This window comes from Giraffa tippelskirchi, chromosome 5 (genome assembly GCF_054371585.1).
Source record: "Giraffa tippelskirchi isolate mGirTip1 chromosome 5, T2T-mGirTip1v1.2.pri, whole genome shotgun sequence".
NCBI lineage: Eukaryota > Metazoa > Chordata > Mammalia > Artiodactyla > Giraffidae > Giraffa > Giraffa tippelskirchi.
Window position 1 is genome coordinate 173,973,020 of NC_137279.1, and position 140,397 is coordinate 174,113,416.

The window sequence follows — 140,397 nt, forward strand, 5'->3', positions numbered from 1 at the left end:
CTGCCCCTCATCAGATCCAGCTCAGTGATCAGCAGTGCCCTGGTCCCATGCCAGCTGCTCCAGCTGCTGAGGTCTGAGGGGAACAGTGAGAAGCAATGTCCCCCCAGTGGCTGGCACTTGTTGCCATGGTAGCAGTTGCCTTGGAAGCCGCTTCCCCGACTTCAGCTTCGGAACGGTCCGGGAAAGCTGCCCATCCCCCAGGGGAGCAGTGAATTGATCACTTTCCAGGGTCCTCAGCCCTCAAGGAAAATAAACAGAACTAAACCAAGCTGAGGTCTTTTCACCCACCCTTCCTCCCCACCCCATGCCACTCTTGGACTTCGTGCTTCTGGGAAGGAAAGAGCACAGGCAGGCCCCCTCCAACCCTAGCCTCCCCATGAGAAAAAGAGATATTCTGATAGAATTAGTGGTGACCCAAGGCCCAGCCACACTCTGGATCCAGGGGCCTGGAAGACCCAGGCTTTGGGGGGGGGGGGCGGCGGGAGCACGGGGCTCTGAGCTTGGGAGTGGGGGAGTGTGGGGTGGTCAGGCTCTAGAGCCTTGGGCTTCCATCTCATTTACCTGTGATAGCATCACCCAAGGGCAAGCATACATTTGCTTCTTCAGGGCTGGTACGGCCAAAATTGCTACAGGAAAAAATTAGCAAGTCTCCCTCTCTCCATTTGTAATCAATTCTGGAGAAGGGAATGGCAAACCACTTCAGCATTCTTGCCTTGAGAACCCCAAGAACAGTGTGAATAAATAGAAGAGGAGATAGCACAAATTTGCAGTGGCCTTTAGTGACACTCCTGTCATGAGGGAACCATGCAGGACTTGGCCTGATTCTTCTGAACACAGTGTCTCCCTCTGATGGTGGGGTTGCCAGTTCCTCCCACCTCAGAGAAGACAGTTTAGAGATGTGCTGTCCCCCTTCCCAACTGGGCAGGGAAGCTGGACGCCAGAATCCATGTCAGCCTTGGGCTGCCCTTCCACCTCCCTGTGTCTCGGTGTCCCCATCTGTTCTGGAAAGGAGCTGGGAGGTTCTATGTGTCTCTCCTCCACAGTCTCTGCTCTGCCTCTCTGCCCGGAGGGATTTACAATGTCAAAGAAAATCTCTAATTTAAAACTTGTCTCCAGTTTTTAGAGATCAGAGTGTTCTGGCACCCCTGACTCCCCTGCCATCCTCATCCCCATTCACCAGATGAGCAAGTTGAGGCCCAGAGTGCGAGGTTTCCACCTCAGAGATGTGGAACCAGAGTGTTGTCTTGCTGATGGCGTGCACACATCGCCCTCAGCCTGACAACAGGAGAAGAGCTGGAGAGGCCTCGCCCAGCCAGAGTTATGAAAACCCTTAATGGAGGCCAAGGGCGTTGTAGGGGGTGCTCGGGTTCCCAAAGCTTGATGTCTCGGGAACACGCTTCCATGGACAATTATTTTGATGGCTCTTTCTAAAACTAGTCAGTGGGGGATCAATTACGTGTGACAGAGACACAGCTTCATTTGATGCCTAATTAGAAGAGTAATCGGACCTCATCCTGGTTAGAGGCACAGGGGATGCTGGAAGCTGCTGCTGAGGCTAGAGACACCCACCCCCAGGGGCTTCCCCGAATGAGGGTCAGCAACATGGCTCTGGGGCCCCTCGGTGTTCTGTGGTCAACCCTCCTTTCTCTACACCTTTGATTTCACACCTGCCCTGCCCAGGTCTCACTCCTGCTTCCTGGCGGGGCCTTCCCTCAGCTGAAGCTCAGTCAGATGACCTTGGTCTTCCCAGGCTTCCATCCCCACCAGGAAAGCCTCCAGTTAAAGACAGAGCTCCCATGGTGCCCGTGATCAGTCTGAGATGGTTGTGCAGGTCCAAGCCCTCCCTGAGCAATGTCCTTGTGTCCGGAAGCCCACACCAGGCGCCCTCTAGCCATTCAGTGGCACTCAGTCCTTGAACCTGCCCTCAAGGGGCTCACAGTCAACAGAGGAAACAGAGAATAGGGACAGGTGGCCAGCACTTCAGCGTGGTGACATGACCGCTCAGCTGCCATCAGGAATGGCTCCTCAGAGCTATGGCTGCCCAAGCAGAGTCCCGCAGGATGAGGGGTCTCCAGGCGGCGGGAGCCATATACACACTCAGCAGAAGGGCCCCAGAGGAGAAGGGGGGTGGGGGCTGTGGAGGCAGGAGGAGTCCTGAGACCTTGGGCCTGACTATGTCGGATGGCAGACATGGAGCGGAGACGCAGGCGATCCAAAGAGAGGCCACTGGGGCTGGTGATGGGACCCCGGGAACTGTGCTGATCCATAAAGGGCCAGAGAATGCAACTAGTGCTGAGGGCTGGCACAGGGTACGGGACAGGGCTGGGCCGGGCTGGGGTGGGTTACCACTGCCCGATCTTCACTTGGTGGACCCTGCAAGTGGGTCAGACAGGCTGGACAGAGCTCAGCCTGGAGGTCAGGAGGTGCCAGCCTCGTGCCAATCTCCAGATCCTGGCTGCTGATAACCCGGCCCCTGCCAATCCTTCCTCCCAATCCTGGCCCCTAGCCTGCATGTGTGTCCTCCCACCCTGCCACCACCACTGCTCCTCCCTGTTAGCCCCCCCACCAAGGACCCCAAGGGTAGCTGGAGGGGCTCCCCTTCTCAGCCCACTGCAACTCCAAGGGAACCTACTTGAGGAGAAGAGACCGTCCTCACCCTGCCTGGGGCCCAGAGAGGGCCGGGGTAGGGGTAGAGAGTGGACATGGAAGGACCCTCCCCTGCTCCTCCTCCTGGCCCTGTCGCTGATCCTGTCTGTCTCTTGAGCCTCATCCAGGTCTCCTTCCAGGCGCCCGTCTCCAAGTCCCCAAGCAGGCACCTTGGGTACACCTCCAACCAAAGGGGCAGCAGAGTGGGTCCTGAGCATGTGGCCAGGAGTCCTCACATCTCTGGCTGCCGAGCCCCATGTGAAGCCACCGGCTCATCCGGCCCCTTCCAGGACCCACAGTGGAACCTGGGCTGACTGCCCTCATGGGCCTGTGGGCAGCAACTCACATTGCAACCTCATGAATAACTCAGCACCTCCTGCTGCCTACCTCTCTGAGGAAGCCTGGTCCTCTGGAGCCCCTCCCCCTTGCAACCATTGCTTTAAACTTTAATAGGCTGAAGCTCAGTGGCAGCTAAGCAGGCTCCAGGGACCTGAGGCAGAATGTCCTGGGCAGGGGAACTCAGGCTGAGCTCTCCCCAGAGGAGGCTGGCAGGGGCAAACCCCCGGGGCGCAGGCCCAGCTCTCCAGAGCTCTGGCAGCCAAGGCCGGATGTGGTCAGGCAGGAATCCCGAGAGTGGCTTCCAGCTTCAGGGGCCTACAGAGGAGGAAGAGTAAGCTGGAGTGACCTGGGAGAGATCCTCACTCAAGGTTGGGCCCCTGAGACTGTGGTGGCATAGGGTTGCAGATAAACCCAAAGGTTAGAAGCCCAGAATCTTACTGGCCAGAGACTCTCTTCCTGAAGGTGGAGCTCCAGCAAGGAGACATCCAAGAGGACCGAGACCTCCAGAGCTGTTCCGGAGACAGGCTCCGCTGGTGGAGGCAGTGCCCTGGGTAGGCCTGCATGGACATCCCCATCAGCAGCAGAGACTTCCGCTGCCTGCAGCTGGCCTGTGTGGCCCTCGGTCTGGTGGCCGGCAGCATCATCATCGGCGTCTCCATCTCCAAAGCTGCAGCTGCCGTGGGCGGGATCTTTATTGGCGCTTCTGGTCTGGGTGAGAAGGTGCCTCAGAGAGGGAGCTGGGGCAGAAGGTGGGGTGAGGGGACCATGGCCAGGTGAACAAGAAATGGAGGGAAGAGTTGGGTCATCAGGAATCAGTTGGGGAGGATGGAAGTTGGAGGTGTGAGCAAGGCAGCCATCAGGGGTACAGGGAGGGAGAGGGAGGCTGGGGTGAGATTCCCACGGCACACTGCAGGGGTGAGGAGATTTGGAGCAGGAGCTGGTGACCACTGCTCTGGGGCCACTCTTGCTCTGGCTCCCCAGTCCCAAGCCCTGGACTCTTCAGTTAGTGTTAGGACTCATAAGCTTGTTCTGGATGAATTGGTGGGTAGAGAAGGACAGAGTTCTCTGTGGGACCCTCCTTGAGCCCTGACAGGATCCAGCTCAGACAAAGGGTTTCCTTTTCTTTCCTGGAATGTTGCTGCAGCTGATCTGTCTGTCCAGGCATCTCTCTGTCCGGACCAGGCCCACTGACATCCCCACAGTGGTGCTGGGTACCATCACTCGCCCCTCCCACCACCCTGGGCCATGGGCAGAACCAGAAGCACCAGGTCGGTGGGCTCTGGCATCTGCACCTGTGAACTCAGGCCAGGGGCCAAACCCTTGGGAGTGACAGAGCAGGACCCATTCTTCCGCTACTCTCTCCCCAGCTCACTGAGGAGCCCCAGTCCTGCCCTGGGAGCTCTAGGGGAGGGCAGGGAATCAGAGTTGGGGGTTGCAAATGGGCCCATTTCCAGCTGCAGGGGGAGGAAGAAACCAACCTGCCATCACCTGGGCAGGGTGGAGTCAGGAGCCTGGGCCTTCACAGCCTGTAACCCTTTCCCCCCCGAAGGCACTGCTCTCCACCCCCTCCTGGGGCTGGGTGTTGGGGAATGCCCCCCGACTGAGGCACACACTCACAGGCTACATTCACACACCCACAGTCCCAACCCGGCCCACTCATGCTCCTCCCATGCACACCCATAACCCAGCCCCAGGCTCACAGCCCACAGCTTCACACAGCTCACCCTAAACAGGCTCCCTCCTCACCACGGAACCCCTCCATGTCTCTCTTCTTAGGGCTCCTTATCTTGGCCTACCCCTTCCTGAAGCCTCGGTTCAACCTGGACCACATCCTGCCCACAATAGGTGAGTCCTCTCCTCCATCCCCACCTCCGCCAAGAACTGCGTGAGACCCTCTGTGTGTAAGTCTGCAGCCCACTGTGCAGAGCAGCCAAGCCCACATGTGTGACTATACTGGCTGCGTGTGTTAGAGATGCTGTGTGTGTGTGTGTGTGTGTGTGTGTGTGTGTGTGTTGTGTAGGCACTGCTGTGACTGCACACAGATTCCAGCCTTCCACTAAGTCCCTGAACTGGCTCAGAGGACCTAGAACCTCCATCTCCCCTGATAAGTTCTCCTTCTTCCCCAAAGCCTCCAAGATCTCCAGATAACCCTACTTCATCCCTGAGCTTCCATAAAGACCCTCTAGTTCCCCTGATACCTCAGGACCCTGGATAGCTCCCCACCTCATCTCAGCCCCCCACTTAGGTGCTCCCATCTCCATCAGCCCTGCACATTCATCCCCAGTTCTCCCCAGGACCCCCACCTCCTTAAATATCTGCTGTCTTCTCCTTCAAGGGCCCATTTCTTCCACCTTCATTCCCCTCCCCAAATCTGCGCAGATCATGTGGGAGACATAAAGGAAAGTAGTAGAGCAAAGACAGCAGCCAGGATGGGGAGTAGACAACAGGAAGGACTTCCCTTCCTAGAGCTGAACTTGATTTGAGAATGGCTCAGTAATCACAGGGCTTGGGGTGCTCTCATCCTACAGGGAGCCTGAGAATCCACCCCCAGCCAGGGGCAGATCATGGGGAGGGAAGATCCAGCACCAATGGAAACAAAGAGGGTAAGTTCCAGAAATTCCAGAGTCTATCTTCCATCTTCCCCTCTGGGTACACAGCCCAGAGAAGCTACCATGATGGAAGTGCAAAGGGGGCTTCTTCAATCACAGGGAGGCAGAAGTTTTGCATAGTTCTTTCACGAGCTTAGTCAAACGCTTCTTGCTCCCAGCAGAGCTCAACCCCTCTGGTCCCCAAAGTTTCTCTGTCAGGCCCAGTATAGCACCACACTGCCCTCCCTCCCCTAGCCCAATGCCCAGTTATTTTCTCACTCTCCTCTCCCATAGTGGAATCCAACTCTCAGAGCTAGTACCCGAAACTGGGCATCTCCCTCCTCCTTCATCCCGCCACACTGGAAAATTCCAGGGCAAGAGTTTCTCAAAGATGCCCCCACCTCCAATGTCTGCAGCCCATGGTAGGATGCTGAGCACTCAGCAAAAGGTTCCATCCCAGACACTGTTCCAAGCACTTTCCATACGTTGATTTGTTTCATTCTCAGAACCAGCCACATGAGGCAGGTACTATAATTAGCCCCACTTTATATATGGGGCAACTGAGGCCCAAATTGCCAATATCTGTTGGATCACTGACAAAGCAAGAAAGTTCCAGAAAAACATCTACTTCTGCTTTATTGACTATGCCAAAGCCTTTGACTGTGTGGATCACAACAAACTGTGGAAAATTCTTAAAGAGATGGGAATACCAGGCCACCTTACCTGCCTCCTGAGCAATCTGTATGCAGGTCAAGAATCAACAGTTAGAACCGGACACGTGACAACAGACTGGTTCCAAATTGTGAAAGGAGTACATCAAGGCTGTATATTGTCACCCTGCTTATTTAACTTATATGCAGAGTACCTCATACAAAATGCCTGGCTAGATGAAGCACAAGCTGGAATCAAGACTGCCAGGAGAAATATCAATAACCTCAGATATGCAGATGACACCATCCTTATGGCAGAAAGCAAAGAACTAAAGATCCTCTTGATCAAAGTGAAAGAGGAGAGTGAAAAAGTTGGCTTCAAACTCAACATTCAAAAAACTAAGATCATGGCATCCAGTCCCATCACTTCATGGCAAATAGATTGGTAAACAATGGAAATAGTGAGAAACTTTATTTTGGGGGACTCCAAAATCACTGCAGATGGTGATTGCAGCCATGAAATTAAAAGACACTTGCTCCTTGGAAGAAAAGTTATGACCAACCTAGACAGCATATTGAAAAGCCAAAGACATTACTTTGCTGACAAAGTTCCATCTAGTCAAAGCTATGGTTTTTCCAGTAGTCCATGTATGGATATGAGAGTTGGACTGTGAAGAAAGCTGAGTGTCAAAGGATTGACGCTTTTGAACTGTGGTGTTGGAAAAGACTCTTGAGAATCCCTTGGACTGCAAGAAGATCAAACCAGTCCATCCTAAAGGAAATCAGTCCTGAATATTCATTGGAAGGACTGATGCTGAAGCTGAAACTCCAATTCTTTGGCCACCTGATGCAAAGAACTGACTCATTGGAAAAGACCCTGATGCTGGGAAAGATTGAAGGCAAGAGGAAAAGGGGATGACAGAGGATGAGATGACTGGATGGCATCACCGACTCAATGGCCGTGAGTTTGAGCAAGCTCCGGGAGTTGGTGATGGACAGGGAAGCCTGGCATGCTGCAGTCCATGGGGTCACAAAGAGTCTGACATGACTGAGGGACTGAACTGAACTGACTGAGGCCCAGGGAGGTTATGAGACTCAGCTGGGAAGTGGTGGGGCCAGAAACCAGGTCGTCAGCCCCAAGTCCTGCCTCTAACTCCCACACCATGTTGCTGTCCTCTTGAAGGGCCACTCTGACCATCCATGTCTCTTTAAACCAGGCTGCCCCCCAAGACTCCCTCCCTCCCCATTCTATCCCCTCTGACCCAGGTCCCTCTGGGAGGCTCTGACCCAGGATCTGTCTACTCAGCCGCCCTGTCCTGGTCTCTCCCACAGGAGCCCGTAGCAGCCTGTCCACCGTGAGCAGAACCCTGGAGAAGCTGAAGCCTGGGGGCCGGGGGACTGGCGAGGGCTAAGGCAAGGGCTGAGGGGTTGCCCCCTGCCCTGAGCTCTCCTCCCCCTGCTCCCCCAGTCTCAGAGCCTGCCTGGATCCGAACCTGAGAAGAACCAGCTCCTGGAGATGTCAGACCTGCATCCGCCAAAGCCACTGGAAATGGATTCCTGTGATGGGCAGGGCTGGGACTAAGGTGTCTCTAGTTTCAGGCTCTTGACCTGGATCTTCTCTCTGGACGGCAGCTCAGCTTTCTTCCCTTTCTGATCTACTGACTGGCTTCTCTGGAATGTGGGGCCCAGTGATGCCCCAGTCCCTTGCTCCTGCCTGCCCAGGGAAGTGAACTACAGGCCCTCAGAAACCACAGCCGGGTTCTGAGGCCCTCAGTCCCAAAGGCTCTGAGCCTCAGGAATTCACTGGCTGGATTGAGGGGCTGGACCAGACTCTTCTGAATATCAGAAGCTCTGAACCACTCCTCAGGGACAGGCCCAGAGCAGCAGTGAACCAGACAAGGGGCAGAGCCTGGAAAAATGAAATGGTCACTGCCTTGACAGGAACCCAGGAGGCAAGGCCTGGAGGCTTTCAGGAGGAGGTGGCTCCTGAGCTGACCCCTGTGCTGAGACTCCTGGGGGTTGACGCCACTGTTCAAGGCTTTTCAGGATCTGACTGCAGACAAGACCTCCAGTCTTCCTCTCCTCCCCACCCTCTCACTGCTCCTGAGCAACCTAAACGCATCCGAGTTTCCAAGCCCTGGCCCGTGTTCTGGATGCCCCCCACTTGTTTGTGCCTCTCTGCCTATCAAACCTCCACCTTTGAAGGCCCCCTTCCAAGTGTCCCCCAACCACAATGCCCTCCACGTCCTCTTCCACCAGCCTCTGTCTCCCTCTCTCGACACTCTCCAGGAAGGTTGAAATCTTCTTTTTCACAAAACAATTACTAATTTTGTTTAAACCTACTGCCTATTGCCCTTTTTCCAGTTAGCATAAGGGTAGACAGTAAGTGCTCAATAAATGTTAAATAGCTTAAATTTGATGGAGAAACAATTCCCTAGGCTTTCCCTGGAGAGCCATTTCAGGCTCCACATATTCATAGGGTTTGGGGCCAGGCAGACCTGATCAGTGTGTGACTGTGCAGAAAACACTGTTCCTCCCTCCCCACTGCTCCTCACACGCCTGTGCCCTCAAGGTGACCTCTGTGCAGACTTCTGCTCCATGTGGCTCCTGTCCTGGTTGGTGAGCAGAAGACAAGCTATGAGGAGTCTCATTCTCCAAGGATCACTGCAGATGATGCCTCCTCTTGGAAGCTTCCCCTGATTCTCTGTGCTCCATCACAGCCTACAGCACTCTGAGTGGCCTCTATTTCCCCCTTCATTAAAGTAGGAGCTAATGGCCAGGCACATGGAAAGTTCCCGGTGGATGTTGGAAAACGACACCAAAAGTAGGAGAGACCATCCCATTGTACAGCTGGGAAAGTTGGGGCTCTGCAGGAAAAGGAATCGAGTTCCATGGTGAGAGACTGTGGAGCCAGATCTCGCATTCAGGCTCCTTCTCTCTACTTGCCCAAAGCTCTACCCTCTGCTGCCCTCTGCACAGGCCCCAGGGACTAATGCCCTGACCACTGTGGGATAGAGCTCCATGGATAGAACCAGTTTCCCAAATGCTGGTGGGCTGGAGAGTGTTTGGTTCCTCCAGCCCAAGGGAAGTCAACATTCCTCTCCTTGCATCTCCTTCCTTTTCACGTCCCTCCTGCCTGCCCCTTGCCCCTTCTCCTTTCCCTCAACATCATCATCATGAACAACAACTCAGGTCTGGTTTCCTTGATCAATAAGGAACCTGTTCCTCCGGTCCATCTTCAGTCTTCACCAGCAGTGCCCCAAAGAGATGCCTAGGGGGTGGATGGGGTAGAAGTGGGGAAGGGGGAGCCTGAGCCATGGGAATTGTGGTCCCCCGCCTCGCCCACCATCAACCCTTCCCAGCTGTGGTCTCCCCCAGGGTGGCCTGCGGTATCCCAGATGCCTGACAGGGCCAGATATAGAGCAGTGCTGGGGATCAGAGCGCAATAAATTAAGAAATGAACACATGAAAAGGTGAGAGCTACGTCCATTGAGGAAGAACTGTGTGGGGGCCCAAAGGACCCTTGAAGCTCTGGGAGTTCTCCAGGCCAGGGTCTGTTTCTTCTCTTTCCCTGCCATGGGCTTCCTGAGTCCTCCCTTCCCCCCAGTCCAGGTAAGTGTCTGCATACCTCCTCCCCAACTGCATCTCTACCCACCCCCCACCCCTGACCGCCCCCACCCCCTCAACCTGATCACAGGAGTGGCCATGTGGAGTCACTGCCTTCTTCCCATGCATGCTTTGGAAGGAGGTGAGGTTAGGCCTAGCAGGCAGGGATGGTATGGTGGGTGGTGTGAGGGGAAAGCACCCCCCCCCCCCCCCGAGCAGGTCCAGAACCCTCCATTCAGTATGGGAGTGAGGGGACAGAGACAGGTCTTTGGACCCAGCTCTTTCAGCAGTCTGTTCAATAAATGAAATTAGTTCTGCCAGTGGCCTCACTCTGACGTCAGCTGTGTCTGTGCTGGCTGTGCTGGACTGAATGCTGAGAATATACCAAAGGTGGGGGGTGCTAGGTCCAGGCAGCCCCCTGGAAGTCACATCCCCACTGGGTCAACCTGGAGGACTGGAGTCTGTGCCTGTGATAAGACTCACATCCTGGTTCTGCAGACCCCCTCAGGTGAAGGGCAGGAGGGGGTGGACCAGAGACTGAAGCCTGGAGCCTCAGTTTCTTCATCTGCATATGGAAGGGGAGTGGTCCCTCCCAGACCACTATCAGGATGAAGGTTGCCTGGCATGTGGTTCACAACAGGGCAGATTTATGAATGGATAGGTGAATGAATGAAGAGGGGGTTGGACATGCTCCTCCAGCTGAACTTCCCAGATCCTGGAATATCAGCACCTCAGACTCCCACAGTCCTTTCCAACACAGTCCAGCCTGGAGGCGCTGGTGCCCAGCACTCCCTCCTTCCACTCCCTCCTCCACCCTCTAAGAAGCCCTTACAAATCCCACCAGGAGCTGTATAAGGGGCTCACGACCACACCTCTGTCTAGGATGCAGGATTGGTGGAGGGTGATTGGAGAAAGGGTGCTGAAAATAAGACTCACGTCTGGAAAAATCTTCCTGCTCCCACAGTTCCACCCCCCTCCCCCGCCCAGGGTGGGGAATCCCCCGGAGACTGAAGACAGACCAGTGCGACCTACACCCCTCACTCCAGAGTGAATGGCAAGGTATCCATCCCGGACTCGGACTCCAGAAGTCCAGACTGGAGACCGTGTGGGCGGCTGGGAGTTCACCGCCAGGCGCTTGAAAAGCGTGAAACCTAGAAACGGGGAAGGGAGAAGGGCGGCGCGGAGCTGTAGCCAGAGAGGAGAGGAGACTTGGTGCGAACGACGATCCGTGGGGGGGTCAAACGGAGCCGAGGAGCCGCCACGACGCTGAGAGGGGCGCTCAGAACCTGCGCAGCCCGCAGCCTGCCACTCGCCCCTCCCAGTCCCTGGGGGCTGCTCCCTGGCGCCCTCCTTCCCCCCGCCCACTCGCTAAGCCCGGGATCTGCAAGCAGTCAGTCAGGTGAGTGAGGGGGACCAGCCGCCACTGCCCTACCCAGCCCCATCAAGTGGGCTCCGGGTGGCTGCCCTGCTTTCTAGGGATCCTTCCTCCCTTGAGGGCCCCCAGGCAGAACCAACCAAGAAGTATCCACTGAACTGGCTCAGGCAAGTGCAAGCTACAGGTGTTGGGGGAAGCTGGAGGGAAGGCAAGAGGAGGGCAGGAGAGGGGAGAAGATGAGGAGGGTAGCTTTAGAACTAGAGGGGATATTCCATCCAGCCCTAAACCCCAGAGGAACTGAGTAGCACCAGACAAGAGGGCAAAGACCTGTACCTGGAGCACAGTCCTCTGAAAAGAGATGAGAACCACAGGGACGGGAAAGCAGGAGGAGGAGGACACACAGTATGGAGAGGCTGCCTTGGGTCCCTCTGCTCTACCGTGATCCTTCCTTCTCTTTAACTCAGTAGGAATCTGCCCTAGGAACCACCTCCAGTCCCCACCCAGCTGCCCACCGCACCCTCCCAAGACCCAAAGTAAGGAGGGAATCAGAGAGAAGTGGGCACAGAGCAACCTCCAAATCAAGAGACAGATAAAGGCAGGTGACAGTGGTCCCTCTGACCTTAACCATTTGTTTAACCAACATTCCCTGGGCACCTGGGGAGACCGGGGGGATGTGGCAGTGAAGAAGGAGGATAAAACTCTGATCCTCAAGGTAGACCAGCAGGGGAATGTGGACCTGGACACAGGAGTTCCCCATCACCTAGGCAAAGGAAGGCTTCCTGGAGGAAGTGACGTCCCAGCTGCGCTCTAAACTGGAGTCAGCCAGGTGAAAGTAAAGCAGCAGGAGCAGCATGGTCACCCGACCACACCTGGTGAGTTCAGCTCCACTTCAGCAAAATCGAGAGGGTGGCTTAGAGGGAGCTAGGGCTGAGAAAGCCCAGGAGGGGTTCCCTGGGGAGAGGAGGGGAGGAGAGCTGCGTGGGGTAGCAGGGAGACTAGAGAGGAAGAGATGGGCTCTAGAGACCCCTGGAGGGAAGCACCTGCAGGGCTGGTGTCCGACAAGAGGGGAAATGTGTGGAGGACAATCCAGGGGAGGAGGAGCAAGGGTGAAGCCAGGTCTCTGGCTGTCAGTCTGGGCTTTGTGGGAGAGGATGAAGTTTAAGAGGGCTGTTTCTAAGAGGAGGAGAATGTTTCCAAGGAGGAGGGCTCAGCGGGTCCAGAGCTGTGGCGAGGTCATGAACAATCTTCACTGGATTCAGCAACGAGGAGGCGGCTGGTGGCCTTGGAGCCAGCAGTCAAGCATGGTGGTGCAGAAGCCAGATGGGAGTGGATTGACCTTTGAGAAGGAGGTAAAGTGGGGGTGTAGCCAGCACTCTCAAGAAGTGGGGGGCGAGGTTAAATGGAGGCAGATGTGGGGGAGATGAGGGCTTTGTTTGGTTTCAAGAGGGAGAGGCTCGAGTGCCTCCAGGAGGAGATGCAGGCATGGTGAGGGGGTGATGGACACTGACGAGGAAGGGGGATGTCCCCTGGGAGCCTTGAGGGCTGCCAGGGTCAAACCAAAGACGGGGTTGCACGAAGGCCCTGCTGCCTAGGAGCTGGTTTTCTTTTCACCCACAAAGCTTCGCAGTTTGGGCACAAATGTGGAGGAGGCAGAAAGCTGGACCCATGCAGAGTTGAGGCATCTCTGGCAGCTTTGACAGAGGACAAAGGAAAAAGTTGCAAGACACGGTAAACTGCAAGAGGGTAAGCGAAGTGAGGTAGTGTGGGTCCTCAGGTGGATGCAGAGAGAAGCAGAGACAAGAGGCTCAAGGAGAAGAAGCAGAGTTCCAGGATGGCCTTAGATCAGAGCACAGTTACAGCTGGAGGCTGTGCAGTCATGGTGAGGAGCACAGGTATAGAAAACACACAGCCTAGGGTTTTTTTAAAATATAATTTTATTTATTATTTTTGGCTGTGCTGAGTTGTCCTTGCTGCGCAGGCTTTCTCTAGGTGCAGTATGCAGGCTTCTCATTGCAGCAGCCTCTCCTGTCGCGGAGCACAGGGCTTCAGTAGTTTTGGTGCGGGCTCTGGAGCTCAATAGCTGTGGTACATGGGCTTGGTTGCTCTGTGGCATGTGGGATCTTCCTGGATCAGGGCTCAAACCTGTGTCTCCTGCAGTGGCAAGCAGATTCTTTACCACTGAGCCACCAGGGAAGCCCCACACAGCCTAGATTTGAGTCCCAGCACTGCCACTTATTATCACCATGTCTGTGACCTTGGGCAAGTGACTCAACCTCTCTGAGCCTCTTTGTCCCCATCCAAAGCTGAAGATGGCAATAGCATCTATCTATAGGGTTGTCACAGGGCTTAAATGAGTTAATGATATAAAAGGCCTGGCATGCTGCAGTCCACAGGGCTGCAAAGAGCTGGACATGACTGGGCAACTGAACAACAACAATATAAATGACTTAAACCAGTGTTTGGCACATAGCAGGCGCTGTACAGGTGTTTCTATAGTGGTAGTAACAGAGTTTAGTCAAGAGTGGGATGGCTGGGTTTCTCAGAGGTGAAAGAGTTCAGGGAGATGACAAGGGTGATGAGGGGGAGGGTAGCTGGGGTGGAAGGGAGGAACTGGGAATTGGAGAGGAGGAGCCAAGGCACTAGGAGGGTGCAGGGCGAGGCAGCTGTGAAAGGATGCCGAAGCCCCTCAGGAGATTTGCACTGGAGGAGCAAGCGTACATCCCAAAGCCTTGGAAGGAGGTGGGCAGGAAGGGTAGTCCTCTGCACATAGTCAGCCATCCACCTCCGTGCTTCCGGGCAGACAGGTCTCCAGAGGTACCTATGCTGGGCAGCAGCTTCCTCTCATCAGATAGGCAGGCAACAGAGAGTGTCTGGCTGGCTGGCTCTGTGTTGGCCTGTGTCTTCAGCTCTCAGTGTAATGCACCTGTGTGTGTATTTCTGGGTATATCCAGCCACTGAGTGTACACATGTGATGCATATGTGTATGGATGTGTGCAGGCACTCAGGGATGAGGATTATGGGCCGCAGGTGTCCAACACAGGAGCTGGGAAGCCACACCTCCAGACTTCATTCTCTCCATTCTCTTGTTTCCAGAGAATCAGTGTGAGCCTCTGTGTTTGTGTGTGTACGTATGTGTGTGTTTGTGTGTGTGTCCATGCACACATGAGTCTATTGCGTGGACAGGGTGTAGGGGAGCTCTAGGATTGGCTAGGGTGGGGGTGGTGACAGCTTTGGGGGCTCCCAGGAGGCAGAATTCAGTTGGCAGAAGCTGAGAGTTTCCAGGGTAGTGAATAAGCCGGCAATGAGTAATGGTGATGTGGGAGGTTCCCTGAGGATGGAGGTGGGATGGAGGGGGACAATGGGAAGGCCACGAGAGGGGGCTGGCCCAGACTTTCTGGGATTGAAGGGGAACAGAAGGGCCAAAGCTCAGGGAAACAGAAGGGTTCACAGTGAGGGGTTCAGACTGAGCAAATGAGGCACTTGGTTTCACATGGAGGACAGCGGGCATGGTCCAGTGCCTGATGCTTCGATCAAAGCCCCAGCCCCTCACCCTCGCCCAGAAGCTCTGGGGCCCTTGCAGCAGGCACCTGGAACCAGGAGACCTGGCAGCTGCCCCCAGTTAACCACCTGCTCTAGAACAACACAGACATCCCAGATTCAGGGACTCGGTGGGGCAGGCTGACCTGAAGGGGTTTCAGACAGAGCCCCCCACCCTAGGAGCTCTGCATCCACCTAACAGAGGACCACCCTCCTTGGGCCCCAAGCTTATTGGCTGGATAATAATAATCAATTACTAATTTTTAAAATAATCAAACACCTCTATACCTTCCAGTAAGCAGAAAGTCTGCTGTAGCAAAACAACATGACTTTCAATCTGATAGAGCTGGGTTCGAATCCGTTTTACCTATTACAACTGAGTAAACCATGTTCTTCACCTCTCCCAGCCTCAGTTTCTCACTGGGTGAACTGGGTTCAGGACTGCAATAGCTCATAGGGTCATGGTAGTGTTAGTCGCTTAGTCGCTCAGTCATGTCCAACTCTTAGTGACCCCATGGACTGTAGCCCACTAGGCTCCTCTGTCCATGGAATTCTCCAGGATAAAATACTGGAGTGGGCTGCCATTCTCTTCTCCAGGGGTTCTTCCCAACTCAGGGCTTGAACCCCGGTCTCCTGTATTCCAGGCTGGTTCTTTACCATCTGAGCCACCAGGGAAGCCCCACAGGGTCATAGTAACAATTAAACACATTAGTGCTGGGAAAGGGCTTAGCACAGAGTCGCTATTCAATGTGAGCGCCCCTCCCCCAAAATCAGAACACCCCCACCCCCACCCCCACATCAAGCAGTCAAGCAGCAGTTTACGTCTGCAGGGCAGGGTAGGGGGAATGACTTAATCACATCCCAAAGCAAAGAATAGCCATATTTCAGATAGATATACCATTTTTTTTGAGATCTTTTAACATATTGGCAGTAATTTCTGAATAGGTTTCATGCTCACCCTCACAAACCACTAGCAGCAGGAGGATGGATTCAGAGACAATCACCTGGTTCAACCTAGACAGCTGAGGCCCAGAGAGGGGCCCTGGCCCTCCCACATTGCCCCACCAGACCAAAGTCAAGAACCCTGGTCATCTGAGACCCAGTCCCTAGTGTCTGCCTCTGCCCCAAATAGAGTTTATGGCCTGGACTCCCAAATAGAGTCCACATGGTCTCCCAGGCCAAGGTAGGGCAGGGGGCAGTCTGGCTGCCTAACCAGGGTCAGGCACAGCGAACAGCAGGGGTCAGAGCCCTGACTTTGTGGGAAAAGGCCAGGGTCTGGTCTGGCTTGGCCACAGACTCCCTCCATGACCTTCCTCACTCCAAACTTCAGTGTAGATGATGGAATTGAACAAGATGATTTCCACAGGTTCAGCAGCTTGCTTGCTTGCTTGCTTGCTTGCTAAGTCGCTTCAGTCGTGTCCGACTCTGTGCGACCCCATGGACGGCAGCTCACCAGGCTCCGCCGTCCCTAGGATTCTCTAGGCAAGAATACTGGAGTGGGTTGCCATTTCCTTCTCCAGTGCATGAAAGGGAAAAGTGAAAGTGAAGTTGCTCAGTCGTGTCCGACTCTTAGCGACCCCATGGACTGTAGCCTACCAGGCTCCTCCATCCATGGGATTTTCCAGGCAAGAGTACTGGAGTGGGGTGCCATTGCCTTCTCCGCAGCTTGGGTGCTCACTAAAATTTGAGATTCAGAGCAATGACCTCCTGCTCAGGCAATGGGGTTGAGGACTGGACTCAGAATGAGACAGAGTTTGAAGGGATATTTGAAGAGATAGCAACGGTGCAAACTCTGAGGATCCTGCTTCTGAATTTAAAAACTCCACAGAGAAGGGAATGGAAACCCACTCCAGTATTCTTGCCTAAAAAATACCATGGACAGAGGAGCCTGGCGGGCTATAATCCGTGGGGCCACAAAGAGTCAGACGCGACTGAGCAACTGAGCACAATCCTAGAAGTGATGAATGTGACAATCACACATTGGCCAGGAAATCACAAATTGGCCAGGAAATGCAATCATAACATGTGTTCAGAGGGGAGAGTACCAAAACGATTTAGTGACTAGCACCAGTGACACCCACAGCAGAGTAAGCCAGAGCACCCACTGCAAAACAGCATCCAACAGCCCCACCTGGAGGGCTACAGTCCACCAGACAGAAAGGGTAGTGCAGATGGAATTGCAACAGCTGAACAACGGCAACACCACCCCTGTGTGACCCAGATCCCAATTAGCCAGGGTGGAGGCAGCTTCAGGGGGCTTCTCTGGTGGCTCAGATGGTAAAGAATCCGCCTGCAATACAGGAGACCTGGGTTCAATCCCTGGCTGAGAAGATTCCCTGGAGGAGCACATGGCAACCCACTCCAGTATTCTTGTCTGGAGAATCCCCATGGACAGAGGAGCCTGGCAGGCTACAGTCCACAGGGTCACAAAGATTTGGACAGGACTGAGCAACTAAGCACAGCACAGCCCAGGCAACTTCAGGAATCAGCCCAGCACCCATCTGCCCTTAGCCTGTTCTCTGCCTAGGGTGGAGACTCTGGGAGTAGTCTGTCTTCCAGAGTTAGTGCTGCCTCCTAGGAGCAGCTAAGAATCACTCCTTGGCAATTAGCCCCAGGAAGCTCAGCTCTTGGGCAGGTATTTGCTTTAGATGAACTGAGTGTACTAAGCCAAGGAAAGAGCAAAGTGAGTTTACCTTCCTTAAGGGATACACAAAACACACCCTGTCCTCTGCTGTCATGCTGATTACAGGAGCTTATTTACAAAGCCTGTGCCCTGTGCTTCAGTCATTCAATAGGCACTTAGCAAAGCTAGCACTGTACTGGGTTGAGAACTTGTGCTCTGGGATCAGGACACCAGTTTTCAAATCTTAGCACCACCACTGATACTCATGGTCTTAGGAAACTTGAATCTTTCTGTACCTTAAAATCCTCATATATAAAATGGGGATATGACAGTAATGCTTAATCACTGTGAAAATTAAATTAGATGTTATTACAAAGTGCTCAACATAACACAACTAACTTATCGATTTGAAAATGCTAATTTCAGATTCTCATCTAGACTTTTTTATGGCTAAGAAAGACTAGCCTGTATCAGACCAACTCACTCACTGAGGATAACTAAAAAGGCTGGATTAAACATTTATGAAATCTGTTCAAAGGCATGGAAGAGCTACCAAGGCAATTGGTAAGGGCAGTAAGAACTTGAGGGGCCAAGACCTTGAAGAAAAGAGAAGTAATATTTTATTTCACTTTTTTCCTTAAGGCATTTTCCAGTTTGTAGGGGGCAGTGGCAACCATGGAGTCGGGAAGTCAGAATTGGGATTTAGAGCTGAAAAAGGTGAAAGGCCCTGTTAAACACCTCCAGTTTTTAACTGGGAGCCCAAAAGACTGTCTTCTAGGAATACTGGTTGAACAGATATAGACCAGACTCGGGAAGACTGAAACATAGCTCCAAGTCAATGCAATAACAGATTGGGTTAAGGTGGCCTGTCCCTTCTTTAGCTGTCTGTCAGAAGAAAAAGTAAATCTTCTCTAAAAGGAGATAATATTAACCAGGGCTCAAGCTATCTCTACAATGTTGGGCATTTAATTAAAAAATTATCTAGCATTACAGGAGATAAGACTTAATGACCCAAAGCCAAGAGCGATAAAACAGACAATAGAAACAAGAGAGTTTCAGACACGGACTTCAAAGAGTTTAATACGTTTGAGAAAATACATAAGAGGAAGTTTTTTAGTAGAAAACTGGAATTTATGAAATAGAATCAAGTGGCAATTCTAGAACTAGAAAGTTATAACAATTGAAATTAAGAACTGAATAGAAGGATTTTACAGCAGAGAAGACACAAGTGAAGACAAGATTAGTGAACTGGATGACAGATCAGTAGAATAATAGCCAAAGAGAATGGGGGGTGGGGGGAAATACTAGAAAATATAGAATAGTGTGTAAGAGATGTGTGGGACAATGCCAAATGGTTGAACACGTACACAATTAGGGTTTCAGAAGGAGAGAAGAGAAAGAATAGAGGAAAAGATAATGGCTGAAATTTTTCCAAAACGGGCAGAAGTCAAGCCAGACTGTAGAAGCATCAGGAAGACCACAGAGGATAAAGACAAAGAAAATCTCACCTTGGCACATCATAGTAAAACTGCCAAAACCCAAAGATAAAGAGTCTTCTCTGTAAAAGAAAAGAAACAAGAGCCTTACACCCTCTAGCCACCCAGGCTCCCCTACCCTTGTCCAGTGTCAGCTTTCAAGAGTCTGTCGTGAGGTGAGCTGAAGGGCTAGACTCCATCTCTCCATCATCTCTGCATCAGCCTCAGACAGAGCCTTTCCCACAGGAAGGACAATGTCAGAAAATGATGTGGTGCAGAAGGGGTGAAATTTGGGAATCTTACAGCACCCCCTGAGGGCAACAGGAAGAAACTGTTGGGATTTACCTCCACATCAACCCCAAGGTTAAAAAAAAAAAAAATGAAACAAGTTTGCCTACTGTGTGAACCAGACCATATGTTCTCTGATTCTGATCTTCCTTTTAGTCTAGCCACTAGACCCAAATCGATTTCCCTCTCTGAGCATCCATTTCCTCAGTTGTAAGATGTGGCTGTTAATAAGTATCAAGCAAGTGTATCATTCAGTGATGTCATGGATGTGAAGATGCTTTGCAAACTGTAAATTGTCATACTCCTTCAGCGGTTGCTACTGCCGCCTGGCAGAACCAACAGCTGCAGATTAAAGACAGCAGATGGTTCGTGCAAACAGGGAGCTTCCTGAGGAATCTGTGGTCGGTAGATGCCCTCAAGGGTCAACATATGCTTTCTTTGCCAGGATTTTGGGGGTTCTGAATTCCTGCCAGTGTAGTGTGTCAGCCAAGAGCTTATGGCTGGAGTCCCAGGAAAGCTGCTACTTTCCCTGGTGGCTCTTACCAGCATGGTGCCAGGGGAGGGTGCCCTGGAGTCACCAGGTTGGGCAGAACTGGAAATGGCCTCCAGGCCCTCTGACCTGCTTGGGCCAAGCTGATTCCCACCTGGGTCCAGAGTGACAACTCAAACTGTCCCTCACTAGTGTACTAGTCCTCACCTTTGCACACCCTGTCATCAAATTCTCTCCAACTCCACTGTGTACAGGCTTTGGACTCAGGAAGGACAATTCAGGGCCTGTCCCTGAGGCCCTTCCACCTGAAGGGTGGAAACTGTTCTGATTCCAAACTCGATATGACCAGCCCCCCCAGATCTGAGGCCTGAGAGCCCCTTCTCTATCAGCCACCACTACAACAACGTGACTAATATGGAATTCTCACTATGTTCTTCATTGTTCTAAGCACTTGATTTAGCTTAAAGCATTTAGTCATCACCACATCCCATCAGGGAGGTTCTCATAATAGCCCCAAATTACAGGTGTGAATTGGAGAAGGAAATGGCAACCCACTCCAGTATCCTTGCCTGGAAAATTCCATGGACAGAGGAGCCTGGCAGGCTACAGTCCACGGAGTCGCAAACAGTCGGACGCGACTGAGCAACTTCATTCACAGGGCTTCCCTGGTGGCTCAGCAGTAAAGAACCCACCTGCCAATGCAGGACACGCAAGTTTGATTCCTGGGTCAGGAAGATCTCCTGGAGAAGCAAATGGCAACCCACTCCAGTATTCTTGCCTGGAGAATCCCATGGACAGAGGAGCCTGGCAGGCTATAGTCCATGGGGTCACAAAAGATTCAGACATGATTTAGCGACTAACCAACAACAACAATAGGTGTTAACACTGAAGCAGAGAGGCCCTGTGTCCAGGTCATGCTCTGTTACTCATCCAGCATGCTCATCCCAGCGAAGCATGGTTCTGATTGCACCCCTCCCACTCCAACTCAGAGCCCTTTTCTGACACTTTTTCACAATTCTAGCACAGCTCCATGGCAATGATCTCATCCTCCAAAGGCCTTAATACCTGTGATTCCATGTTATAGAACAGAATTCTCAAATAGATGTCTTAAATTCCCCAGACTCTGATGCTTCTGTATGCATTTCCCAAATTCTAGAATCCAATGATAGATCCCACAACCAGTTACAACAAGAAAATCCTAGAAGGGGATTCTAGCAGCCAGTGATTGGGCTTTTAAGTCTAGATTCAACAGTATAATCTTAGGGGACTGATGGGGGTAGGATTGGACTCTAATAGAATGTCCAGTCTAGGAAGGACCTGGGGCCTTGGGTCTGCTCCAGCCCAACCCATGTAGGGACTGTCCCTTCTCACTAGCCATCTAAAACCTCAGGAGCTCCTCACTGTCACAAGGTCACTCACTGGCCAGGCAGCAGGTCACGAGGTCTGGCCTTGGATATTGGGTAAATCCATAGATCTCTCTGAGCTTCAGTTTCTTCCTCTGGACAAGCTGGGACTAGATCGGATGGTTTCTAGCGCCTCTATTGCTCAGGGAAGGAAGTTGTCTAAATCCCAATAGCTGCCCCTGATTAGGACTACTGATCATGATCATCAGGTAATGAGCACCTAGGCACTGAGCTGAGCACTTTATAGCTATTTACTCATTTAATTGTTTCCCTGGTGGCTCAGACAGTAAAAAATCCACCCACAATGCAGGAGGTCTGGATTCGATCCCTGGGTTGGGAAGATTCCCCTGGAGGAGGGCATGACAACCCACTCCAGTATTCTTGCCTGGGGAACCCCCATGGACAGGGGAGCCTGGTAGGCAACAGTCCATGGGGTCGCAAAGAGTTGGACACAACTGAGGGACTAAGCACAGTACTCACTTAATTAGCCCAAGAAGGCTTCCTGCAGGAGAGGAGGTGGAGAGTCTGTGTCTGTCTGGAGGACTAGAGGGAGTGGGGAGGGAGAGAAGATAGCAAGATCTGCCACAAGGAAATCCAGGGACGCGGTGGAGAAGCCACTCTTCCCATGTGGGGTGAGCTGTTGCTTCCCAGAGGCAGAGGCGGGAGCTTCCCTGGCAATCCAGAGGTTAAGACTCCTGGTTTCCACTGCAAGGGGCCCGAGCCCTGGTCAGGGACGTTCCCTATGCCCTCGAGATGCGGCAAAAAAAAAAAAAAAAAAAGTCTCACAGAGGCAGAGGCAGGGGCTAGCCAAGATGGCATGATCTCTGCGCTCCCAGGCACTGAACGGAGCCACAGAACCGACGGTGGGGTGGAAAGCCCAGATGCCCGGAGGACCTCTCAGTTGCTCTCTGCCCACAGGACGACTGTGAGCTGAGCCCCTGACATGTGGGCTGGCCGCGGCCGGCAGCGGGAGGAAGCTGAATGAGTGCCCGGAGTCCGCAGGTCGATGCCGCCCCCAGAGAAGAGCCAGGGGCCCCCGGCCCGGGCGCTCGCGGGCCGCGCTCAGGACCGGCTGCCCGGCCCGGCGTCCCCGGCGCTGTTCTGCGCCTGCGGCCTGTGCTTGTTGCTGGCGGGCGTGAACGTGACGCTGGTGGGCGCCTTCGCCTCCTTCGTCCCCGCACACAACGCGCCCCTCGTCGTGGGGCCGGCGCTGCTCGGGCTGGCGCTCGGCTTCTTCGCGGCCTGCTGCGTGTGTAGCCGCCGCCGCGGCGGCCCCGCGCCCCGTTCGCGCTCGGCGAGGGCTGGGGGTCCCGGACCGGGCGGCGGCGGCGGGCGCGTGGCGCTGGAGATGGAGAGCAGCGAGCGCACGGCGCAGGACACCACTGCCGTGCAGCTCAGCCCCGCCGCCTCGGACGCGTCGTCCGGCCGCTCCAGCCCGGGCCCCGGCCCCTTCGCCCTGGACGCCCCCGCGCCCGCGGCCGTCTACGCGCCGCGCGCCGACGGAGCCCGGCTCGACCTGCCCCGGGAGCGCGTCGCCCCCTAGTGAACCGGGTTCCTGGTCCTGACTTCCCCAGTCCTGGTTCCCTCCCATCAGTGCCATTGAGGAAAAGCAGGGAGGAGGAGAAAGACAAGAAAACGGAATTTTTTGTACGGGTCTGGGGCTGGGCACAGGTGGCCTCTTCTGTCCCATCTCTGGAACTTCCGGGGGCAGGGTGGGGAGGGGAATGTGATGACGGTGCCCGAGCACTGACAGCCCTCAAAGGAGGGAGCAATGCCTTGGCCCTTTGGGTGCGGTCTGCTGGGTTCTGGTTTACCTCACTCCCCAGACTTCGTGGAACTGGGCTGCTGGACCTTCCCCCCTCGCACCCGCCACCCATGGCATTTGGGCATCGTGAACAGGGCCACTCTGAGGGGGTTGACTCAGCAAGGCCCGTGCCCTGGAGGGGTGGGAGGAAGCGGGGAGACGCGACGGGTCAGCCTGGGCTGTCTCCTGTGCCCCTCTGCTGTGAAAGGCTGCGAGCTCCCCTCCCGCGCCTCCCTGACCTCCCTGCCTCTACCCCAACCTGACCGTTTGGGATTAATGGAGAGGAGGATCTGATCTGAGCCAGATCATCCATAAGGTAGAGCTGGGTTGAGCACACTCCCATCCTTTCTGCTAGTGGCACAGATGGTAAAGAACCCTGCAATGCAGGAGACCAAGGTTCCATCCTTGGGTAGGTAAGATCTCCTGGAGAAGGGAATGGCTACTCACTCCAGTATTCTTGCCTGGAGAATTCCATGGAAAGAGGAGCCTGAGTGAGCTGAGCTACTAACACAGAGCAGGGTGGCCTGAGGGAGATAAGAAGGAGTGGTGAGGAGGTTCCTCCCACCCTGAAGGTCTCCACCTGAACCTCACTGTGTATTCCTGCTGTGTCTCGCTCTGCTCCTTAATAAAGCACCTTTGGAGTCAAGTCCTGACTGCAAGACCTCCGATCCTGAACCCTGGAGTCTGCAGTCCTCCCAGCCAGTGCCTGGTGCTTCATCATCTCAGCACCAGCTCCTCTTGGAGACCTAGAAGAGAGCCCCAGGAATGTGTGACTGTGAACAAAAGACTGAGATTGTGTGTGCCTGTGAACAACTGTGGAAACAGAGTGTCAGACTGGGGGGGCACTCAATGAATATATGAGTGTGACTGTGAGTGAGACAGCCTGGCTATGTGGATGAGATGGGGAGTGTGGGAGTATTTTGGGTGGCACTGTCTGACATCACACCTGTGTGGGAGCGTGCATGTGTTGTGTGTGTGTGTGTGTGTGTGTGTGTGTAGGGGGTTGTTGTCGAGGGCTGGGTCACCCAGCAGGGATGGTGAGGGAAGAAGGGCTTCCCCAGTCTTGCAAAGCCTACACTTTTCTCGTGGCCTCTGCTGGGCTTGCAGAGTCTGAGCTGTCTAGGTGGGTGAGAGCATCTGGCGGACGAATGCTGACTGCCTTGCAAGAGAAACAAGGGGGCTGGGGACGGGGAGGAAGACCTTGCAACTCTGGGCCAGCCCCTCTCTCACTGCAGGGACCCAGGCAAGCAGTGCCCAGTGATGGTGGCACACAGTGCCATGACTCCCTGCCCAGCCACCCTCGGCTTCATCAGCCTCCCTTTCTCTTTCCAGACTGGGCTCTTCTGCTCTTCTGCCCCAACCCAGGCACTTCCCACCAGCCCTGGGGCTTTGTCCTCTTCCTCTGACCTCCTTGCTGCCTCGGCCTCTCCTGCTGACTCCCGTTCCATGAACCCGGAGAAGAGCAACTCCCTCAGTGGGCGCTGAGCAGATCATCTCTGTTCATTAGCATGGGCTGATGGCCCTAACCTTTGAAGCATCTACCCCTGGAACTGATAACCCCTTCTCAGAGCACTTCCTCCCACCTAAGTGTGTGTGTGTGTGTGTGTGTGTGTGTGTGTGTGTGTGTGTGTGTGTGTGTGTGTGAGGAAGACCACCTCCCCAGCTCCAGGCCTGTCTCTTCTCGTCCACTGGCAGCCTCAGACTCAACCTGCTGCCTTGGTAGAGTGGGAGGTGAATGGGGCCACTGCTGATGCCGCCTTCAGGTGTGGTTTGGACCACCCTTCTTCTGCCACCTTCTTAGGAAGAGGCACCCAAGATTCTAGCCCTGGAATGCCAGGCCCTGCCCAAACCCCTCTCCCTCCTGCTGGTGGAGGCCTGGAGTTACACCATCAGGGCTTCTTCCTCTTCTTACAGGAAGACTTCCTGATCCTGTCTGGGAGCCTGGCTGCTGGGGAGGAGGGTGAGGTTAAGATTCAGAGCAGCTAAGGTTCATGTGCTAAGTTTCAGAGTAGTGGGCCACAGGTGTATGATGAACAGAGCAGGAGGAGGGTGGCATCAGAGGAGGGCTCTGGCTCCTCCATTGCCACGCCCAACTGAAGGTCATGCTTTGTCCCATCTGCACCTCCTCCCCTTCCCCAGGCTCACCAGGAGATATCTGCATACCCAAGGACCCACTCTCCAATCAGCCAGCCCTATACCAGAGCCCCCCAGTGTCTCTCCAGGCCTGCTGCACCCCAAGACTCCTCCCCTGGTATATCTTCAGGGCCCTCTGGGGCAGTATGTCCACCAAGGAGCCAGCAAGGCCTAAGGGCAGCCCCAGTCTCCACCTACTAGGAGGCTGGAGGATTGCCCTGTCCCCACACCCCTGCAGGGCCCTCATAAGGGCCAGGTTCCAGGCCCTGAGGGCAGAGAGGGGCTCCAGGGGAGGGGCAGGTGGGGGCATGTTTCTGCAGAAGGAGAGAAGGTGATTCTGATAGTAAAGAGGCAGCAAGCTCCTTGACCTTGAGAAATCTGAGCGGGGACTGGCATCTCCCAAAGGGACGCTGCCCAGGGGTCCTAGGATGAAGGCACCACCTGCCTCCCGCCCACAGAGAGAAATACTGCTGGCCAAGCCAGGGGAGCCCACTAAGGGCCAAAAACTCAGATCCTCTCCCTTTCCTCCCACTAGAAGAAATGAGGGCAGCCACTTAGGACCTTTTTTTTTTTTTTACTAATTAATTCAGCAAATAATTCCTGAGTCTTACTATGGACGCATGGGCTTCCCAGGTGGCGCTAGTGGTAAAGAATCTGGCTGCCAATGCAGGAAATGTAAGAGACATCTTACATCTTACATCTCCCCTGGGTCAGGAAGATCCCCTGGAGAAGTGTATGGCAACCCACTCCAGTATTCTTGCCTGGAGAATCCCATAGACAGAGGAGCCTGGTGGGCTACAGTCCATAGGGTTGGATGTGACTGAACTGACTTAGCACATACACACTATGGACCCATAGCTTGGTGAACAAGTTCTGGGGGAGCTCACGTTCTACTTAGGGGAGAATTAAAGAATTAAATACATAAGCACACAAGACCAAAAACATTAGCTAGTGGATAGTGCTGTGCAGCAAATCACAATAGGAAGAAGTGACAGAGGGACTTGGATGGCTGGAGAGGTCTCCTCTGAGAGGTAACATTTAAATTGAGCTCTCAAAGCCATACAGAAGTCTAGAGCAAGAACATTTCAAGCTCAGGAAATGGCCGGTGTAACCCTAAGGTGAAAATGAACTTGGCCTCCGTGTGTCAGACCAAGGAAGAAGGGATGTGGAGACAAGGGTGGGAGATGAAGCTAGAGAAGGTGGGGAGGGGGTTATCACTCTGCTCCTGTAAAGCTAGGAAACCAAGGCAAGGAGCTGGGGTTTTAATCTCCGTGAGATGGGAGCCACTGGTGGGTTTTAAGCAGGGATGTGACATGATCTGATTTATGACTGCACAGCTTGCTCTGCCTGCTGTGTGGAAAATAGAGTATTGAGGGACATGAGGGAAAAGAGGGGCCGGGTTAGGAGCTCACTGCAGTGGGAAATGCTGGGGATGGGGACCAGAGTGGTGGCTGTGAGCTGGGCAGATCCTACACCCATTTTTGAGGTCTCCCTATGAATATTTAAGGGAGTAAGAGAGAGGAATCTGGGGGGGAAGTTCTAGAATTTTGGTTTGCGCAGCTGGGCCTATGGTGGAGGACAAAGCAAGGGCTATGGTCAGGTGAAAGGTCAGCTAACCCAGTGGAGCTGTCCCATAGGAGCTGGAGCCACACCCCCGAGTTCCAGACAGAGAGCCCTGGTGACGCAGATGAAGAAGCTGTTAACCTGTGGGTGGTGGTGAAGCCATGCATCCCGATGAGATGAGTGAGGGGAGATGAAGACGGGACCAGAACCTAGAGTAGTCCAACCTCTGACTCTAGGGCAGAGAAGGGACTTGAAGTTGCCCAGTTCTGAATCTCACCTTCTGCCAGTGCCTTTCCAGTGAGGTCTGTGCACTAGGAGTTGAGAATTAGGGAGAAGTGAGGAGAAGGTGACCTCTAAGAGGTTGGGACTTCTGGCTTGTTCACAGCTATGCACTCAGTGCCTACCTGGCATGAGGTAGGTGCCTGATAAATATTTGTCAAACAACTGAATGAGTAAAAAGGTGTGAATGCTATCACACAGCTAAGATTTTGGGCCTCCCACAGTAGACAGTTATCAAGATACCTAATTCTGAACAGGAAGTGAGAAAAGTTCTTATGTGTGTGGGGATTCCCCTGGCCAATTCCTGTTTTCAGCATTGTGGGGAGATGGAGTGAGGCTGGAATATAGAGCTGGCTAGATAGACACTGATGGATGCTCCTGAGGGCCAGGCTCCCTTAAGTAGGAGGTGGCCCGATAGGCGGGCTGACTGAGGGAACCAGTACTGCTAGGGACTGCCACCAGAGGGCACCCTGGGCACATGACAGGGGATAGAGGTGACAGTCCGGCCAGACTGCACAACTTCCCCCATTTCCTTTTCTGAGGCGCCGAGCCTGAAGAGATGGAGAGCAGGGAGTTGGGTGTGCATGAAGAAGTGGGTATTAAAGTCATCCAGAATTACTAAGTGACATCTCCAACTCTGGATTCTGACCTTATCACAGAGGGAGGCCTGATACTGGACACAGATTTATGCTTTATCAAGGACACAGGTAAGTCCTGGGTCTGGTCCTAGACCGAGTCCTCACTCTGACCTTCGACTGGGCCCCTGCCCTGGTCCATATGAGGTCCTGACCTGAACTTGATGCTGATCACATTGTGAGCCTTGACCCTGACTGATCCATACAGTGAACACTGATTCTGATCAATGATGACCTGTATCAAAGATTGCACCCTGACCTGGGTACAGACTAAGCCTTAATCGTGGACAAACAGTAAGCTCTTATTCGGTCACAGACTGAGCCCTGACCTTGCTCCACACACTAAGCCCTGATTCTAACATCAGGCTGAACATGATGCTAGTCACAGAGTCCTGAATCAGGTCCCAAACTGAACACTTACCCAGAACTAAGACTGACCTTTTGTCGTGGTCACAGACTGAGCCTTGATCTCCAGGACTTGCTCCCAAATACCCAATGGACTTCAGGAGTTTCCAGATGAGGCTCTCAGGCCAGGCTTTAGCCCCAGGAGGCAGTAACTTCTGGAAACACTTTTGAGGGGGAGAGAAGAAATTCTGGGTCTCTGAATGGTCCAGAAACTCCTAGACATTGCATCCCTGAGAGGCCAGACAGAGAAAGGCTGGCTCTAGGCTGTCTGGGACATGACGGGGTAAGGACAGCTGGGCCTTCTCCAGGTACTCCTGGAGCTCCAGGTGGGGCCTGGCTGCCTGCCTGTGTCTGGGGGCCTCCAGCCTGGGCGCCCCTTCCATCTGTACTTCTGATTCCTGCAGAAAACTGGGCAAGTCCCTTCCACTCACTGGGCTGTGCTCTACCCCTTGTTACCTTTCAGGGATAAAGGGGAGAAGGTGACCAGGTCATGACTGAGGGTCCCATGTCCCTACCATGTGCCCTGGCAGGAAGGAGAAGCCCCCTTACTCTGGTCGATCGACAAGCAAGAAAAAGTGAATCGTGCTCAAGGTGGCACTCACCAGGCCTCAGGCTCAGGTGGGCAGTGGCAGTCAGACAAGAGCAGGGAGGCAGGAAGTAGGAGTCCCAGCGATCCCTGTGCACTCTGGGGGCCTAGGGTGTGTAAGGGGAGGCAGGTCCTCCCCTGGGCACACTGCCCAGGTCAGGGCTGGGCCCCAGGGCCTTGTCCCTGCAGGCCGAGCTGGCGTCAGCCAGGCCCTCCTCCGGCTTACCTGGGGAGGCGCTGGGGCGGGGAGGGGTGGGGGGCGCTGGGGGCCGAGCCAGGCAGGAGCGGGGGCGGGGGAGGGGGCGGCTCGAGTCAAAAAACGCTGACGCCGAAGACAATGAGCTCTCCGAGGCTGAGGCAACTCATTTGGTCCCGGCCACGCTTTATTAAATTCTCATAAACCTGTCAGGGGGGACAGGGCTCGCTTCAGTTTACCTCATTAGCCCGACACAATGACAGTGAGGGGGAGGGCGAGGGAGGGGGCGGCCAGGGGAGGCCCGGGCTCAGCGCTGAGAACCGAGCCAGCCAGGAAGATAATTGAATTAAGTGGCTTTTGTTAATGGTTTTTAAGACTCCGAAGTGTAAATAACATTTAGGGGCTTTCTTTTAATGGGGCTGGGGTTTTAGAGACCCCAGGAGCTTAGGGGAGGCCCACTCCAGGGGAGCTTGGGAGGGGCCACCTGCCAGAGCTGCCCTGAGATGGGATGCGGGGCAGTTAGGCTGGGAGAAGCGAGAGGAGGGGCCTAAGAAGGTGCAACAACTTCCTTGGTGGGTCTTTGAACCCAGATGAGGAGAGAAGAGGGCCTAGAGAGGGCAGAAAGGCAGGGGCTGACAGTGGTGACCTGGCCAGGGTTATATCTGAGGTGCTACTGGAGTCATGGACTGTGAGGGTCAAGAAACCTCAGGGTCAGAGGGTAGGGAGCGGGGTTGGGGGTCTTCATTCCTCACTCGGAGATCTGTGGTACTAGGCAGTTATGGCTGTATTGCCTATTGCCAGTGGAGAGGCCCCCTTGGAGACAGGGAGCACCCCTGTTTGTGACACCTGCGAAGGTTGTGGTGGTGGGTGGACTAGATCCCAGGTTCCTGAGGGAGACTGGACTTGAACTGAGCTATAAGAGAACCTGCAGATAGAGGTGGAGAGCTCACTTCTCTGGGGGCACAGGGCCTGGTGAGCTGCACTGGAGGGAACGGGGATGTGGACAAGCTGCTTGGGAATCTGTTCCCTGGCTTTCCTCAGTCACAGCGTCTCCCTCCCCACAGACAAGACCAGGTCCTGGAGCTGGCAGGAAGGGAGGGCAAGGGCTCTGGGCTAGGTAGGTCCCCAGGGGCTGGAGGTGCCGTGGGGCGGGGCTGGCCCTGGGCCAGCCCACAAAGGGTTAAGGCATTAATCACCCTGCATGCGACAAAGGGAAGTGAGTTTTCTGATCCAGAAAGGATCAGTCCCTGGGACGCCCCATCAGGCCCTTCAGCGTGAAATTACACCCCAGCGGGGGTGCTCCCCTCCCCCAACAAACACTACCCGCCTAGGCCTGGCACAGGATTAGGGCCTGGAGTCATCAGCTATTTAATAGATCCCACCCCCCTCCCATCCCTTCTCCCCCAGAGCCTTCACTGGAGCCTCCAGGCCTGTGCCAGCCTCTTTCCTCACTGGCTGTCCACCTGGATGTTCATCTGACATGTCTGGTCCTCTCTGGCCTCACTCATGGTCTGATCCTTCCATCTGTCTCCTCTTTTGCACCCTGATCCCACTCCCTATTTGAGTCCTTCTTGACCTTTCATCGGCACCCTCAACGTATTTGTTGCAGTGCTTATATATTTGTTGTCTGTCTCCCACCAACACTGAGTGCCTTGGGAGCAGGGACTGTCTTGTTCAGCACTGCATTTCCAGTTCCCAAAGCTGTGTCTGGCACATAGATGGTGCTCAATAAACATTAGTTGACTGAGGATCCTCCCATCCTCCTCACAAAAACTAGGGGCGATTAGACCCTAAAGTCTGGACACCAGGGCTCAAGATTGAGAGGAGAGAGCCAAAGCCTGTGCCAAGACAAGAGCCACATCCTGGGGAACAGACAGGTTGGGGTATGGCCTCAGCCTCAGGGCCAGTCTCATCTCTAAAGAAGGAAAGGAACTTCCCTGGTGGTCCAGTGGTTAAAAATCTGCCTTCCAATGCAGGGGACATGGGTTCAGTCCTGGTCCAGGAAGATCCCACATGCCGCGGAGCCACTAAACCCGTGCCCAGAACTACTGAGCCCACACTCTAGAACCCGCAAGCCGCAACTACTGAAGTCCATGTGCGTAGAGCTTGTGCTCTGCAACAAGAGAAGCCACCGCAATGAGAAGCCTGTGCACCGCAATGAAGAGTAACCCCTGCTCTCCGCAGCTAGAGAAAGCCAGCACGCAGCAACAAAGGCCCAGTGCAGTCAAAAATAAGAAAGAAAAGAAAGATGTATTTTTTAAAAAATGGAGAAGAAGGTTGAGGTCCTGCATGGCCCAAGGGTGCTTACCCCTCCTTGGGTGCCATCCCGGGACACACCCCACTTCCTTGGGTAGCTGCTGGGCCTTTGCCAAACAAGTGCCTCGAAGCACCATCTGCACCCACAGCTGGGTATGTGGTCCAGGCTGGGAAGAGGCCCTGGATGGAACAGCTGAGGAAAGTGGGGGGTGAATATCACTCAGCAGGACATTCAGAAAGCAAGGCCATCCAAGGCAGGCAGGTGGCCTGAAGAGACCACCCTCCAACCTCTGCACAGGAAACAGAGGCCCAGAAAAGGCCAGGGCTTGCCCAAGGCCCCAGAGCGAGTCCAAACAGGAACCAGGCCCCTGGGAGCCCAGGCAGAGCCCACCCCTATTGCTGCCCCTCCAGTTCTGTTAGACTGGTGCAGTATTGGTTCCACAACAACTCTGTGTCTGGCTCTGACTGTGCCCCCAGGTCCTGCTCAGGGAGCTCCATCTAGATTTACCTGGTGCTCCAGAGGGGTCAAGAGAGGGAGGGGGCAAGGAGTGACCCCACAAGGCTTCCCAGAGAGGATGCATATGGTGGGTTCTGAAGAGTGAATAGACTTTCACAGCAAGAGCAGATAGGTGGGAAAGGGCCCCGTGAGTGTGTGAGGTACTACACAGTCCGATTTGGTCAGACGTCCCAGAACACTGTGAACAGACATGTTCTCTGTGCCCGACTCCCGCCCTCCCCCGGGCCAGGCCTGAGGAGGAGGAGGCAGGCTTCATCTCCAATGAGGACGAACTTCCCAGTCAGGCCTGGAGCAGGCTGCCCTGCAGGGTCCTGAGCTCCTCGTCCCTGCAGGTTTGTGGGCCGGGGCTGGGTGTTAGCGACCCCTGCCCGAGTGGGGACTAGACTGTAGGGCCCCTGAGGATGTCTCTTCTGGGAACCTGTAGCAGGAATCCCCAGACCATTCACATACCAGGTCCTGCAGTAGGCAACCCCCACCCTATGCTTGACCATTCGCTTGGGCTTGGTTGGATCCTAGCAGCTGGAACGGCAGAGAGGAAGAGGAGATGATAGAAAGACTCCTTTTGCAGATCCGGCTACTCCAGGTCCTGCCTGTGTACCTGGAGCTTCCACCCAGTCCAGCCAGGTACTGCAGTTGAAGCCATCATAGGGACTGAGGCCCAGAGAGGGGCTTCTCTCGTATCCCACAGTCTGAGAGGCAGGTCGGGGCTTGCTGGCTGACAGTCTTTCTCTAGGTGGCTCACCAAGAGCCTCCTGAAGGTAAATCTGAATTAGGCAAGCCTCTTGGGCATCTTGTTGGCCCTGCCTCCAGAGGGGCTGTGTATGCTGGGGGCGGACCCCAGGGCGAAGGAAGCGCTGCACCTGATTAAAGAACCGAAACTCCCGTTCACCTCTCCCATGTTGTCAAGCATCTGTCTCACCCTAACCTGCCTTCTTCCTGAGGCACTAGGGCTCCTGTTTCCTGGAGTTCTCGCCTCTGGAAGAATCTTAAGGCAAAAAGGAAAAGTGTTCCCGCCCACCTGGGTGTCCAGCACATATGTGTAGAGGCGAGGGATGGACAGGTTGACCTCTGAAGGACCCAGGCTTCCAGGTCTGCAGCCGCTCAGGTGGGGACGGCAACAAAGAGCGGCTTTGTGAGCACAGGCTGACACTCACACACACTCGCACACGCCCCACACGAGCTCTTTCCAAGAACGGCTCTTCAAGGCTGGTTGCCAAGATAAAGGAGCCTCTGGGCGGTCAGCCCCCAGGAGGAAATATTGCTCCTGTGGCCTTTGTTGTTCAAAGGGCTTTGTGAAATATCCAGACTCCTCTTGGAAAGGATCCCAGGCTGGGGTGGTGGTTTCCCCACAGCTGGGCACATGGGTGAGGGTGGCACAACCTCCCCAGCCTGGCAGGAGGAGGAGCGCCCCGGGGGACCAGGCTTAGAGTCATCAGCAGCCGTGGCAGTGGTTTAATCCTTGGCTTCCATTATGAGCTCGCTCGATTCCCATGAGCCGGGGGGCAGACGGAGATCTCCCCATTTTACAGATGATAAAACATAGGTTCGCAGAAGCCTAGCAGCTCATTAAACAACCCCACAGTGACTGACTGCTACAAGTGTCTGCCTGACTTGGTACCAGTCCCAGACTCAACTCAGCCCTGCCCCAAATTAAGCTCTGCCCTGGCCCCAATCTGAGCCCCAACTCTGACCTCTAATTGAGCTGTGTCTTGCCCTGGACCGAGCCCTACCCCTTGCCCTGAATGGTCCCTGATCCCAGCCAAACACAAAGCTTTGACCCTGGCCCCATTCTGAGCCCTAGCTCTGGCTCCTAACTGATGTGCCCCAGGCTGATCCCTGATTCTAGCCTCAGGCTTACTCCTGGCCTTATTCCAAACCAAGTCCTGATTCTTGCCTCAGGTTGCCTCTCCTTTTAGCCGTAAGCCCCGTGAGACTAGAGACCTGTGCTCCTCATCCATTTCACCTTTGTGTCTGTGTAATTACTCAAACAATCTCTATTTTAACCCACTAGACCCTCATAGGTCCAGGGATGCTGGATCTAGTTTTGTTCACCAGCACTTATAATAGTGTAATCTTAGCAATAATAAGTATTTATTGAGTATTTACTAAATGCCAGGCTTTGCGCTCAGTGTTTCGCAGATGCTATTTCTTTCAAGTCTTTTGAAGTCACTGTTCTCATTAGGCTGTTTTACAGACGAGGACACTGAGCCCCGAGATGGCTCTAGGAGGAGGTGCCTAGAAGCGTAGCATGCTCTCAGCAGCTCCCTTCACCCATCACACCCAGCTGCCTGATGCAGGATGGGGGTGGACAGGGAAGACTCAGCTGTAAGACCGAGTGGAGGCATTCAGGCAGGTGGGAGAAGTTGAGATCTTTCCAGAGACTCGAGTTTCCAAAGCCACAGAAGGGCCAGGTGAGTCAGAACTCAGGGAGATCTCAATGAGGGAGTGAGAGCAGCTACATGACTGGTGGTGTGTGTGAGTGCTCAGCCGTGTCCGGCTCTTTGCGACCCCATGGACTGAGTCCAGGGCAAAATGAAAATTCAGGGTCCTTTGTTTAAAGGTTAAAGATTTTGAAATGGAGACATCAGAACAATACAGGGCTTGAACTCGGGGGCCTGTGTGTCCCCCAAAGTGTCCCCCAGAGAGGAAATGTGTGAGGATGGGTGTATGGGGTCAGGGAACGTGGGTGTTGAACGGCAGCTCGGGCCCTGATCTGACTCTCATGTGGGCATCTGGGCAGCATCTTCAGCAGGCCTGGGGCAGAGCTCATGGAGAATCTCAGGCACCAAGCTTTGCAGCGTAGCTGGGAGGCCTGTGTGTTGGTGGGGGGAGTTGGAGCCGCTGTCCCAGTGTTGGGGGGGATGCTGTCTGGAGTGTGAGTGAGCCAGGAAGAATGCATGTTTTGGGGCGAGGCAGGTGTACAGCCTCCCGGCAAAGCTGAGGACTTGTATGCAGTGGAGAGACAGACAGACACCCTGAGACTGATGCAATGCAGAAGTCAGCATGTCCCATGTGTGTGGTTATGGCGGGGGGTAGGGGGAGTACAAGAGTCATGGGTAGTGTGGGAGTGTGGGAGTGGGTGAGAATGTGTGCAAGAGCCCCACCTGCACTCCTGGGGTTGGCCCTGTCCCCGTCGTGAGGGGGTCTCAGGTGGCAATGTCACCCAGCCCCCAGGCCTTGGAGAAGCCGGGTCCCCTCTGGAGACATTCCTGCCTGCATTGGGTGGGGGCGCTGCGCAAAATCACACAGCCACCTCCCAGGCTGCCAGGGTGGTGCTGGGCCAGTGGTGTCAGGTTCCTGGTGGCGGGCCCTCCCTCCGCAGCCCTCTGAGGGCCTTTGTTGGAAGTTCAGACAAACTTGTCAGGGGGGCGGGCAGGAGGCCACCTCCTAATCGGCTTTCCCAGAAGGGAGAGGGGAATGAGGGGTGGCTGGGGGGAGGCTCCAGGTCCGGCAGTTCTGTGGGAAAGGGGGGAGGGGCGGGCCCAACCCTAAAGAGGTCCTTCCTCCGGGACCCTCTCAGATGGTGCCCCTTCCACAGGCCCCCGGGGGAACCCTGGACTGAAGGGAGACAGGCCAAGGTCTAAGGAAACAAGGGTTCAGGGAGACACTCCAGGGAGCCCCCTGCCTTTCTCATCTTGCCTGCTGGGGGCTGTCTGAGCACCTACTGCATGCTGGGCACAGATCACTCAGCCCCTCAACCTCCTCCAGACCCTTCTCTTTGTCTTCCCTTCGTCTCATCCAAGCCTCCCCGGAAGCAGGCTGGACGCGGTTAATGATTCCCAGTCAACAGAAGAAGAAACTGAGGACCAAAGGCAACAACAGCTGGGAGCAGCTTGTCCCAGCTCGGTAGGAGAATCGTTTTGGCTTTGCAGTCAGTTTCCCTGAGGTCCCACCCTCCGCGCCCCCTGGGTGAGCTCACGTAGCGACCTGGCTTCGTTCTCCCTCTCTGTTGACAAACGCCAAGGTGAAGCACATGGATTCTGAGGTTAGCCGGGTTTTCACACCTTGGTTGGCCCGTTACTAGCTGTGTGGTCATGGGCAAGTTATTTAACCTCTCTGTGCTTCAGTTTCTTTATCTATTAAGTGGGGGTAACAGTAATACCTACCACATAGCGTTATGTGAGGATTAAGTGACTTAGTATCTGTGAGGTGCCAGTAGCAGAGAAAGTGCCATGTAAGTACTTATTAAATAGATTAAAATCTAAAACAGTGCAGACAGGCCCCTCTCTTGCGCCTTGATCCAGTACATTCCAATATCTTCCCTTGAACAAATTAAAGACGCCCCAAAGACCAGCCTGAGCTCAGGCTCACTCCCCTTAACCCAGCCCAAGTTTCCCCCTGCACCAAACCAGAGACTCAGAGCACCCTTGACTCCCCACACCAAGCCTGTAGTCCCCGTGGTAATTCTACTTCCTAAATCTCTCATCAGTCTGACCCCTTCTCCCACCCCTCCTCCCCTAGTGGAACCACCATTCAGCAAAGGTACGGGAGGGCAGAATTTCCTAAAATGCAAGTCTGATCCCCCCTACTCCCCCAGCTCCTAATCTCACTGGAGCTTGAGTCCAATCTCTCAGCTTCCCTTTCCCTCCTCAGCCCCTGACACTACCCACCCCATCCTTGCCCTTGATCCCCCAGAACTTGGGACTCACCAGCCACAGGTTCTGCAGCTTTGTGGGTGCTATGCCTCCCAGGACTCTCTTCTCTCTTGCCCTCCTGGTGAACAGTAGACCTATGGGACTCAGCCCAAAAGTCTCCCTCCCAAGGGGCCTTCCTGACCTCCCTGGGCTAAGTAAGCCAGGAACCCTACTTCTGTGCTTCCATAGTTTTCTATTTTTTGAACCCCAAATCGCCCTGTTTTATACTGTCTTGAGAGAGAGAACTTTTCCTTACTTGTTTCTATATACCTAGCATAGGGCCAGGCATACAACAGGTGCTCAGTAAATGCTGAGTGCATGAATAATTTGAACTGCAGAGGTTCAGGGGCACCCTCTCCGCCAGGGAAGGTGTGTACTTGGGATGGAGATATGTAGGGGCAGGCAAAGCTCAGGTCTGGAAGGGGAGGTGGGAGATTTGAGGCAGACATTTGATCCACCAGCCCCTCCCAGGGAGGTAGGAAGACAAGGTGAAGGGGGTGATCCCCGCCCTAATCCTCAGCCCCACTGGGGAGAGAGGAATGTGCCTCCTAGGGTCCAGCAGTGACCTGGGAAATGGGGGGTGGGGCTAGCCAGGGCCCTGTGGGTCCCTGTGGCCTGAAGTGCCTACACCCCCTCACCCCCACTGAGACCAGCAAGCAGCTTCCTGCACACCATTCACGCCTGCTGGGGTTCTCCTCCCAGGAAACTCCCAGAGGGAAATCTCACCCCCAAACCCAACCCTGAGCTTGCAACCGGCTTCTGGCTCAGGGGCCCTGTGCCAACACTCTGGGGAAGGACCGTGAAGGCTGAGTAGGGGAAATTTCTGGTCGTTTTTTTCTTGAAAAGAAGGACCTTCACAAATCCCCAGTCCATCCAGCAACCATAGCAGATCCTTCTTCCTCCTCTGCTTGCTCACCTCCGAGGACTAAAGAGCTCCCTACCTGCACAGGCTGCCCATCTCATTGGAGAACAGCCCTGGCTTTAGATCTAGTGTGCCTTCCTGTTGTTCCCACACAAACTCTGTCCACTCCATCCTACAGACCCATCCCCCAGACCATCCCGAAACCCCCCAAGCGGCCCTGGCACCCCCGCTGCCCTACCACAGGCGCTTGGATGAGGACCAACAACCCAGAGGAGATGGAATCCTTCCCCGCCCCAGTCCCTCTGCTCCCTGAGACCTCCCCAGAGGGCACTCCAGCCCCAGACAGGCGAGGGCCCTGGAGGAAGTGGCCAATCACGAGGCAGGTCTGCCTCCCTCCCCTACGGGCCACAGCACTGAACCACCTGCTCAGTCCACCATGGGCCCCTCTGGAAATGAACCTGGACTGAGGGCTGTGCTGCCAGATTCTCATTTATTAGCCAAGTAGGACAAAGAACAGGTCACAACGTCACAGGAAGTCAGACAGACAGACGGAGGGGTACACGGGACAGTGTCATGCTGCACTACGCAGGGGGTGGAGCAGGGGAGGGGGCACTTGAGCCTTGTTTTCTCAACTAACAGAATAAATAAATACGGTACACAGTGTTTTTGCCAGGGGCTGGCACGACCTCTAAGCACAAAAGGTCACAAAACAGCTGGTTTGGAAAGCAGTCTGTATAGCCTGCTGCTGCGGAGTCGGGGTGGGGGACCCAGGCCCGTGGACCATGCTCTGGGGAGGTGAGGAGGCGGGACACAGAGGCCTCAAGTGGGAGGGAGAGGAGAGGAATGAGACCTTCCTGGGAAGGACAGTCAGAGCCTGACTCTCAGCCTGCAGGTGACCAGGCCGTTCTGGGAGAGGCTTCGGCCTCAGTCTCCGGTGCGGTGGGGCAGTCCCAAGTTCATAGGAGGTGCAGGTGCTGCTTACACATAAGCTCTCCTCTTGCTCTCTAACTGCTTTCGTTCACTGAGGCTGGTCCCCTAAACTAGGCTGAGATCTGCCTGGGGAAGGGGACCACATACACTTTCCTTGCCTTCTCTGGGCTGGTGGAATTGAATGAGGAAGCCTTGAGAAAGCTCTGAGGGAAGCTAGGCTGAGCCAGAACATGACTCCAGGGTGGTCTTGCTCATTGGGAAATCTGGGGAGGCTTCCTGGGAGAGGTGGGCATGTCTAGAGCTACTGGATTCCAAGGTGCAGTGATAGTCGTTGGCCTCCAGGGACAGGCAAAAAGCTTCCGTCCCCATGCCTGGGCTAGATGAGATCTCTTTCGTTTCAGAAACAGAACTTCCTGATCCCAGAGGATAAAACAGAAATCTCTTCTGTCCCCTAGAGTTGCTCTCTCTGCCTTCCTTTCTCCCTGCCCAAGTCTCTCCCCTGATCTCCGGTGGCTGTTGGATTCACCTTCCAAATCCCAGATACCCAATCCTGGCTCAATTGATCCCCCTGTTCAGAAACCCTCACCTGCCTGCCTTGGTCCCTGCCACATCGAGGTGAGGACTTTAACCTGGATTCAAGAACCTCTGCCGCACCTCTCATGAAGCCAGCCACCATTTCCCCATCATCCACGTAGTCTCACTCCATTGCTTTGCTCACATAGCTTTCCTGGCCCAAGCTACCATCCCCCTCACTTTTTCCCCACCCAAAGCCTTCTCCATTTGCCCTGGCCCAGAACTCCCCACAGATCATGGGTATCAACTACTCTGCAAACCAGTCCTACCCATAGACACCCCTCTCCTCCCACTGGGAGAGAGACAAGTCTTAGGTATCTTTACACTGGTTTTCAGATGCAGCTTCTCTAAGCAGGGGGTGGAAGCTTAGTGGTGAGCCACAAAGTGCTGGGTCTGGGGATCATGACCCAGAATCTGTGCAAGCCATTTCTTTCCTCTCGCCCTGAGCCCTGAGCCTACAAGAAGGCTTGGAGATGGGGTGCCCACAGAGGCTGGACTAACACTCAAGAAAAGCAGGATCAAATCCAGATTGTCTCAACTTGAAGGGACCCATTACACTTATTGGGAAAACTGAGACCCAGAGACTGTGGCCGTGCCCAGGGAGAGGCTTGTGCCTGCAACACCCTTTGCTCCACAGCCGTGCAAGTCATTTTCTACTTCAAACATTGTGCTTTGTGAGAGCCTTTTTGTGGTGGTTGTTAGTTTAACTAAAACCTCTGCCCTGCAAAGTTGAAAGCACAGATATGTGGAATGTTAGAGCTGGATAGGATGTTACAGGCCCTCTAATCCAGGTGCGGAGTGGGGGCAGAGGCTATGGGCTAACTCAAGGTCATACCACTTTGAAAGGGAGTTTGCTGAGCTGGGTTCCTGGCCACAAATAGGAAAACGCCTTTCCGTGCCAGCGACTCGCTGAACAGAAGCCCTTACTTCGACAGTGGGCTCTGAGGCAGGATGCCAGCTGAAGCCCTGAGACTCTGCATTGCCGCATGGTGTGATCAGGAGGTGGAGGACCCTCCTTCCTGGCTCAGCCACACCCTGCCACAGACACTAACTGCAGAACCTCAGGCCTGGGGGCAGAGGACCTTGTTCCTCGAAGACACTTCTCTGAAAGCACCTGTGCCCTATTGCCTCCCTCCAACCAGGGAAGTCTCACCAGAGAGAGGTCTAGAGCCCTGTGATCAGCCCTGGATGAATGCTGGCCCCAGGCTCCAGTCCTGGAGGTTTTACAGCCAGAGATGCGGTCCTTCTACCCTCTGCCCCAGCCTGACTCCTGCCTCCACTCCCCTCCTTCTCAGTCTGAGCTGGGGATGGGGAGGGGGCGTCTCAAAGCTAGAAAAGACAGAGAACATGCCTTTCTGGATGCAGGCCAAGGTCGGAGGTGGGAACTAGGGCCCCCTCCTGCCTGCCACTCCAGTGGCTACAGGGTCTCCAGTGAGGGCCGTATCACCTCTATTGGAAGGAGAAGCTGCCTCAAGAGGGTGCGGGGGGGTGGGGGGGAGGAGCCAGGAGGCTGGAAGAAGTAAAAGGAGAGGAACAGGAAGAAGCCAAATGACTAAAACTGAAAAAATTACACAAGTCCAAACAAAACATAATTTGGGAACCATCTACATCAACACAGCCAGCACCGAAAAAAGAAAGCAGAGCCAGGAAGAAGAGACACAGTGGGGAGATCCAGAGAGGGGAAGACAGAGGCTGGGGAGAGGAGGAAAGGGGAGACAGAGAGAGAGCAGGGAAGGCCAGAGTGAGACGCAGAGGCTGTAGGCAGAGCTGGGGGGCGGCAGTGGAGAAGCGATGGAGCAGGGCGGGGGCCTGGGGCAGGCAGGTGCCTGAAAATATAGCTTTATATATTTATATTTATATCTCACATTCCACATAGCAACTTAGGTAAGGGGAGGAAGCAGGGGATGGGAGGAGGCGACACTGAGGCAGGGGTCTGGCCAGCAAGAACCTCTCACTCCCCAAGGAAAGCTGGAGGCACTGGCCTCTCACCTCCTCCCCATTTGGCCTCCATGGGATCCAAGCAGGGCCATGCAGAGGGTGCAGGTGTGGGCTTCACCAAGGGCTGGAGCTTGGGGAGGTGGGGGGACAGGAAGCAGGACTCCAAGGCCCCAGGATCCCTGGGCTCATGAGGTAGCTCCTTGAGAGCCATGTTGGGATGACCCTGGGGCTGGGCTGGGGGCGCCCGAGAGCCCTGGCTGCGGTGCGGAGGCCAGCAGTCAGTTAGGCAGCGTATCAAGTCCCAGGGATGCTGCGTGCTGCTTGGCCCGAAGCCGCAGGTTCTCGATGCTAGTGGTTTTACTGTTCAGGGCAGCTGAAGCAGGTGCTAGGCCTGCAGGGGGCGCAGGCAGCAGTGGGGACCCCCACACACCCTGGTGGGCAGCGGCGGCCGCTGACAGCGACTGGTAGTAGGACTGGCAGTGCAGTGAGCCCAGCGGGGCCACGTTGACGCCCAGGTAGGGCACGGCGGCCGCAGCTGCGGCCGCGGCGGCAGCGGGGGCCGGGCCCCCAACTTCGAAGGACGAGTAGTGTACCAGGTTGTTGGTGGCGGCCATGTGCTGGCGGAACTGCTCCTGCAGACGGAAGAGGCTCAGCGGGGAGGAGGAGTAGGAGTGGGAGGGGCCCAAGAGGCCAGCCCCCGGGGCTGCAGGGGTCAGGGCCAGGCTGCCCGGGGAATCTGCAAGCAGAGAATCAAGAACCAAGGACTCAGGACAAGGGCACTCATCTACCAGGAGGGGCTCCCCCAGCCTTGCCTCCCCCCTTGGCGCTGTGGAAAAGACTGGGCTGTGGCTGAAATCATATCCACCCATCTCAGTCAGGGTGTCCCCTGAAGCCAGTGTGTCTGTCCCCAGAATCCTGGGAGGGAGGGACCCAAGCTTCCTGACAGCACAGGCTCTGCCATGGCCCTCATGTCGGACATCTTACGGAGTCTTCTTTTCTTGTTTTGGTTTTTGTTGTTTGTTGGGTTTGGTGGGACAAAAGAGTTCTATTGACTCTCAAAATCGTTACAACAGAATCAGATTGACATGGGGAATGGCTGAGCCATAAGCAAATTGAGTAGTATAGAAGTGTCCCACCCCAAGACTCCTGTTCCTTCCAAGGGTGTGCCTCCACTTTCTCTCTCCTGTCTGTGGTTCCCCTTCCCCTCCAGCTCTCAGCTCACAGCACCGGCCCCTCTCTGCCTGGGCACAGGGTTTGTGACTGAGATTATGCTTCCTGCCAGAGCTCTGCTCCTTCAAAAAAACACAGCCCGGAGTCTCTGCTACATGTGGGGGTCTCTGGTACTCGTATAGCACTCACCCAATATACACTGGTACTGTATTTAACAACTTCTGTGCTGTTGTTAAATACTGGACTGATAAATAGCTTCTACCTTGAGCTCCTGAAGTATCCCTCCCCTGCCACACCGCCCCTCCCCCCAAAGTTCCCTTGACCTTGCCAGGATTCAGCGACTAAAGGGGGATCACCTGGCATGTTCCTGCTATCGCTGTGTCCTTTCTCTGGGTCAGGGCCAGTGCCACGTGTCCAGGGTTAACTCTATCTCTACTCTGATACCCCTGGCAGAACCAGGCCCCCGGGTGGCTAGACCTGGCCATTCTCCCTAGGCAGGGCCCCAGCCCACCCATAGCCCCAGCCAAGCCTCACCTGCCTTGGGGCTGCCCCTCTTGCAGCCCAGCCCCTTGCTCTCAGCCCCAGGGCTCTTCTCGGTCTTGGGATCCTCAGGCCCTGCCCGGGGGTCTTCCTCCCGGTCCGGCTGGTCTTCGGGGGCCGACTCACTGGCCGACTGCTCAGACAGGCTCAGGTGAAGCTCAGCAGGGGGGTCGCTGCTGGGCAGGTTGGGGGGCTGGTCAGTCTCCAGCTGGGTGTCTGGGGTCGGGGCGTCGGTCTTGCCTTCCCCATGGGAGCCCTCCACCTCCTTCTGCTTCTGGAGCTGCTCTTTCTGCAGGCTGCGCTGCTTCTTCCGGAACTTGGCCCTGCGGTTCTTGAACCACACCTGGGGACAGAGAGAGGGGCAGCAGGAATGGGAGGGGACGCAGCAGAGTCATGGAGCAAGGTGCTCCCCAAGGGGATGTGCAGGATAAAGTCACCCCCGCCCTCTGGGAAACACGCACCCACAATCCCTTCCCCAACGCCCCTCGTCACTGCAGTTATTCATGAAGACACTGGGTGCAGTTTGAAATGTTGGCCCCTGGACAGTGGGAAGCCAGACTGATGGGCTGGTGCTTGTCTGCAAAGTCTAGCTACAGGAACTGGGCCTTACCTGCACCCGGGCCTCAGGCAGGTTGGTGCACATGGCCAGCCTCTCACGCATCACCACGTCCGGGTAGTGAGTCTTCTGGAAGGTCTTTTCCAGGGCCTCGAGCTGCTGAGCCGTGAATGCCGTGCGGCTGCGACGCTGTTTGCGGTGCTGGGAGCCATAGCGGGCCTCCAAGATGATGTCTTGAAATGTACAGCCGTTGGAGGGCAAGGAGAGGGGGCCCATTTAATTATGGGAAATAGGTTTTAAATCTTACCCTGCTCTGACCCACTGTGGTCCTGCCAGAGCTAGACCCTGGTGTCTTCCCCATGGAAATCACCCATTTCCTCTCCATGTAGCTGGATTTTCAAGATCACTCCACACTATCATTCACTATCAGGCCCACTGAGCTCTAATTCATCTCTAAGAATGGCTGTTAGGAATATGCCTGAGGGGGATCTTCTTTATTTGGTTTGAGGTGGGTAGGTGGGTGGGTGGGCTTTACCCTAAAATCCATAAAGTCCTAGGATTCTGAAAGTACATGCTGCTGGCAGTTTGGAAGTCCATGTCACAAAGGTTCTAAGAGCCAATGACCCTTAGATTCTGGATACCAACAGAATACCGCCCCGACCATGAAAAGCCAGGCTGTGAGCTTGGGACCTATCTGCAAGGTCTTGTTAGGAGGAGTCTGACTAAGTAGATGGAATTCACTGGCTCTTGATCCTATGTCCTTTGGCTATGAATTTCATCATCCCAGTCTGCCTGTGTGTCTCTGATGGTAGGACCTGAGGCCTTGGTTTTATATCTCCTCAACAGAAAGGCTGACTCTGGCAGGGCTGGCAGCCTCAGAAAGGCTGGGTGCATTCAGTCTTGACCCTTCTAGCTGCTTTCTCCAGGAGGTAAGGACAAAGAGAGCAGGTACTAACCACCACCACAGGCTAGGAGAGGAGACAGGCCTGGTACACCACAGATTCCACAGTCCTGCCCATGTGCTGGGAACGTGAACCTCCCAGTATATATATATATCTGCCTGGGGTTGCTGTCTACCCTCCTGTTCTTCCCTGATATCTCAGTTGGTAAAGTATCTGTCTGCAGTGCAGGAGACCCGGGTTCGATCCCCGGGTAGGGAAGATCCCCTGGAGAAGGAAATGGCAACCCACTCCAGTATTCTTGCCTGGAGAATCCCATGGACAGAGGAGCCTGGTGTGCTACCATCCATGGGGTCACAAAGAGTCGGACACAACTGAGCAACTTTCACTTTCACACTCCTGCTCTTCTGCTTGACTAGTCCCAGGAGGATGGACAGTTAACTTCTCTCTCCCGGCCTCCCATCACCCAAAAGTGGGCCCTGGACCATCTATGCTGAAGGGAACCCGAGCTGCGTCAGCCTCTTCACAGGGCCACCAGGGTTCTTCCCCTGCACTTCAGGGACTGGGGAGTCAACACAACACTCTAAACGAGGAAGAAAGAGGCAACTGGGTCTCTAGGAAGCCTCAGACTTTGGGCTGCTCCTTCTTCAATGTAAAGACAGAGCCCTGAACCCCTCACAAACCAGCACTAATCCCAGCCTGGACTGAGCCCCGAGCTCATACTGGTTACTCTGGGGAAGAGGAAGGAGAAAATCCTTCTCAGTGGAACCCTGGGTGCGGGAGCAACAGCTCAGCATCCTGCTGCTGGCTCCAGGGGCTGCAGGAGGGGGCAAGGGGTTGCCACCTGGGAGATCAGGCTGTCTGCACCATCAGCAAAACCTCCTGCCGTAAGGCAAGGCCTCCATACGAGGAGCTCTTGTGCCTCCTTCTTTAAGATTAGAGAGTTGGTGGGAGCACTGAATACTCCACTTCCTCTGTCCCTGACCTTTCCTCTCTGAGCCCTGGAACATGGTCAGGATCTATAATGTCACCACCAGGCTGGGCACAGGGAACTCACTCCAAACCAGAGAAGCAGCCATAGCCGGACAGGCCTGCACACACATTCCCACACTGGAGACTGATGCTCATCTACAGAAGGTGACCAGGGGCTTGGTTTCATCCACTGAGCCCTTCCCAGAGCCTCTCAGGGTCTAAAGTAGTAGAAGTGGCTGCCCCACGCTCCTTGTCAGGCCAGAACCCAGGCCTCACAGCTCATCCCATTTCTGTGCCTTTCTCATGCTAGTCCCCCTTCCTTACCCTTTTAAGGCTGAACTCCTGCCCCATGCCTTCCAGGAAGCCCTCCCTGACCACACCAGCTGATCATGCTTCTCTGGTCTGCCCCACCACTTGATCCTGGCCACATTCTTTCTGCTGTGCCCCCTCATGGGTCTATGGGCACCTGGCCTCCCTGGAAGTACCCTAAAGCCCTCCCAGGACCATCTGGCACAGGGCCGGAGCAGTTCATCTGCTGCTTGAGGTTTGGCCTAGGGCAGGATGGGGTGGGTGCCTTCACCTCTCAGGAACTCACGTTCCCCACCCAAGACATTAAATCCTTCCCACGTTCACTGAGGGATTCTCACAGCAGAGCAACCATGGGTGAACGGGAGTAGGGGGACAAGGCTGCAGCGCCCTCATGGGCGCTTCCCATAGGACCGGATAATAATTTCCTCTGAGCACCTACCAGTCCCTGCTGAATATCCTACATGTGTTACCTCAAGTAACATCCCCACCATCCTATGGAAGGGGCCCCAACATGTTCCCTGTTTACAAAGGGGAAGCTGAGGCTCAGAGAAGAGAGGACAGCTGGCAGACCCTACAAGGATGGCAAGTCTGTGACTTCAAAGCTCAGATCTTTAGCCATAAGGTCCCATTCTAATCTCCCACCCCAGCCCTGTCTAGATTTAGCCTCTCTGAGCCTCCGTTTCCTTGTCCATACAATGGAGATAATAACCTCCCTTTACTGGAGTTGAATGGTTTCATGCACAGAGAGAGAAAGAGCAACTCATGCGGTGCCTGGCCACACCATCAGTGATCAAAACGTGGGCGCTGTTACAGAAGTGGCTCCCAGGGCACTCTGGCTACTTCCCAGCTGGAAGGCTCTGGTCTAGTCCCTTACCTCCTACCTCAGTCTCTCCACCTGAGAGGCTTACGGACCCCTCCCTCAGAGGGCTGTTAAGGAAATCTTAACAGCACTTCCTTAACAGTGCTGTTAAGGAAGGCACAGGGCAGCCCCAGGGCCCAGGGCCTGGCAAACATGGATGCTCTGGACACACACACAGATTTTGAATTGACATCTCCCTGTGCCATAAGTGACCTGGGTCTTCCTGAGTTTCCCAGAGTAACCATTCCCAGTGCTCCCTCTTGTCTTCACCTTCCAGACAGAGCCTCGTCCCCCAGATCTCTCCACCACCCTGCAGCCCCTGTCCCCACAAACGGCCCTTACCAGCCAGGCGCTCGGCCAGCGTGAGCGCGTGCACTGAGGGCCGGTAGTCGGGGGCGTGCTGGGCCTGCTGGGCCGCCTGATGGTGCAGGTTGTACATGGCGCTGAGCGAGTTCATGGCATGCAGCGAGTAGCCATTCACCCCGTAGTGCTGCATCACGGCATGTGTCTGCAGACGGGCGAGAGGGAGGGGACGTGAGGCCACACGGTCACACTCTACCCTGGGGGAGACACCACCCCTCACCCAGACCTTGGATGCCCACCTCACCCTTGAGCTTCTGCCACCTCATGGGAAAGAGGCCCGCCCTGCCCACAGCTAAGAGCCAGAGGGCTCCTGCCTTTATTTATTTATTCACTCAGCCACTCATTCATTGATTCACGCAGCAGGACTTGTGTAGGGCTTAATGATCGGGGCTCTGGAGTCAGATTGCCTGAGCTGGACTCTACCCTGCCACCTGCAGGCTTTCTGGCTTTGAGTAAGTCACTTCACTTCCCTGACCTTCAGTTTCTCCATCTGCAAAATGAGGTGAGTAATAGTATTTATTTTATGGGGTCATTGCAAGGATTAAGAGAAGCCTTTACAATAAATAGGGTCTGGTATGTAGGGTATTTGCTCCAACATGTTAATCATTGGGATTCAGCAATCTGTCTGCTGCTTCATTCTTCATTCATCATCTTCATTCTTCATCTCTTCATTAATCACCCAGGCGCCTACTCATTTGCACCTCACACACATATTATCTGTTCAACAAAAAGCCAAGGAAACTCACAGGGGGCCAAGTCCAGAGCTGGACTGGGAACACTGAGGCATTCGCTCTGGTGAGACAGTGGACTACAACCCTCATGTGCCACACAGCTGTAAGAACACTGTTACTGTGACTGTCATACACAGACTGCCATTGCCTCCCTCTATTCTCACCATATGCCCAAGAAGCAAGCAGGCCAAGAGCAAACGAACTCCATTTACAGATGAGTCTACTGAGGCTTGGAGAAAGAGCAGTGACATGTTGAGGCCACACAGACCATGTAGGGCCTCCTCCACCGCACAAATGAGGCTGCTCCTTCAGCCTCATTCTTTGGCGGCCAAAGAATGCACATCAGAGAACACATCCCTTCTGCTGAAGTAGCTCAGATTGTCACGAGGCTGACAGGGCCCCACCAGCCCCAGGGCTCCTCCAGACCCTCCCAGCCCTTATGCCCACCAAATATTGGCCTGAAAGACCATGTCCAGGTGTCCTAGCTCCCTACCCTCACTTAAGTGGACATATCACCAAACATCCATAGCACACACACACACACACACAGACACATACTTCATGCACAGATACACATATGCAGACACTCTTCACATAAGCAGTCATACTCACACACAAATTCATTAACAGTCACAAACACAATGTCATTATTCCCACAGTTCCACACATAGACATTCTCACAGATACCTATCCACACAGAGCATGTATCTACACACAAACCTGACACTCATACACATTCATATATTACACATATTCATTCAGCAGAGACTCATGAAGCACCCACCTACTAAGTACCAAAGTCCTTGCCTTAGTGGAATTTTTTTGGCCACACTGAGAGGCATACAGTATCTTAGTTCCCTGACCAGGGATCGAACCCATGCCCTCTGCAGTGGAACTGCAGAGTCTTAACATTGGATCACCAAGGAAGTCCTGCCTTCATGGAATTTACCTCCCAAGCTAGGAAGGCTATAAAGCCAATAAACCTATGTAATAAAGTCAGGCAGGAATAAGTGCTCTGAAGAAAAACAGGGCAGAGGAAGAGCATATCAAGAGGAAAGGTGAGAATATTTTAGAACATATGGTCAGGAAAGGGCTCTCTGATATTCAAAATAAGCCATGTGAATATTGTTGGGGTGGGGGGAGACTTTACAGGTAAAAGGAACAGCAAGGACAAAGTCCCTGAGGCATGAACAACTTGGTGTGTGTGCGGAACAGCAAGGAAACCAGGGTAGCTGGAGCTCAGAGGGGGAGGGGGGCAAGTGGATGAGATGAGGTGGGAGGGAGAGAAGGGGCCAGATCCCAGAGGGCTTCATGGCCCATGTAAGGAGTTTGAATTTTATCCTGAGTGTGATAGGAAGCTCCTGGACGGCCTTGAATAACATGATTTGTTGTTAAAAGCTCACTTTGCTGCTGTATGGAGATCAGACTGCAGAGGGTCAAGAAGAGAAGCAGAAAGGCCAGGCCACTGCAGAATCCAGCCCAGCGACCAAAGGGCCTTCCACTCGGGCAGGATGGGTGGAGGTAGGGAGAAGTGGTCGGAATCAGGACATGGTATGAAGGCAGAATCGACATGACTGCTGATAGGTTAGTTTTAAGATGTGCGGAAAAGAGGGCAAAAAAGATGACTCAAGTGGACTGGGCTATTGAGTGAAGATGAAATTAAGACACTTGCTCCTTGGAGAAGCTAGGACCAACCTAGACAGCATATTAAAAAGCAGAGGCATTACTTTGCCAACAAAGGTCTGAATAGTCAAAGCTATGGTTTTTCCAGTAGTCATGTATGGATATGAGAGTTGGACCATAAAGAAGGCTGAATGCTGAAGAATTAATGCTTTTGAACTGTACTGTTAGAGAAGACTCTTGGACTGCAAGAAGATCAAACCAGTCAATCCTAAAGGAAATCAGCCCTGAACATTCATTGGAAGGACTGATGCTGAAGCTGAAACTCCAATACTTTGGCCACCTGATGCAAAGAGTCAACTCACTAGAAAAGATCCTGATACTGGGAAAGATTGAAGGCAGGAGAACAAGGGGACAACAGAGGATGAGATGGTTGGATGGCATCACCGACTCAAGGGACATGAGTTTGAGCAAGCTCCGGGAATTGGTGAAGGACAGGGAAGCCTGGCGTGCTGCAGTCCATGGGGCGGCAAAGAGTCGGACACGACTTAGCGACTGAACAACAATTGAGTGAAGATGGATCTTTTCCCGAATTGCAAGCTCTCGGGGAGAAGCAGATCTGGGAAGGGGTGGAGAAGAATGAAATCGGGCTTTGTGGGGACATTGTTTTTGCTGCTATTTAGTCACTAAGTCATGTCCGACTCTTTTGTGACCCCATAGACCGTAGCATGCCAGGCCCCTCTGTCCATGGGATTTCCCAGGCAAGAATACTTTAGTGGGTTGCCGTTTCCTTCTCTAGGGGATCTTCCCGACCCAGGGATGGAATGCATGTCTCCTGCATTGGCAGATGGGTTCTTTACCACTGAGCCACCTGGGAAGCCTTTTGGGGACATGATAAGTGTGAAATATGGATCTGACTTCCAAGTAAAATGTGAAGTTGGAGGCAGTTCCCTGGTGTTCCAGTGGTTAGGACCATGTGCTTCCATTGCAGGGGGCATGATTCAATCCCTAGTTGGGGAACTAAGATCTCACAAACCACGCAGCACCACTAAAAAAAAAAAGAAAGAAAAAGAATGTTAAATTGGTAGCTGGATATACAAGTTGGGAGCTGAAGTTTGGGTTTACAAGTTTCTGAACAGACACTCACACAAGACACCTACCAACAACACCTACTCACAGAATCCCACTCCACGCACCATAAACATGACCCCACAGGCAGAGATCTAGGAGAAGAGAATGATGGAACAGAAAACAATGTTTAACCATTTGTGTAACAGAATATACCGTAAACAAAGCTAAAAGGCAAACAACAAACCTGGGAGAGAACTTGCCGTACATGACATAGCAAAACTGACCAAAAAATAAATAGCACAAATAAAAATAAAAGAGAATACCCATAACATATAAAGAGCTCTTATATAGAAACAAAAAGGTGGTCACCTTAATAAAAGATGAGCTAAGAACTTCCCTGGTGGTCCAGTGGTTAAGAATCCACCTGATGTAGGGGACTCAGGTTCCATCCCTGGTTGGGGAACTAAGATCCCATATGCTTTGGGGAAACTAAGCTCACACACCGCAATTACACTGCAATTATAGAGCCTACACACTCTGGAGCCCATGCTCTGCAATAAAAGAAGCCCACATACCACAACAAAGACCCAGCACAGCTGAAATAAAAAAATAAAACACGGGCTAAATAAATGAGGAGACAGCTTATTAAGGGAGAAAAATAGCTGTCTGATATATGACAAACAAGCTCAGCCTTCCTTGTAGCCAAAGAAATAAAAATAGAAACAATAAAATAAGAATTTTTACCAGCTTAGCAAATACAAAGAAAAACGATCACGCAGGGTTATTGAGGGGAGCGGGAAATGGTCCTTCTCCTACCTCACTGGCAAAAGAGCTCTTTCGTCCCTGCATCAAAAGCCTTTAGAGAGAGCATCTCTGGACTCAACAATTCCATTTCCAGAAATTTATCCTTCAAGTATGCAGAGATATGGATATAAGAATATTTATGATGGTTCTGCTTATGATGGCAAACAATGGAATCCTCACTGTCCATAGAGACAGGATTAGTTCAGTAAATGAGGAAACAGTCATGAGCGCCACAGAAGATGGTGCCATGGTTTAAAACAATGATGTGTATCTGTATGTGCTGATGCTCACAGTATATTGTTGAGTGAAAGAAATAGGTAACAGTATGCATGAGGTGATCCCATTTCTGTAATGTATGTATGTATAAATATGCAGAGGAAAGAAATATGGAAGTAACACAGAGCTAACAGAGGTTATCTCTGGGAGTCAGCAGATGGGATTACAGGTGATCTTCACACTCATATTCTTTCCTTCTTTCCTTTTTTTTAAAAAAAAAAATTATTTATTTATTTGACTGCATTGGGTGTGGCTGTCGGACTTAGTTGCCCCACAGCCTGTGGGATGTTAGCTCCCCAACCAGGGATAGAAGCCAAGTGCCCTGCATTGCAGTGCAAGGTGCAAGGTGGATTCTTAACCACTGGACCTCCAGGGAAGTCCCCTTTCTTTCTTTTTTTTGAGAGTGGGGATGGGGGAGGGTTATCTTTGTGTTTCCAGGGATGTGGAAACAGAGCCGGTCTCCAAAAGGTGTCACAAGGGCCAGGTGGGAAAGAGGAAGAGAGTTTAGAAGTAATTTTATTTATCCCCCATCCCCCTGCTGGGCTGGAATGCCCCTCCCCCACCAAACTCAGGAGCTGTGTCGCCTTAAAACTGGCTGCTGTTAATGTGGTAAGTGACATTTTAATTGACTTAATTATTGCTGATCTCACAGTTTTTGATGCACGACAAGTCTTTATTAACAGAACCCAGGAGCAGTGCCTCTCTCCGACCTCAACCGCTGGCCTTCTGAAGGCCTCCAGAACCTTCCCAGTCTGACATCTACCCTCCCTCTCCCCTCCAGCCTGATGCCCCCACCTTCCCCGGCTTGTCACCTCCGTGCCTTTGCTCCCACTGGGCCTCCATCTGAGATGTCACTGCCCTTCCTCCCCCTGGACCTGACAATGCCCCAGTGACACCTACTCTTCAGAAGTCGGGCCTTCCCCACCTGCCCCTGAGAAGGCATCTCTCCCCTCTTCAGGCCCCACATAACTACTCTCGGGTCCTAGAAAGGATGGTAACAACAGCAGCAGCAGCTATCATTTACTGGACGCACTGAGCAGGCACCACACAGAGCCTGTATGTGGATTTTCTCAGTTCTAGCCCTGGACCAGAGTAGTGTGGTGACACTTCTATCTCCCCCACAAGGCTGAGCTCCTTGAGGGCAGAAAGTGTAACTCACGTCTTTCTGGATTCCCCACCTCAGCCCACTCACAGGGTCTGGCACAGAGGCAGAGCTCAGGAGACGAGGATCCGATGAATGAATTAATAATAACAACTATTTATTAAGTGCCTCAGATACATCAGACATCCCCATCAATCCTCCCAATGCCCTAAGAGGTAAGGATTGTTATTACCCCATCTCACAGATGTGGAAATGGAAGGTGAGAATGATTGGATAATTTGTTAAAGGCCATGCAGCTAGGAGGTGGTGGAACAGGTTTCCACAGGTGAGGTGAGACTCTTCCCACCAGCTAGTATTTCCTAACCCCAGTCACAGGCTCTTACTCCAGCATGTTCCATTCCCTGACTTCTAGCATCTCTGGTTTGGTCCAAGGCAATAGGACAACAGCAGAGAAAAAGCACCTCCCCCTGGTGTTTCTCATACACGCACATACATACAAACACATACATACACATGTGTGCACATGTGAGTGTGCGTATATGTTGTAAGATAGGCCATGACAGCCTGAATCCTCCCAGCTGAGCTCCTCTCTCCCCACCTTCATGCTCTCTTCCTTCTCCAGGTAGACATCGGGGCCCCAGGTCTCCTCTGAGGCCACAGAGGGGCCCTTGGCTGACGATGCTGCTAACCATCCGAGCTGTACACATGTGGGACCACCCGGCCACATGCGTACAGCTCATCTCACTGATCATGCTTGTACATAGCCTGACTGTGACCAGGCATGTGACCGCAGGCATCTCTGTTTAGGTGGGTATCTGTGGTTATGTACATGCTCGTACGGGTGTGCACATCTGTGGGCCAGTGTGTATGAACATGTGTGTGTGACCAGAGGAATATATGCTAAATGGTACCCTCAGAAGTCATGTGGCCCTGGACAGAGTCTGAACGAGGGAGAAAAACAAAGAGAAAGAAATAAAAGCAGAGATGGAGTTGATGCAGATGGCAAGACAGATCAACACAGAGAAAATAAACAGATCTTACCCATTTTGGCTTTCCACAGCACCTAGCACAGAGCCTGGTAAACAGTCAATGCTTAGTAAAGAATAAATCTTGCACAGAGAAGAAAGACGCACAGCCTAAGAGACGGTAGAGGAGGCAGGGCCCGCACAGCCCAGTATGGTCCTCAGGGTCCTGGTACCACTACCTCCTCTCTCCCCAGGACTCTGAGTCTGGGACTGGAGGAGCCCTGTGCAGCAGGCACTTTTCCAGCAATAGGGCAGCCTAGACCTGCCCCTCTGGGGTCCTCAGCCAGACCCGGCAACTGGAGCTCCATCCACACCCAGTTCTGAGAGCTGTGGGTCTTAAGGGGACGCCAAGAGCCGCCCAGGCTGGAGTCCGACAGGGCCAGTTGGAGCCTCGAAAGGAGGCCCAACACCTCTGGCCCCAGGCCAGGCCCTGCGTGGGCTCAGCCCACTGCACACTCCAAACAGAATCAATTATATATTTAAAAGGTGCCGCCCCGCAATTCCTGGCGAGCCAGGAGAGCCATCCATCATGGCTCGGCCGTGTTTCACAAGCTGTCGAATTGTGCTTACATTGGTTAAAAGAATCTTTATATTTCATTAAGCAAGCAGATCGGCGGATCTCCCGCCACAGGCGCCATATAGATGGCTTTAATTTTCCAAATCTGCAAATGCATCCGTTATGTCCCCGCGTCGCTGCTGGCTGCGGCCTAATGCCCAGCCAATCGAAGAATCAAGCAGAATTTTATTAGGGGGCATTTTTTATAAATTAACAGCAGCACTGCTAAAAAAAACACACGTAAGGCGTCTTTGATTAAAAGGAAAGTGGACCCTCCCTTCAGCTGCACCCAGCTCAGCCACTCCATAGGCCTGTCCCTTCTCTCTTCACCTTCTCTCTCTTTTTCTGAACTTTTCATTCCCTCTCCATTTCTTCTCATTCCCACACACAGTGAAGAACCAAGCAGAACAACTGTGTTTAAAGGAAAAAAAAGAAAGCAGGAGGGGAGGAACCAACATTCTCTGAGTGACTTGTCTCCTCTGTTCCAAGTGTGGTCAGACACATGTCCTCACTACCCATGACAGCTACCTTTCACTGAACATTCACCTTGAGCTAAACCCTCTTCTGCTCACATTAACAAGCTTCAGCACAACCCTACCAGATAGGACTTATTATCATCACTGTATGAATGAGAAAGCTGAGACTGATAGAGGTAAAATCACCTGCCCGAGGCTCTACAGTGACTAACAGGGTAGAGACAGGACAGGAACCCCAGGTGGCAGAGGATCTACCGGTACTGATTTCCAGAGTGTAGCCAAGACCTAGGCCCTGGTGAGGACTAGCCCTGGTGCCAAGGGCAGTGGGAGGGGCTGCAGGGGGCCTGCTGCCCTGGACTTTCTGCCCTGAGAAATGGTGCCTCCCCTTCAGCCCCAGAGGCTCACCCAAGACCCTCTGGGGAAGAGGCCCCCACCCTTACTGAGTAGTTGGGAAACCAAAAGGACTTTGGCTTGGCAGGTAGAAGACCATAAATACATAAACTCGGGAGGTCCAGACCAGGGCTCCTGCCCCAACCCCCAGGCTGCTATGCAACCTTGGCTAGCAACCTGCCATCCCTGACCTCTTCTGACACAACACTGACCCAACAGCTGCCCAAGGAGGGAGACAAATCTCGGTCAGGGGAAGTGTGTAATCCAAGGCCATCCAACCATCTGAGGACACTGAGGAGGAGAGAGTCCTTCATGTGTGTGTCTGTGTGCACACACACATGAACGTGTATGTGTTGCGGGGGTTAGCTGACCAAGATGACCTAGAAGTTGTCCAGCTCTGAGATAGTGGGTCCAGGATCATTGTTTTATTCAAAGCATTTTTTTTAGGGACTTCCTTGATGAAAGTGAAAGAAGAGAGTAAAAAAGTTGGCTTAAAGCTCAACATTCAGAAAACTAAGATCATGGCATCTGGTCCCATCACTTCATGGGAAATGGATGGGGAAACAGTGGAAACAGTGGCTGACTTTATTTTGGGGGGCTCCAAAATCTCTGCAGATGGTGATTGCAGCCATGAAATTAAAAGACGCTTACTCCTTGGAAGAAAAGTTATGACCAACCTAGATAGCATATTAAAAAGCAGAGACATTACTTTGTCAACAAAGGTCTGTCTTGTCAAGGCTATGGTTTTTCCAGTGGTCATGTATGGATGTGACAGTTGGACTGTGAAGAAAGCTGATCACCAAAGAATTGATGCTTTTGAACTGTGGTGTTGGAGAAGACTCTTGAGAATCCCTTGGACTGCAAGGAGATCCAACCAGTCCATCCTAAAGGAGATCAGTCCTGGCTGTTCATTGGAAGGACTGATGTTGAAGCTCAAACTCAAATACTTTGGCCACCTCATGCGAAGAGTTGACTCATTGGAAAAGACCCTGATGCTGGGAAGGATTGGGGGCAGGAGGAGAAGGGGACGACAGAGGATGAGATGGCTGGATGGCATCACGGACTCGATGGACATGAGTTTGGGTAAACTCTAGGAGTTGGTGATGGACAGGGAGGCCTGGTGTGCTGCGATTCATGGGGTCGCAGAGTCAGACACGACTGAGCAACTGAACTGAACTGAACTGATGGTCCAGAGGTTAAGAATCTGCCTGGAAATGCAGGAGACGTGGGTTCGATCCCTAGTCAGGGAACTAAGATCCCACATGCCAAGGAGCAACTAAACCTGCACGCCTCAACTAGAGAGTCCATACTCTGTGATGAAGATCCTGTGTGCCACAACTAAGACTCATCCAGCCAAATAAATACATAATTTTTTAAAAAGTGTTCTTAAAGTATAGTTGGGAATTCCCTGGTGGTCCAGTGGTTAGGACTCAACGCTTTCACTGCCAGGTCTGGTTCAATCCTTGGTCGGGGAATTAAGATGTTCCTGCAACCATTAAAAAAAATACATTTGAATTGGTTCTATTGAGATGGATGAAACTGGAGCCCATTATACAGAGTGAAGTAAGCCAGAAAGAAAAACACCAATACAGTATACTAATCCATATATATGGAATTTGAAAGATGGTAACAATAACGCTATATGCAAGACAGAATAAGAGACACAGATGCATAGAACAGTCTTATGGACTCTGAGGGAGAAGGTGAGGGTGGGACGTTCTGGGACAATAGCATTGAAACATGTGTATTATCATATGTGAAACAGAACACCATTCCAGGTTCAATGCATGAGACAAATGCTCAGGGCTGGGGCAATGGGATGACCCAGAGGGATGGGATGGGGAGGGAGGTGGGAGGGGGGTTCAGGATGGAGAACACATGTAAACCCATGGCTGATTCATGTCAATGTATGGCAAAAACCACTACAATATTGTAAAGTAATTAGCCCCCAACTAAAATAAATAAATTTATTTAAAAAAAAAGAAATAAGTATACCATAAAAAAAAAAGATGCTCCTGCAAGCCACCCCACAGCCAAAAAAACTAATTAATTACAGCTGTTTTATAATACTATGTTAGTTCACAGGATTTTAAGAGAAACTCTCTGCCCAGAACATGCCAGATACTCAATAGTGGTAATCTCATGAATTTCTTATCCCAATTCTGTGAGGGAAGCACTATTATTATTCCCACTTTACAGATGAGGAATTGAGGCTCTAAGAAGCCAAGTCACCCTTGGTTTATCTGTTTGGGAACTGGAAAGGATGAGCTGCCATCCCAGTAAGCACCCCTATTCCCACACCTCTTCTGAGTTGCCAGGAATCAGCAATGGGAGCATATGCTATAAGGGAGCATCGAGACCCTGGCCTTACTCTGACCAGGGACTCTGCAGGTGCCAGGGCTAAGGGCAGACCTGAGATGAGGATACCCTCAGCTGCTCCCTCTTAGATGTTATTTATTTTTCAGATCCATTCTCAGGTCACTGTCAAAACTCCCAACCTCTCGAATCTCCACTGTCAGTATCAGGCACACAAAGGTGCAGAAAGTCCAGGAACCAGCCTCTTTCCCCTTGCCAGGCACCAGATTCTCCCCAGCTATGCCCCACCCTTCCCAGGAGGGTGAGCCTGGCCACCAACAATTCAGTGATTCGATACCGCCAGCAAGACCACAGAAAATAGTCAAGGACACAGTCTAAAGACACACGTATTCGTCATTTCCACTCCCCCACTCTTGCTTCCTCCTAACCCACTGTACCAGCACCCTCCCACCCACCAAGACACAGCTCCCCAAAGTCACCATATGACTGCCTTCTCCTCTGGGAACACTGTCCCTCCACCAGCATTACCTGGAGAATTCCTGATCCCTCATGCTAGGCTTGGGCACCCTCTTCTGCAGGACTCCCCCCCTTGATGGGCCACGCTGGGTCAGGTGACTTCTTGGAACTCCCATGGTAGCATTACCTCACCAAACTGTAGTTGCCCATTTGCCTGTCTTTCACCCAAGATATAATAATGACTATTTTTCACCAGCCCTCCTGAGAGAGACCTGACAGGCATCTCATTTACTCCTCACAACAATCTCACCCCACTTGACTGACAAGGAGCCCAGAGAGATCAAGTCACTTGCCCAAAGCCACACAGCTAATCAGCTTAGCCAAGATGGAATCCAGGGAGTCTAACTCCAAAGCATGAACTCCGTGCTCACCAAGAGCCCTTAACCTCATCAGTCTGGGGCTCCTGCAAGGTAGGGTCTGGCTCCAGAGCCAGGACTCAGTACCCAGCAAGGAAAACATTAGACATTCATCCCACAAGTAAAGATAGAGCCACTCTTTGTCAGGTATAAACTCTGGGGTAATATAAGGAGTACCAGCTCCAGGGGCTCCAATTCTAGCAGAATGGTCAGATGGTCTAAAGTCCTGGGTGAGGGGAGACCAGCTCTGGGAGATGAGAGAAGGCCAGCAGAACCCAGACCTGAGTGAGCTAAGGCCCCCAGTCTCCTCCTCACCTGCCTGCACTGCCCTACTCCCATGGACGACCCCATGACCCCACCAGAAGCCAAGCCACCTCCTGGCCATAGCTTCAGCCCTGATTTTGCCACAGACTGAGCTCTGATCCTGTCCCACACCAAGCCCTGGCCACTGCTCCCATCCTGACCATGTGGCGTTTGATACCAGCACCATGACTCATACATTGCTACCATTAACCCCACACTGCTTGATCCATGTGCTGAGGGAACAGGCTGTTGGGGTCCAAAATCTCCAGCATCCTCCTTCCAGTTCAGCTGAGGGACCCCAAAGTGGCCCCAAAGTTAGAGCCAAGGACCTCAGACGGTGAGCTTCAGACTGTGTGGCTTTGCCAGGGTCAGATCTCCAAGCCCGAGAGCTCTTCAGTTTCTCAAAGGAGATGCTCACCTAGCCTCTTGGTTTGGGATGTTGCCAGAGCAGGGAGGGAAAGAGCGCCATCAGGGAGAGCTCCAGAGTTCTGGGTGGGTCTCAGGGCAGACCCCACCCCCGGGGCCCTCTGGAAGAGCCCAGGCGCTTAGTTCCCTACACAAACTGTTATCCATTAACATCCAATTATCCCTCGGTCCGAGCCATTAATTATAAATCAGCCGCTAATTGGGGTAATTAGCCCCCTGCAGGCTAATGGGCCGAGACTGAGGGAGGCCCCTCCGCCTACTATTCTCGGATTTTCTGAGGTGCTTAATGTTGGGGGTGGGGTGCGGTGCAAAGAAATCAGGCGGCTGGAGATTTTTTTGTTTTTTAAGGCAGCAAAATGCGTCAGGGGAAGGAAGGGAAGATGAAAAGGGCCAATTTTTGTTTCTCCTCGAATCCCATCCAGCGTGTGCTCTGGACGACAGGCGGGCTCAGGGGAGGTCTGACCGCAGGCCCCGGGAATCGAACTGGCGGGATAATTGCTTGATTCTCTGCTTCCTTTCCAGCAGACACAGCTAGAAAGCCAGAGAAGACCCAGGAGACCTGGACGGACCCGGAGTGGAGCGGCGAATTAGTCGGCCGCCATCACGTTTCCGCGTCTCACCTGCGCGGAGGAGCCGGCCCTACTCGCCTGGTTTGCCCCCGGTCCGGAGTCCCGCAGGAACGAGTCGGGCCGCTCCAGAATCATCGACACCCAGGCCTGGCCAGCCCAGAAACAGAGACTGCAGAGTCTCCACGGAGCCACAGCTCCAGGCTCAGGTCTGGGCCTCTGGCAGCTGGTGGGGTGTCTTGCTGACTTGGAGACCCCGGATCCTACTCTGTGCACAGACAGACCTATGGATAGGTAGGTAAAGGGCCACGCAGCCACAGGGACTCAGACAACCCTGGTGCATAGAGCTGTGGGAGCTGGAAGGGGCCTCCAGACCCAGTAGGCTCCAATGACCTAGGGACACACCGAAGCAGTGCCTGCGGCAGCGGTAAACTGGTTGCAAGTAGTGACTCCCTCTAGGAAAAATGCACTCTGGCCAAGTGACGGCAGATCCAGGGGACTCTTCCCTGCCTCTGCCAGAAACCCAGCTAAAGTTGGAAGAACAGGCGGGCCAGAGCTGTGATCCTGGGTCTGTGTGAGCTGGGATGTCCACCCATCCGGCAGCACTGGGCCGAGTCAAATAAGTTTTCGGAAGAGCAGAGGGGTGACTAAGTGGAAAGACAGTTCGCTGGATGGCGGGGGTGGGGTGGGGGTGCAGAACAGGATAACGGAGAGCCTAGGTCACCCGTCTTACCCAAGGGGAAACGGAGGCGGAGGGAGGAGCAATGACCCACCCAAGGTCAGAGATTAGGGTACTCACTGCAGGACGAAGGTCCAGACCGGACCACACGCTCAGCTCGCCACTCACCGTCCCCCCAGTACCCCTCCCTAACCCAGCCGCCTACTCAGTAATGGGCTTCGGCGGGCGGCGGGCGGCGTTGCCCGGGGCCTTGATTAGATATTTATTGCTGTCATTTACATGGGCACCGCAGGGCTGCCGAGCGGGACTGTGAGAAGGGGAGGGGAAAGGAGGGGGAGAGGACTGGGAACTTGGGGGGAAATGGGGGTTGGCTCCACCAAGACCAGAGACTCCCTGGAAGGGGTGAGAGGCGGAGTGAGTGGCAAGTCCCCAGGCTACCGATGGGAATGGGGGGTGGGGGAGCAGAAACAAGGGTGGGAGTTATGGACTGAAGCCCATGGGCTGAAACAGAGAAGTGGAGCTGTTGGGCCTCAGATGGGTGCCCTGGGAGTGTCTTGTGTGATATGCCTGAGTGTTCGTTTGAGTTCAACCTGTATACATACAGCAATGTCTGTCTAAAGAGTTTTGTGAGTGTGTGTCCAGCAGATTTACCTGTGTGTCCCTATATGTATGTTTCTCTACCTATGTGACTTCTCACCTGGGTGTGTCCTTGTTAGCCACCCATAGTTCAGGTAACACTAACCCATGCCTTTGACTCTGGGTGGTGGTCAGTTGTACGTGTATGTGTGTCCCTGTGTGTCTGTGTGTCCCTGTGTGTCTGTCCATCTGGATGGCTACAAAATGTGTGTGTGTGTGTGTGTGTGTGTGTGTGTGTGTACAGGACTAGCTCAGAGATTGAGGGGGAGTTTCTTCCTCTCCTTTAGGTTCTGCAACCTATAGGCAAGTCCGAGTGCTCTAACCACCAGACTCAATTTTTGGTGGGTATTTTTTTGGAACCCAGGTTTAAGGGTGGTAAGCTGATCCTCCATTCCAGACCAGACAGGGCCAGAGAACTGTCAGTTCAGGGTCCTCTGGGAGCTTTTGTTTCTGAAAGATTCACTAAGCAGCTTGTGATGGGATGTATGGGGCCAGGTCTCCGGAGCCAGTTATGTTTGCATCGGATCAGAGAAACGGCTCCAGTTTCGAGACTACACAGGATTCTGCATGTGAAAGTGGTGGGCATCAGTGCAGGGATTCTCCCAAAACTCACCCTTCACCCTTGAAGCTGACTGGCCAGCCCGAGGTCCGGTGGGGCCCATGTGGAGGCCCGGCTGCTCACCTTTGAAGCCGCCTTCGCCCAGGGCGGGTTTCCTCTCCTATGCACTTTTGCCCTCTGTTCCACTTTCTCCTCAGGGTCTGTGTGGCTGCACGGTTCCCGCTTCCCAGCAGGATTCGGTGCCCATCATGTCTGAGGGGGTGGCAGAAGGTGTTTACCCCCATCCTAAGTAGTGAATCCCTGCCTCTTGTCCAGAGACTGTATCTGCCCCAGCCACGGCGATTTGAGCCAATTATTCGGATAATTTGCTCTCACTGGGCAGCAAATTCGATTTTTTTTCTGACCTCCTACACGCACATGAGCACAGCTGGTTTGCAGAGAGAGGAGGTAGGAACCAAATTCACCGACCCTTTGGTCAGACTGCCTTCTCCTTTGGGGGAAGACTAAGAATGAAGAGAAGTGAAACGCGAATCCCTGCAAAATTGAAAACAACTCTTCAGCCCACTTCACCTAAAACTAATAGGCGACAAGACCTCCTAGGAAGATGCTAGGTCCAGCCAACCCGGCTGCAGCGCATAGGCTCCAGAGCTCCAGTAAGAAAGACACCGGGCCACCGGCTGTCACGGCTGTAAACTGGGAACCTATGCAATTTCGCGGCTGCGGGGCAAACAGCCTCCGAGATGCCAACCGGGCCACTCGTCTGGCCAGCTCGAAAGGTCGATCGAGTCAGTAAAGCCCTCTGCTCTCCCCGACATCCTTAACCCAGGGCCGCCTCAGAAAACCAGCACTATCCCAATCAACCCTGTGCCTCTGCAGAATTTTCTAAAACGAAAAAGATCTTCCCATGCCCTGGGCGGACTAGCGCTTGAGGCTCCACGGGTTCCCTACTTTGGGGGATTCGAAACCCGAGCAAAGGGTGGAAAGGGCGCGGACTCCGGCCTCCTCCCACTCCCCAATGCAGGACTCCCTCATCGGACAAACAACGAACCTGAGGAACACACACACACACACATCACCACCACCACCACCACCACCAGAATCAGGGCAAATTCGGGCCCCAGATCTGGGGCAAATTTAGAGGAGAGGTTCCGCTCGGCCCCCTAAGCACACCACCAGGGCCGCAGCGGCTCCTGCGCAGAGCCCGGAAACTCCTGATGCACGAAAAAGTTCAGCAGGCAGAGTCTGGGACACCGCCTGTCCCCGTCCAGAACTGGGTCACAGCTACCCGCCATGGGAGGCCCAGGGAGGAGAGTCTCTGGCAATGCCCCCTGCCCCTTGACCGCTTCACCCGAAGCACCACGAAGAGGCTCCCGGTGCTGGCCCCAGCCTGCCGTTCCACACATAGCTCACCCGACGCACGCTAGTCGAGGCCGCGGGAGGCAAAACGAATTCCAGGGGACTAGGCCCGCTGCGCCCCAAACATTCACCTGGGGGACTCCAGCCCGAGGCTGCATTTACGAGGACAGAAGCTGGCTGAGCGCTGTACCACCCTCAACCGGAGAATTCTTGCAGAATCGCAGTCCGGAGAGAAAAGACTCACTCGCCGCGGGTGGAGTGTAAACCGCGGCCGCGCAGCCCGGACCGATGCAGGATCCCGGGTAATGCCCGGGGCATCCGGCGGTTCGCTGGGCGGCGTGGATGCGGAAGCTGGAGAGGCGTGGGGGCGACCCCTGTGCTACCCTGGCGGGGACCTGGGTTGCGGGCCGTGCCCCATCCCCAGTCCCGGCCCCGGGCTCCGCGACGCCCCGAGGCCGCATCTGCTCCGCATTACCCCCGGCCACCTCCTCCCCGCCCCCCTCCAAACTGAGAAGGATTTGTCTCCGCTTAATATCCAAACCTTTTTTGTATTTATTTTTTTTCAGGGGCGAAGTAATATCTTCCAAATGAGGCAAAACCGTGACGGATCCGAAGCGTTCTCTGCGGGTGCCTGCGTCTCCGCGGGCCGAGGCTTCCGTCTGGGCCTCCGCGCGTTTCTGCCCACCGCGCTCTCTTTTCCCTCTTTCTGCCTCGGAATTTCGAATTCTGCTCTCGGTCTGGCTCCTTGGGCTGTTCCCTCTCTCTGCCTCTGTCGTCAGCCTTAGGTATCACTCCCTCCGTCTCACCCTACGCGTCTCCCGATCTCTCCCTGCCTCTGTCTCCCTGGCCTGTCCCTCCTTCCTCTCTGTCCCTTCACAGTCTGTCCGTCTCCAAAGTCCCTGGCCCCAAGCAAACTTTCCGGTCCTCCCGGGGGATCTGGGACTGCAGGACCACTAGAGGGGTAGCGGTCCCCAGAGTTCTCCGCCCGCGTCCTCCCCGTCCCGGCGCCCCTCCCAGCTCGGCCCCGCCGGCCGTACCCGCTCGCACCTGGTCTCCCGGGCCCGCGCCGCCGTCGCCGCTGCCATCTACGCGCGCCTCGGCCGGGGCTGGAGTTTTAAACGGCGTTTCCCGGGCGCCTCGCGCGGGCCCACGCGCTCCCCAATGGCCCGGGTGGCTGCCAATCACGCGCCGCTCCCGCCCCCGCCCCCGCCCCGCCCCGCTAGTGCTGCAGAGCGGCTCTCGGCCTAGGCGGCCGGAGTCCGACCGTCAGTGGGTCGGTGGGGTCCAGCCGCGTCGGTCACCTCCTTCGAATCTCCGTCTCCCGGTCCCCGGATCTCTGCCTCTCTCGGGTCTTCAGAAGCCGTAGGCCAATCCCTAGGGCGAGGAGGGGTCTTAAGAAACCTTCCCCTTTAAAAGCCTCACCCGCGTCTGGATGCTTAGCACCAGACAGGGTCAGCAAGTGATGGCCTGGGGGTACCCTGGCTGACTCACACGCCCACCATCCCTCCAGGATCGGTCCCGAGCTATGCACGCGCACACACCACACACACGTCTCTCTCCCGCATCAGCCCCACACTACCCGCAGCCTTGTCAACGCCATGCCACCACGCCACCCACCCCACCACCAGCAATCAGAGCTCACCGCCCACACTCTCAGCCCATACACAGGACTGTGCTCCTAGCAGCTGGTCACCTGTCTGTCAGTTGGAGGCCTTTTAGAGAGCCTGCTGGCCTGGGACTCAGCTTCACACGAAGCTCACCCACCTGTCTCAAGGGCAACGGACACCCGGTGCCTGGCCTACCTGGGGAACACCTTGGGCCTGGGATCCTCCTGTGCCTACTAGCGCCTCACTCCCTCCAGGCAGGACCAGTTCACAGGAAGACATGTTCTGGAGCTGGCTATGGAGTCTGGCAGTGAGGAAGGCCAGCCTCCTGAAAGGTGTGCCAGAGGGGCAGGTTAATGCCCACACTGCTGGTGCTGTTGGAGTGGCAAGGACCTGCACTAAAGCTGTATGTGTGGCTGCTCTATGTGGAGGTGACTGTCAAGGTACTTGGCCAAGGGTTGGTAGGGTGGGGGGGGGTATGCTGTGTGTGCCCCTGTATAGTGAATTCTGTGTGGCCTGCCTTTGGGCACAGTGGCAGCGACTGTGAGTCACACGTGGAGTGTGTCCTTGTGACCTATGCTCCTGTGACCACAAGTCCACCGTGGAGTAACCGTGGAGCCTCATACAGCTGTAAGTCCTTTTGTGTGTATCACCAATCCTTGTGCAGATGTGAGTTCAAGCATGGTTGTGAATCCAGGTGGCTGAATGCAGGATGGACACAGGGCAGGCCCAGGGTCTGACACTCGGGGCAGGGCAGCTGGACCCTGACTCTGGCATTCCCTCTGGTCTGTGAGTGACGCTTCTGGGTCTAGCTCCTGGGAGCTGGTTGCTTCCTTGGGGGCAAAGGCATGGAGATGCAGGAGGTATTGACTGGCCGATGCTGCCAGTAGATTTTAGAGTTCTGGCCTGGGTGGAAGAGGTCAGGAATTTTGGCCTGGGCGGGCAGGAAGGGGCCATAGACTGATTTGAGGGTCGATCCCCAGGCGGAGTTAGGGACTGAGTGCCTCAGAGGGGGGCGGGGAGCGGTGGGCCTCAGAAGGGAGGGGAGAGGAGGGGGCGGTAAGAGGATTAGGCCGCTTAGACCCTTCTCTCCCACCAGGATCCCCCACCCCCACCCCCAAGCTCCAGAAAAGATTTCTTCTGCCAAAGCAAAACCGTTTAGGCTCCATTTAAAGGGACAAGAAAGGTGGAGGCGGGGGCTTTAAATAACCTTTTAATTTCCCTTCAGGGATCTGGCCCTGTGAGGGAGAGGAGAGAAGAGGGAAGGGAAGGGAGGAAGTGGTGGGAAGGACACCGCGCCCCCACCTGGCTGCCCTCCACACACACACACACACACACACACACACAGATCCACCTCAACGCACACCAGTCATTCAGTTACACTCACAGACCTGGGTACAGGTGCCCGCATAGAGAATCACATTTAAAGACACAAATGAAGGGGAGGGGGTCACCAAAGTCTCTCCCACGGTAACCCAGATGTGGAGTCCCTCCCTGCCCCTAATCATTCCTACTTGGTAGTCCCGGGGCTGGCAGGAGTTGCTGAGTTCACTCCCCCCAAGGAATCCTGGTTTCAGTTGGGGCTCCTCTTCCAGCAGGAGGGAGCATCATCTTTCTTTGCCCAGGGACCCAACTCCAACCCATCCCTCCCTTGTCCCCTCCCCAGACAGGAGAGGGCTTGGTGGGCAGACTGGGTTGGGCCTGAGAACCCCACCCCTGCCTGGGCCTGAAGTGGAGCAGACTGTTGAGGATAGCACAGGTTCTGCTAGTGAGCTGAGGGCTACGGAAGGCTCCAGCCGGTGGGTCACAGGGCTCACCTAGGTGCCTGCTCTTTGAAGAGACTTGTCTGCCACACAGACTCTGAGCCCAGTGGGGGGATCCCTTGCTTGCTTCCTATCCCAGACCTTCGCCAGTATCAGCTCTCCCAGTCCTGGAGGTCTGGAGGTGGTGACGGGGTGGCCAGTATGCCTGGAGTCTCACAATACATTCTGGGCCTCCACACACGGGGACACCATGGGCTGCCCAGTCACACTCCACCCCTGTGCACTTCCAGAGACACTGTGACACTGTGCTGGGCTCTGAGTTGATGGTGGATTCTTATGGGGAGGGGGAGCACAAAAATAGCTGGCCTGTGCCGGGACAGAAAATCAGAGAGGAAAACAGGGTAGGAGGGCTAAAGGGGAGGTGTCCTTGGGGAGGCCTGGGGCGATGGAGAGCTAAGCATGCCACAATGTGGGTGGGTTTTACTGATTTACCAAAGTGATTCCTAAGGTGCCACCGTCTAGACAGGAGCTAAGAAGTGGAAATGATTCAAGGCCTCCCTTTCTAGCCTGTTCCTGAAGCCTCCCCACCCACCCACCTGCCCCAGGGCTGTGGTTGACACCTTCAAAGGGCTTAAAAGGAAGGCATCCCAGACTGGCTGGGGACCCGCCCCCAATAGACTTTGCTGGGGTGCAGGGGCTTGGGAGGGGAAGCAGCAGGGGCATTTCGGGATAGGCTTGTATGTTTCAGTGTTTTCATTATCCTATGAGTTGTGTGTATGTTGTGGTTACATTACATAATCCTATATGTGTGTGTAACATATGTGTGTACACGTTTAAATATTAATATGTAATACAGGGATGCAGACTGCGCCTTTGTGAGCCTTGAGCATGAGTGTTCTGGGAGTTGTTCCTAAATTGGACCATGGTAATGGGTAGGCCAGGGTTGGGGTTGGCTTGAGAACTTTGGAAAAGCGGGTGTTCACAAGGCTTCTGGGAGGCCTGGAAACTCAGACACCCGCGGGGTGCCAGACGTCTGTGGACAAAGATCTGGATCCGAGGTTCCCCTGAAGTTCCAGGTCAGACCCCAGCCCTGCCTTTTCTGGGCTCGGTTTAGAGTAGCTATGCCAAACCCAACCCCCCAGTCCCCCGCCCCCGCAAGTGTACACATTCTGAAAGAGAACCCCGACTCACAGCACCAGAGGGGAGGGGGCAGATGCCGGATGCGGCCACCCTCTGGGCGCCCCAGACGGGCAGAGGAGACCCTCGGATTTCGGTAACACCCGACCGGGATGTCGGAGGCTCGGCCCGGAGACTGGAGACCCGGCCGCCTCGCGCTCGTTCCCGGAGGTTCACTGTCTATGTTCCGGACCTGCCCGGAGTCGGAGGCCTGATCCCGGCTTGGGGTTCGGGAGGAAGGGTGGGGGCGCCGGTGCCACTCCCCATCCTGGCCCCCTCCCGCCCCCACGGCTGGCTCTCCCCGGGGGCAGTGGCTAGGTGGTGGGCGGCTTAGAGCTAATTCGAGAGCTAATGGCTGCGGCCCGGCCCCCCGCGGCCCCCTCCGTCGCCCTCCCACTCCCACCCCCCAGCCCCGGGCAGGGCCGCGGGCCGCCCGCATCTGCGCGGTCCGCGGCGATTCATCATCTTGATCCATGGCGCGCGCTGACGGCGGCCCCGGCCGCGCTGACAAGACTAACAAAGCAATTTGCCACGAGCCAGCTCCTGGACAGGTTATTAGCGCGGCCGCCGCTTAAAGAGCCCTACCCCCCGCCCCTACCCCAGCGCGGGGCAGCTACCTGCTCTGTTCCCTCCCTACGACCGGCTACCGCCCCCTCACGGCCTAAAGATACCTTTGTGTATTCCTGGCCACCCCTGACCACCCCGAAGTGCCCCCCCCCACCCTCTTAGTTGCCTTGCGCCCGGGTCCTTCCCCCTAGCAGGAGTCCTACCTGTTGGGGGCCCCCTTCCTCCCACCAGTTCCTGCCTCCAACCACTCCCCAAATCCCCTACAAGCTCCTGGCCCCTTCCCACCATCTCTCAGCCTTCCCCCCAGTACTGACTTACCTCCTCACTTTCTTACTCCCCGAGGCTCCCTCTTCTCTCCACCCTCCTCACCTCCTCTACCCACCCCATTGCCTTCAGTGATTGGAAAACCCTATTTATTCCCAGCTTTGCAGGGAGGGGTTCTCCTACTGTGCCTTTGAGTCTCCTCTGACCACTTTTGCCCCTAGGTAATCTTGCTGGAGGGTGAGGTGGCCCAAGACCGGCTGGGTGGCTATGGAGGGGGGAGGACACTGGGACTTCTCCAAGGGTCCCCTGACCAGGGACAAGTCTGGGGACTTCCTCTGAGGGGAGACCGTGAATGCTGGGGGGAACATGTTGGGCCCCATCCAAACAGAGGCTCAGAGAGATGCAGAAACTTGCTGAGAGTCACACAGCAGGTCAGAACAGAAGAGGGACTGGAACCAGAGTGTGTGGCCTCCCAGGCCTGGGCTGCAATTCCTGGCTGCATAGCTCTGGGAAGTAATAGAGGCCAAGAGACCAAGGTGCTCTCTCTAAGCAATTCCTCTTCCACTTGCAGAGAGGGGTAAGGAGAGTTATAGGTGTGAGTGGGTGTCTGTGGGGCCAGAATTATCAATGGATAACATAGATGACATGAGAGAGGAGCGAATCACACATTCAGATCCCCAAAGTGAAGTAGCTATGTGGTCATTTCAGACAAGTCTATTTCTTAAAAGAATTCTCTAGGTAGAGGGGAAGCAGCCTGGTTCTTTAGATACATGGCAGATTTGTGTGGGGGGACTGGATGTACACTGGATGAGTGCCTGGGTGTGTGTCCGGGTACATGGATAAAACCAAGTATCCACATGTGTGCTTGCACAGGTGGGGATCTGTTAAGTGTGCCTCTCTGAATGTATGGAGGGTGTCTCTGTGTATGTGTATGCTGGGAGCTAAGTATATCCCTTTGTTTGTACATGGGGGTCTGGGAGAGGCCAGTGTGTGGCAGCTGTGTGAATGTATGGATGTGTCTGTGCACATTGAGGGTACTGGGCTTCAAACCAGGAAGGCACCTCTAGCCCCTTCCTCCTTCTCTTAGATCCAGCCTCAGTGCTCCCAAACTGTCAGCCTCTGCAGCTGGGCAGTGAGGAGAGACAGAGCCCTGTTTTTCGAGTCTGGAGGAGCTGCTTCTGCAGGTTCTGGATCTAGGAGGGGTGTGCTTTCTTTAGGGAAGGTAGTCAGGAACCTCCACGATGAGCCAGGTTGATGCTTAGCGTGTAAGTGGGGGCAGGGGAATGGACCCTGTGCCCAGAACCTGGCTTTTTTCTTTTTCTTTGGCCAACCAGGCCTCCAAGACTTCACCCCCAGGGAGGCCCAGCTCTGTCGCTGCCTGCACCACCACCGCGTCCCTGATGTGAAATATGGGGGGCGCAGGCCGCGCTGGGGAGATTTGTCATCTGTGCTCAGCGGGTGACTCTATCTGCAGACTATTAGAGTATAAAATATATTTTACAAGAGTTTTAGCTACAGGTGACTTGCTCTTTATTACTAGATGTGGGCAAAATCAATACTTCTGTAACTAAAAGATCATTTATTTTGCTTTTTGAAACATTTTTCAACAGGGGCACTGGCTAAGCTTGCAAAGCTATGATTAAGAGTTATGGTGGCGCCTGTTTCTCTTAACTCTTGAAGGACCACAGCCCAGGCGCTCCTAGCACTGGTACCTGCCTGTGGAAAGCCAGACACAGATATGCATCCCAGTTGTAGCAAACACAGGCACACAGACTGAAGGGCATAGGCCCCCACTCCAATGAAGCTGTCTTGAAGATACACTGATTCTCATACATGTTTACAAAAAGAGTCCCAGGTACACACAAAAATATAGCAGCATACATACACCTTCCCACCCAAAAACCCACAAATCAAACGCACACATACACAAATGCATGCTACAAGAAAGTCACCAGCAAATGCTTCTACACACACACACATCTCCCACCTCATGCCCTCACACACTCACACGTACATACCATGACTCTAAGATGTGCGGTCACATTGTGCTAACTTCTGACCAGTGGCCAGCCAAGGGTGGAGATTCTGAAACAGGAGTTGGAAGATGCTCAGGGGGAGCCTCATGAATGCAGCTCTGGGAACTCCTGGGCAAGGAATGGAGACAGCCCAGGAATGTCAGGGATCTGTGGAACCAAGGCCTTAATCCTGTCAGAGACTAGCTCTCCTCAAATCCTCATCCCCATGACAGCCCTGCACCTTTGTTGTCAATTAAAGCATGGAGTGGGCTTCCCTGGTAGCTCAGATGGTAAAGAATCTGCCTGCCAATGCAGAGGACCTGAGTTTGATCCCTCTTTCGGGAAGATCCCCTGGAGAAGGAAATGGCAACTCATTCCAGTATACTTGCCTGGATAATCCCATGGACAGAGGAGACTGGCAGGCTACAGTCCTTGGGGTCACAAAGAGTTGGACATGACTAAGCAACACACACACACACACACACACACACACACAAAGCACGGGGTGGTTTTTCTGGAAGCCACTGTATAGGAAAGCTGTGAAGTCAATCAATCATGTCAAAACTGCTCATTGGTAACCACCCCTGGCCTGGGTGGGTTCAGAATGATGAAATGGCCACATACCACTCCCAGAATGGCATCCCCTAACCAGACTGGAGGTGTCCTTTAGCTTCTTACCTGCATCAGCAAATCAGCATCAGCCAGTTATTATTCATCTCAGGGTTGGGGAGAGACATGTAACTTAACCCATCCATAGGTGAACCTCTGATGGTGAGATTTCAGACCATGCGGATGCCCAAGTGTATCAATTATCTTTAGCTGCATAACTAATTACCCCTTGGGAATTCCCTGGCAGTCCAAGGTTAGGACTCAGCGCTTTCACTGCCAGAGCCCAGTTTCAATCCTTGATCAGGGAATTAAGATCCCACAAACTGAATGGCATGGCAAAAAGAAAGAAAAGGAAGAGAAACAAATTACCCTAAACTTAAGTGGCTCAAAACAAATGTCGATTATATCATAGTTTCTAAGCATCAGGAATCCAGGAGCAGCTTAGCTGGGTGGGATCTGGCCTGGGATCACTCATGTGTTGCAGTTACACTGGTTAGGGCTACATCATCTGAAGTCTTGTTAGGGCTGGAGGGTCCTCTTCCAAAATGGCCCATTCATAGGGCTGGCAATTGGTGCTGGCTGTCCACTAGTGTGTCTCAGTTCTCCTCCCTGTGGTCTCTTCAGCAGGATAGCCTGGACTTCTTTTATGGTGGCTGGTATCCAAAAGAGAGAGAGAGAGAGAAGGGTCAAAGTATTAATAGAAGCTGTAGTCTTTTGTAACCTAACCTTAAAAGTGACATGTCATCACTTCTGCTAAATTCTAGTCATTATAAGCATGTCACTATGTCCAACCCATACTCAAAGAGAGTAGAATTAAGCTCCACCACTTCCCAGGTGGCGCAGTGGTAAAGAATTTGCCTGCCAATGCAGGAGATGCAAGAGACATGGGTTGGAAAGCTCCCCCTGGAGTAGGAAATGGCAACCCACTCCAGTACTCTTTCCTGAAAACTTCCATGGACTGAAGAGCCTGGCAGGTTACAGCCCTTGCGGTCGCAAAGAGTCAGACGCAACTGAAAGACTAAGCAGGCAACATGCACTCAAAGGAGGAAGTTATCAAAGAATTTGTGGACATATTTTTTAAACTACCATGACTAGGCCAGGGGACACTTGCATTCTACCCAGCATCTGCAAAATGACAAGCACTTCTTGACAGCTCCAAACCCTAGAAAAACTGTGGGGCATCCTGATATGGGGAGGGCATGGCCAGGTGGTGGTGGGGACTCAGAGGTAACCCTTGCTCAGGACAACAGTAGAGCAATAATGAAATGCATGGACCCTGAAGCCAGACCATCTGCGTTCAAACCCAGCCTCAGCCACTGACAAGCTCTGTGACCTTCAGCAAGTCACTTAACTCCATGCCTCTCTTCTTACTTATAAAATGAGGAAAATACTAGCACTTACCCCTAGGGCTGTTGTAAGGATTAAATGAGTTAACATTTAGTGTAGAACCTAACAAGTGGTAAATAACACATAAGCTAATACTGTCAGTTCCTACCTCCCTGGCAGCCTGTGGGCTCTTTCTCACAAGGGATTTATCGAGCACCTTGAGTGTTCCTCAGACTGACCCCGTACGCCCGCGCCATGACCCCAATTACCCTGGGCCCCTCCATAGCCCCAGCCCCACAGGCTGGCCTGGAGGGAGGCTGGGCAGGGGGCTGGGCTCCATGAGTTCCATTTGACCCCGCCAGCCCAGCACTGCCTTTTGTGGCCTCTCTGGGAATGTTGTTCAATATGTTGGCCACAAACATTTTATGAGCAAGAGGACAGGAAGAAATTTTCGTCTATCGACCCACAGTCAGGCCTGCTCCTTCCCCCTCCTCTTCATGTGTCTCCTTGGCAATGAGGGGGACAGGCAAAGATGGTCCTTTCAGCAGAGCCCCTGAGGAGCAGCCCAATCTCAGGACCTCTTCTCCCAGTCACCCCAGGGCCAGACCTGAAACAACTATGCCCCCCCAACCCCTGGCATGGGGGGTGGGAAGACCCAGATCTTGGGGACCTGGATGCATAAGATCTCAGCCCCTTGTGGCAGGCACTCCCCCCAGAGTCACCTGGTCTAGGAATCCCAAGACATTTCACCCAAACATCAAGAAGAGAGAAAATAAGGATTTTGTAGAACATTGTTCTTGAAGCTACATCTATTCAATACGAAGCTCTATCCTCTCTGTTTGGGATTATATCTTTTCAACTTTTGACACTAAAGTATTCTTTCTTTTATGAAATGATTCTGACAGCAGTTAGTAGTTTCTCTCAGTGTCCTTATATGGACAAATTAATAGCTGGCAACTTTATGCTAGAACCTACATTTTTAAAAATATTTCTCTCTTCCCTGCAGGAAGCACAAAACTGTCCCCCACCTCATCAAGAAGGCCTGCTGACCTCTAGCCTGGGTGAAAGGGGGCGCTCTCCACATTCCTGACCCAGCTGGACCAGCAAAATGGTGTGACCCAGGACAAGCCTCTTCCTCTCTCCAGCCCTGGTTGGTCTCCCCATCCATTCAATGAGCCGGTTGAACAGGTGGTCTAGACCAGCTCTGGCCTCTACCCTGCATGCCCCCAGCCCTCCTCACCCTGAGACGACCACAGGTGGATGCTGATGTACTGGGGGAGGCAGGCAAGGCCTGGGAGTCACCTCTAACTGCCCTGAAATGCCCTTCACCAGTGGAGACTCATTCTCTGAGCTGGGCGCAGGGAGACGGGAGGGGTCTTCGGCCTTTGGCCAGGGAGACCTTCGTGATGCACCAGGGAGGGAGAGAAGGATTTGTCTCAGGGGCTCGGTTTGCGCTGAGTTCTCGGGACCCCCTCCTGTCCCTGCCCCCAAGGCTTGGCTGGAGCACAAGGGGCCCCTTTGTGGGGCCTAATCTCAAAGCACTGCGGCTTTAGCGACCTTCAGGGATGAAAGAGCCAGGAGCTGGAGGCCGGGAGGTGGTGTGGGGGCAGCCCCACTAATCCCTGCGTGCTTTCGCCAAACAAAGCTGCCAGGAGGGGCTGGCTCCCAGGAGATGATCCAGAGAACCAATTCCTGGAGCCTAACCCGCTCTGACAGCCCGAAAAGGAGAGGCCCACTGCCCGCCCCAATGGCCCCAGCTCGGACTTAGAGGCTGAGGGGGCCTGGCCTGGGACCCTCAGCATGTCCTCCCACCCAGCCACGGAGCCCTTTCCCTGCCCAAGCAAGGATGTTTCTCTACTACCTTTCTCTCCACAACCCCCTGGTGCCTCAGCCCTGAACATCTCAATGTCTTTGAGACTCTGATTCTCTAGTCCCCGCAACACCCCAGTTCTTAACCTTTAGTCCCTAAATTCTCCAATGACTCAAGTCCTCAGCCCTCCAATATCCTGATCCTCAGTATCTCAGACCCCAATCCTTTCACTCCCAGGCTTCTGTCTCCTCATTTCTCAACCCCAGTTCCAACACCTGACACCCAGCCTCTCAGCTTCCCAATCTCCTCTCTCTAGATGTTCAGCCTCCAATCCCTAATTCTCCAATCTTCTAGCCCTCCAGCTCTCATATCCTGTCCTGCCTACAACCTCCATAGCACACCAACCCCTGTTCTCCCAGCCCCTCCCCTCCCCATCTGACCTGACATTCTTACTGTTTCTAGGGTATACCTGGCTATCACTGCCCCTTTCCATCCCACCTGGTCTGGCTTCCTGTACCCCTTGTGCCCAGATCTGCACTCAGCTCCTCAGGAAGAAGACTGAGGAGGAAAGTGATTCTGACTCAACCCTGATTAAACCCACACCTCCCACCAGCTGTGATCACCCTGGAATCCTATGCTTCATCCCAGCTTCACAGGTGAGCACATCATCATGTCCAGAGGAAGGGGCCGGAGTCCTGCTGGGCTCACTTGTCTGAGAAAAGCAGCCCAGAGGAGGGGAAGGGGTGTCAGCAGGGCTGGGCTTCCTGCTATCCCATCTCTGCCCCCCAGGGTGAGGAGACCCAGGATGCAGAAATCTCCACCAGACCGCAGAAAGCCAGGTGAAAGGTGGGATCACTCAGGCCAGCAGAGGCCACTGCAGAGCCAAGACGGCTTTGGGGCCCATAGGGGAGGGCTTGGGCAGGACACGAAGGTTGGATTCCCAGGAGAGGGGTGGGGGCCAGGCTAGCCCAGAGCGTTTTCCCACCATAGCCTCTGCCGTCTCCACTCACTAATCTGATTACGATATTTACCAACCTCCCATGGCCTGCTTGGGGCCAAGGGCGGGGAGGGTGTTACACTGAGGATCTCAGTTCCAGTTCCCAGCAAAATGGGAGGCCCAGAAAGGTGTTTGTGGGCCTGCAGTGACTGTACCAGGCCCTCCCTCCTGCCTGCCTGAGGTCACAGTGCTATCTGAGACCCCCCTCCCCATCAAGTTTAACCTTCTTCAGCAAGTGTCCCCTGCCACTGTCTGTCTCCAAGTCACTTCTGGGTCGCTCATGCTGCCCCATCTCAGAGCCATGACTACTGTAATACTGTGCAAGCCTGGGGCAGTGCCTTCCTTCCTAAAGGTAGAAACTTGAGTGGTGAGCTTTTGGGCACTGAGGACTAGGAGGCTGGTGGCAGGCCCCACGGGGCTGCTCTGCCTAATTGGAGTCAATGTCACACACACTTGCTTTGACCTCACACCCAGGCTCAGCCCCTTTCCGAAGTGTGTGTGTGTGTGTGTGTGTGTGTGTGTGTGTTGGGGGGGGGTGTCCTGTAGCACCCGTCTCAGGTTTGCTGAGAAAAGAACAGAACAAGCCTTGTTTTCACCTTCTCTCTTTCTCTTCCTCTCTCTCTCACACACACACACCTGTGCACACACACGCATCCACTTTTTATTAGTGTGTCACAGACACAGTCGGAGAAGGCAATGGCACCCCACTCCAGTACTCTTGCCTAGAAAATCCCATGGATGGAGGAGCCTGGTAGGCTACAGTCCATGGGGTCGCTACGAGTCGGACACGACTGAGCAACTTCACTTTCACTTTTCCCTTTCATGCACTGGAGAAGGAAATGGCAACCCACTCCAGTATTCTCGCCTGGAGAATCCCAGGGACGGCGGAGCCTGGTGAGCTGCCGTCCATGGGGTCGCACAGAGTCGGACACGACTGAAGCGACTTAGCAGCAGCAGCAGCAGCAGCAGCACAGACACAGTCACACCGTCACACAGGGAAGGCCCAGCCTTCCCAGCCCCTTCCCCTCCTCTGTACCCGGTCCCTGGGGCGTGGCTTGGGTGTGTGCCCTCCTCAGGGGGAGTCCAGTGGAAGGAGGGACACTGCCTGTAGGTGAGAAGGGAGAGCTCTTAAGGGGGCCAAGGGGAGACTCTTTACTCCTTGCCTCCCGCTAATGGGATGGTTTACAAGGTGCAATGCCAGTCTCCATGAGGGCTGAGGACAGCAGAGGTGGCCACCCCCCAGCAGAGGAACGACAGCACCTCTCCCACCTCCCTGTTCCCCAGAGGTCTAAGGCCAAGCTCATTCATCCCTCGCAGGAGTTCAAATAGAGAGGTTACTCTGGGACACCCTGGAGAAGGAAATGGCAACCCACTCCAGTATTCTTGCCTGGAGAATCCATGGACGGAGGAGCCTGGTGGGCTACAGTCCATGGAGTCACAAAGAGTCAGACACGACTGAGCGACTTCACTCACTCACTCACTCACTCTGGGACACAGGTAAGTGTTTCTTTAAAATGCAAACAGTACAAGACCAAATTCAGTCTGGGACGAAGCTCACTCTCTGCTGAGGGCCCTCTAGGCTTCCAACCCTCAGTGTACTCAACACTTACCCCTACGGGCGGTTACAGCTGTGGGGCCTGACTAGAGAAAGGATTGGGCGCCCCCTGCTGTCAGGCCTCCAGAACTGCGCCCTCTCCCCAAGGTGCTCCCCAGCCAAGTGACCCCACCCCAACTCCCAATCATACAAGGCCTCCTCCTTTCACCCCCACCTCCAGATGCCCTTGGCTGGCTCAGAGAACCTGTCCCGCCTTGGGGCCCGGATTCCCCACTGGCAGCTGATTGGAAAAGGGGATGGCCCAGCCGAAGTAGGAGCAGTTGGCCGGGAGATGGAGTTTCACAGGCTCTTAGCTTTTTTAATCTCCCATGGAGCCAAGTGAGTGAAGAGACTAACACAGGAAACTGTCTTAAAAAGGGGAAGACTGTGACCCAGGGGAGGGGAACAGGGAAGAGGAATCTGATGGGGGGGATGCGGCGACAGAGCAGAAGGACATAGGTGAGAGGACATAGTGAACAGGACAGGTGAGGCAGGCAAAGGTGATGGAAGGACAAAAGGTCTGCACAGGTGAGGGCCCCAGTGATCTTGGCAAGAGTAAAGGGGGCAGGGAGGGTGTAGAGTGAATGAGGCCACCAGGGAGTCCACGGGCAGGAGTCGGTGCCCCCCACTGCCTTCCATCCACTGGTGCACACCCGGCCCTGTGTGTCCAGCCAGCCCTGTGACTGATGGCCAGGCCCCCTCTGGGGCACTGAGGGCAGGCACTCAGGAAAGGCAAGCAGCCTGGATGTCTGTAGTCTCTGGACTGTGGGGCACAGTGGGGGCAGTGGGCAGAACAGATTGAGTTCAGAGCTGGGGGTGGTCTAGGGGACTGTGGTTGTGAGCCAAGCCCCAGGGGTCCTCACACAGGCAGGCCGAGCCCCTCTCTCCTGTTACAAAGCCCTGAGGGGAGGCCTGTCCCGCTGGGCTGAGGTCCAGAGTGCTCAGGCCTCCAGTCTGCTGGGCCCCCTTCAGGAAAGGACAGAGCCCTGTGTTCTGACCACCACCACCTCCTCCCACTACACACACACACACACACACACACACACACACACAGTGGGTCCCAGCTGGGACAGCCAGGCCCAAAGAGGGGAAGAGGCGAGCTCATGCTCTACTCTCAGTCCCGTCTTCCTCCACACCCTTGCTGTTTTGTGTGCCTGTGGGGGGGGGGGGCCTGTTAAGGAGACCATATGTACAGATTGTCCCACCCAAATCCATGATTTCTGCCTCCCAAAGCACTTACCCAGTCTGTCTCCTGAAGGAGAAAAGCCAGCTTCATTATCTCCCTTTCTTAGCAAAGGCCTTTTGGGAGTGAGAGGGAGGCAGGCTAGGGTGGGCAGTGGGTAGCTCTCCTATTGCCACCCAGCAGATGCGCTGGGCTAGGACCTGGGTGTTCTGCCCTATCCAGGGCCCTGTGGTGGGTTCAACCATCTGCTCCCCAGCCTCTTGGAACCTTTCCAGACACACATTTCGCAGAAGCCAAAAGATCTGTGGCAATAAGGAGGCATGAGGTCCTGGGGAAGCAGACTTGAGACCCACCCCCCAAGTCCTGTGAGGTTGTCTTGGTCGTAAGGTGAAAGCCCCTAAGGGGTCTCAGGGCTCTGGTGCCAAGAATGGCCACTAAGGACCCCAGATGAAGAAACACAAAGCAATGAGATGGCCAGGACGGTGCTGAGCTTCCCATGTCTCAGAGAGTTCAAGAAGAGGCTGGAAAAGGAGGCTGGATGGGATGCTCTTGAGAAGTCCTTCCAGACCTGGAGCCCCTGACATTCTGGGTAGGAATGGGAAAAGTCATGCACCCTCAGTAGGGACCCCTTGCTCCCCAATCCTCTTCCTCCCCAGCGCATAGTCAGAAGAGTCTGAGGGGCCTCATTTCTCCAACTTCCCTCCCCCAACCCCCAGGTTCACCCAGGGAGCCTGGAGTCTGAGCTTAAAGATGGCACAACCCAACGCCTGCAGCCACCCCCTCCGCGAGCTCCCCCACCTCCAACAAGCCTCCTGCTCTGCCTGGCTAGGTGGGGGATGGGTGTGCCAAGGGGCTAGGGAGGGGGGCCCATCAGCAGTCGCGGGGCTGCTAATAGACCATCCTCGGCCACATCCTATTACCGAGCAGCTCCTCCTCAGCCCCCCAGCCTGGCTGGCCTGCGCCTCTCCGCGGCCCCGGGGACCACGCATCAGATTGGAGTCAAGATTCCGAGAGTGTCATTTGCCGCCGTTGATGGTGCTGATAATAGGGACGGGCTGGCAGGCGGGGAGCGGCGGCGCAGAAGCGGATTCTCTATTAAGGCTTCCCCCCTCAGCGCAGGCAGCGAGTGTGGGAGGCAGGCCAGAGAGAGTCCGGTGATGGGCTGGGCATCTTGCCTCTGCCGCTGTCTGCTCCATTAGCGCAGGCCGGGCCCTTGGCAGGCAGCTTGAGGCCTGGGCAGTGATGGGGTCAGAGGACGCCAATCCCAGGAAGGGGGCGGAAGCCCAGCCCACCGCTTTGCCGCGTGGTGCCTGGAGAGTCAGCCTACTCCCACCCCGTTTCACTGCCTGGGACCCAAAGTCTCCGATGCTGAAGGGAAAGGGCAGGGGTCCTTGCTATGCTACCTGCTTTCAGAGCGGAACCATACAAAAGGCTAAAAACATATCCACACACCCACCCACTCACATATACACATACACACCCAGCACCAAGGAAAATTGCCAGATCCTCCTCTCAGGAGCCAAAAGCCCTGCTGGGAGCTTGGCTAGTGGATGTTCTTATAGAGGACATCGTTGCCCCTGCACTCCTCCGGCACCACCACTGCCCAGCCCCCTCCATTACCACCCCCCACAGCACACAGCCTCACTATCTCTGTCCCCAACCCCATCACTGTTGCCACTCAGCAAGTGGTTAAGTGCACAGACTCTGGAGCTCCTCCAATTACTAGCTGCGTTACCTTCATCATCTTTAAAATGGGCATAATATTAGCTGGTTCATTGGGTTAAAATGATTAAACAAGTTACTGCATACCAAGAGCTTAGACTAGCGCGGGGCACATAATACTCTGTGTTGTTGTTACTATAATTCCTGTTCTCACCATGATCAATTTTATTACTGCCGTCTCCATGCTCATCTTCCCCATCTCCACTGCCTGCTTTAATAGTAGCAGCAACTATCATGTACATAGTATTCACCAGGTTCCAGGCACTGTTCTAAGTACTTTACATATATTAACTCATTTCATCCTTATGACAACTCTATGAAGTAGACACTATTAATATCAGATGAGGAAACTGAAGCACAGAAAAGTTGTACAATAACTTGCCTAAGCCCACACGGCTCACAAATGTCAGAAGCAGAAGTCAAATCCAGGCCGAGTTCTGATTTGCTATGCCAAGCTGTCTCCCACTAAGGGTCTGCTTCTTTACCTATGGTATTGCTGCCTTTTGACTCCTGCCAATGCTTCCCTATCACCTCCCTCGTTATCAGCACCCTAGCTCTTTCCCTCCTCTCTTAGCACATTAGTACCACCACCACCACTCCCTCCATGACCATCTCCATCTCCATGATCATCAACTCTATGCCGATCTGAACCACCACCAGCTTCTCAGCCCTGTTACGCATAGCCTACCCAGAACCCAGTCTTGCTTCTGCCCTCCTCAGGCTCTGTGCCCTGAGAGGTGTGAATGTTCTCAGTGATACAGACCTGTTCATGTGGTCAGATCTGGAAAGGACAAAGAAATTTAAATTGCTACAAAGCTATTCAAGTGCCAGCTAGAATTTAAGGTTGGCTGGAGCCTGCAAGATATGTTTTGCAATGCTGACTTCTCAGTTCCCCCAGGAGGCCCAGTATGGTTTAAACACCCTTTTAGCATTCTGAGAGCATCTGATGTTGAAAAACACCTTCTGCCTCACAAATAGGTGGGCTGAGAACAGATTTATCTACACAGACACAACCCCCACCCCATTAGGCTACTTAGAAGTCTGTCTTCTCAAACTGCTGAAACCCTGGAAGTGAGCGGGGGACACAGCCACATTCCTCTCCTTGTCCCATTTCTTCTCCAGTACATTCTCCACCTCCTACCTCCACTCCACAACACACACCCAGCACCCATGAATAAACGGACAGATGAACTCCCCTTGGGGCTGCAAGGGGAGGAAGGATCTTGCTGTCCATGGTCCTGAGACAGCCTTGCTCTTTAAGGATACACGTGCATGCATGTGTGCTCAGTTGTATCCAACTCTTTGCAACTCCATGGACTGTAGCCTGCCAGGTTCCTCTGTGCATGGGACTTTTCCAGCAAAAATACTAGACTGGGTTGCCATTCCCTCCTACAGGGGATCTTCCCAACCCAGGGATCAAACCCATGTCTCCTGTGTCTCCTGCATTGCAGGCAGATTCTTTACCACTCAGCTACCAGGGAAGCCCTTAGGGACACACAAATTCCCTCTTATCCTTTACAGATAAAAACCAGTCTTTCGTTTTTCCAGGGCCCATCACAAGTTGTCACTCCCACCACCATTCCCTGAGCCTATCTCTATTTACAAGGCCCATTATTATTTGCTGAGCCTATCACTATTTGCAGAGCCTTAATTATGTGCCAAGTTCATCAGTGTTTGCAGAGCTCATTACCAGCTCCAGAGCACATCCCATCACTGATTCCTGAGAGTGTCACTGTTACAGATCCCATCATAATTTGCAAGGATTGTTACTGGTTTTAGAGTTCAAGAATTCACAAAGACCATCCCTATTTCCCCTTCATGGATCAGAGCCTTGTCATGGAGAAGGGGCTTGCATAACTCAATGAAGCTATGAGTCATGCCTTACAGGGCCACCCTGCAAGACAGATGGGTCATGAGAGTTCTGACAAAACATGGTCCACTGGAGGAGGGAATGGCAAACCACTCCACCATTCTTACTGCAAGAACCCCATGGACAGTATGAAAAGGCAAAAAGATATGACACCAGAAGATGAAACCCCCAGGTCAGAAGGTGTCCAATATGCTCCTATGGGGAAGAGCAGAGGGCAATTACTAATAGTGCCAGGAAGAATGAAGCAGCTGGGCCAAAGCAGGAATGACTTCAGTTGTGGAAGTGTCTGATGGTGAAAGTAAAGTCCAATGCTATAAAGAACAATGTTGCATAGGAACCTGGAATGTTAGGTTCATGAATCAAGGTAAATTGGATGTGATCAAGGAGGAGATGACAAGAGTGAACATAGATATCTTAGGAATCAGTGAACTAAAATGGATGGGAATGGGTGAATTTAATTCAGATGACCACTGTATCTACTACTGTGGACAAGAATCCTTTGGAAGAAATGGAGTAGCCCTCATAGTTAACAAAAGAGTCTGAAATGTAATACTTGGGTGCAATCTCAAAAATGACAGAATGATCTCTCTTCATTTCCAAGGCAAACCATTCAGCATCACAGTAATCCAAGTCTATGCCAAGTCTATGCCAAACCATTGATGCCGAAGAAGCTGAAGTTGACCAGTTCTATGAAGACCTACAAGATCTTCTAGAACTAACACCAGAAAAAATGTACTTACTTTTCATCATAGGGGATTGGAATGCAAAAGTAGCAAGTCAAGAGATACCTGGAGTAACAGGCAAGTTTGGTCTTGGAGAACGAAGTGAAGCAGGGCAAAGGCTAACAGAGTTTTGTCAAGAGAAAACGTTGGTCATAGCAAACACCATTTTCCAATAACCCAAGAGACAGCTATACACATGGATATCACCAAATGGTCAATACCAAAACCAGATTGATTATACTGTTTGCAGCTGAAGATGGAAAAGCTCTATACAGTCAGCAAAAACAAAACCGGGAGCTGACTATGGCTCACATTATGGGCTCCTTATTGCCAAATTCAGACTAAATTGAAGAAAGTAGGGAAAACCACTAGCCCATTCAAGTATGACCTAAATCAAATCCTTTATGATTACACAGTGGAAGTGACGAATAGATTCAAGGGATTAGATATGGTCGACAGAGTGCCCGAAGAACTATGAGCAGAGGTTCATAACATTGTATAGGAGGCAGTGACCAAAACCATCCCAAAGAAAAAGAAATGCAAGAGGGCAGAATGGTTGTCTGAGGAGGCTTTACAAATAGTTGAGGAAAGAAGAGAAGTGAAAAGCAAGAAATAAAGGGAAAGATATACCCAACTGAATCCAGAATTTCAGAGAATAGCAAGGGGAGATAAGAAGGCCTTCTTAAATGAACAGTGCAAAGAAGTAGAGGAAAATAGTAGAGTGGGAAAGACTAGAGATCTTTTCAAGAAAATTGGAGATAATAGGGAACATTTCATGCAAGGGTGGGCACAATAAAGGACAGAAACGTAAGGACCTAACAGAAGCAGAAGAGATTAAAAATATAAGAATACACAGAAGAACTATACAAAAAAAGGCTTTAATGACCAGGATAACCATAATGGTGTGATCACTCACCTAGAGCCAGACATCCTGGGGTGTGAAGTCAAGTGGGCTTTGGGAAGCATTACTACAAAGATAGTGAAGAAGATGGAATTCCAGCTGAGCCATTTAAAATCCTTAAAGATAATATTGTTCAAGTGCTGCACTCAGTATGTCAGCAAATGTGGAAAACTCAGCAGTGGCCACAGAACTGGAAAAGGTCAGTTTTCACTCCAATCTCAAAGAAAAGCAATGCCAAAGAATGTTCAAACTACCACATAGCTGCTCTCACTTCACATGCTAGCAAGGTAGTGCTCAAAATCCTTTAAGACAGGCTTCAGCAGTATGTGAACGGAGAACTTCGAGATGTACAAGCTGGGTTTAGAAAAGGCAAAGGAACCATGATCAAATTGCCAACATTCGTTGGATCATAAAGAAAGCAAGGGAATTCCAGAAAACATATCTACTTCTGTTTCATTGACTACACTAAAGCCTTTGTGTGGATCACAACAGACTGTGGAAAATTCTTCAAGAGATGGGAATACCAGACCACTTTACCTGTGTCTCCTGAGAAACTTGAATGTGGGTCAAAAAGCAACAGTTAGAACCGTACATGGAATAACTAACTGGTTCCAAATTGGGAAAGTGTGACAAAGCTGTATATTGTCACCCTGTTTATTTAACTTATATGCAGAGTACATCATATGAAATGCCAGGGTAGATGAATCACAAGCCAGAATCAAGATGGCAGGAAGAAATATCAATGATTTCAGATATGCAGATGATAACAGCCTAATGGCAGAAAGTGAAGAGGAACTAAAGATCCTCTTGATGTGGGTGAAAGAGGAGAGTGAAAAAGCTGGCTCAAAACTCAGTATTCAAAAACCTAAGATCATGGCATCCGGTCCCATTGTGCATGCGTGTTAAGTTGCTTCTGTCATGTCTGACTCTTGTGACCCCATGGACTGTGGTTTGCCATGCTCCTCTGTCCATGGGATTCTCCAGGCAAGAATACTGGGGTGGGTTGCCATGCCCTCCTCCAGGGGATCTTCCCGATCCAGGGATCGAACCCGTGTTTCCTGTCTCTCCTGCATTGGCAGGCAAGTTCTTTACTGATAGTGCAATCTGGGAAGCCCCTTCTGGTCCCATCACTTCATGGCAAATAGAAGGGTAAAAAGTGGAAGCAGTGACAGATTCTATTTTCAGAGCTCCAAAATCACTATGGACAGTGCCTACAGCCATGAAATTAAAAGAAGCTTGCTCCTTGGAAGGAAAGCTGTGACAAACCTAGACAGCATTTTAAAAAGCAAAGACATCACTTTGCTGACAAAGGTCCATATAGCCAAAACTATAGTTTTTCCAGTAGTCATGTGGTGTGAGAGTTGGACCATAAAGAAGGCTGAGTGCTGAAGAATTGATGCTTTCGAATTGTGGTGCTAGAGAAGGCTCTTGAAAGTCCCATGGACTGCAAGGAGATCAAAGCAGTCAATCCTAAAGAAAATTAACCTGAATATTCGTTTGGACTGACAAATGAAGTTGAGGCTCCAATATATTGGCCACCCGTTGAAAAGAACTGACCCTGATGCTGGGAAAGATTGAAGGCAAAAGAAGGGGACAGCAGAGGGTGTGATAGTTAGATAGCATCACTGAGTCAATGGACAAGAATATGAGCAAACTCCAGGAGATAGTGAAGGACAGGGAAGCCTGGTATGCTGCAGTCCATGGGGTCACAGAGAGTTAGATGCAGCTGAGCAACTGAACAACAACATCCTTATTTGTTGAGCCAAACCCCACATTTAGATCTCATGGTTTATAGAGCCTGTCACCATCTGCAGAACCAAGGTCAAGGCAGAGTATACACGGGGTGCTCAAGCAGCTCTTATGATCCATCCTCCCCAAGCATAGAGTCAGAGAAAGACAGAAGGAAATGAAGTCAGAAGGAAAGAAAGGAAATGAACAACAGAGAAGTCTGTATTAATTTAACAATATTCCTATGAGCCTAGGTCTGTGTTGGGCTCTGTAAACAAATAAATAGCATGATACAATTGTTCTGGAGTCAGGCTCTGTGTTAAGTGATGTATAGTCATGATCTCATTTTATCTTAACTATAGTCCAGAGAAATAAGGACTGTCCTATTCCCGTTTTACAGATAAGGAGGATGTCCCTGGCTAGGAGACATTAAATAACTTAGCCATCATCATAGAATTTGTTAATAGGCCTAGAACTTGAACCTGGGTTTGTTTGTCTCCAAAAACCATCTCTCCTTTTCATGAGGTAAAATGGACGGAAATGGAGGTGAGAGGGTCCAGAAAGTTCGGCTATCTGTCTGAAAAATAGACAATGCTGTGCATTTGAAATAGTCATAAGGGGGAGGTAGGCCTTTGAAAGCTTTCCTTTGAGTGCCCCTAGCCTAATGCAGACTGAGTCCAAGAGGGGACTGAGCAATCCACTGAGCATCTAGGACATCCTGTCTCCCCCCCTTGGGACAGGCCAGCTTCCTCTCTCCATGCAGTCGTAAAGCTCCCATGGCCTTCAGACCTGAGCATGAAGACATCAGAGAGCCACAGAGAGACTTGTCCAGGGTAAGAGACAAGCCCTGGAGTCAGAGAGACACAAAATGGGAACCGTCAAGATTCAGAGAGATAAACAAACCAGAGTCAGAGTCACAGAGACAGATAGAGAGACAAAGTCAGACACAGGGAGACCCCTGAGAAAAAGAGAGACCAGGAGTGGCAGAGACAGTGGGTAGGAGCTGAGAGGGCATGACATGGTGCAGGGCTCAGGACATCAGTCTGCAGGAGCAGCTCTTCAGGCCCCACTCAGAGGGTCCATAGCACCTGGAAAAGGTGGGGGAGGCTCCTATTAAAGAGGGCCTTCCCAGGATGCTCTGGATACAGGTATGAAAGAATCTGCTGGACACTACCCCATTTCTTGGGCACATAGCCCAAGCCCATGGTTTAGGCCTGTCTCTGTCCCCCTTTACCACCTTGTTGGTGATCAAGAGATTGGCACATTGAGCTCAAGTGGGCTCCAGGCCTGGAATCTGGTAGACGGATGCTTTCCCTGAGCTTGACGTTTTAGCACTCTCCTCAATCGTCAGCACCCAGTCACTCCACCAGGCAAGCAATCTTCCTAAAACAGCACACTTGCAGAGCAGACTCAGCAGGCAGTGTCCTGAGCAACCCCCTTCCCTCTGGTTGGCTGCCCCTGCTATCCCTATATGGAAATCCTCTGATTCCTGCCGCAAAGTCTTGCCCCCCAGGCTAGATAATTGGATATCTTTCTTGAAAAGATCCCTGCTGGTTTCCCGCTGTGTCGAGGTACAAAGTAAACATGAGATGCTTGGGGGACTTGCACACAGTAGGTGCAATCAATTATCAAGATACTGTGGGCAGAGACCCCTTCCTCTTTGCTGGTCCCCACCTTCACCCCCAGGGCCAGCGTGGAACATGCCCAAACTGGAGAAGAGTGAGTTGGACATTGTCTCTTCACCTGATCAGAGAAAAGATATCTAGGAGGCCCCAGGCAGACATGGGGTCTCACTCCAATCTTTATCCCACTCGCCCCTGCGCCCAGCCTCAGATGGGCCATGGGCTTCTCTCTCCAGGAAGGTAATGGCTTCTGGCCTGAAACAACTGAGCCGCTGAGCCACTTCAGATTGGTCTCCCTCTCCCCACTCACTCCTCATATACATGTACTTGGGGGCTGGAGGGAGGGGGTTCGGGCTCCCCTCCCCTAAGGGCAGACTGCCCAGACTGGCTCCCCATCCTCTCTGAGCTCTCCTAGGTAATAAACCTGAATGGGGGAGGGAAATTGTAGTGGGTCCCAAGGGGTCCCCCTTCTCCCCAGCCTCCCTCCTTTGGAGGAGGGATGTGAGATTTCATTGGCTGCTGGATTTTTTCTGCGGTCTGCCTCTTCTAAACTAATTATAATAATAACAATAGTAGAAATTCCCACAGCTTGAGAACCTACACTCTGCTAGCCATTCTGCCACATGCTTTACGTCTCCTTTATATAGATCCTAGGAGGAAGGGTCATTCTATCTCCATTTTAAAGATGGGGCTTGAGGCATACAGAGGTGAAGTGCCTCCCCCAAGGATATGTATCTGTTGAGTGGTGCAACAGGATTTGGATCAGGGTAGGCTGAAGGCAATGGCAACCCACTCCAGTACTCTTGCCTGGAAAATCCCACGGACGGAGGAGCCTGGTAGGCTGCAGTCCATGGGGTCGCAAAGAGTCGGACACGACTGAGCAACTTCACTTTCAGTTTCATGCATTGGAGAAGGAAATGGCAACCCACTCCAGTGTTCTTGCCTGGAGAATCCCAGGGAAGGCGGAGCCTGGTGGGCTGCCGTCTATGGGGTCGCACAGAGTTGGACACGACTGAAGTGACTTAGCAGTAGCAGTAGGCTGGGGAGGAGAGCCTGACCCAGCTAAGGACCACTGAGATGCCACTGAGCCCAAATCTGGAGGACCCCTGGATGTGTCAAGGTGGGTGCTTTTCCCATCTTCATTCCCTTTAATCCTACAGGCCTCCTCCCCAGGGTGTACCCCTGAGGTGGCCCCTCCCCATAGCCTGTGCTGTGTGCTCAGTCGTGTCAGACTCTGCGATCCCGTGAACTGTAGCCCACCAGGCTCCTCTGTCCACGGGATTCTCCAGGCAAGAATACTGGAGTAGATTGCCATTTCCTTCCCCATAGCCTGGCTGCTGATTAACTGTGACTCAGCCCTCCCTGCATCCGGCTAATCAGATCTGCTCCATTGGCAGCCAGAGGAATCCTCTTTGAGCATGAACTCAGGACCCTCACACCTCTATGGGTGTGAGGGGCCAGGCCAACTGGAGGGTCCTATCGGGTAGGTCAGGAATACCCAAGAGAATTTCTTCTTGATGGTCTGATTGCTCCAGCTTCACCTCTAGGGGGTTCTGGACCAGAGAGGCTGGAGCTGGGAAGGTCAACGAGAGAACCAAGCCTAGACAGCATCAGGATGTGGCTATGGTTATACAAGGAGGGGACTCTCCTCTACCGTGCCCAGCAGCCTGAGATACCAGAGCACATCTTCATCCCACCATAGAACCCCCCTTCCTCCATTGCCCAGGATCCATGGGTCAGCCCACACCCCTCTAAGATGGATCCCAGATTTTGAAAATAATTCTCTCTCTCTCTCTCTCTCTCACACACACACACACACATATCCTCTTCTCAGTGACAACAATGGTGTGTGTGATGGACACAGGCACAGATAGGCACATAGCACAGGGGCTGGAGGCAGCACCTAAATGTTTGCTAAAGACTCATTAACCCTGACCCCACTTCCCCATTGATCAAGTCAGCCACAGGGTCACTTTATCACTGCCTAGGGCATAGGGTAAGATATCCTCCGTGCCACAGTAATTGCCCTCTGCCACCTTGGCAGTAGTCACTGTCTGCCCATGCACAGGACTGGCCTCTCTCAGAGGCTTGGTGTGCATGTCCGTGGTTGCTTTGTGTGTCCAGGATGAGTGCCTGTCTGTGTCAGTGCGGGCCCTCAGTCGTTGTATAGGGCTGTGATGTTCATGTGAGGGGTATGAGGCTAGGGATAAACATATCAGCAACCACAAAAGCATACATGTTACCATGGGCATACACTGAGCATGAAAGCATGTGTGCTGCCTGGACACACTCCAGTCATACGCAGTGAACATTTTACAGATGAAAAGTGGCCAAGACATTCCTGACAGCTTGCTTGTCTTGGAGCTAGATTCTGTGCCCTTTTCCTAGAGGGTTAGCAGGAAGCCTAGCCCTCTTTCCTCAGCCTCCTCCCTGACCACACTAAGGGAAGCAGCAGGCCCAGAGACCTGGTAAGGAAAGTCTCTGACTCCCAGCCCCGCAGAGAGGACCCCCAGCCAGAGTCACCAAGAGGTCTCAGCTTATTTCCCAGCCCAGCTTCATGCCTCAGTCCCTTCCACCCTATCGCAGAAGCCCAAGAGGAGTGATATTTAGAGATATGGGCCACGCTGGCAGGCTCATACTCAACAACACACACACACTCACAGACACTGGCACACACTTGTCCCTGGGGTCCTTCCAGGGAGGAAGGCAGGGAGGTCTGTGAGAGAGTGCCGGCAGGAGCTGTGCACCCGGACCACACGTCTGCAGAGCCCAGTGTGCAGCCGCATCTCCACCTACGCCAGGGGGTTTCTGCTGGAGCGGCTGCGAGGAACCAAGTCTGAATGCAGGATGGTGTGTCTGTAAACGGTAAAGGGGCCGCCTGTGTCTGCAAGTGTGCATGTGAACGCTCGTGTGACCATGAGCCAGTGTTGCCTCAGGGTGTGAACGATCGTAGGCTTGGCTTACATGTGATGCTGAGCCTGGATGTGCCTGTGTACACGCCTCTGTGTGTTCTCACGTGTTTTGCAGCTTGGGAAACACACACAGTGTGTGTGTGTGTGTGTGTGTGTGTGTGTGTGTTTGTGGGCTTGTGTACATAGGATTATCGTGTGTAACTCTGTGTGTGTGACTGTAAGTGTGTGATTGTGTGTGAGCGTGTGCCTGGAAAGGTGCCGCGTCTCGGACGCGGCCCCACCTCGGGCCGCGGCCGGCGGCCTCAGTCACCTAGCTGGGAGCGGCGGGCAGCTCGCCCGCCGCGGGGAGGCCCCGCCCCCGCCTCCCGAGTAAACTTTTCCCAAATCCCCGAGCCGCTTAGGGCGAAGCCGCCCCCGCGGCCTAATCCGCGCCCCCCGCGGATCTGCATAATCGGGTTAGCGGCCGCGCTCCCTCCCGCTCCCGCCGCCGCCGCCGCCGCGCGCGATTCTCTCGCTGTCACTTAGGGAGGCTCAGCGCGATTTGCAGCCTAATCCCCCGGGATCGCTCGGCCGCCGCTCCCCGAGGGGCCGCCAGATTGTTCCCTTCATAATTGATTGACTCTATTTGCCGGATTGGGGACTTCAAAGCGCCGGCGGCGCGGGGGCGCCTGGGAAGGAGCGGGGCCCGCGGCGGGTCGGCCGGCCTGGCCCGGAGAGGCCCCTGCCCCGGCGGGCGCCATCCTCCCCGCGGCCGGCCGGGCCCGGAGCCGGGAGGCGGGGCAGGAAATCCGCCCGTGAGGACGAGGATGGCGGCGGCGACGCCGACTAGGTTGATCACGTCGTGACCGCCCTCGGCGGCCGGCGGCGAACTCTAGGCCGGCTCGGTGCTCAGCGCTCCCCGAGTCCGGGCTTTAAACCCCACTCATGACCCGAAAGCCTGCAGAGTGTCAATAGCCACCCCCCAATTGACAGGTGAGGACACAGGTTCAGAGAGATCGCTTCCGTCTGGGAACACCTTCTAGGGGCCGCGCTGTGCTAGGTACTGGGACTCAGCTGTGAGCCTCACTGACCCAGCTCTCAGGCACATGAGCCCTATTCCAGTGAAGAAGGCGGGTGAGCACATAAGAAATAAGTCAGGAAATAACATGCATAGAAAATAAGGCAAAGTGGTGTGATAGTAACTGGGGCCTGGGCAGGCAAATTAGCCTGAGCGATCAAGGAAGGCTTCTTGAGCTGTTGATGTGTGCTCTGGAACCTGAATGCTAGGGAGGAAGCTGCTCTGTGAAGAGCTGGGGGACAGGCCATAGGGCAGAGCACCAGCCATTACCAAGTAGTAAATCTACTCCTGCAACTCAGGCTACCTGACTCCAACGCCCAGAGGCTGAAGTCTCCCCTTTCCTTTTCCACCTGCCCAGCCTCGACTAAGCTCCAACCTCAACACAGGCTGAGCCCTTAACAGAAGTGTCTAGACCCTCTTGCTCAGGCACGTGTCCGGCTCCACCCAGGCCACCCCGCTGCTGGCTCCTGGATTTGCTGATTTGAGCTGACCCCTGAGTGCTTCTCTATCTCACTGATCAGAGACTGCCTAGGTGGGCAGCCCTGCACCCAGAGCCTTTCTGGAGCTGGGATCTGCTTCTTCCCCCACTCCTGAGGAGTCAGGGGCAAAGGCATGAGGGAAGCTGGAGGGGCTTCCCCACACCCTGCCCAGCCTTAGCCAGGCTCCCAGGAATCCCTGGCCCAGACAAGGGAATCCCCAGAAACGCTTAATTAATTCTTGATTACCCACTGTCTCTGCAGCTGCCATTAACCACCTCCCCAGCCTGGGCCCAGTTAGGCCACGTAATTAAATTAGTGCAGGGAGAACACTCCCAGGCAGAAGCAAAGTACTCCTGCTGGGCCTCTTAGATATTCTAGGAGACTGATAAGGAAAGGCCCAGAGACATCAGAGTCACACAGTGGGGTAGAATGAGGGCTCAAGTGTAACTCCCCTAAATCAGTTCTGGCTCCCTCGTCCCACCTCTCTTGAGACCTCTACTCTCAGCACATATTTTAAACCTTAAGTGTCTTTATAATGACAAGAGATTTGCTTGCTGTCCTTAATTAAATTTATGCCAACTCACTGAGCTTTTGGCAGGGTGGATTTGGGGCAGGAGAGGGGAGACCCGGCTTTCCAAGGAAGCAGTAGATGGAGGTGAGGAGTGTTCTCTGTGGAGGCATTTCCCACCTTCAGGATGTGGGGGGCAGCGGGAGATGGTTGCAGCAGGAAGGCAGTGTAGGAGGGGGAAGGGGGGTGCCATGGAGGACTGAGACTGTCCACAGAGCTCACTTGGAGAGGAGGGGGAGTCATTTTCCTCTTCACAAGAGGAACTAGAGAAAATAGCCTAGAAGAACACCCTGAGGGTGGAAGTATATGCACTGTGTAAGCCAAGGTAGAAGGGGCTGGAGTATCTGGGCCTCTAGAGTGAGGAGGGCCTAGCTGGAGTCTCCACTGCGACACCCCACGAGCCAGGCCTCCCTCCCTGCATCTTGCCTCCCTCAATCCTGGAGGATGCTGGCTGACAGCCCTCCCTCCCCCAAACCCAGCTCCTTGTCACTTCAGAAAATCAGAAATAAGCCTTAGTGATTAGAGGGAGACTCGAGTGAGATGGGGCTTAGAGGCCCAGGCTCAGGGAGGTGTTAAGAGGCGAGTGGGACTCAGAGTATTAGGGGGGCAGAGTTAATAGCTTCTCTGGATACCCCTCCCCCCCAGGACTGTGGTACCCAGGGGAGGAGGGAGAAGGAGAGGGGGAAGGTGAAGGGATGAGAAGATAATGGGGAAGAGAGAGGAAAGGAGGGGAAGGGAAATAGGAGGTGAAGAAAAAAGGAGCTGATGGGAGAGGGGAACAGAGAGAGAAAAAGGAAAGGCAGGAGGGATGGGGTTGAGTAAGAGGAAAGAGTGAGACATGAAAGTAAAGGAGAGATGAGGGAGATAGTAGATGGGAAGAAGAGAAGTACAAATTATATCACAAGATGTCATTTTGCCTATTTGGTTGAAAGATAATTTTTTAAAGATAATACCCAGTATTGATGAGAGCAGAGGAAATGGAGAATTGAGAGTACAAATTGGCACAATCTTGGAGGTTCTGGAGGTGGAGAGCATTTTGGCAGTAATTATCAGAGTTTTAAATATGCATCGCCTGGGGCCAAACAGTTCCATTTGTGGGCATCTACCCCACAGCAATGCTGGCCTCTGTGCACAGCTGTGGAAGGACAGAGGGGGCTGCTGCAATACTTTTCATCCCAGACCTCAAAAACAACTCAACGCCCATCAAGAAAGTACTGACCAAGTACATTATGGAGCAGCCACACCGTGGATTACTATGCACCCAGGAAGAAGGAAGAACTCTGTCTGCCTATGTGGAGAGATGTAGCTGATGTATTGTTTAGTGAATAGGTCATTAAACAATATGAATAGTAGGGTTACAATCTGAAATGTTAAAAAAAAAATCACTTAAAACTACCTGTGCTGTATGTGTGTAAATGTACAGAATCAAATATCTGAAAGGAAAAGAGGAGCCCCTGATTATTGACTGTGGGATTTATGGGGCAGGAGGCAGGGTGGGGACTTAGCTTTTCACCTTGTATTCTTTTGCATTATGTTTTTACAATGAGGTGTTTTTTTTTCAAACTATGTGTTAGTTAGGTACTAGTAATATTTAAGAATACTACTTTTTTAAAGAGAGATGTGGAGGGAAGGGAGGGCGGGAGTGAAGACTGGGAAGAATGGAGGCAAGAGCAGGAGAGAGCTTGGGGCAGAGAGCAGACAGGAGGAGAGGAGTAGCAGGGCTTGAGGGGTGGGAAGGGAGCAGGGCTACCACCAGGCAGTGCCCCAGAGTGCCCAAATACATTCCTCACCCCTGTCCCCATCACAGAAAATCTGGCTGAGGCCTGAGTAATTGAAGGCTAATTGGGTTTTAGGCTTGTTAATGCTCCTGCGAATGTTTGCAGTGAGGAGAGCCAGTTGATCCCGGATAAATGACTCCCTGTGGGACTCCCGGGTGGGAAGAGACACAGAGGAGGAAGGGCCTTATGGATGATGAGCAGGGGCGCAGAGTGTTTTAGCCCACCCTGAGGGGAAGGGGATGTGCAAGGGAAAGCGGAAGAGTCCTAGGACTTTTGTGGGGTAGGGGAAGTGGAAGGGAAAGGCCGGTTCCGGGGCCGAGCAATAGTGGGTCAGGGTTCAGGCAGGCAGCCTAGAGGACACCAGGAGGGAGACCAGGGCTGGTGATGCCAGCCCAAAGCCCACAGACTGCAGGTCTGCTCTCCAAATGGAGTGAAGTGAGAAGTCTGGCCACCAGAGAAAGGCAGCGGAGGTGCTCAGGAGCTGGTTGTTTGGCTCACAAAGGGATGGACCCCTTTTTAGAACTATTCCCTGGGCTGAGCTGAAGTGGATACTTCACACCCACCGGAGTATCCTGTACCTCCAGGTCCACACCACAGCCCTCCCTCCCAAATTCCCCACCACAGAGTCCAGCCCGGGAGCCGTCCAGCCAGGAGGCAGCTTGCCCACTGGGCGGGAGGGCTCGGAGGCTCACCCTTCTCTAACCAGTGGGCATTGTTGGCTTATGACTGTGGAAGCTTTGGGAGGCACCGTGACTCTGACGTAAAGGCATTGGAAGCGCGGAAGGTGCTGGAGGAAGGACTGCATCTCTAGTTCTCCCTGAAGAAACCGGCTGATACAGAGGAGGCACGGTGAAGGGGAGTCAGGCCCAGGCAGCTAAAGAAGAGAGAGGGAGACTCTTTCTTAGCATGGAAAGGTTTCGTCTTGCAGAGTAGCTGCCCCGGGGAGCTCCGTGTGCTCCAGGAGCTGGAAATCCTGACTCCTGACTCCCAGGAACCCATGAGGAGGCCCTTCTGCGGGTAATCCCCACCCTCGATAATCCCCTCTCTTCTCCAGGGGTCAGGGATACAGGATGTGCTTTTAAAGGATCAGCTGCACATTTGTTCCCTCCTCCTCCTCCTCAGGCCTGACTCGGGGGACTCGGGTCCCTGTAACAAGGCAGGGAAACGTTTAATGAGTTTGTATTCCCCAAGAGCACGGTGACTGACAGCCGCCCCAGGGGTCACCACTCTTCTTGTCCTAGAAGACGATGCACAGCTGCTGGGCTCTGTGTGTGCGTGTGCATGCACACCTGGGGCTGGGCCCAAGAGGGGCGGGCCCGGGACACCCTTCCTACGACCAGAGGCCACCATGAGTGTCTGAGAAAAGGGGAAGGACACGGGGACTGCTGTCCCTTAGTGGGCTACCTCTAGCCACACGGCCCAACCCTTTGCCTGGTCTCCTCAGGTCACCCTCCACACTCAGCCCAGGGCAGCTTGATGGGAGGGAGCCCTGAGGCTGCCCACAGTGGGGTTTGGAGGAATCGGGGGGCATGGTCGATGTGGAGGCCTGCATCTGCATGGGTAATGAGGCCAGGGACTGGCTTGTCAATAGCATTTAAGTACTTTTCTCCCATTTTCAAGCCAGACTGAATTATTTATTCGTTTCTGGTCAATCGCTGGTAATGTCATTAGCATTTGTCCATCAAAGCTAGGGAATAGAGGGGAGTGGTCCCCCTCAACAGACCCCCATATCCCAAACTGACTCTCAAAGGTCAATCAATCCAGTCCCCTAGCCCTGTTCTCAAGTTGCCCAAGGACCAGAATTTCTGAGACCTTGCTTGTATCCAGGACATTCTCTGTCCCCATGTGCCACAGCTTCTAGCCTAATGTGAGAAGGACCCAGAGAGTGGGCATCCCTCCTTTTCTTCCCACACACACCCCATCATTAACTTAGAAAGGCAGGCCTGCCACATTCAGGCATCACAGTCATAGGCTGATCTCTCAGAGAGTGAGCGAAGCTAGCACTAGAGGACCTGGGTGGACGGTGGGGTGAGGGGCCCTAGAGCAGACAGTGTGAGTTGTTCTCTTGTTTCAGAGCCTGGCCTGCTCCCTCAGACTCAGCTTCCCCACATACTAGGCTCTCAAAGCAGAATTCTGCTCTTCTTCTCACAGGAAGCAACCTGCCTACCCCCTCAGATGAAGCTCTCAGATCAGGTTCTTTCTCTCTCCTCAATCAGCCCCCTCTAGACAGAATCTGCCTCCCCTTTCAGGCCAGGATCTCCAGACTGGGTATCTCTCCATGCTCAGTCCACAGGACAGCCTCTACCAGTGAAACCAAAGGGGCCAAGGATTAATCCCAGGGGAAGGACAGCTGGGCTTCTGGGCTGCAGGCATCTAGGTCAGGAGCTCCTGTATCCAGGCCCTTCCCTGATCAACCTAATCTTCTCTCCCTGAACTTGAGACTTAAAAAGGAAAGTGAAGGGTGAGATTTCTCACAGAGATGTGGGAGGGAGTGTGCGGGGGGCTTATGGGGAGTGCTCTGCGAAACAATGCCCATGAAAAAGTGGGGGACAGGACTGGGCAGAGGGAGAGGTCAGGCTGTGGTGCGGTTGTCACAGCAGCCTTGGCCAATCCCGCAGGAAGCTCTGGTGCTGGAATGTTCTTTCAGAGTCACCCCAGATGGAGGTGAAGAGGCCAGAGCTTTGTACTCCTGCGTTGACCAGTCACCCTGTGGACTGCCTCCAGGGAGAGGGCATAACCCTGGGGGAGGCAGGTAAGGGCAATACTCCAGGGAGGAACTTGACCATGAGCCCTCAGAAGACAACACTCTGGCAGCTGCAGGAAGGAGTGCCTCGGCCCTCAAGGAGGGTCTGGGCAACACTGAAGCATCCACTATGGGCTCTGGGTATTACAGATGGATGGGGCACCAAGAGTTTCAGTGGGGTGGCTCAGTTCATGGACATGCAGGTAGCTATGAAAATTGATGAGTGTGGCCGGCCAGACAGTTCCAGTGGGCACAGCAGGGTAAGTTTGGGAGCCACATGAAGGGCAGGAACAATGCTGAGGACAAGGCAGAAAGAGTTAGGGGACACCAGTGGACCAAAAGGGTAGGGGCACAGGGCAGTCTTCTGCCTGCTGCTCCAGCCTAGGTCCAGGCCAGGGCCTGGTGGGCCCGGCAGGTCTGAGCAGCCTGAGTGGTTGGGAAGAAGGCCCCCCTCAGCACTGCCAGCTCCTCAGTCGATAAGCAGGATTAGCCTCCTCTTCCTCAGGAGGAGGGGCTCAGCTCCTGCATCAGCCACCAGCTCTGGCCCTAATCCCCCTCGCTTTCTAATCCACCCACGACTTTCTTAGGCATTAACGTTGGGCTCTCAGCTCCCTAAGCACCACCCTGAAGATGGGAGCCAGGCTCTGAAGGGAATTAGGCCAGCCTCAGAGGACGGCTCTGCAGACAACTGGAGGGAGGCTGAGAACCACCCCCACCCACCCCGCCTCTCCTCCTCTGCAGGCCACCCCACCCCAGACAGGGTCCAGGGTCTCATGAGGTCTCTTCCAGCTAAAGCCAGGCAAGGAGGAGGTGCAGAGAGGGGCTGAAGAGGAAGGGGATCCCCTCGGCTGTGTGTGAAATCTAGGGGGGTGCAGACAAGGAGATGAGGGTAACCATAACCTGGCAAAGGCAGAGAGACAGGAGAGTTCAGGACACGCTGTGCCTTGTGAGAGCCCAGAAGGCCAAACTTAGGCCAGGTTATGTAGGGCCTTGAGTTCCCCCTGCTGAGGAATTTGGACTTTCCTTTGAGAATAGAAAGGCGCCTTGGTGGGAAAGCAGTAGTATTTAGAGCAGCTGCTTTTGTGCCTGTGAAGGACTCGGGGAGAGGAGCAGAGACTGGGGGTGAGCGGGTTCTTCTCACCCGAGGCAGGCAATGAGACCCTACGAGGACACTCGCCCAAGGTCACCCAGCACCATCTCCCAGTGTGGTGGGACAGCACAGCGCCCCCAGTGGTGGCAGGGGCAGTTGCAGCCCCAGCCTGCTCAAGGGCTCCCTGTGGAACTGTGAAGGAGCACCCTGGGGTGCCCTGGGGAGGAGAGATGGAGCAACAGCCCATTAACTGTTAGCAGCTGTCCTACCAGGCCTCTTCATTGTTCATTATTCCAATTATTCAAAACAGGGTGCAGCAACCAGGCCACAGCCCAGGGACAGAAGAAGTGACCTTCACCTGCCCCATAACACCTCCCTCCATCAACCCCACTCCAGGTTCATCAGAGCGACCACACAAAGGCTACTTTCCTCTGAGTGGGGCCCCAGGCAGGGATCTGAGAAGGCAGGAGAGGGTGTGAGGCTGGGAGTGCCCAGGTCCTGAAGGCCAGGAGGTCCCATGTCTGCTCAGGAGCTGCTTCCTGGCAAAACCCAGCTTCTTCCTCTCCACCTCCCAGCCCCCATCCTGGGTTAACTCGTCTGTAGATGCTTCTTGTTATTAGTATTCATTAAACAAAGTACTTACTGAAATTCTCCTTACCATATCCCTTGGGCTGGGAGGTGGCCATTTGCCCATTTTTTACAGATGAGAAAAGTGAGGCTCGAAAGACAGTCACTTTTCCTAGGCCCACACAGCTAATGACAGCATAGAAACCAAGGAAGCAGCGGGGACAGCCACCCACAATCCGGGAAGACAGGGCAGTGCAGTGGTTACAAGTGTGACTGTTAACAGTCTGATGGGTTGGGGTTCAAATCCAAGGTCTGCCTGCCAATTTCTAGCTGGGTCTCAAGTTTCTCATTTATAAATGAGTTGATAATGCTGACTCACAGGCCCCATTCTGTGAACAGACACACAGGGTCGCAATGGGAACACTGGTGGGGGGCAGAGAGACACACAATTGCTGTTCTCGCTACCACAGGACCCTGAGTGGACAGGCAGAGGCAGAGGCTGGTCCCCAGCTCTGTCTGCTTCCAGAGCTCTCAGATGTACCTGTCTGAAGGGGTTGGCAGGCAGCTGGGATCCCCAGGCTCCTTGAGGGTGGGTGGGCAGTAGGGCCAGGGAGTATTGAGCGGGCGGTGGGATGTTAAAAGGCGGGAGGTTCATCACGGCAGGTTCATTAGGCCACCCCGGCAGGCCCCTCTCATTGGGCCCCACTAATGAGCTTGCACTGGATTATCCGCTCCCACCTCCGCTCGGTTTACTCTGTCAAATCGAGTTTGCATTTTAAATGGGAATTTGACAAGACGGGCAATTTGTCTGCTGACGAGGTTAATGGGTGTTAGCCCTGCGGACTGAGGAGGGAGAACCCCTGCCCCAGCCCAGCCTGGCCTCTGCCCAGATCAATGACCCTGACTGCTGCTCCTCCCTCCACCTCAGCCACCCTGGGCTTCCCAGTGGCCAAAGGCTGTCCCTGTGTCTGCCTCACCACTTCCAAGCAGTCTTCCCAAAGGCACCCTGCTACTGCTCAGGTGGGTGACATCCCCTCCACCTGGACTCCGGGCTCCTGAGGGCTGGGCCATATGATGCCTCTCAGACCAAGAGCCTCCCCTCTCAGACTCAAGTTCCCAGGGCAGGGCCATCTTTTCCCTCAGTGTTGGGCTTCCAAGGTCTGGGCAGTGTCCCTTCCACCTCCCTCTCCCACATGGGACTTGAAATGGAGCCGGGGCGGTGGGGGTAGGGGGAGCTGGCATTGCCACATCTCAGATTTTAGCGCTGGAATGGTTTCTAATCTTGGGTCCCCATCTAGACCAAGCCTCAATATTGGGGCTCATGGTGGGGGGCTGGGGAACCCTTCTGAGACTTCCTGATGGTGCCTGACTTCCTTGAGCCACCCCCTCCAAGGCTGAACAAGAACCCAGGTTTCTGGGACCCCCGCAGGAGTCCAGGAGTGGCACCAGGCCAGGGGGGGCTCAGACTGTAGAAGAAGATGCTTCAGCTGCCCCTCCTCCCCAGGGCCCAGCGCCCTTCCCCGCCCTGGCTAATGTGCCACAATTACCTCCTAAGTGCCCAAACAAATGTGGCTGCTGGGGAAAGTGACACAGGCTCCAGGTGATGGATTCGTGCCATCGGGGAGCCAGGCGGAGCGGGCCCCGAGCGGGGGGGCAACACTAATATTGTATCAGCGTCGGCGCCGGCACCACGAGCCGGTGATGAATATGTGTCACTTTACACGGCGCACACTCGGGGGCCTGGCTGCGCAGGCATGGAAAATAGAGTGTCTGGGATTAATGATATTGAAAATGATAGAGAGCAGATTGGAAATGGCTTCGCCCGCCCGACCCGCAGAGATGGAAACGTACCTCACAGCTATCTGCCCGGCCCGGCCCCCACCTGCCCCCCACCCTCCGCCAGCCACAGAGGCCCATGCACCATGAGGACCCTGCGTCTCTTTCCCACCAGCAGCTCCTTGGGCTGGCACTTATGGGGGTACACCTATGTGCAGAGAGAAGGGGCATCAGGGAAAACTCAGCCCCTGACTGACCTTTGATCTTGGTCCCAGCAGACCCCAGTCACCCAGTGAATCTTGACCTTGGACACAGAAAAAGCCCTGACCCTGACTCCAGCTGAGCCCTGCCTCTGGCCCCTGGCTGAGTCTACAGGAGCCTGAGCCTCCTACCAGACCACAGGGATTGACCAGTGGAGAGGGGGCAGTGCAGGGATGAAGCGGGAGAGTGTGGACCCCTCAGCATAGTGTATCCCCTGCTGGAGGGCAGTCAGGGTCCAGTTAGGCCCTCCATGGTGTGGACTCCTGATTCAGTAAGCCAGGGAACAGATGTCTTGTCCTTTGATGTCATTTTTAATGTTTAATTATGTTGCTTTTATGACTGTGTCTGCACACATAAGTGTGTGTTTATGTGTGTGTGTGCTCAGTCACTCAGCTGTGTCCAACTCTTTGTGACCCCATGGACTGTTGTCCACCAGGCTGCTCAGTCCATGGATTCTCCAGGCAAGAATACTGGAGTGGGTTGCCATTTCTTCCTCCAGGGGATCTTCCCAACCCAGGGATTGAACCCATGTCTCTTGCATCTCCTGCATTAGCAGATGATGCACCTGCTCTTCACCACCGAGCCACCTGGGAAAACTGTTTATGTGTTCACAAATATACCTGTAGGGTTGTGTCTGGCACGTATAGGAATGTAGGTACTGGGCATGTCCTTCTGTGTGCCTTGGTGTACACAGGCATATATGGGGATTCTGTGCATGCTTATGCCTTACCTTAGGCCACTCTGTGCAAGGGTCTGAGTATGCCTGTGGTAAGTGTGTATGTGTCTATGTGTGCCTGTGTGTATATGCTTACCCACAGGTGGAGGGACTCTGGTATGTAGGCTTCGGTCAAGGAAAATTCTTGTATGAGGCCTGATCCTAATCACAGGCCAAATTCTCATCATTAGGGTGAAATGCCTTTCCCTAGTGGAATGGCAGCTATCCCACTGGGATTCTAAATTTGCCAGATGGACAGCAACCCTGAGATCATCAGCCCAGCCTCAACGTCCATCTCAACATCAGTCCCCACACACCAAGGTGAGGAGGATTCACCTAGATCAACATCATCCATTCAGTAAGTAAGTACTGGGTTAGCCAAAAATTTCATTCGGGGTTTCTGTACAGTGTTATGGAAAAACCTGAATGAACTTTTTGGCCAACTCAGTACTTCCTGAGGGTTTGTAATGTGGCAGTTACTGTCTGTGATGAACAGGACAAACCTGTTTCTGACTTCATGGAAGGTACAATCCATTGGAAGACACTAAACAAGCAAACAGATAATGATACTGTAAGAAGTGCCACAAAATAAATATTCAGAAAGCCACGATAGAGTTAATGGGGTGACCAACCCCAGCAGAGGAAGTGGTCAGGACGGGCTCCTCCATGCAGGTGACATTTGAGCTGAGGGACGAAAAGCCAGCCCTGGGCAAAGAGAACAGTGAGTGCAAAGGCCCTGGGCACATTGTAGCCCCTGTAAGGAGAGAGAAGTCAGAGGAGACGCAGGAGGGGAGAGTGAGGCCAGGATGGATTGGGCCTAGGAAACCAGAGTGAGGAGTTTAGGTTTTGTTTTCACTGGGATGTGGAGCCACTGGAGAGGTGAACCAAGAAAGTGGTAAGATCATATTTGCATTTTAAAAGAAATTGGAGGTGTTGAGAGGACAAGCAGGAAACCTTCCAGGAGGTTCTGGTCTCCGCACCAGGCCCAGGATCTGTATTGTCCCAGTCCTGCCAGAAGCTCCCATATGCACCATCATTAATACTAAATACTACCAGCTGGCGCTTTACTGAGGCCCTCCCAGCAGCATCCTGGGGCCTTGGGTCCCCAAACTCTCCTCAGTCCTGCCAGGACCCCCCTACCTAGACCCCCTCTGCCTCACTCTTCCTCCTATAGGATCTCCTGGAAATGCTGTCTCCCCAAAACCACCTGAGTCTTCCTGGCCCTGCTCTCTTCCAAAGACCAGTCCTGGGAAATCCAAAAGCTATTGTGAAGACAGCAGAGGGGAGGAGGGGGTCTCCCACTGGCCGTGAGAAGCCCAGATCTAGCTGCTGCTGCTGCTAAGTGGCTTCAGTCGTCCGACTCTGTGAGACCCCATAGACGGAGCCTCCAATTCTGAAGGGTGAGACACAGCTCCTAGGCAGCCCCCTCTCAACTGTGGGAACTCTGAAAACCACCCCTATCCGCAAGTGTCCTCAAGGGGTCCTAGCAGAGTGGTACTACACAGGGAACACCCCAGTCTGTCTGCCTCCGAGTGTGTGAGCTGCTGGAGGGAGGAATACCAGGTGTCTGGTTCCCCCCCAAGCCCACCACTGGCATGTAGAGGCCCACGGAAATGTGAGTGGAAGGGAAGGACTGGCATCAAGTCCCAGGGTTGGGACAGGGAGCAGAGCTAGGTGACCAGACTCCACCCCCAGAGCCAGCACCACCCCCCTGCCCCGGGGAGGAGACAACCCCTTCCATCCACACTGGGCACCCCCAAAGGCTCCCTGCGGGCCATGACTTTTTTTGGAGGAGACGGTAAGAGGGGGCTGAGGTCTCTGGGCTGGCCTCTCCCCCTGCTCTGCTCCTGTCTTCTGCTCACTCGCTTTCTCTCTCAAGCTCTCAATCTCTCCCGGTGTCTCTCTGCTGCTTTCTCTCCCTCCTTCCCTGCCTCTCTCTCCCTGAGTCATTTGCAGAGCGGAGATGGCCTAGTCCATCTGGGAGCGGAGAGCGCGGCTGGTGACGGAGGCGCAGGTAATAGCTGAGTGGAGGAAAGAGACGTGGAAATTTATGACATTGAAAATGACTGAGAGAGAGAGTGTGTGTGTGTGTGTGTGAGAGAGAGAGTGGGAGGAGGAGAGTGTGGGGTGGGCGGGAAGAGAGAGAGGGAGTGCTTGTACTCTCTCAAACACACACACTCACTTGCTCACACTCCTGCCCTACCCCTCCCTCCAACCTTGCAGAAAGGAGAGGACATGGGGGAGAGGGCTGCCAGTCCAGAGAGAGGCAGGCAGGCAGACAGACAGACAGATAGTGGGTAGGGGTAGGATAGAGAGGGCAAAGGGAAGGAGGGGGAAGAACAGCAGGGAGACCAGGAGACAGCGATACTAGTGACTTCTGGGGCAGAGACAAGCAGTGTTTGGCTGTGGTGTCTGCTTGTCCCTGTCGTGGTCCCCACTTCAGGAGCTCTTATCTGAGGGCAGGGGTGTCCCCATGGCATATGGCAGCAAGGAGTCTGGGGCCCGAGCTAGAGCTGGAGATTATTTAGGGCTGAGTCTCAGAAAGGGCCAGAATCTGCTCCAGGCTGCACAGAAGGCCTCTGTCCTCCTAGTGTGGCTGTCTCCCCAACTCCCCAACTGGGTGAGGGGGGCAGGAAGTGGATGGACTAGCCCTTGAGACCGCTCAGCTCCTCCCTCTGACCATGGGAGGCAGGCCAGAATGACCCGCCCATATCCTCTTGAAGTCACAGGAGAATCTGTTTTTATGGGGTGTTAAGCCCCTAATCCCTTCTGCCCTAGCTACTCCTAGACACCCCCCCAATGGTGCTGCTGGAGACAGGAGTAATTAGACAGCCTTCAGAGAACTAAGCCCCCACCCCGAGGCCACCCAGACTCAGCAGGCTACACTCCAGTCCCATCCTTGACTTCAATCTGCTACCTCTTGGCTCTAATGCTGCTGAGTCCCTTCCCAGTGGGAGACCTTAACCCTAGGCTCAGCTCTTTGCTCAGATTCCTTCCTTCTCTGGGCTGAAGTTACCTCATCTGTAAAATGCCTACACCCATCCCATTTGGGCCAGAGAAGTAGTGCCAAGGCTCAGGGTGGCCTCTGGTCTACCTAGACTCTTCTCCCTTGGAAAGTGTGGGTCATCCTAGCTCTAAAGGTGCTCTCAGCAGTTCTGGCTCACTTTGTGGGTAAAGGTAGAGGAGACAGAACTCCCAGGCATTCCCCCCCACCCCCACCCCCACACAGAGCTGTCTTCCAAGGAAGCCAATGTATCAGGTACTCCAAGGGCAGAATCTTCCTTAGTACTGACAGAAGGCTGAGGTCACACAGCTGAGAAAGTCTAAGCCAAGCCCTGGTCTACTTGCCCAGGCCATGGACCCGGCCCCTTGTCCCACCAGATGTGAGCAAGATAGGTGCCTTAGGGCTCTGAGACACCTTGCCCATCATCTCCAGCAGCTTGGAGCCCAACTCTGAACAGGTGTCCAGATTTCCAAAAAGTGAAGATCATTCCCCACTCCACAGCCCTGCCCCCACCTCCCTGTCAGCCTTACACTGAGGCCCCTTCCTCTCTCTTCTCTTCTTCCTGCCCTGTTCTGTAGCCCTCTCTGCAGGAAAACTTCCTTGGATTAACCCCTCCTGGACCAGGGCATCTGAAATGCGGTAATTGAAAGCATAAGCTTTAGGGCCAGAAAGGCCCCTAATTACAGCTCTGTCCTTGGGTTGGGTGACCTTGGGCTCTTTATTTAATGTCTCTGAGCCTCATTTCCTTATCTGGCAAATGGAGCAACAAATGTCTGGCCCCAGGACTGTGGTAAGGATCACAGGAAATCATGGATGTAAAGTGACTAGCACAGAGGTGGTCCTTGGTAAATGCCAGTTGGCATCTGGCCCCAGGTACCACCACAACTGTGTCTTAGCTTTCTGGGGCACTTAAAGGGATGAGGATGAGACCTGAGGGTGGGGAGAGAAGGAAGAGCAGTGGTAGCAGCTTCAGAGGACTCTTGCTCACTTAGAAGAGATGGAGCCAGAACTACAGGGGGAGACTCAGGGTAGTCCCAAGAGGGACCTCCCCATTTTGAGACCCAGGAGGAAGCCGCCTCATCCAAGGTGTTCTGAGGCCCGTGCCCTCATTCTGGAGGCAGCTCCAAGACAACAGTGGTAGCTGTCTGGAGAGCAGTGGGGGAGGTGAAGAGTTCACTAGCCCCACAGGCTGCAGGCCGAGGGCCTCCCACCCAGCCCCCTTGCCCTGGCCCAGCCCATTGTGGCCACATAAAAGGTGACGGATGGTTAATGGGGGAGATAACGGGATTCATAAGGGAAATTTATCGGTCACTCTGGTGGTATAAATATGTTTATAGCAGACCAAGGGGAAATGAGGAAGCCCTAATAAATCACTGTAAAGCCACCAGCCATTAATAGGCGAGTGGCTGCAGGAACCCCAGTGTTGGAGCTTGCAGACACCCCCTCTGGCTGCCTGCTAATGGTGTGGCGGGGCTGCAGACTCATCAGGCCGGAAGCCAGCACCCCCACCACCACCGCGGTGGGAACAAGACCCCAGGGGCCACCTCTGCCAGACCTGAGCTGACCTGTTCACGTTTCCATGGCCCCCTCAGTAGACCTGGGCTCAGTCGGACTGGAAGGGCTGAAGGGACAGGATGGGGGTGGATGGGGTGTTCCAAGTCTGGGAGGCCCTGGGGCACAGGGATGAAGAAGGATCTGGAGTCACACCTGACTTCAAACCTTGATGCTGCCAGTTCCCAATCCCTGCCCTTCTTTGAATTTTCTTGTCTGCAAAGTGACTTCACAACCTCAGAAAGCTGTTGGGAAGAAGAGAAAGATAACTCACTAGTCACAGTGCTTGACACCTGCAAGCCTCAATAGGTAGCAGCTATTCTTAGTCTTACTTTAGGCAGGGTCTTCCCCTCTGAGGCAAAGTGCTATGCACACATGAGAACACCCGTGTAAAAGTGGATTGCACTGTCCCCATTTTATCAGGAAGGAACCTGAGGCTCAGAAGTTAAGAGGCTATCAGAAGCCACACAGCTAGAAAAGAAGGGGCTCTGCTTGATTCCCAAGCCTAGACTTTACCCTCTGCCCTTCAAGCTCTACTCCTTCCTCCTTCCTGGGGGTTCCCTGTCCCCACCCACTGCAGAAGAAGGGACCCTGAAACCCTAAAGGCAAAGCCCTGGGAGCCAGGGCAGCAACTTGCTGGTGCTGGTGATTCAGGCCTAAGCTCCTTGGCCTCCAACCCCTGCCCTCCGTGCCACTGCTCCTGCCCTCACCCTTTGCAGAGCAAGTGCTAGACTCAGTAACTGTGAACTCAGCCCAGCACCAGGGCTGCTGGAAGCCTTTCATGTGATCTACACAGAGTGCTTTGTCCTTGGCTTTTCCCATTCAAGCTCTTGGTCTTGGTCACAGCCTCAGACCTGGCCAAGGGCCCCTCTAGCCCAGCTCACTCCTTCATCCATTCATATGTATGTTGCTCCCTCCACAGGGCACAATACTCACCAAGGCCCTGCCCTTTTGGTACTTGACTGAAACCTCATGGGAAAAAGTCACACCTGGATGATAGAACAGAATGGAGCGTGTGCTTAGGCTAAGGCAGGCAGAGCAGCTGGGGAGGCCCTGAGTCAAAGAATGAGCAGGAGCCCAGTAAGAAAAAACGTTTCCAGAGAGGGGAGCCTGGGAGGCAGACAAGACTTCCGAGCCCCTGGGGCTGGCTGGTTTCACCTCTCCTCTTTCAGTGCTGAGTGGCCGCACAGACAACCTCGCGTTAGCCTCTGTCCTCACTTCGTTCCTGTTCTTCACCTTGTGCTCCCGGTCACCTGACTGCACGGCAACCTGCTCCCCAGTTTCCTGCCTGGACAGGCTCTTCTGCGAACTATGCTCCCCACCCTATCGGAGCTCCACATCTACCCCCAGGGCCCCAGCCAGCAGTCCAGCCTCCCTTAGCCCAGGAGGACTGGGTCTCCACCTGGACGTGGGGAGGAGGAGCTGCTCCACCTCTACCGCCCCCGCTCTGCGGAGAAGGAATCAAGCCACCTCTGCCTGTCCGCTTCTCGGCGCGTTTCTCCAGATCTCTGTCTCTCGGTCTCGCCCCCCTGTCTCTGCGGGTCTCTGGCTCTCTTCCTTCCAGCCTCTCTTCCCCGTCGTCGCTCTCTCCCTCCCGGGCTCCGGCTCCGGCTCCGTCTCTCCCGCCTCTGCCTCCCGAGGCCGGGCGGGGGGAATCGCTCCGTAAATAGGCGGATGGCCCCGGGCACTCCGGGCGCAGACACTCGTTTTTAGAGCCGGTAATTGACTCCTTTCAGTTGATAATTCATGGCTTGCATATGCGCTTTAATGCGGGCGCCCAGGGAGGGCGGCGGGCGGGGCGGCCGGTGCGCGGAGCTGCGAGCGGCGGAGCGGCCGGGGAGCCGGCCGGACTCGGGCGCGTGGCGTCCGGCCGTCGGTCCCGCCGTGTGAGGGAGGGGAAGGCCGCCTCCGCCGGGCCCGTCTGTCTGGCCCACGCGAGACCCGGCGCGGGGGGATGAAACCTGAGTGCGGGGAGCGGGGCGCAGAGGCCCGGACAGCGCCCTGGGCAGCGAAGCGAGGAGGACCGTCAGAGCCTTCTAGATGGATGGAGAGGAAACGGACAACTCTTCCCCTCGTAGCCGAAGGGGAAACTGAGGCCCAGAAAGGCGATAGGTCTTATCTGCATCCCACAGCGCAGAAACAGGGCCGTAACCCCGGGTCCCGCTTCCTAAAGAGTCCTAGTCTGGGGCCTCAGTCCCAACCTCTGTAGAACCAACCACGCCCCCGGGGAGATTTCCTGTCTCTGAGCTCAACTCCTCTCCATGAGCGAACCACGCTAAAGCTCTCAGATTGGCCCCCCGCCAGGAGGAGCTGGGGATTCTGGACACAGACTCGGAGGCCTGAACCGACTTCTCGCCCCATAGTGACCCCCAGGCTGAGGAGGGGCGGCCCTCGTCCTCTCCCACCCGGCCTTCACCTTCTGTGGAGGTCTTATCCTGAGGCCGTGACTGGGCCTCAGATGCGATCATTATTTCCATCTTACAGAAGAAACTGAGGCTTGAAGAAGCTGAGAGACTTGCCCAAGGCCTTGAAGGAAGCAGAGCCAAAACCTGGACCTGTGGGCACCCAGATGAAACTCCCCGCGACGGGAAGTAATAGGAGTGGGGAGAGGATGGGGAGGCGATGCCCTGTCTCTGGAGGTTCCATATACACCCACACACCTCAAAGAAGCCCCTAGGAAGAAAGGCTCTGAGAAAGCCAGTCACCTGCCTACAGTCAGGCAGACCGGGGGTGGGGGTGGGGGGAGAGGCTTCTGCTGAAGACCATGCTGGCAGGAAGTGAGAAGTTAGAGGTCAGCGCTGGAGCTGGAGCTGGGGCTGGGGAGGAAGGCAGTTGTTGACCCCAAACTTCAGCTCAGGAGAAATGAGAGCAGACCAGCCTGTAGGGAAGTCTGGCTCAGGGCAAGGGTTCCCATTTAACTATGCTCCTTGAGCTGGTATCTGCCACTCCCTTTCCCTAAGCTAATTTTAGCCAAAAATAGGATTCTTCCCCCATCTCCTAAAATCTGCAAATGCACCTGGTTTATTCCTGGTCCTCCTATCTCACTACATCTCCACCCACTAGTTTTCTTGGCAATGGAGCTAAGACTGGAAAAGACCTGATGGCAAGGGAGAAGGCCAGGTAATGTCTGGACTATGTGAAGCTCAATGCTGCCCCCTGGTGCCCAGACTTGTGCGGCCAGCGAGGGTGTAGGGAACAGAGGCAGGAGGCATTTGAGATAGAAAACCTCTCTGCTCCTCCACTTCTCTGAGCCTCTTGACAAGGTGTGTGTGCTGGTGCTCAGTCGTTTGGTACTCTTTTACGACCCCACGGACTGTAGCCAGCCAGGCTTCTCTGTCCATGGGATCTCCCAGGCAAGAATACTGGAATGGGTTGCCATTTCCTTCCCCAAGGGATCTTCCCAACCCAGGGATTGAACCTGTGTCTCCTGCGTCTCCAGTATTGGCAGCTGGGTTCTTTACCAGCTGAGTCACTAGGGAAGCCAAAGACCTGAGTGCTTGCTATGCGTGCATCCTCAGCTGCTCAGTCGTGTCCAACTCTTTGCGACCCTTTGGGCTGCAGCCCACCAGGCTCCTCTGTCCAAGGGTTTTTTTCAGGCAAGAATACTGAAGTGGGTTGCCATTTCCTTCTCCAGGGGATTTTCCTGACCCAAGCATCGAACCGAGTCTCCTGCACTGCAGACAGGTTCCTTACCTGCTTAGCCATCTGGGAAGGCCTGAACCTCTTAGACCTCCCTCTTATAGGAGAGGAAGGAAAGAGAAGGAGCCATACTAACCCTGACTGAGAAGATACCATGAGGAACCCTTCTCCTGCAGAGAACTCAGACTCTGTGCTAGAGCCTGAAGAGAGGTGGAGGCCAAGGTGAGGTCAGCAGTAGCCCTGTCCAGCCTGCACCTGGACACCCCAGATGGTTCTTTCTATTGTAAGTGGAGTCAGGGCAGCCTTTTTGGTATGATTCCTGGGGTCTCCATCTCAGTTCAACTAGGGCTTTTTTCTGCCTAAAATTCCATCATTTTTGTTCCTGAGGAGGTACTCAATAAATGTAGAATGAATGAATGGATGGATGGATTCCATTTATTTGCACTGGGATATTATCTCCAGGAGGTCTGGGCTATCAAGCACAGGGAGGAATGAGTTCATAAGTTTGCCTAGTTGATTGGAAGTAGGGCTACAAAGAGGAATGGGTTAGAGGAAGGGGAAGTTTTGTTGGATTTTGAACTCAAGAGAGTTCAGGTGAACAGAAAATCATGGAGGAGATTGAGGGCTCAAAGAAGGCTTCCTGGAGGAAGTGACATTTGACACAGGACTTGAAGGGCAACGAAGACAGTGATGATGTTTAGTTGAAGAGAACAGTATGAACAGAGGCACAGGCACACCTTGTGTTGGCAAGAAGGCTCCAGTTTGAGAGAATGGAGGGAGGTTTCACTGTGGTGGAGCCATGCCAGAAGAGGCTGTAGAGGTCCTCAGGAGGTGCTGGGTGTCAGGCCAAAAAAATTAGCAGCTCGTGGGCAAAGCACTGGACTGTGAGTGGGGGACTAACTCCCAACACAGGCTCTGTTCTGACTTGGTTTCATGCCCATGACCTTGCTCTTTGAAACTTTCTCTAGAAAGTGGGAGCCATGGCAAGTTCTTGATCAGAAAAGTGCCTAGGAATCACCTCTCCCATAACAGTCAAGTACTGGCAGGTAGCACAGACTACATCAGATCTAACCCCCTCAATTTGTAGATGATAAGACTGAGGTCCAGGGAGGGGAAGTAACTTGCCTAGCATCACACACCAAGCCAGTGGCAGAGCCAAGATTTGGACCAGGTCTCTAAGCTCTCAGTTTGGGGCCCTCTCCCCTCTGCTGCAGTCTGGGATAGCATCTCAGAGACTGAACTGGAGGAGAGCAGCTGGAAGTAGAAGGCCACGGGAAGTCTACAGCCCTACCGCCCCATCTAGACCAGAGATCACGAAGCCAGCCAGTCAAAATGTTTATTGAACATTTCGCCCTGCTCCCCATGCTGGGATAATCTGGGAAGTCTATGTACTGAGCAGCCACACAGAGGGACAACAAAGAAAACTTCTGGTGGACTTCCAGGAGGAGGAGAAATGAGGCGGATCTGGTATTCATAAAAAGGAAGGAACATTGAGAGCAGACTTGGATGAGGATTTAGAAAGACCTCCAGGAGAAGAAGTGTCTTGTCACTTGGGTTCCATCTGGTTCTTGACCAAGGTCTCTACCTCCTTCATAAACTGGAGACACAATTCCTCTTCCCATGGCAAAGCGATGCACTGCACAGCCACGGAAAGCCCCACAGATCCTCTCACCGCCTGCATAGAGAGAGGGCCTGTGGACTCAGAGCCTGCTTCCTGCTCACAGGCCCCTTGCCCAGCCATCCTCACCACCCATAGGTGTGTATTAATCCAAATATCTCGCCCCCAGTCTATATTAAAGTAAACATGTCCTGGATCTCAGAGTTCCAGGCTTCCTCAGCTCTCAGCAAAACCCAGAAAAACTGTTCTGCTTTGGCTACAATTCTCCAGGGTTAGGATGGAAAACTTGCTCCCTGTGTAGACAGCTGACTCTAAGGATGAAATATAAAACTGAATATCCACCCCGTGTTCTCAGCAAAGGAAAAGAGAATGTGCAAATCCCTGACCCAGGGCCTAATTTCACTTCTGCAAGGAAAGGGGTGCCTTGACCCCAAACACAGCTCCAGGAACATGGGGATTGAGCCTGAGTCTCTGCCATGAAAATCAAACATACTTGTAGGCATTCAAACATGTTTTCATTGCTTCAAGATGATACCATATAAGCCCTTACTTGCCTTTGTCTCTGGAGCCAGGTCCCATGGCTTCAAGTCCTGGCCCCTTCACTTCAGCTGTCTATATGGCTTTGGTCAAGTCCCTTAACCTGTCTGTTCTTTCATTTCCTCATTTGCAAAACCTCATGGGACAGTTATGGGATTTAATGATTTAATATATATACAGCACTTTCAAACAGCTCTTGGAACAGAGTAAGAGCTCAAGACACATTAGATAGTATCATTATTGTTATTTTCACAGAATTCAGGTCAGCAGTTCCACTGGGTAACTCTAGCACTAAAATCAATTTCCAGGAAAAATAAGTTACTTAATGTCTGACTCAGACACATGCATACTTTTCAGAGCCAGTTTCTCTCTTTCCCTCTCTCTCTTCCTCTCTCTCACCCAAGTCAGGGCTGTTATTTTAGACCATGAATTCAATAGGTCCATAGAAATATTTCCTTTGTGAAGCCCTCTCTGAATTAGTAACAGCATTTATTCAACAGTTCCTACATACAGAGCATTATGCTAATTGCTTCACGCTTTTTCGATTTAACCTTTAACACAACCCCACAAAGTGAAAGTAGAACGAAAAGTAAAAGTCGCTCAGTCATGTCTGACTCTTTGCGACCCCATGGACTGTATATAGAGTCCATGGAATCCTCCAGGCCAGAATACTGGAGTGGGTAGCCTTTCCCTTCTCCAGGGGATCTTCCCAACCCAAGGATCGAATCCAGGTCTCCCGCATTGCAGGCGGATTCTTTACCAACTGAGCCACAAGGGAAGCCCAAATCCTGTCTTCCTAGAGAAAAAATTGTGTCCAGTTCAGTTACATAGTTACCTGCTAACCAGTACCTTCACCTTGTAATTTTCACAGTAACCTCCTAGCCTTCACCTTGCTTCACCGCTCCTATCTCTGGGATCGACCTTCCCTACAGAAGTGTCAAGGAAACCACTGCTCTTGCACAGTATTCTCCCCTCACAAGGACAGAGGCTGACTTGGAGGTCAAAATACTGTGTCTTCAGTGATGGGGTGAAACTGTAGCTGAGGTGGTAAAGAGCAAACACTAAGAGGGACCAGCCCCACCCCACCCCAACAGCAGGAGAGGCAGAGAGGGAAACTGACCTCCCGGAAACTTTTGTCGGAGCTATCTCTGTAGTAGCCTCTGCAGAAGGCCAGTTCCTTCTCGTCTTGTGGCGTCACGGTGGTGACGGGCACCACGCCGGCAGGGAAGTTCAGGAGGTTGTAAAGGCCCAAGTAGAAACTGCTTGCTGTAGGAAGATCCAGGTAAGCTCAGGAAAATGATCAGCTCAGAAAACTCAGGTGACTTCCCTAATGACCCAGTAGTTAAGAGTCCTCCTTGCAATGCAAGGGATGTGGGTTCGATCCCTGGTCAGAGAACTAAGAGCCCCCATCCCTCGGAGCAACTGAGCCCACTCACCACAACTAGAGAGTCTGTGTGCTGCAACAAAAGATCCCTCATGACTCAATGAGAACTTCGAGTGCTGCAACCAAGGCCAGAGGCAGCCAAATAAATTGATTAATTTTTTAAAAAAGAAAAAGACAGGTGGGACAGAATGTGGGTGGGTGCCCCCTTGGGATCTTTCTTGGAACTGCAGCCTTCTGCTTGCAATAGCTGTTTCAGTGCAGGGAGTCGGTCTAACAGCTGCCTACTGCTCCCCACAGTGGAGGGAAGGGGAGAGTCAGAATCTGCTCTGCAGATGGCCAAAAAGCACATGAAAAGATGCTCAACATCACTAATTACTAGGGAAAGGCAAATCAAAACTACAATGAAGTATCACCACACACAGGTCAGAATGGCCATCATCAAAAACTCTACAAAAAATAAATGCTGAAGAGGATATGGAGAAAAGGGGACCCTCCTATCTACACTGTTGGTATGAATGTAAATCAGTGCAACCAATATGGAGAACAGTATGGAGGTTCCTTAAAAAGTTAAAATAGAGCTATTCTATGATCCAGCAATCCCACTCCTGGGCGTATATGCAGAGAAATCCATAATTCAAAAAGTACATGCACCTCAGTGTTCATCACAGCACTATTTACAGTGGCCAAGATATGAATGAAGTCTAAATGTCTACTGACAGAGAAATGGATAAAGAAGATGTGGTATGTACATACAATGGAATATTACTCAGCCATAAAAAGAACAAAATTATGTCATTTGCTACATGGTTGGACCTAGAGATTGTCATACTGAGTGAAGTAAGTCAGACACAGAAGGACAAATACCATATGATATTACTTATATGTGGATTCTAAAACAAATAATACAAAAGAACTTATTTATGAAACAGAAATGGAGTCATGAATATAGAAAACAAACTTATGGTCATCAAAAGGGTGGGGGAGGGATAAATTGGGAGATTTGGATTGACATATACAGTGGAAGTGACAAATAGATTCATGGGATTAGATCTCATAGAGTGCCTGAAGAACTATGGATGGAGGTTTGTAACATTGTACAGGAGGCGGTGATCAAACCATCCCCAAGAAAAAGAAATGAAAAAAAGGCAAAATGGTTGTCTGAGGAGGCCTTACAAATATCTGAGAAAAGAAGAGAAGTGAAAGGCAAAGGAGAAAAGGAAAGATATATTCATGTGAACGCAGAGTTCCAAACAATAGCAAGGAGAGATAAGAAAGCCTTCCTCAGTAATCTATGCAAAGAAATAGAGGAAAACAATAGAATGGGAAAGACTAGAGATTTCTTCAAGAAAATTAGAGATACCAAGGAAACATTTCATGCAAAGATGGGCACAATAAAGGAAAGAAGTGATATGGACCTAAGAAAATCAGAAGATATTAAGGAGAGGTGGCAAGAATACACAGAAGAACTATACAAAAAAGATCTTAATGATCCAGATAACCACAATAGTGTGATCACTCACCTAGAGCCAGACATTTTGGAGTGTGAAGTCAAATGGGCCTTAGAAAGCATCACCACAAACAAAGCTAGTGGAGGTGATGGAATTCCAGCTGAGCTATTTCAAATCCTAAAAGATGATGCTGTGAAAGTGCTGCACTCAATATGCCAGCAAATTTGGAAAACTCAGCAGTGGCCAAGGACTGAAAAAGGTCAGTTTTCATCCCAATCCCAAAGAAAGGCAATGCCAAAGAATGTTCAAACTACCGCACAATTACACTCATCTCACATGCTAGCAAAGTAATGCTCAAAATTCTCCAAGCAAGCCTTTAGCAGTATGTGAACTAAGAGCCTCCAGATGTTCAAGCTGGATTTAGAAAAGGCAGAAAAGCTACAGATCAAATTGCCAATATCCGTTGGATCACAGAAAAAACAAGAGAATTCCAAAAAAACTTCTATTTCTGCTTCATTGACTATACCAAACCCTTTGACTGTGTGGATCACAACAAACTGTGGAAAATTCTTAAAGAGATGAGAATACCAGACCACCTTACCTGCCTCCTGAGAAATCTGTGCAGGTCAAAAAGCAACAGTTAGAACCAGTCATGGAACAAAGATATGGTTCCAAATTGGGAAAGGAGTACGTCAAGGCTGTATATTGTCACCCTGATTATTTAACTTATATACAGAGTACATCATGTGAAATATTGGGCTGGATAAAGTGCAAGCTGGAATCAAGACTGCCAGGAGAAATGTCAATAACCTCAGATGTGCAGATGACACCATCTTTATGGCAGAGAGTGAAGAGGAACTAAAGAGCTTCTTGATGAACGTGAAAGAGGAGAGTGAAAAAGCTGACTTAAAACTCAACATTCAAAAAACTAAGACCATGGCATCTGGTCCCATCACTTTAAGGCAAATAGATGGGGAAACAATGGAAACTGTGATGGACTTTATTTTCTTGGGCTCCAAAATCACTGCAGATGGTGACTGCAGCCATGAATTAAAAGACTCTTGCTCCTTAGAAGAAAAGTTATGACAAACCTAGACAGCATATTAAAAAGCAGAGGTATTACTTTGCCAACAAAGGTCCATCTAGTCAAAGCTATGGTTTTTCCATAGTTATGTATGGATGTGAGAGTTGGACTATAAAGAAAGCTGAGTGCCAAAGAACTGATGCTTTTGAACTGTGGTGTTGGAGAAGACTCTTGAGAGTCCCTTGGACTGCAAGAAGATCGAGCCAGTCAATTGTAAAGGAAATCAGGCCTGAATATTCATTGGAAGGACTGATGCTGAAGCTGAAGTTCCAATACTTTGGCCACCTGATGCGAAGAACTGGCTCACTGGAAAAGACCCTGATGCTAGGAAAGATTGAAGGCAGGAGGAGAAGGGGATGACAGAGGATGAGAAGGTTGGATGAGTTTGAGCAAGCTCCGGGAGTTGATGATGGACAGGGAAGCCTGGCATGCTGCAGTCCATGGGTTCACAAAGAGTCGGACATGACTTAACCAATACACACTACTATATATAAAATATATAACTAATAAGAACCGGCTGCATAGCACAGGGAACTCTACTCAGTACTCTGTAATGGCCTATGTGGGACAAGAATCTAAAAAAAAAGAGTGGGTATATGTATGTGTGTTAGTTGCCCAGTCGTGTCCATATCTTTGCAACCCCATGGATTGTAGCCTGCTAGGCTCCTCTGTCCGTGGGTTTCTCCAGGCAAGAATACTGGAGTGGGTTACCACTCTTCTCCAGGGATCAAACCTGGGTCTCTTGCATTGAAGGCAGATTCTTTACAATCTGTGCCACCAGGGAAGCCCTCCTGGCCTCATTACATTGTTTTTTTAAATTTTTTTAAAATTTGACTGAGTCAGTTGTGGCTCACGGGGTATATATATATATATATAAAATTCACTTTCCTGTACACCTGAAACTAAGACAACATTGTAAATCACTGCTGCTGCTGCTGCTCAGTCGCTTCAGTCATGTCTGACTCTGCGACCCCATAGACGGCAGCCCACCAGGCTCCCCTGTCCCTGGGATTCTCCAGGCAAGAACACTGGAGTGGGTTGCCATTTCCTTCTCCATTGCGTGAAAGTGAAGTCTCTCAGTTGTGTCCGACTCGTAGCAACCCCACGGACTGCAGCCCACCAGGCTCCTCCATCCGTGGGATTTTCCAGGCAAGAGTACTGGAGTGGGTTGCCATTGCCTTCTCCATGTAAATCACTATATGCCAGTAATTCTTTTTTCTTTAGATAAAAATATCTTTTTAATAAATTTATTTATTTTAGTTGGGGGCTAATTACTTTACAATATTATAGTGGTTTTTGCCATACATTGACATGAATCAGCCATGGGTTTACATGTGTTCCCCATCCTGAACCCCCCTCCCACCTCCCTCCCCATCCCATCCCTCTGGGTCATCCCATTGCCCCAGCCCTGAGCATTTGTCTCATGCATCGAACCTGGAATGGTGTTCTCTTCACATATGATAATATGCCTGTTTCAATGCTATTCTCTCAGAACGTCCCACCCTCACCTTCTCCCTCAACCTAGATGTCCATCAGCAGACGAATGGATAAGGAAGCTGTGGTACATATACACAACGGAATATTACTCAGCCATTAAAAAGAATACATTTGAATCAGTTCTATTGAGATGGATGAAACTGGAGCCCATTATACAGAGTGAAGTAAGCCAGAAAGAAAAACACCAATACAGTATAATAATGCATATATATGGAATTTGAAAATGGTAACAATAATTTTTTTTTTAATATAAAAAGAATCCACACTGCAAAGCCTTACTCAATGCCAGGCACTGCACTCCCCTCTCTACACTGCTGAGTCCTTGACTCCTCCCCTCCTCTGTGAGATGAGGATTACTATTCCCTGTGTACAAATGGGAAACCAAGGAGGCAGACAGATACACAACTAGTAGCTGGCAGAGGATGCAGCCATGCCCTCCAGTACTCAGGGCTCCAAGAGGGCTGGAGTGCAATCCTGAGTTGAAAAGGTAGCTCCTCCCAGCAGCCACCTGTGTGCAGGGAGTGAGCATCAGAGTGTCAGGGAGGTGGACAGAAGAGACTAGAGCAGAGCCAAGTGTGGGATATGCCTTGGGCAACCACTGTAGGGGGACCCAGAGGAGAGGAGCACAGGCTTGAGAGGGGTTTGCATTCTGCATGGCATCGCCTCTGAGACCTGCACCTGCGCTACACATGGGTGGCTGCCTTGTGTTGAGGCTTGCTTGCATCTGCAGGTGGGCTGCTGGGCTGAGGCCACCTCTGGAAGGGAGGCAGCAGAAAGCATGTTAAGAGTGAATGGATATGCTAAGAGAAAGAAGTCAGACCCCTGCACCTCATACCTTTTGATTTTACTTATATGAAATACTAGATGAGGCAAAACTATAGTGATAGAAAGCAGACTAGCGGTGGCATGAAACATGAAGGAAGAAACAGAATATGAAGGAAATTTGGCTAATGATGGAAATAGTCTCTATTGTGATTAGGTGGTAGAGGAGAAGGGGAAGACAGAGGATGAGATGGTTGGATGGCATCACCAACTTAATGGACATGAGTTTGAACAAGCTCTGGGAGTTGGTGATGGACAGGGAAGCCTGGCGTGCTGCAGTCCATGGGGTTGCAGAGTTGGACATGTTTGAGCGACTGAATTGAACTGATACATGTATACATACATATGTTAAAATTCACCAAGTTACTTAAAACTGGTGAATTTTATCTCATGTAAATTATACTTCAATAAAGGTCATTTAAAAAGTGAATGGAGGGACTTCCCTGGGGGTCTAGTGGCTAAGACTCTGCTCCCAGGGCAAGAGGCCCAAGTTCGATCTCCAGTCAGGAAACTATATCCTGCATGATGCGACTAAGATCCAGTGCAGTAAAATAAATAAAAAAAAATTTTAAGTGAATGGAAGAAATCCCCTGGTGGTCCAGTGGTTAGGACTCCATGCTTCCACTGCAGGGAGCACAGGTGCGATCCCTGGTCAGGCAACTAAGATCCCAGAAAGTTTGCAATAAAGCCAAAACAAACGAACAAACAACCAAAGGGAATGAAAATTGGTAGGGACTGATAACAGGTACGGGGTTTCTTTTCAGGATGATTAAAACATTCTGGAACCAGATAGTGGTGGTTGCATGACATTCTGAATATACTAAAAACCACCGAGTTGTATGCTTTAAATGGTGAATTGATGTTATCTGAATTTTGTCTCCATTTAAGAAAATTTTTTTAAATAGTAACTAACATCAGAGGTAAAGGCCAGAGGCTGTGGGAGGACTCAGAAGTCCTGGACACCACCCCCCACCCCCACCCTACCCCCTGCCAAGGACCCACTTTGTGTCTTGGCAGAATAGCCAATATAGAAGGCGGGGTCCAGAGCTGGAGACAGCAACACATCCAGGTTCAGAGACCTCCACTTGGCTATGAACTCTTGCTGATATTCCTGCAGGAATAGTGGCAGGCAGGAAAGGTGAGACTGGCAGAGGTCACTGTTTGCAGGAGAAAATCGGATGCCGCCAGGCTGACTCAGATTAAACACCAGGAAGAATTCCCAGGCTGTGAGGTGCAGACTGAGATGGGGGTGGGGCGGGGGGAAGTCAGGGTCTTCCCAGGGGCCAAGCAGGAGGGATGGGAAGGACAGTCTCAAGCTACAGTGATCTGGGGACAATGTATCATCCTGGCCCCAGGGAGACAGACTACATTAACCTCCTGGTCATCATCCCGGTGCAGCTGGGCCTCCCCTGAAGGCCAAGACAGAGACCTACCATCTGCTGGGCTACTCCTGTCACCACCCAGGGGTCTGCTGCCCCAGTTCTGGCAGTCCCTTGAGGTCTCCCCAGGCAGGTATTACCTCCACTGCTTCGTGCAGCTCCCACAGTTTCTTAGGTGTCCTGGGGAATGAGGAAGAAGAAGTCCAAAGGTCAGCGTGGGAGGACTGCTTTTTATACAAATGGGGACATGACACCCAGGAGGCAAGTTCTGGACTCTATGCAGGCTGCAAATCAGCTGATGGGCTGGGAATCACCCTGTGTCTTGTCCCCTGGCCAAGACCCATTACCTGTCCAATGTTCCCAAGAGGACCCATCCCCTGGTCAAAGCCCCACCACCAGTGACAGGGACCCACAGGCTCCCTCAAAACCCCAGGTCCCTTCCCCTAAACTGTGAGGCCCCGGGTCAACCCTCAGGCTTCTCCAGCCCCAGTTCCAACCAGCACCTCAATTCCAAGCCCATCATGCCAAGCCCAACAGCAAACCCAAACCAGACTCCTCTCCCAACCACATCCCCACCCCAACTCCAATTTTAACCCCAACCCTGACCCAAACCTAACTTCAACTCAGGCCCAACTTTTATCCCAACCTAACTCAATTCTAGTGTGTGCTCAGAGTTCAACTCCAAATGAAACCCCAGTTCCACCCAAAAGTCTAAATTTAACCCCATGTTGGGTATGATTCTAAAGCCCTAATTAGATCCCAAAGCCTTAAACAGCCCTGCTCACAGTGGACAAGGCCCCCAGCCACATGACCCTCACCCAGTTCCCAAGGAAACCCCTTATGAATTGGACCTGAGGAGGCTTGATCACTCACCCTACTCCACAGAACTCTTCTAAAATCTGGCTAACCCGAGGGTCCTGGAGATGGAGAGAGAGGGGGAGGGCACTTTCAGAAACCATAGGGCAATGCCACCTGCCCAGGACAGGGGTCTAGGAAGGAAAACTCTGCCCCGCTTCCCCCCAAGCCCCTGACCACAGCACCAAACCCTGATCCCCCTCTCTAAATCCCCCTCTGAGCCTCTCTGAAGCCCCCTCCCCTCTCTGACAGCACTGCTCTCTTTTGGCCCCCGTCCCCCTTCTTTCAGTTCCTCTCCCACTGAGCCTTTCTCTGAACCACCACATTCTCTGAGCCTCATCTTCCTCTCTGACCTGACCCCCACCCCGACCCCACCCCTCACCCCTAAGGGAGCCCCCTCCCCTTTCTGAGCCCCTTGTCCTCTCTGGGCCCCTCCCCCATCCAGCCCCTCCCACTCTGAACCCACACTCACAATATACTTCAAGATCCAGGCCCAGAAACGTTTGAGTGAGTCTGGCAACCTGAGAGAGGTGACTAGGTCCTTCAAGGAGGGGTCCACAATGTCCCCCTTACTGAGGAACCACAGACACACAGCTGTCAGTTATGGCCTTCAGCTGGCCAACACCCAGCCATCAGCTTCCCCTCTGTAGATAAGCTGCAGAGAGAGGTTTGACCCAAAGAAATACTCTGTTCCCAGCAGCACCACCCCAGAACATGTGCATCCTGAAGGCAGGGCTTGGTTGGGTGACTTGGCTGCTTACAGTCACACAATGAGCCAGAGGCACCAAAGCAGCCCAGACCTGAGCCTCGCCACCTAGGGCTCAGGCGGCCACCAGCCCCTTCCTCAACCCCATTTCCACCACACCCCACGTATGAGTCCCAGCAGACATACAGTTTCTCCAGAAGGGTGGCCCCTCCATCAGCAAACAGATTGCCTTGGAACAGGTGAAAGAAGGCATACTCTATTCGGGGGACAGAGAAGGGGATGACCTGGAGAGAGAGAGGCCAATTCAGGGCCTGGAGCTCCTCCCGCTCTGCCCTGTGTTCTCTCTGCATCCCTCAGGATTGAAAGAGAGAACACATCAGCTCCTCAGCAAGCTTGGGAAGCCTTTGTGCTCTGCTCACTCCCTCACCCCCACACAGAGATGAGACAGAATTCGAGCTGCTTGCTTAACTGTGATCCAGCCCCTTGCCAAGTGCTTTACTGTGAGCTCATTCAGTCATCACAGCCACCCAGTGGGGTAGCAACCTGAGGCTCTTAGAGATGAAGGGACTGGCTCAGCAATTCTCAAAGGGGTGGCGGGGCAGGGACAAGCCACTGGGGCATGGGAAGTAGGGGAAGAAGACCGGCACTCTGAGGACAAGAGGCTCCTTACAGCCATGTGATGGAGACAACAGAAACCCAAGCTCTGGAAATTACAGGAATGAGTCTCAGAGTCCCCGCTACTGAAGGGGGATGCCTTCCTCACAAGATGGGAGCCACCCCGCCCCCACCTCCACTCCATCAGTCTCCAGAAAGCCTAGGGGAAACACAATGATCTCACTAGCACAAACTCAGATGTAAACTTTCTCTCCAAGAATGGACCAGCCCAGCATCTTCACTGATCTGGCCTCCCTCCAAGGGCTAAGTAAGCCTACCTGGTGTCCTGCATCCTGGAGCAGCCTGGATGTGAGCTTCACAGCCCTGGCCATGCTAGGTGATGGCTGGGTGAAGCCATCTGATTCGTAGTAGCCAATTCGAAGGGGACGGTTACTGGAGTACACCTTGGGAAAATAGAGGGGCTGGGTAGGGCTCTGAGGGGAGATTGGCCAGAAGACAAGGTGGCCTCATTCCAAGGGCCCCTTGAAGCCTCCCTATATACTCTCCAGGGTTTAGGTCCTCTGAAGAACCCTCCAGAAGAGGAAGAAATGGATGGGGACATGACTGATTGGGTAGCTGGAGTGGATAGTTAAACAGATTCACGAATGAATGGGTGGATGTATGAGATGGTGAATGGATGAGTGAGCAGGGGTTAAACAGATAAATGGGTGGGTGGATAAATGAATGGATGGAGGTGAGTGGGCAGGCAGGCAAGTGAGTACATGAATAGACACAAATATCTTAAAGCCAAAGAAGGGTCAGGAGAGGAAGAGGATGAAGAGACCAATAGAGGCAAATAATAGATAACAGACAGTGACCACAGGCTGATTGTACTACAATATGTGTAGGGAATCAGATGAATAGACACCGGCTGAATGGTAGACAGAGACTCTTCCTACGCAGCAGATCCTGGAATCAGATAGGGCTGGGTTCCAAGCTACTACGTGATCATCAGAAAGTCATTTCACTTCCCTTCAGTTTCCTCATTTGTAAATGGGAGGAGTGACACTCATTTTATAGAGTGGGTGTTAGGATGAACTACAAAGAGCCACCACATAGTAGGTGCCAATAAATGTTCCTGACTGAGTTAATGCAAAAATGAAGAGTCAGAGCTAGAAGGGTCTGGAGCAAAATTCTGGTTCAACATCTTCATTGTACCAATGTGGAGGCTGAGGCCTAGAGAAGAGATGTGACTTGGCCAGGGTTACCTAGAGGCCTAACAGCCCAGCTTCCCTTGATACCAGGCTCTCTACACCACACTTGCTGAGTTTACTGCCCCTGTGTGTTGGGCAAATGATGATGGAGTCCCTCTCTGGGGTAATATCATCTATGGCTCCAGGTGGCACAGAAGCCAAAGCAGCTGACATCTGGTCGGGTTGAGGAATGAACTGACTGAGCATGTGGGCTTCCTGCTCACTGCACTTGGGCTGGGAAAGGAGGGCCTCACAGGGAATGGTCCTAGTGGCTGGTTGTTGAGGACTGAAGGGAGAGGAGAGGGAGCCCTCCAGGCCTGTTCCCTACCCAGCTCACCTCCTCCCTGAAGGGCAGGAAGGGCACAGTGGGGTCCAGTCGGTGCATGTGTTCACTCAGCAGCGCTCGCAGGCACAATGCCAGGCTCTCCACGTCCCAGGCCAAGGGGCCAGCCACTGTGATCACTGTACAGAGGGGGTGGAAAGAGGCAGACATGCCCCATCCTTTCTGCTTTGGGGACCCACACTGCCTGGCCTCAGAGGGTGGGACACAGGGCCATGATCAGGGCAAAGTGAAGAGGCCCTGGGGCCATCTTGGGTCAGGGGTTGAGAATGAGTGGAGTTGGCAGACTAGCTCAAACAACCTTCTAGCCTGAAGGGAGACTCTCCTCTGGGGCAGAACTCTAGGAGACCAGCAAGCGAGGTGAAAGCTAAAGAACAGGAAGCACCTCTCCAAGGGGCAAGAGTCACTGGACTAGAAAGCCAAGCAGAACCTTCCCCCATACTCCTTGGTCACTGGTGGGGCTGGTCTGTCTGAGATACAGTGAAATATCCTTGGGAGAAAGGCAAGCAGGTTGCCTTTGAATGGATGTGGCCAACACAGACAGGAGCTTACCTGCTTTCCTGCCCTTGACAGCAGAGGCAATTCCAGAGTAGCTGCAAAACCCCACCCACCCAGAGCCCAGCTCAGCACCTGAAGGGAAGGACTTAGGTGCCAAAGAGGCCTAAGCACCCAGCCAGTGCACTCCCCCAGGACCCAGCACACAAGAATAAGAGCTGCCTCAACCCTCCCATGACTCTTTACTGTCCACAGCATAAATCTGAGACCTTTTACTGCCCTGCAAGGCTCTAAATTATCAACTCTTTCCATAACTTCCCTTTCTAGCTCTTCCACACATATTCATACATTGCTCCAGGCAAAATAAGCTGCTTATAGAATTACAGCCTTCTAGATGCTACTTGATGGACATGAGTCTGAGCAAGCTCCAGGAGTTGGTGATGGACAGGGAAGCCTGGCATGCTGCAGTCCATGGGGTCACAAAGAGTCGGACACAGCTGAGCAACTGAACTGAACTGAACTAAAGATGCTTCTCCAACTCTGCATGTCCATCCTTCAAAACCAAGCTCAAATGCTGCCTCCTCCAGGAAGCCTTCCCTGTCTTTGACCGGCTTCTAAAAGTGTACAATCAGACATACAGATGGCTAACAAACACATGAAAAGATGCTCAACATCACTCATTATTAGAGAAATGCAAATCAAAACCACAATGAGGTATCATTTCACACCAGTCAGAATGGCTGCTATCCAAAAGTCTACAAGCAATAAATGCTGGAGAGGGTGTGGAGAAAAGGGAACCCTCTTACACTGTTGGTGGGAATGCAAACTAGTACAGCCACTATGGAGAACAGTGTGGAGATTCCTTAAAAAACTGGGAATAGAACTGCCATATGACCCAGCAATCCCACTGCTGGGCATATACACCGAGGAAACCAGAATTGAAAGAGACGCGTGTACCCCAATGTTCATCGCAGCACTGTTTACAATAGCCAGGACATGGAAGCAACCTAGATGTCCATCAGCAGACGAATGGATAAGGAAGCTGTGGTACATATACACAATGGAATATTAATCAGCCATTAAAAAAAATACATTTGAATCGGTTCTACTGAGATGGATGAAACTGGAGCCCATTATACAGAGTGAAGTAAGCCAGAAAGAAAAACACCAATACAGTATACTAATGCATATATATGGAATTTGAAAGATGGTAACGATAACCCTATATGCGAGACAGAATAAGAGACACAGATGCATAGAACAATTTTATGGACTCTGAGGGAGAAGGTGAGGGTGGGACGTTCTGGGAGAATAGCATTGAAACATGTATATTATCATATGTGAAACAGAACACCATTCCATGTTCGATGCATGAGACAAGGGCTCAGGGCCAGGGCAATGGGATGACCCAGAGGGATGGGATGGGGAGGGAGGTGGGTGGGGGGTCCAGGAAGGGGAACTCATGTAAACCCATGGCTGATTCATGTCAATGTATGGCAAAAACTATTACAATATTGTAAAGTAATTAGCCCCCAACTAAAATAAATAAATTTATAAAAAATAAAATAAAATAAAAGTGTACAATCTTGGTTTTTAATAAATTCTATTGAAGAAAATGTCAACTTCATCCCTCTCTTTGACCCTCTCTTAAGCCTGGATTCAGTTCAGTTCAGTTGCTCAGTTGTGTCCGACTCTTTGCAACCCCATGGACCGCAGCACGCCAGGCCTCCCTGTCCATTACCAACTCCCGGAGTTTACCCAAACTCATGCCCATTGAGTCGGTGATGCCATCCAAACATCTCATCCTCTGTTGTCTCCTTCTCCTCCTGCCTTCAATCTTGCCCAGCATCAGGGTCTTTTCAAATGAGTCAGCTCTTCGCATCATGTACAAGCCAGTTGGATGTTAAAGAGCACAACAGGGCTCGGGGCTGGGTCTGAGAGTGTTCTGAGTCCCTGTATAGGGCCACACAGTGTAGGTAGTCAGGGTGGGGTTGAAATATGGGTGGATGGGTGGATAGATGTATGAGTGAGTGCAAAACAGATGGAAAAATTAATGGAAATATGGATGGATTGGTGGGTGGATGGATGAATGGAGGCAAATGTGGATTGGTGGATGGCTAGTTGAGTAGATGGATGGAGAGATAAATGTCTGAATGAATGAATAAATGAATGTAAGGAAGGATGCGTGTAAGTTCTTCAAAGGCTTGGATAATTGTCCATTTTGTTCACTGATGCATCCCAAGTACCTATTTCAGTGTCTGGCACAGAGTAAACACTCAATAAATATTTGTTAAATAAATTAAATGGCAGATGAATGGTGAAATTGTTTGATGGATAGAAACTGGGATAGCAACTGCATGGATGCATGAATGGATGAGAAATTGATATAGATGGATAAATGGATGGATTGATGTATGAGGAAGGAAAAGGGGGGGTAGATGAACAGATGGATGGATGAATGAATTAATGAAATAATGAATGAGTGGACAGTCTATCCCACTCCCTCCTGTACCAAACATGGTGTGTTTAGCTGCGGGGCTGAGGCAGGAGTTACTGGAAGCCCTCCTACCTCGTCCACTTCCCCTACTACTGAGCTAATGAGAATCATTATATGGACAAGACCCCTAGTTCCTCCAGGCTGGGCTGAGCCTACCCAGGCCCCCCACCACCAAGTACCTGAGGCGGTGTCCTGTGACCCGGATACCACAGACACCACAAAAGCTGGCTGGAATGCGGATACTGCCTCCAGTGTCGGTACCCATGCCCAGGATGGAACCCCCTTTTGCCAGGAGAGCTCCTTCACCCCCTGAGGAGCCCCCAGACATCTTCTTTAAGTTCTGAGGGTTCAGAGTCGGTCCATAGATGGGGTTGCTGCAATCAAAGCTGAGGGAAGCAGAGGAAATGGGGCTGGGAGGGGAAGGTATAACTGGAGAAGACTGCTGTGCCCATAGAGAGGCCAACCTCCCTCGGAGTCAGCCCCAGGACCGGTGAGCTCCCACCGCGGGCCAGGAACCTCCTGGTGTCCCTTCAGTTGAGGCGAGAGGCTGCTGCTGCAGGAGAGACCAACCAGGACTCCTAAAATGAGGATCAAGGAGCCCATAGCTCTGCTGGATAGTGGGGAACAGGTTACAAAAACAGACAGAAATAGATACACTAACGGCTGAGTGGGGTAGGAGGAGAATAGGGAATGAGAACAATTAGAGAGCTGGAGTAGAAACAGAGATGGAACTTCTCAGTACCTCTGGGCCTGAGGGCCCTTAAAGACCACGGAGTCCACCCACATGTTGTCAGATAAGGGCACTGAGTCTCAGAGGGCAGAAAAGACTTGCCCAAGAACCTCTGTCCCAAGGTCTACATGACCAGCCCCCACCTCACCCTCAGCCCTTCAGCGGCAGCTTCATCCTGGGCCCAGCCTTGGTCCCAGCCCCGGTCCCCGCCCTGGCCCCCTGCCCCAGCACGGGTTGGCCTGCCTGTTGCAGTGACCTGAGCAGCGTCTGGGAGATGTTGGTCTTAACAAAGGGAATAGCTCCCTGAGCCTTTAACACTTCCACGATGACTCCATCCTTGGCTGCTGGCTTCTCCAGGAACTGGGCCAGGCCACACGTAGAGTCATGGCCCTGCAGGGAAGTGACACAAGCTCCAGCCCCTAGGGGTCAGAGTGGAACCAGCCGCCGAACAGACTCTCTCCTGTGCTCCACTCCCGCTCACAAGCATTCTCTGTCCTGCTGAGATGCAGGCGCTACACCCTCAGGATTCATGAGTGACAGGAGAGATCAATGGTGAAGGGATTGGGTTTGGGAGCCCGACTGCTAGTTTGGTTTCCAGCTGGCCACTTTCTAACCACGGGGCCTAGATTGGGCAAGTAACTCGCCCATTGTCACACATTCAGATGCTCATATGTACACATGCACGTGTATCCCCAGGGCTCACCATGCAGTCATAGGGGTCCTTGAGACTGATGGGGACCCCATAGAGGAGTCCTCGCTCACTCTTCTTGAGTTTCTTCAATGCCTGCAATTGTTCCTCACATTCATCTAGGAAATCTGTCAGGCAATTCACCTCCTGGTGTACCTTCAGTGCCTGAGCATCATTGAGGGAAACCAAGAGAGGGGTTCAGGGGGTGACCAGGTGCAGGACACTGAGTCACCCCAGCCCCTCTGCCCATCCTGACTCAGAGCAGACGTGACGGATGACTGTGGCACAAGCTCCCTCCCAAGCTGGCTGCAGTGCCACAGGGTCACACCTGTGCCCCAACTATTCCACCCAGAGCCCCAGGATTGGGCTCTGACTGGGACTGTACCTCCTCTAGGTAGCTGCAGAGGACGCTTTCCAAACTCAGCTCGTCAGCACGCAGCTTCTGGACCAGCTTCTCCAGTGGCAGCTCCAGAATGGGCTTGGGGTCTAGCTCTGGCTCCTGCAGAGGCGGGGGGGGGGGGCGGTGGGCAGGCAGATATCACACTGCTCCACTCAGGGCTTCCCCCGCCATCAACATCATGCCCAGGTGGACACAGAGTACTCATCACATGTTCCTGGGCCCATCCTTAGCTTTAGAGACATCTCCCAATCAGTCTCCAGGTTGGCATAAGAGCCCTCCAGGGGCACAAGTGTCCTCCTTTGTGTTGGCCTCCCCAGAGTCCAACCCCGGGGCCCAGCACAGAGAAGGCTAGCCCTCTCCTCATGCAGCTATCCAGCAGGGCCACCCACGGAGTGGAGGGACCCTACATGCACATCTTGGGATGCAGGGCTTATGAAAAGTGAGGCTCAGTTTTGTGAGGTTTGCCTTCAGGAGTCACCCCGCCCCCAGCATCCCACCTTTCCTTCTTCTCTAGTCCTCCCACACCTGCTGATTTGACCTTGGGGAAAGGTCAGGGTGGCAGGAGAGCTGGGAGCCAGCCTTGACCACAGCCCTGGTCAGTGGGGTAACTCAGGTGAACCCCTTCCCCTCCCATGGCCTAGGTCTCCTCAGAGAAGAAAGTATCAGAATACAGTCATGAGTCAGACATGCAGCGGAGCATAGACAAGCCCCCCAGCTGCCCTGAGCCTAGCCCCTGGGGTGTGAGGCAAAGCCTGAACCACCTTGAGGACTCCTCATCAAGGACCCAGCACACAGTGGGCATTCAAGAAGATGAAGTTGCCTCTCTTTGTCCTCCATGGTTCCAGCTGAGCCCCCGAAGCTTTCAAGTTGGCTTGGGTGGGCCTTTCTTGGTCCTGGAGGGGAGGTAGGGAGACAGAGGGATTTTCCTGGGAGGTTGGGGCTTCAAAGCTTCTTGGATTCTTCCAGTCCTCATCTTATTCTCCTCCATAGTATCTGACTGTTAGAAACTTTCCTTCTGGAAGGTCTCCATGCCCTCAACTCCCCTGACTTCCCTCTCCCTTCCAGCAATTCCTGCCCAGTCTCCTCTGACCCTTTTCCTCCAGTAAATGTTGGCCACCTCTCTCCCTACCTGTCTACCTTCTCTGGTGAACTCAGCGGCCAGTTCTCCCCATTTCTCCAGTCCAGACCTACTTCCCATCAGGCCTCAGGCCCATTTACCCACCCATGGGCCCACAGACATCCAGGACTCATCATTTTTCTGTCAAACCTGCTCCTCTTCATGAGATTCCCAACCGATGACATTTGTGTCATCAACACAGTGACCCTGGATCCTCACACTCAAGTTCTGATAAATACCAACACAATCACACATAAAATGTGTTACAATGCTTAAATATATGCCGGGCCACCTTCCAAGAATCTTACATATAATAGTTTATATTACTCCTTGCAACAACTCTAGGAGGTAAGCCGTGTGATTTTCTCATTTTACAGCAGAAGAAGATGCTGAGGCACAGAGAGCTATTTACCCAAGGATCTGGATTCACTGGGCAGTGTAGTCCCAGCCACCATTCTCTTATCCACACTCAGTGCTAACAGGTGGTTCTGCCTCCTTCAGATCTCCCACTTCTGACTTCTCAGACTCCTTCCTGCCTAGAACCTTCTCTGTCTCTGTTTTCTTACAGTCTCCTCACTGGCCTCCCTGCCTCTAGTCTTTACCCTTCTAACTCAGCCTCTTCACTACGGCCAGGGTGATACTTTTAGTTGTTGTGCTCAGTCACTCAGTCATGTCTAACTCTTTGTGACCCTTTGGATTGTAGCCCACCAGGCTCCTCCGTTAATGGAATTTTCCAAGCAAGAATACTGGAGTGAGTTGCCATTTCCTCCTCTAGGGATTTTCTTGACCCGTGGGTGGAACTTGAATCTCTTGCATTTCCTGCTTTGATAGGCAGATTCTTTATCTGCTGAGCCATTGGGAAAGCTCAAGAATACTGGTGTGGGCAGCCATTTCTTTGTCCAGGAGATCTTCCTGACCCAGGGATCAAAACTGTGTCTCCTGCATGGCAGGCAAGTTCTTTACCGCCTGAGCCATAACTACTTGTACAAAACCCATGACATGTTCCTAGTGCAGTAAGTACTGGGTAACTGAGAATATTGGTGTATCTATATGTGAACACATTAGATGTTTATGGTGACCCTTGTAGAAAGAGAATGTTGTTGCAACTTTATTCTGAGGGCTCCCCTGGTGGCACCATGTGGGCAAGTGCCCATCAGCCATATATACTGTTGAAGCCATTGCTCCCTGGCAGTTGTCCTTGTGTGGCCACAGGAACTGGGGAGAAGTGGGGAGGGAAGGCCAGGGTGGTGTGAATGGTGGCCCTGCAGGCCTCTGCTGGGACTGGCCCTCTGCCAGTGCTCAAATGACCTGGGGTGGGGGGCTTTCGAGGGTCTGAGAAAGCTTTTTACCAATCCTGATGAATGGAACAAATCTACTAGAACAAATTCACTGAAACTTACTAGAAACCCACTCAGCAAGGACAACATTATTGCTGAAATGAGAATATCACTTAGAAAATGCTTGCTGTGTACCCAGGCACCACTGTCAAAATTATTAACTTGTGGACTATAATTATAATGGTCACTCCATCATAGAGGTGAGTAGGTTAAGGCACAGAAAATTATTTAAAATGTAAACGTTAGAGTCAGGATTCAAACATAGGCAGTCCAGCACTGTCTTAACTACCACACTCTTAACCAGCGTGTTACACAACTTTTCCCAAGGCTTGTAAGATTAGGTTCAATGAAATTTATACGACATTCTAATAACAATGTTTATTGTTGACAACAGAGATCCCTGAAGACTATATAAAATCTCAAAAGGTATCAGAAGAGCCAGGAATTCTGAGTGTCACTGCTACTGGTTCAGCAGTAGCTGAGCAAGACTCAGCCTAAGGAATGATGCATTAGTGTTGAAAGTCTCTACTTAATGAGACTGCAGGTCACCTAATGACTCAGCTTATTGAGAGAGCTTAATAAAGCTCTTAATAAAGCTTGAAAGATAGGGACATCTTCAAAAGATAATAGCCACATCAGAAGAGCCCCACAAATTTTCAAAAAATCAACAAATTATTTGGAAATTCTTACAATAACTTGATGAAAGAATTGAACTTCAAGTTATATCACTTTTAAGCCATTTTAGTATATAGTTTAGAACAAATCACTCCCTCCAGCTGAGCCCCACAGCTCCTGGGACATCTGGCCTACTGCAACTCAGCTAGTGCTGCCTCCATGTGTGGTTTGAAAATCAAAGAAAATATACTTCAAAGTTTTTAGTAAATTGGTTATTAATATTTCCAAAGTGGTCATTAAGTATGTTTAATATCAAAAGAACCCTCAACCTTCAGGGTGGCAGTTTCCACCTGAAGTGACCAGAGCCTCCTAGCCAACAGCCGTCAGTCAGTAAACCCTACAAATATTATTTTCTAAGTGTTCTATAGCAGCAGTCCCCAGCCTTTTTGGCACCAGGGACTGGTTTCATGGAAAAAAATTTTCCCATGGTTTGGGGGGGAGCTTGCAAGCAATGGGGAGAAGCTGTAAATACAGATGAGGCTTTGCTCACTCACCTGCCACTCACCTCCTGCTGTGAGGTTCCAGGGGTTGGGGACACTCCCCCGCCTCCCCACTACTTGATAGAAACAGTGCCTTATATCAGGCTTTTCTCTCTCTGGTACTGCCTTTCTTGTTCCCTCCTCCTTTTGAAAAAACTCCTACATATCCTTCAAGGCTTAGTTCCAAAACCACTTCTCTGTGAAGCCTTCCCCACACAACCCTCTCCAGGTAGCAGATCACCTCTCCTGCCAAGTCCCACAGCTTTGAGGGCATCTGACCTTTGCCAACCTCAGCTGAACTGCCTGCCTCCCTTCATGGTTCTTGTAGCTCTGCTTCCATCACACCCCACCCAGACTGGGAGCCTCTTTAAGGCAAGCTTGGGTCAGATGTCAAATGTCAGATTATCTGAATAATGAATCTGTCCTCAGGGTCCGGCAGAGGCAAGACCCAGGAGAATCCTTTGTAAAATGTTCCTAAATGGAACTGAATTGGATTTGTTTGAACCCTAGGAGGGTTTGACCTATGTTTCAGCCTCCCATCTGCCTGGATCAGAAAGCTGGTCACCTGACCTTGAGGGTAACCCTGGCAGAGGAGTGATCTGATTGGAAAGGTGCCCAGGGCAGACCTGTATAACTTTGTTGGGAAGACAATAAGGTGCTGAGAGCCAAGAGACTTTGAGGGAAAGTTGGAGGCACCATGGGTGATCTCACTCCAAACCCTTTACAGTCTTCCAGTCAACCAGACACCCCTTTCCAGGTACCCAGCCTAATAGCTACCTATCCCAGATATCCACACTTACACCAGCCAGATGCCCAGACACACCCAAAACCAAACATCCTCACACACCAGACACAGTCACATGGGTACATACTCAACCAAACATACAGACCCAAACCAGCCACACATATCCAGATGAATATACCCCAATGAATAACACATATACACTCAGCCAGGCCCACACCAAGGCACATAACTGAACACAAACAGTTCACAGCCAGACACACACCCAGCCAACACACAGGAGGGACACACAAGCAGACCCTGGTTTTGCAGTGAAGGAACCTAAACCCGCCACCTTGCACAGATGGGGCCTCCCCACACATGCAGGAATCCTCTCCATCACGCCGAATCGCTGCAGCAACCCCATTAGCCCAGATTTTCTCATCAACCAGGGAGGGGCAGCTGCTCTCTGGGGGCAGATTGATTTATCCAACTAATTAGCCCCAATTAATATTAATACACAGTCTCAGAAACTGCAGCAACTAGGGCAGAGGAACTGTCCACCGGGGCCATCAATCACCATCCGGGGAGATGGCAAAGGACACTCAGGAACTCTGGAGCATGGGGACAGCACCTCAGGCACTACCCCAACCCCCACTCCCAGAGGGAGTCCACCACAGTCACCCAAGATACCACGACCCCACCTCTCCTTGGGCAGATGGGGGATCCAAGGCCCAGAAAAAAGATGGTCACATCGTGCAGGCTACCCAACAAACCATAGTTGCAATATAGAGTTGTCTCCATGCCTCTCCCTCCCTACTCTCTGCCGCTATGGACAGGCTCCACTCTGGACAGACATACTCACATCTCAACTGCCAGCCACAGTGAGCGCCTCGTTGTCTTGCACCATTACCAGCCAAACTGTCCAAGCCCCCGTGAGAGAAACATAGCTTCCTGGCAGACTCACAGATTTAGAAAATGAACTTAAGGTTGCCAGAGGGAAGGATGCAGGGAAAGGATAGTTAGGGAGTTTGGGATTGACGTGTACACACTGCTATATTTTAAATGGATAACCAACAAGGATCTGCTGTATAGCACGGGAAACTCAGCTCAATGTTATGCAGCAGCCTGTATGGAAGGGGAGTTTAGCGTAGAATGGATACAAGGATACATGCATATACACGGCTGAGTCACTCTGAAGTCCACCTGAAACTACCATAGCTATACCCCAATATAAAATTAGAAGTTTAAAGGACAAAAAAATAAATAAACTCAGATTCACTTCAGAGCCTGTGCCCTTAAGAATTAAAGGAAAGAAACATAGCTTCCTGTAAAGACCCCACCTTCAGTGATCCCCAACGTTTTGCATCTGTCATATGCACAAGCACAATGCTTGTGCTCAGCAAGCATTTGCAGAACCCCCATGTAGGGGATGAGGAGGACGAGAGGCAGAATTTGAAGACCAGGGTCCTGTCCCAGTGGGGTTCTAAGGGTGCTCAGGGGCTGAAAGAAGCCTGGCCTCCTACCTCCAGTTGCCTCCATCAGTTTTAGTTCAACAAATAGCCCAGGTAAATACCCACCATGCAGCTGAGCCCTGTGACAGGCACTGGAAGAAAGAGAAAACACACTGCCCCTGACCTCAAGGGGCTCAAAGGACTCAGATGAAGGAGGAACTGATGGGGACACAAGAAGCCTGCTTAGGGAGCTGGCGGGGGGCTGCTCCCTGTCTTCTGAAGAAGATGAGGTCACGGGAGAAGCTCTGTCCTGAGGTGGGACCCACTATTGGGATTGAGGGTCACTGTCCACTCACCTGCTGCCGGAGACGTTCTGCTAGGGCTGCCATCCGCCTCAGAGCCTCCTCCCTACGCTTCTGCGCCCTGGCGATCTTGCTCCGTGCTGGAGCCTGCCACCAGAAGAGCACGGTGGCCCCCAGCAAGACAGCCCCTAGCAGGGCCACCAGGAGTAACACCACTAGCGGGTGAGATAGCCAAATCACCCCAGGCATTGTGGGACCCGTGCAGATACACCAACGTCTTCCTCAGGAAGGCTGCCTTTTTATTTGTCAGCTCCACCCTCCCAAGCCTGTTTCCCACTCAAAAGGGAGTGAGCCCCAGGTGTTGGCAGAACCTAACCTCATCCCAACTAGCTCTTACAGCCATCTGGACCTATCCTTATGCAAATTAAGTCCTCTGTTCCTCGGGCCAGGCAGATGAAGGGGCTGTGGCAGAAACTAGCCTGAAGAGGGGCCCAAGACACCAGGTGGGCAGGTGACTAGGCTCTGATCCCACTTCCTTCACATTCTCCTCCCTCATTCCACCCCTCAGACACCCCACCAGCACCCCAACCTGACCCTCTCCAGTTCTCAGCGGGTTGCTCCTATGGTTTCCTGTGGTTTGCAGGATAATCACCAGCCCCCTTAACATGGCTCTCAGGCCACAGGGAGGTGGACTGAACAGCCCACCTGCCCAGAATTAGCAGCTCACTCTGAGGGTGTCTAAGGCACAGGCAGAGAAGAAAGGAAGGGACACCTGGGGATGCAGGCAAGGTTCAGAAGGCATCTGTCCCAGGAGACATGATGTCAGGAAGTGAGGACCAAGGCAGGCAGGCGTAGTCCTCGCCCCTTCCCCTGCCAGCCCAGCTGAATTTTTGTTCCTGATTCCCCAGTGCTTCCCCCTTCCAGACCCATCTCCCATTTTCTCATTGGACTAGGGACTCCCTACTACCAAGGAGAGCAGGCATCTTCAGGGTGGGGTGGGGTGGGGTGGGGTGGGGAGGTGGAAGTGACTTCCTGAAGGAAAGACCAAGAGGATGTGCAGTGGCAGAGCAGGAGGGACTTGATTTGGGAGTCCTTCTGCACCCGTCTGTTTGGGCCTGGTCCTCTGTATCAGAGAGGGAGAAGGGAGCAGTCGGAAACATCTGAGGCTGCCAGTCACTGGCAACCTGGAAAATGGTGGCTCCACCCTCAAGACTGGGAAGTCAGAAGCAGATTTGGTGGGAAAGAGATGGGTCTGTGGTTTGTAATGTTGAGTCTGAGCACCCAGAGCCGGGTTGGAGTCAGCAGTTGACCTACTGATCATGTCCTGGTCATCTACCCTCTACCACTCTTCACCATCTCCAAGAGGCCTCTGGAATTAGGCTTCTTTGACATTTGCAAACTCCCTGTGACTTCCTCCTGTTCTCCCACCATTCCTTTCCCCACCCCCATGTGCTGTCACCCCCTGACTTACCCTGATGGCTCAGGTCCCTCAGGCATCAATTAGCAGAAACACCCCTGCCGCACCCGAGGCCTTGTTACATCACCCTTTCCAAAACTGTACCCCTCCATTTCATTACCTCATTTTATCTCCACATCACACTTACATTCACTGAAATCATTGTTACTTATTTCTTGCCTCCCTCCCTGAAAAATAAGTTTCTTAAAAGCAAGTACCTCATCAATCTTTTGCAAAGTGCCTGGCACATGGCAGTTGCTCAGTGATACTTCTTAAATGGAGGAATAACAAATGGGTCGAACCCTTTATTCCTGCCTTTACCTTTATGGATCTCCTCTATTACCTTTATGGCTCCTTTCTAGCAGCATTTAACACCTTGTGTCTCTCCCATCTTAAAAAAAAAAACAAAAAACAAATTCTCGAAGACCTTCTCAGATCTACATCCTACATAGCTACCACATTGACATGTTTCTTCTACTCCCAGCCAAGCTTCTCCAGTTATCTAGACTTGCTGCCTTTACCTGCTCATCTTTCATTCACTCCTCCACCCAATCCAGTCTGATTTATGCCAAGTCATTCCAACAATCTTCCCAAAGTTAATTCAGCAGTATTTGAAGTCATTGCCTCCACCTTCTTCCTTAATTAATTTATTTATGGTTGTGCTGGGTCTTCATTGCTACATGTGGGCTTTCTCTAGTTGCAGTGAGTGGGGCTACTCTTCCTTGTGATGCATGGGCTTCTTATTTCGGTGGCTTCTCTTGTTGCAGAGCACGGGCTCAGTAGTTGTGGCGCACAGGCTTAGTTGCTCTGCAGCATGCGGGATCCTTCCAGACCAAGGATCGAACTAGTGTCCCCTCCATTGGCAGGCAGATTCTTAACCACTGGAACACCAGGGTTATCGCTCCATCCTTCTTCTCTTCTTTTTTCTTTTTTAAAATTGTATTTGTTTATTGGCTATACCATGCAGCACGTGAGATTCTAGTTCCTTGACAAGGGATTGAAACTGTGCCCTCATGCTTTGGAAGGTGGAGTCTCAACCACTGGACCTTCAGGGAAGTCCCTCCACCCTTCTTAAAATACTTTCATTTCCTGGCTTTTGTGACAATGCTGCTCTTGGCTTAAATGTCATTTCCTTCAGGAAGTGTTCACACACACACACACACCAGGATGAACCAGATACTTTCATAAAATGAAATAGTGCTTCAGCTTTATGGCACTTCTAACAAGTGTCTTTATGTGATTGTGCATTTGGGGTCTGTTTGCTAGAAGAGTGGGGAAAGCTTCCTTCGGGCAGGGACAATTTCTGATTGGTTACCCGGAGGTGATACCTGGGGTAGGAGTTCCATATATTTATTGGATAGATGGTGATGAAGGGGGTATCCTAGAGATGGGGAAGTGGATGGATGAGGACTTGCGGACTAGGAGAAAGTCACAGGTTGAATATAGACTGGGAGCTATTTGTCCTTATGGGCACAAGTCAAGGTCACAGCTGTAGTAGGATAAATGTAAAAAGGGCTGAGGGCCAGGGCTGACCAGGACACTCCTGTTTAGGATGAGAGAAGGAACAGGAGGTACCAGATGGGTTCACTAATAACAAGTCATCCACTCCTCCATTCAACAAGCCTTTGTTGGGTACCCACTGAGTACCAGGCACCATGCTGGGTGCTGGACCTACAAGGGCAAACCCCACACAATCCTGACCCCAGGTCATCTCATCTGCTTCAGTGCACAGGGACAGATGCCACCTATCCCATCAGATGCCACATACAGGCAGTACCACCACTCCCAGTCTACATGTGGGGAAACTGGGAGGACCTGCCAAGGCTGGATGGGACATTCAGGACATGATGAGACTTGATTATGTGGCTGTCTCTTATGCCCAGGTTTTCTGGGGTATAAAGGCTCTTTCTTTGGCTCTGATCTGATTGATTATTTATTGGTAACTTGAATGAGGTTGGAGAGGCTCAGTGTTCAGATTCGTGGATAGGCAAAGCTGGGAGGCTGAACAGAAAGAGTGAGCAACAGAGCCAGGATCCCAAAGGCTCTCAGCGAGTTGGGGTTCTGGGATAACCCTACAAGATGGTGCCTCTTAGGGACAAGTGGTGGGTACAATACTGAAACCCTTCTGTAACCAGACACCAGCAGAGGAGCACAGTGCTTGGACATGGCTTCTGTCTCCAGGGTTGTGGTCACTTAGCACAGAACTTGGCACTCAGAGAGGGTTTACTGCATGTTCTTGGGATGATTGTGCAAACAAAGACAGTACACTAAGTTTAGAGATGGGTATGTAGATCCAAGTTTTCTCTGCTCAAGTCTTTGACCTTTAGCAAACTGGCTGATCTACCCAGTGTGTGGAATATTAGCTCTGACCAGGGATTGAACTCATGCAGCCTGCATTGGAAGCGCTGTGTCTTAACCATTGGCTCGTCAGTGAAGTCCCTGTCAGTAACCCTTTCTGAACTTCAGTTTTCTCATCTACAAAATGGAAGAAATAATGTCCATTTTTTCCAATGTGATAATGGATTATCAACTCCACAGCCTAATTGATGTTGGATTCTATTATTAAGATGCAGACTCTGCTTTCATGCTTTCAGGCATGAACAGAAGTACCAAGAAGCCCTTTCAACACAGCCTGACAGTTGTAAGAGGATGGCCACCCTTACCTTGGATTGGTTGGGCAGGGGGCTCCTTAGGTAGAAAGTCACAGAGGTTGAAGATTTCCAGGCAAAGCAAATACAATGAGCAAAGGCTATGGAAATGGGAGGTATACAGTGTCCCAAGAACTGCCTGAGGGCCCCAAGGAAGGGGAGGAATCCAGATTGGTCAGTTGTACGATCAGGTGAAGCATGGCCTTGTGGGTCAGAACCAGGAGTCTGGACTGAGTACAAGCTCTTAGGCATGATGAGATTTACTTTTAGAGAGGTCACTCAACTGCCATACGAGTCCTGGCCACAGGACTAGAAAAGGTCAGTTTTCATTACAATCCCAAAGAAGGGCAAATCCAAAGACTGTTCAAACTACCACATAATTGCATTCATTTCACATGCTAGCAAGGTAATGTTCAAAATACTTCAAGCTAGACTTCAACAGTATGTGAACCAAGGACTTCCAGATGTACAAGCTGGATTTAGAAAAGGCCAAGGAACCAAAGATCAAATTGCCAACATCCCCTGGATCATAAAAAAGCAAGAGAATTGCAGAAAAACATCTACTTCTGCTTCATTGACTTAACTAAGGCCTTTGACTGTGTAGATCACAACAAACTGTGGAAAATTCTTAAGAGATGGGAATACCAGACCACCTTAGCTGCATTCTGAGAAACCTGTATTCAGGTCAATAAGCAACAGTTAGAACCAGACATGAAACAACGGACTGGTTCCAAATTGGGAAAAGAGTATGTCAAGGGTTTATATTGTCACCTTGCTTATTTAACTTATATGCAGAGTACATCATACAAAATGCTGGGCTGGATGAATCCCAAGCTGGAATCAAGATTGTCGGGAGAAACATCAACAGCCTCAGACAGGCAGATGACACCACCCTTATGGCAGAAAGTGAAGAGGAACTGAAGAGCCTCTTGATGAAAGTGAAAGAGGAGAGTGAAAAATCTGGCTTGAAACTCAGCATTCAAAAAACTAAGATCATGGCATCTGGTCCCATCACTTCATGGTAAATAGATAGGGAAAAAGTGGAAATAGTGAGAGACTTTATTTTCTTGGGCTCCAAAATGACTGGACAGTGACTTCGGCCATGATATTAAAAGACATTTACTCCTTGAAAGAAAAGCTATGACAAACGTAGACAGCATATTAAAAAGCAGAAACATCACTTTGCCAACAAAGGTCCATATAGTCAAAGTTATGGTTTTTCCAGTAGTCATGTATGGATGTAAGAGTTGGACTATAAAGAAGGTTGAGCATTGAAGAACTGATGCTTTAGAAGTGTGGTGTTGCAGAAGACTCTTGAGGCTCCCTTGGACAGCAAGGAGGTCAAACCAGTCAATCTTAAAGGAAATCAACCCTGAATACTCATTGAAAGGACTGATGCTGAAGCTGAAGTTCCAATCCTTTGGCCACCTGATGGGAAGAGCCAACTTATTGGAAAAGACCCTGATGCAGGTAAGGATTGAGGGCAAGAGAAGGGAGCAACAGAAGAGGAGATGGTTGGATGGCACCATCAACTCAATGGATATGAGTTTGAGCAAACTCCGGGAGATAGCGAAGGACAGTCTGACCTGCTGCAGTCCATGGGATCACAGAGTCAGACACGATTGACCAACTGAACAACAACAACCCAAATGCCATATGAAAGATAGCTGGAGATGACCAGTCTGGAGTGGGGAGGCCAGGCAAGAAGCTCTTGCAGTGGACTAGGGAGTAGAGAAAAGGCTGAGACCAGGCAGTAGCCACGTGACTTAGAGGGCCTTGAGGCCACAAGACTGGTGATCAGACAGGAAGAGGCAGCGGCTGGATTATGCTGTCACTCCTCCGGGCCTCCGCATCTTGGGACATCAGGCAGAAGTTCTGACATACAATAAATCAGATATTGATTCTAATTTCCCAACTCATTTCTGTATGTGGGAAACTGGGAGGACCCACCAACGCAGGTTGGGACACTCAGGACTTGATGAGACTTGTATTATGTGGCCTCATCCAAGTCACCAGTAAGTACTTAGTCAGATCAGAGCCAAGGAAAGAGTCCTGCCCAGAAAACCTGGGCGTGAGAGATGGCCACATAATCAAGTCTCATCAAGTCCTGAATGTCCCAACCAGCCTTGGTGGGTCCTCCCAGGTTTCCCACATACAGAAATTATGTGCTTCTAGCTGTGGGGCCTTTCTGTAAAGTGAGAACACAAAGACACACAGCAAGGTTAGTAAGATAAAATGACATGATGATTAGATATTAGTTGGTTCATATTCAGAATGTCCTTCTCACTTTCCCTGATTAAAAATCATCTTATCACTCCATGTATTAAGTTAAACATGTAGAGGAGAGTACGGCAACCCACTCCAGAATTCTTGCCTGGAGAATCCCAATGGACAGAGGAGCCTGGCAGGCTACAGTCCATAGTGTCACAAAGTGTCCGATACGACTGAAGAGACTGAGCATGCACATTAAAGATGTAGGTCTTTAATAGCACATCTACCTGCCTCCTGTCACTCAACAAATATGCTCCAGAATGCAGCTCCGAGAGGACAAGACCCTCGTCTGCCACATTTATCACTGCAGTCCCAGCATCCAATACAGCTCCTGGTCCCTAGTAGATGCTCACTTGGTGTTCACTGAATTAACTAAGCACCTTATAGGCACCATTCCACACGCTGAATACTGTGATGAGCATGACAAATTGCAGTTCTCAGGAAGCTTATTTGAGTGGAGACAAAAAACAAACCAAACCATATGATCGCAGATAGTGACAATGGTATTAAGTCCAAGGAGTGGCATATTAGAAGATGTCAGAGGAAGCTGTTTTCCAAGTAGGTGATCAGGGAGGGTGACATTGGCGTCAAGCGTTCCAAGCAGAGGGACAGCTAACACAAAGGCTCTGGAGCAGGGACCAGCTTGAGATGATCGAGAGACCATAAGGTGCTCGTGTGGCAGGAGCACAGGGACTGAGAGGAAGAAACATCCAAGGTGAGGCAGGGGAGGTAGGCAAGGGCCATGTCACGTGAGACCTCAAAGGACTTGAACAGACCAGATTTTCGTCTTGGTTGATTGGGAAGCCATTGCAAAGTCTTAGGGAGAGAGGTGACTCAATCTGATATACACTTTTATGGGATCACTCTGGCTGCTGTATGGAAAATGGATTGGTTGGACAGGTGGGGAAGGAAGCAAGGACCCCGGTTTGGTTATTGATGTCCAGGTGATGGGCAGGAGGCTTGGACCAGAGTGTTGCTGTGGGGGTGGAACGTAGTGAGCACTTGCTTCCTCATTGACCACCTCCCCTGCCCTTGGCAGCACTTGCCCCCATCGTCTAACCTTTCCCTCATCCCTGATCATGATTGAGCCAACATGCTTGTGCCAAAATCTGCCACCCACACAGGCCCCAGAGCCTCTCAGAGATGACAGACTTGGAGGAGCTTCAGCACCACCAAGCACAGGGCTAGGCATGGCCATGCTGGGACTCAAGCGGGGAATCAATAATCCAGTTATTGACTGGAATTATTGACTGGAAAGAATGGAAGTGAGGTCTGAAAGCACAAGGCTATCATTAACCAAAGAGAGAAATGGGGCAGGAAGCTGAGGCAGATGGTGAGTGATTTCATGGAAAGATATGAGCCAAAATGACAATAGCAGTTATGAGAAATCCAGGGCAAAGTGCAGGAGCTTCTTGGTCATCCCAATCTAGGTGTCTATGTGGGTTAGGCCCTCTAGCCAGCTCCCAGGGAAGCTCATGTCTGCCCTGAGACTTGCCCCACCGAGGCCGGGTTACTATTGACAGAAAGTACAGGTGCCACTGGGCACATGATGGGGAGGGGAGGATACCTCTGGAGAAGCAGGAAAACCTGGGTGGACAAGGAAGCCTTGGGAATGCAGTTGTACTGGAAAGAATCTGACGTGGGTCAGGTGGGAGCCAAGGGCCCATCCTACCCGAGGGCTTAGGCCAGACCCATCTTCAACAGCAAGCAGGCGAGTTAGGGCTGGAGCCAGAGAGGCACGAGGAAGCTCTGCTTGTGGGCCCAGGCGGCCCCCAGAGCGGGCCAGATGAGCTACCCGCCGCCCACCAAGCAACACAGGCCCAGACAGCTCACTTCCACCCCAAACCACCACCCTAGCTCAGGCCCCAGGCCCCAGGACCCCTTCCTCACACTAGGATCATGGAACAGCCTCGTTACCCTCTCCAGGCTCTACCACTCCAGTCTACTCTCCTCAGCACACCTGGGTGATCTTTCAAGAGCACCCCATTGCCCTGGAGACTGGATTCAAGTTCCTGAACTGGCCCCCCAAGCCTCCTTGATCTGACCCCCACCTACCTCTCTGCTGCTCCTCCTGGGCCCACACAATGCCTCCATCTACCAAACTCGTCCTAGTTTTCAGGCGTATTTTCCCCTCTCCCTGGGATGTCCACGTCCCCTCCCTTAGCCTCTGGGAACCGTCTCTATGCCACACAGTTTCTCCTCCTTCAGGAAGCCTTCCCAGAACATCCAGTCCT

General features: G+C 52.5%; 4 protein-coding genes and 1 long non-coding RNA gene across 7 annotated transcripts; 3 read left to right on the forward strand and 2 right to left on the reverse strand.

Annotated features, from left to right (window-relative positions):
• The first annotated feature begins 3,546 nt into the window (after positions 1 to 3,546).
• KNCN (kinocilin) lies at positions 3,547 to 7,635 on the forward strand. Its single transcript, XM_081486521.1, has 3 exons — positions 3,547 to 3,697; positions 5,514 to 5,588; positions 7,556 to 7,635. Exons 1-3 carry the CDS (start codon positions 3,547 to 3,549, stop codon positions 7,633 to 7,635), a joined length of 306 nt encoding a protein of 101 aa, XP_081342647.1.
• A 14,391-nt stretch (positions 7,636 to 22,026) lies between these two features.
• On the forward strand, positions 22,027 to 22,563 carry TMEM275 (transmembrane protein 275). Its single transcript, XM_081488041.1, has one exon. The coding sequence runs from the start codon at positions 22,027 to 22,029 to the stop codon at positions 22,561 to 22,563; it is 537 nt and encodes a 178-aa protein (XP_081344167.1).
• A 14,798-nt stretch (positions 22,564 to 37,361) lies between these two features.
• On the reverse strand, positions 37,362 to 62,867 carry DMBX1 (diencephalon/mesencephalon homeobox 1). 2 transcript variants are annotated; one of them, XM_081486032.1, is made up of 5 exons: positions 62,811 to 62,867; positions 45,979 to 46,144; positions 42,652 to 42,830; positions 42,036 to 42,384; positions 37,362 to 41,067 (listed from the first exon to the last, which is right to left on the reverse strand). In XM_081486032.1, the coding sequence occupies exons 2-5, from the start codon at positions 46,130 to 46,132 to the stop codon at positions 40,610 to 40,612; spliced, it is 1,140 nt and encodes a 379-aa protein (XP_081342158.1). In that variant the 5' UTR covers positions 46,133 to 46,144; positions 62,811 to 62,867; the 3' UTR covers positions 37,362 to 40,609. The 2 variants fall into 2 exon arrangements, with proteins under 2 accessions (XP_081342158.1, XP_081342159.1); XM_081486033.1 differs by having other exon boundaries at positions 62,801 to 62,846.
• Positions 62,868 to 66,319: 3,452 nt separating this feature from the next.
• LOC145504726 (uncharacterized) lies at positions 66,320 to 77,443 on the forward strand. 2 transcript variants are annotated; one of them, XR_014052454.1, is made up of 5 exons: positions 66,320 to 66,477; positions 72,094 to 72,237; positions 73,360 to 73,553; positions 73,687 to 73,743; positions 77,388 to 77,443. It is a non-coding gene; the product is annotated as an uncharacterized LOC145504726 (long non-coding RNA). The 2 variants fall into 2 exon arrangements; XR_014052455.1 differs by having other exon boundaries at positions 66,321 to 66,857.
• Positions 77,444 to 108,698: 31,255 nt separating this feature from the next.
• On the reverse strand, positions 108,699 to 132,037 carry LOC145505298 (vitamin D3 hydroxylase-associated protein-like). The gene is made up of 15 exons (XM_081487021.1): positions 131,843 to 132,037; positions 125,689 to 125,802; positions 125,319 to 125,468; positions 124,872 to 125,005; positions 124,065 to 124,271; positions 121,446 to 121,486; positions 120,891 to 121,015; positions 119,639 to 119,764; positions 118,893 to 118,990; positions 118,473 to 118,572; positions 118,019 to 118,062; positions 117,286 to 117,325; positions 116,769 to 116,877; positions 110,652 to 110,797; positions 108,699 to 109,051 (listed from the first exon to the last, which is right to left on the reverse strand). The coding sequence occupies exons 1-15, from the start codon at positions 132,035 to 132,037 to the stop codon at positions 108,923 to 108,925; spliced, it is 1,758 nt and encodes a 585-aa protein (XP_081343147.1). The 3' UTR covers positions 108,699 to 108,922.
• Positions 132,038 to 140,397: the final 8,360 nt, after the last annotated feature.

Coding starts and splice junctions, on each gene's coding strand:
- KNCN (XM_081486521.1), top strand. CDS start 3,547: ATGGACATCCCCATCAGCAGCAGAGACTTCCGCTGCCTGCAGCTGGCC. Junction 3,698..5,513: donor TATTGGCGCTTCTGGTCTGG/GTGAGAAGGTGC, acceptor CTCATCCTACAG/GGAGCCTGAGAATCCACCCC. Junction 5,589..7,555: donor CACCAATGGAAACAAAGAGG/GTAAGTTCCAGA, acceptor TCTCTCCCACAG/GAGCCCGTAGCAGCCTGTCC.
- TMEM275 (XM_081488041.1), top strand. CDS start 22,027: ATGCCGCCCCCAGAGAAGAGCCAGGGGCCCCCGGCCCGGGCGCTCGCG.
- DMBX1 (XM_081486032.1), bottom strand. CDS start 46,132: ATGCAGCACTACGGGGTGAATGGCTACTCGCTGCATGCCATGAACTCG. Junction 42,831..45,978: donor GCTGGCCGAGCGCCTGGCTG/GTAAGGGCCGTT, acceptor GTACATTTCAAG/ACATCATCTTGGAGGCCCGC. Junction 41,068..42,035: donor GAGGGGCAGCCCCAAGGCAG/GTGAGGCTTGGC, acceptor CTCTGCTTGCAG/ATTCCCCGGGCAGCCTGGCC.
- LOC145505298 (XM_081487021.1), bottom strand. CDS start 132,037: ATGCCTGGGGTGATTTGGCTATCTCACCCGCTAGTGGTGTTACTCCTG. Junction 124,272..124,871: donor ATCTCCCAGACGCTGCTCAG/GTCACTGCAACA, acceptor TGCTTCCCTCAG/CTTTGATTGCAGCAACCCCA. Junction 109,052..110,651: donor CCGACAAAAGTTTCCGGGAG/GTCAGTTTCCCT, acceptor CTCTCTATGCAG/GCGGTGAGAGGATCTGTGGG.